This window comes from Hirundo rustica, chromosome 5, assembly GCF_015227805.2.
Source record: "Hirundo rustica isolate bHirRus1 chromosome 5, bHirRus1.pri.v3, whole genome shotgun sequence".
Taxonomy (NCBI): domain Eukaryota; kingdom Metazoa; phylum Chordata; class Aves; order Passeriformes; family Hirundinidae; genus Hirundo; species Hirundo rustica.
This window is the reverse complement of record NC_053454.1, coordinates 71372515-71516693: the sequence shown is the minus strand read 5'-3', so window position 1 is coordinate 71516693 and position 144179 is coordinate 71372515. Positions and strand designations below refer to the sequence as shown.

General features: G+C 41.4%; 1 protein-coding gene across 7 annotated transcripts; it reads left to right on the top strand.

The window, feature by feature from the left end:
- The first annotated feature begins 53587 nt into the window (after positions 1-53587).
- Positions 53588-128199, top strand: SLC7A11 (solute carrier family 7 member 11). 7 transcript variants are annotated; one of them, XM_058420759.1, is made up of 17 exons: positions 53623-53696; positions 58882-59128; positions 62239-62416; positions 63288-63357; positions 63823-64787; positions 68565-68790; positions 71516-71642; positions 75695-75810; positions 84027-84152; positions 86230-86329; positions 89503-89547; positions 114239-114362; positions 115502-115605; positions 116094-116190; positions 119104-119253; positions 120976-121153; positions 125992-127139. In XM_058420759.1, exons 5-17 carry the CDS (start codon positions 64767-64769, stop codon positions 126057-126059), a joined length of 1482 nt encoding a protein of 493 aa, XP_058276742.1. In that variant the 5' UTR covers positions 53623-53696; positions 58882-59128; positions 62239-62416; positions 63288-63357; positions 63823-64766; the 3' UTR covers positions 126060-127139. The 7 variants fall into 7 exon arrangements, with proteins under 7 accessions (XP_058276738.1, XP_058276742.1, XP_058276743.1 ...); XM_058420758.1 differs by lacking the exons at positions 53623-53696; positions 63288-63357 and adding exons at positions 54899-55008; positions 58264-58318; XM_058420760.1 differs by lacking the exon at positions 63288-63357 and having other exon boundaries at positions 68716-68790.
- Positions 128200-144179: the final 15980 nt, after the last annotated feature.

Genomic DNA, 144179 nt, shown 5'->3' with positions numbered 1-144179 from the left:
AGTTCCCCATAGTGGAACGTGACAATGTGTAACACAACTTAGATAGTAGTATTGCACGTGGGCAATTCTTGCGTCCCTCCAAATAGATCATGAAATGAACAAAGTACAGTAGCTAGTCTGAAGACAGTTTTAGAGTCCTAAATATAATGCAGTTTTTGGCCTGAATGCAGGCTGAATCTTGGGGTGAGCATGACAACCCACCTCACACTCCATATGGCTTCTGCTCTCGAAGAAAAAACAGTTTATTGTCCTGCATACTGGGTTACATGCAAAAATGCTGGCATAGGGTTATGCCAAGACAGTTGTCCTGATTTTTTACTTGAAATTATTTCCTCTTTGTAATAGATGCATTACACAGATGCAAACTCCTAATCCCGTGGTGGTTCTGGTACTTCAGTACTAGAGCACCTTGGCAGCTCTATAAGCATTAAAATGCACATCAATAAAAAGTTGTTTGAGTTTGTGGCTAAAATCTCTTTTCATCAGTGTTTGGAGCAACCTTTAAGCAAAGTCCTCCGAGCTACTCTAGTGTGAGACTTAAGCCATGGTCCTAATCACCTGTTGTCACTAAACATTTCTTAATACTTTTCACAGTAGGAAGTTTATTAACTCTGATTTTTACGTTAAGTTCAGTTTGGATAATTACATGTTGGCTACATAAAGTATTAGACCACAGTATTTTCTGTTGGCATCTCTTCTCCTTTTCATCCTAAATCATGGTGTGATAGTTACAGTTTGTTGTACAGTAGTTAAATATGCTTTATCTGTGTCAGTACAGCTAAGGCCCACAATTAGCCAGGTTGCCTCATCTTGTCAGGCTGGTGCAGCATTGCTGGATAAAGCTGGAGTGTGTGTTGGAGTGGAAATTGTAGAAAGGAATACTGGTGACCTGGCCCCTCAAAAGTCACAGCTGTGTTAATTACCCAAGACAGCCTGGTCCCTGATGAATCACAGCTGTAGCCAATAAAGATAAGTGTGATAAAAGGGAGTGGGGTAGCTGGTGAGGGGAGGGAATCATGAATGAGGAGGAACCTCGAGGGAACCAGAGGATCACGAAGAAGGGTCCTGAGGAGAGAGAAACCTGCTGTGAGGTCAGTGTGGGTCTGCAGTTAGAGCCTGTTGTTGGAACCTGCAGTAACAGTCCAGCTAGGAAAAAGCCTGCAGTCAGAGTCTGCAAACTGATCCCTGCAGTCAGAGTTCAGCAGGAAATACCCAGCAGGTCAGAGGCTGCCAGGGAAACCTGCAGCAGGCGCTGCTGCAGCCGGAGTCAGTGAATGGTTGGAATCAGGATGGCTGAGGTGTAAAGAGGAATAAACAGGACCCTTTTCATGCTGTGATAAAGGAGAAGTCTGTGTCTTGGCTCATTTCTACCCCCTAACAAGAGGGCTGCTGCAGCAGGAAATTTGGCTGTCTGGTGAGAGTGGGCACAGTGGAGTGTATCTTGTGGCTTTTGTTCAGCTGTCATGCTCCTCTTTACCTCTTCTGAAATTAGTCATAATTTGTACCTCTGAGATTCAGTCACGAATCTCTGTGGGTGTGCCTAAGTGGGAGAAGAGTATTCTTTAGTTTTTGCCACTTCCTCATTTCAAGTTTTAGTCTTATGACTTGCCTCAGTGCACGAGGCTGTGCAGTTGACTGATCCACATCCTGCACTCACCAAAACACCTCTAGCCATGGCGAGGCATCTCATTCACAACAGGGACATGTTGTAATTTCTGGAAACTGATGTTGAGCATCTTTGGGTTCGCAAAATCAAAGGTGGACTTCCGCTATGATGTGTGATGACTCAGAGAAGAACTGGGTGGTTTCATAGCGGGAAGCCAGACTACTTCTCTTTCTGAAAGAGCGCTTGCCTCTACTTAATTGCTAAATCCAGAGTAGCTCCAGACTATTGGCAGTCTTGTGAAAGAGAGAAGATTGAGGTGGTGTTAGAAGTGATTAAAACAGAACTGCAACTAACGTAAGCCGCTGTTTATAGCTCTCTTGGCTTACTTTTTTATCTTGAAACAGAATATATTTGTGTATTGCACTCAGGTGCTTCTGTTGGTGGAGAAAAAATGCTTAAATCAAGAGCGTTAACAGGGGGAAGATGAATGTGCGTGTAGATAAGTGTCCGAGCGTCTGGATTCAAGCATGCTACTCCCTGTAAGCTGATGGAAAACAGTATTAGGATCTTGTCCGCGTGCATGAAGATTCTAGATTCTCAGAACTATTTTTCACTGTAAGTCTTTTCAGATGTGGTATTAAACACTAAAAACAGTCCTTGAACATTCCCCAACTCAAGAGACATTGGTTTTTAAACCTGGTTTTGCTGGGTCTGGATTAATTCCACAGTGGCTTCAGGCAGGCACACCCAGTTACAACATCCCCTTTTCTTTCCCCAGCTCAGTGTTTGCATGCAGCCTGCAAATCTGCCCTGACTCAAAGGGAAAAACGGTCAAAACATCTGGTGAAAGGCTGGAAAAGTAAAAGGATAACATGACTTTAAGGCAATGGTAGAAGAAAGATCCATGAAAATATATCTGAGAGTTGCTTGTACAACAGATCTCCTTTAGACTGCGCAATGGCTTTGGCTTTCAGTGGTGTCTGTATGGCCAGAGAAAAAAGAGCAAAAAAACAAAGTCTGTCTTTCCCTGAGAGAGGAGGAACAAAACCCATCTGACAGACTGTTTGGATGGGTAACTGCAGCCAAGGATTAGGAAGAGAAGTGATAAGGAGGGAAGAGGGGATATTATTTTGATAAAATGTGGAAAAAAAGAAAAACCTGGAAGAAGTGCTGATGCACCTGAAGGCAAGGAAAGGGGGTTAGATGCAAGGGTGAAAAACAATTCTGAAAAGACATTGAAGCGCTTGTCATGCAATTAGTGTGCTGTAAAATGCGTGTTATTAACTTCTGCCACCCACTGTATTGCATTTGAAATTCAAATTACAAAGTTGTCTTTCTTTGCTGTTCCCTTGTAATCTCCGTTTAAGGAAAATGTCGTGATGTGAATTGGATAGCGAGGGATTCAGCAGAGTGGGTTACAGACTGTTCCACTTCCAGTGCCCTCTATCAAACCCACTGTATTTGTCACTTCCCAAACGGAAGCTATTAGGATGCAGAAAACACGGTAATATCACAGTCTACCTGTACCCAGCCGGGAAGCTTCTTTATGTGGCACAAATATAGAACTTGCTTCAGATTCTACTCTCTTGATGTACTGCATTTGGGGACCCTCTTTTAAATAGACACCCAGTGCTTCTTACTTAATCCTTTAGTGTCCGACTCCTCCTTTACTTTTCATTTCTTCAGCTGCAAACGAAAGGTATGGTTTTTTGTTCTGTTTTTGGTAATTATTTGGGAGGAGCAGGGGAGCGGGTCGTGCATCCCAGTTTTCACACAACACACTAAATGCACAGGTTTGCACCCCTGACATTTATTTGTCTTGTACAGACACCACTCCAAGTTTTTTTATCAATCAGTTGCTTGGCTTGCAAGCAGTGGTATCTGATTAGGACATAGAATCACAGAAAAAACCACCCAGTTCCCACCGTGGGAAGTGATACCTTTCACTAGACTGGTTTGAAGCCAGAGAAGCAGCTGTATTTTCTAGTGGTTTTAATCATTCTCTCAAAGAAGCTTGTCATCGTGAAAAGCAGTAGAAAAGAGAGAGCATGGCTAGGACAATGTCTATCAGTTGGCTGCCACCTCCAGTGGCACCAGTGTCTCCTGATTGCCACATCCCTGGGCATGGGAAAACTCACAGGAGGGAGCTGGAGGCTTCAAATGAAATGGGGACAGATAGAGACAGCTGGAGTATGCTAAAATCGAGGGGTCGAGTTTCTCATCCCTACAAATACAGAAGTGGGCAGCAGAAGCACGAGCCCTTGTAAATCTACACTGCTCCATCAGGGACAGTTCTGTTCCATGCAATGCTGTGCCTTTCATCCCTCTCCTAACTTGTGCTGTTGTGCTGCTGCTCTCCCTCCTGTTTGTTACTGATCTGTGTAGCCACACTGAGAAGTGACTCTCAGGGTGAAACTCTGAAACCTGGCCCAAGGTCAGCACATCCAGCTGGCAAACCACAAGGGCGACAGGAATTGAAACAAAATGTTGTCGTGTGTGGAAACAACCAGGCTACTAGATGATGCTGATGTGGAACTCACTCCAGCAGTGGCTGGGTTTTCCCTCCTGTGAAGAAGCTGGGAGATCCCTCTCATACTTGTTTTAAGGAGGGGAAAATCCTGTGTGACTTGTGCTTTGTGTCCTGTGACTTCTCAGTAGCTTTCAGGACCTGCTTTATGGGGAAGCTCCAGGGGAAATTTCAGGCTGCTGTGTGGATTTAGGATGATCTGAGCCTGCTGGAAACGGCAAAACATAAGGTTGGCAGAAAAGAGATGCTGGAAGGGAAACAAGCTTTCTGGTTTAATATGTCTATAAAAGCCACCCATATAAACAGGAGGGATTTCCCAGCTCAGGAGTTAGCATGTTTTTCTAACCTACCTCTTTCATTAGTGAAGAAATCTGGATTTTCAGTAGTTTATTTCTGCCTTGGGCTTCAAGGAATGGCAGACTTTTGCTTGGGAGTTGAATGGAGTGCAGGCTGTCCTGGTGAAGTCCTCACCTGGCTTGAACTGCTGCAGCTCCCATGAATTAACGTAATTGCCCTGCTGCATGTTTGTCTCCTGAGATTTATTCCATTGTTCAGCACCCTCCAAAATGTTCATACTTCTGTGACAGGAGGGCACCAGTAATGCAAAAGCCATTCACTGAATAAATTGAAGAAACTGAGATCTAAAATGTTTCAGGAGAAACAGATCCTTCGAATGGGGTGGGTTTTTTTGCAGAACCTAACAGACCTCAGCTTCATGTTTCTCATAAAAATTGGAGGGAATCTGTTCCCCTGTGCTGGAGTTATAGAAATAAATATATAAATATATTTTCAAGTAAGGTGCTTTTAAGAAGTGTTTTTTTTAAATATCTGATCTTAGGGTTATTTCTATTTGTGGTTTTACTCAACCCTGGAGATGTAATACGTAATATTGTCAGAGCAAGAGCTTGGATTCCACATCAAGTCTGAGCCTGCAGTCTGTTTTTCTTTCTTTGTATATTTTCTTTCTTTTTTTTTAAACCCTGTTTGTTTTGCCCTACATAGGTAATTAGTGTGACTCTTAAAAGGGGTGCATGATGACTTCTAGTGTGTAAGATGTGGGTCTGTTTTAAATCCTCAGAGAAACCTGTCATGATATTTAACAGGCTTCACTTATCTGAGCAAAAATTACTCATTTAAACCACTATTAATATGATGATTCAGGCTCTCTTAAAAAGCAGGTCATGATCAGACATATAGATGTACTCAGATTTATTAAGAGATATCTCTTTAGATCTCTGCCATCAGATGTTATAAGGAAGAGTCTAAGAGAGAGTGCCTAGCACAGAGGTATGTAGTCAGCCTTTTACTGCAATGTTCTATTTGACAAAAATGAGAAAAATAAATCTGTTATTAATTTAGATTAGTTAATTTATTAAATTAGACTATGTCTTTGGCATTTGTCTTTGTCTATTAGATTAGACTATTGTCTTTCTCAAATTTGACCACCTGAACCTACAGTTTTGGCAAATAAAGGATCCTTTCCAGTGTAACACTTTGAGCTTAGAAAAGCCTTAATGAAAATGATGAAAAATAATTTTTGCCTTTTTTTTTTTTTTTCCCTACAAGAGATAAGAATAACACAAAAGTGAGACTCTGGTCTTTCCCTCGATATTAGTATTCCAGTCCCTGTGGCAGCACTGTGAACTGGCATGAAAACAGGCAAAGGGCTTCTGCTGCAGCAGAGAAATAAAGCAACCTTCCATCTCTGAAGGTCACGTGGGTGTCTCAGTTTTAAGCTCTCTGGTATAGTCTCCACCAAACCTGTGCTTTCTTAAGAGCTTGTAAATATCTACAGGCTCCTTCAGCCACACTTGGGACTGTCCCAGTCTTTTTAGTGGCAAATTACAAACAGCGTGTCCCCTTCACAGCCCATCCTGCCTCACCTGCAGGAGTTGCAGCAAGGTAGGCTGATGTTCTCCTCCCATCCAGCTCTTACTGTTACGACCTTGTGTGAGCTTTTAGAGTATTTCAGAAGAAACGGAATTTTCACATCTGCCACAACAACAACAACAAACACAGTTGCCTCCTTTGATGGTCCTGCAGAGAGATGCTTCAAAGGAACAAGGCCATAGGAGCCAGAATTCTATTTAATTGACTGTGTGCTTTGAATTTTTCTCTTCAGTAGAAAACAAGGATGCAGCACTTACACCCGCGAGCAGAAATGTTGCTAGGGTTCACTTTTCAGCCACTATTAATGTTTTCCTGAAAAAGTGCAGGCTTCCTGTAGACTTTTGTCAAAAGGCAAAACTCTGCTGGCTCTTAACACCACACTTCAATAGTTTCTATAATGAATAGAGATAGTGCAACACTTCAGATGTGTCTTCTGCATCTTGTGACTTCCAATATTTGTGTTCTGTCTTCTGTTATACGTTCATTTGTGCTGAGTCCATTCCACTATAGGTCCTGCAGAAGCCATTCGGAATATTCAGGGGAAGTCTGCACAGTTTTGCAGATCTCTGCTGCAGAATTGTGCTGCTCCAAGTTTTGTTATCAAGTAGCAGTTATCAGATGCATGCATGGGTGACACATTGACATCAGGCTGCTAATGTTGACCACATATCACCTTGTAGCCGACCGCTGTAGTTCTTGAGGCTGATGCATTCTCTGACAGAAAAAGCAGAGACCTCCTTTCCGTGCTTTGATGGAAAATCATGGAACACTGAAGTGTGTTGTTCAGTACTGGATTAGCAGGAAAGTATCTGTAAGACTATGGAAAAACAGCCCATGTATTTGCTTTTTTCCCTTCTTGTTGTTTTTGCAGCCTAGAATTTTTGCAAAGGATAAATCTCACAGCTCCTTTTCTGTTTCATTTTTTCCTATCAGCGGGAATCCAAACCCTTGCAAAGAGATATTTGCTTTTTTCCTCCTTCTCTCACTATTTTTAGTATAGTAGGTTACTTTTCTATTCTTTGTAACATGCTTGGCATCGAAAATGGCTTTCTAAGAGCTTAGAATTAAAATAATGCCTAGTGCCTCTGGATTTACCTAATATCGCTAGTCCCGTGTCTGTGAAATGAAAATGAAAACCACCAGAAATTAGCGAGAATCGTGACCTTCAGTTAAGGATGAGCGTGAAAAGCGAAGAGAAGTGAACATCTCTGACATCAGTCTTCCCTGTCTGCTCTTTGTTGCTTGGGTGGCTGCAGACCTGCTGTGTTTCTGAGAGCTCCAGGCTCTCTCAGATGGGTTGGCGTTACCCTTGGCACTGGCCTCCCTCTCTCCCCTGCTGTGTACTTCAAAGTGCATGTGGCCCAGTTCATATGGAACACTGTGGTGTGGGGCGAAGTGCGGGTGGTTCCCCCCCCCCAAGTATGAAAGGGAAAAGAGCTGGGCTGGCTCCTGGTGTTTTGTTGTATGACCTTCTCATGTGGTAACCCAGCTTGGGAGCACTCCTCTCGAAAGCTGCTGATTGTCTCTGTCAAAGCCCAAGGCTCTCAGCCTTCCCTGAGATGCCTTCAGCAGTGTTCCCACTTCCTTCTGCTTAACAACTGGGCTCAGCTGTCCTTGCCTGCCTCTATTTCCTCTCCTTTGATGATGAGGCACCTTTGCATTTCTTTCTTTTCTCCAGGTAGGAGGATAATATGCAGTGGGGCTACTTTTAGATGGAGCATCAGTGAGCTTGGAAGTGCCAGGTTTACAGTTGGAGGCAATGTTCTTAAGGATCTTCTCCAACCTGAATGATTCTGTGATTTTTATAGCCAATTTGCTTCAGCATCACCTCATCACACTCATGTCAGCAGAGGAGCTTGTGGGCATCCTCCACTCGCAGCTGCCTGTCAGGCCTGGCCCTTCTGTAACAGTGCAACAATGAGGTCTCAAGCCAACACCCTCCCTGTTTGAGAGCTGAGATGGTGAAGAGGGTTGTTTTCTTGTGAGAAAATGGTGCAGCAGCTCAAATGACCAGAAAGCAGGAACCTGTCCACAGATGACACTGTGCATCATCCATCCGCCGTGTGCCTGATGCCACACGAACGTGGGGCTCCCACTGTGGCAAGGGTCACGAGAACTACTTGTGCTTTTTTTTTTTTTTTTTTTCTGTTCAATGTTTTCAAACTAGATATTTTACCAAGCCACTTTTTGCTAGACTTTCTTGCTAAGGCCTTGCTGTAAAGGAGCCCTGCGGCATGTCTCCCACCTCACCCCCAGGGCAGAAGACCTGGTCAGAGGAGTTTGAAGTCATGACACCGTGAAAGTGTGGGTGCTGTGGGGTTAAACCTGGGGTGCAGCTGGCCTTCAACAAAAAAAGATAGAGCCTACAGCTGATGTTTGGGGCTAGAGAGCTGTCTCCAAACACCCACACCTGGTGTGTCCTCCTCCCTGTGCTGTGGTTCCCTTGGGAATGAAATGCCAGCCAGTGGGTGGGCAAGGAGTCGTGGCACACTGGAATCATACCGAGTGGCTCCGGTTGATCTGATGACAGGCAGGGCAGGACTGCAGAATTCATCCACTGCCCTGTGCAGAGACACAGCTGTGACTGCTGTGGGGTGTTGGTGATTTGCTTCCTGTCAGCTGAGGGCCTGTGGCTTTTAATGAGATGATACAAAAAAAAAAAAGAAAAAAAGGGCAAAAATGTACTTTTCCTGGCTTGATCTGAGATTGTAAGGGTCTGCATATAAATCTCTAGTGATAGAACCTGTGTTGAGTTGACAAAGCTTCACAGACTGAAGATAGAAGTATTAGAAATGGGTGTGTTGTGAACATTTTCAATCATAAGAATGAATAATTTTTAAATATCATCTAATAAAGGGCTGATCTTAGGTGCTTGGTGGGTTTTTCTACATATGCTCATGACATGCATACAGCAATTCTCGTATTTCCAGCTATCAGTAAAATAAAAAAATGGTGCAGATTTTTTTTTTTCTAATGTGCTCTCATTTCATCTTCTTTCACTGCCCGTCTTTCACACAAATATTCCCTGGTTTGTAAAACACATGGAGATATTTTTAGGTCTCTCCCTCCAACAAGAATGTGAGGTCAGCATGGTGTTTATATTGTTCCACCAAGTCAGTGTGATGTTACACACTGAGATCTGGGGTGTTTCCTTTCCCTCTCTGTGATACTGCTTTGCAATCAAACTTCAAAACAATGCCAAATATCCAAAATACCAGGAGAAAATATCTTTGAAAGCTACAGTTGTCTCATCTTGGTAGGATTTTCTCACTGAAATAATTGTCCACTTAAATTTTAGAACAAGCATAAAGGGATAGTAGCTTTTTTTTTTTTTTTTTTTTTTTTTTGTCAGATTCTATTCCATAGCCTCTTATGCAATTTTGCAGATATATAAAATTTTGCTCCAACTTTGCCAGCAATCAAGACTCTAAATTTAAAACCTTGTTTTAAATGCTTAGAACTTGACCAGATTTGTGCTAAATATTTATTTTGGTTTTGCTGTGATTGTCTCAGCTCTGATGAGATCAGAGTTGTGCTTGAAAGCCAGTGTGTAATGCCCAGTTTTGTTATTAAGATTCTCATGGGATTTTATAGCCTGAAAGCTACATTTGCTCAAGGGTAGAAAATGTCATACCCCATTCTCTTATCAGAGCAACTATGGAATTATGAGGGTATTTGGATATCATTTTGGATCTGATATAACTTAGGTTTGCCCACATGTTGAGCTCAAGATGATGAGATTGGCTCTTCCAGGACTCTAGGATTGTTTTTTCATGGTACTGATACAGAAGACAAGTTATGGTACTAGTAAGTAGCTTGATGAGGGCATAAATGTTTTAGCAATAATATTCAGTGTACTGTTTCAGGTGAGACTGGAACTTTCTCTGTGCTCTGTCTCACTTCTTACCCCACAGATAGACTAATCTTACAAGTAGGGACTGAGAATGAAACTTGGGAAAAATTAATTCTTTACTGCCAGCTGGACCATGCTGCATCACTGGACTGTCATCTCTTTTCTTAACTCTCATAGCAGACTACCCAAATAAAATCGCTGCTCTAGGAACACAGAATATATTTCACACAGCTTGCATTTGCGAGACAGGACTGCTGAGGTGATGGTACCCTCATTTTTGCTCATTTATGCATCATTTTATGTTCTGTACAATGAGAACTTCAGCACTACCAGACTGGCAGATAAATATCTAGAAATAGTAGAGAAGTGACAACCTATATGTGTGCGGGAACATGCATGTCCTCCTTACAAAAGGAGACCTTTAAAAAGGCAACACAGAGGCAAAAATCAGGTGATGATGTCTTGAAGGAGCTTTGCCTTTTCCCTGTGTTCCAATTAAAGTCTTGTTCTGACCTTGTGCAAGTTGGGTGAGAATATATTGTACTTTATTTTGAAGGGCAAAGTTGAGGCAATACAGTCACAGCCTTGAGCACCAGTTCTGTGGTTTTGCTCAGATCTGGTTAAATGAGGTGCTCCTAGGGATGCAGAAAAGCTGATGTGGGAGCAACATCTTCTGAGTGGCCCAACTTCTGTTGGAAGAGAAGTGAAGAAAACTTTGAAAAATTATTATTTTTATTATATTCTGTAATTTGCACAAGACTGTAGCAGGTAAGAAGATTAATGAAGTCATTTCAGTCTTATACTTTGATACAATTTCAGCATGAGGTAGGGGGTAGTTGGTTGTTTCCTTTTGTCAAGTTTTACCTCTTTTCTTCCCCCGCCCCCTAGAAATTCCAACAGCAATAATATTGTTGCCCGTTTGTTTTGTGATGGAATAATTGAATGTTCAGTGACTCAGTTATGAGGCTGGAGAAGAAATTGTTCATCACAAGTGAATTGTTCTGCAAAGCACAGGGGCAATGATGTTATCACTTAATTACAAGCTTCCAAGGTAATCTTCTCAGCCTTTCTTGGTTAGCCTTCTGAGGCACAGGGCCAAATGTGACCTTGAGATCCACAGCTTGAGAGTGCCACTGACTCCCACATTGCACTTCCAGCTCTCTGAGCTTTCCAGAAACACAGCTTGTCCAGAGCAAGTAACAGTCACATATTTCCATTTTTTTTTTCCATTGCTGGGAGCATGTAAGAAAGGACTGCATGCTCCCCAAACTATTATTCAACAGCAGAAAAATAAAAGCTGAGGTGGATTTGAATAATCTGTTTGCTTTCAAAGTCCCAAAATGTTTAAGAACTGTTGTAATTGCAGTATTTTGAAGGGGAACAATGTTGGAAACTTGCCTTGCTGGCAATCAGTTAATGATGGAAAAAATAAAAAGTGTTTCTAGGCTATTAGCACTGTGACTTCTTAATGAAGAATTATGAACACAGACACGCACATGTGCACAGACACCTCCACACTGCCCCAGGCAAATGATTACTAAAATTAACAGTTTTAATGGCTGAGGTTGGTGGTACACAGACAATTTTAAGTGTTTCCCCATAAAACTTAGTTACCTTTTACTGGGACTCCCCTCACGCCTGCAAATATTTCCAATTGCTTTTGCCATTTTTGAGAAAATCACTATTTATTAACAGAAGATAATAAACAAACGTCTCTTTCTGGACCAGATGTGATGAAATATTACGCAAAAGTCGTTCTGGGAGGTGTGGGAAGAGACAGGGTAGAATTGAGTTACAGCTGTGGGACGTGCCTGCAGAAGCACGCGGCAACACAAGGAAGCACGTGGCAATGCAAGGAAGCAGATGGCATCACAGAGCAGCTGTGGGGTGGAAATGCCACAAGGCAGAGACCTGCAGAGAGGAGCCTGCCAGAACCTGACAAATGGGTGAACAGCATGTGATCACCCCATGTAAGGGCATCAGGAAAGCGCGTTGCTGATGTGGCGATGTGTGATAGGCTAAGTGAGAACTACCATATAAGGAAATACGGTGTCTTGGAGAGGTGCATAAAACGAGCTCGTTTCTTTGAATAAACAATTGAGATTCCCTGCTGGTGTGAGTCTGTGCCTCAGCCATTACAAATTTACATATTTTTATGTACCCCATAGGCACTGATGCAGTCTTACTGAGCAGTAGAGGGCGGCGAGAGGAAACATTTGCCACCTTGCCACTTCTGCCTCCTGCCAAATTGTTCTTGCTTTCTGGGGTTATGGTTCTCTTTAGTGTGGTGTAATAGCTCAGGGTTCTGCCTGAAATATGCACAAGCAGGTCAGGCAGTTCACGGGGCTGTTATGGCGGCAATGTGGAATCATGAGGAGCTTAGGGAATCATGGTGGTTCACAGTCGTGGGTGTTTTTTAGGAGAAGGAAAGCTGAAGAAGAAGGAACTTGCTATAAATATGTTCTACGGTTCTTGTGCAAGGGTAGATTAACTCTTTTGATGGCAGAAGTCCTTGAAGATTCCTGTTTTGACCTTTTGGTGCATCTTTGGAGCAGCGTGTCTTAAACTTTCCCCCCCCCGCAGAAGATGATATTTAGGTGAAGGATTTAGTAGCTATTGGAATGGTTACTTAAATTATATTTTATACAAATATCATACTACACTAGGAGAAACAGATCAGATTAAATTTGTTCATATAAACCCTAGTTAAATGTTCTTTTGAACAATGTAAGCCTGGGCATAATTTTTTCTGGGTGTTTATTTTGTGTTGGTTTTTCTCTTCTCTTTTTTCCCCCGAGTGTTAACAGATTGTGTGGTTAATAGTACCTGGAACTCTGCCAGCATCATATATAAACCACAGATCCCTTTTAAATAGCAAATTTATAAAGATTTACAAACTCGATAGATGGCAGCTACCAGAATTTTCAACAAATCATTCTGCTTTGAATTCCTTCAGCTACAGAGATTTAATTTGAAAAGAATTCAAAAAGAAATGTTTTCATCTTATTCAATTCCTGGAATGCTTTATCTGGCAATTACTCTCTTCAGTTTATACCCTACTCTATATTCTAATAGGCTATACGGTCTTTCTGTCTTTGAAGAGCAGACTTCGGGGTGGGGAGGTTGCCTAAAGAGGTACAATTGCAGAGATGCTCAAAATTATGAGCTTTCTGGAAGCTTCAATTCTTCTTTATCCTCCTCAAAATAAATGAAAAATAATATAGAATAACCTTAATGGGTTTTTGAAGGAATACCAAATTGAAGGGTATAAGCACTGTGGAAGTTAAAAAATCAAGTATTGATTTAAGTGATCGTTACTCCTATCACAGCTAATATCTTCCATTTTTTCATGCTAAACACCTCCTACCACCAACTAAGTCATAAACCAGTCTGAACAACGACTGAGCACTAAATGAAATATAATGAGAGGTGTTTAGAAGGCCATTAATGACAGTAAATTCCATTAGGGGAAGTTAAAAGGTTAAATGCTCGTGCATGCAGCATCACATAAGATAAGTGGCTTGGGAAGGGCAGAGGTTAGTTTTTTCATATGGGTCCTTTCAGTGCCTTCACTTCTCAGTCCTGCCCTTCCCATCCTGCCACCCCGCCTCTGAAAGTGTTCAGGGTTGAGTTGGGTGGGGTCCTGAGCAACCTGGTGTACTGAAAAGCGTTCCTGTTAAAACTTGGGGTTTTTTAAAAACAAAAGCAAACCTGAGCTCTTTCCTATCTTATAAATCAAGGATTTTTTTTTTCTAAACCAAACTCAAATTCATGTAAAATGGTAAGATCTGGAGCTTTTACTATCGATAGAGAAAGAAAGTGCAGGTTTGTTTTTATTATGACAGGATAAAATTATTATCCATTTTTAGTCTGCCAACTGTCTCTGCAGATTGAGGTTACTAACATGCATGCCAACTCAGTAGTAATTTTTCCAGTTTCTAATGCAAATAATGCAAATTGTTCCTCTGTTATCCAGTCTTAGTATTCCTAAATTCATGTGTTTAAGGTGATATTGACAACTTTTGCACACTGACATCCCTGCTACTGAGCTTGTGCTTGACTGATTCTTCCCCACAAGTCCTACAGGTTCCATCCTAGAAGCCAGCCCAAAGTGATGCAGGAATGTGACTCTCATGCTACCCAAGGCACTGTGTCTCTCAGAACACAGAGGAGAGTGTCCTACCTTTCTCCAAGGAAATTTCCCCTTCTGCACTGGATGTGCTTGGAGACTGGAGTTTGCTAAGTGACCAGCTGTGAAAATTAGCCTGCTGAAAGATCACACAAGAAAGTGTTTGTTGTTGTTCTTGTTAAAACTTTCCCAAGGAATCTTCAGTGCATGACAGTCTTTCTGTTCTATGCTCATTGTGACAATTTTCACATTTCCTGGTTTCTGGAAGCGAGTGTGACTTTTGTTTTGTCATATATATCAAGATGCTAATGTTGACTTACAACAACTTCTATTCTTCTTGTTGCTAATTAGGAAAAACTAATCCAAATTACTTTGGTTTTTAAGTTACGCAGCAATTAAGCAGAAAAATATTTGTTTTTCTAATGTTTGTTCTTAGAAGCTACAGAGCTTCAAAAGCTGAAGATGGCTATTAATCTTTTCTGTTATTTTTGAAAGACATCGCATCTCCCACTTTGATATTTCTCTGTAGAACTAGATGATTTTTCCTTTTTTTTAAGCTGGACTGATGATACTGTTCTTTGAGACTTAGCAAATAGATAAGTTGTGCTGACTAGTATCTCTCTTCAGACCACATCCCTTAATCTCAATAGAAAAATGTGTTTTCCATGAAAAGGTATTTATCTACTTCCAAGGCCTCTGTCTCTTTACTGTACTTGCTACCACTTTGTTGTCAGTGTATGTTTCGGATCCTTGATCAAAAGATTGAAAGGACTAAATCAACACTTGAAAGAAGGTAAAGTGCTGGGTGGATGGTTGGTGGGGCTTTTTGGTGGTTTTTTTTTTGATGGTATTCAAATAGGCAAAGCTTCAGTTCCAGAGCATCTCCTCCTCTGGCATCTAGTTCACAGAAGAATTGTCCATGCATGTGCTGGTTTGACTTAGCTTGTACAAACAAGCTCTCTCAAAGTGAAGCAAAACATTCATGGCAGCCTGCTGAGAGGACAGTTTCAATTCCTCTCGAGATCTTCTGGCACAGCACTACTGGCCCCCGAAATAAAGATTTGCCAGGACATCTCAGTTTATTACTGGGTATTAGTATTCTATCTCTGATGACTTAACATAAATGACAAATGCCCTTGGAAGTCCTATGGCACCTTTTGAGTGGTCGAGCTCAGTTGTGACAAGGCTAGCAGCATGATATGATGGCTGAAGATGCTCTGGTCATCACTGGATTTAGGGAAAATTTCAGGATAGTAATTCACATTGTCTTGAGTTACCCCAGTTAATCCTGTGGTGTGCATACCTGCTCTTGAGGGGGCTGGATAAGGAATAGCAGATGTAATTTCTCTGGAGGGATGGGAGCAAGCAAGAGCGGAAAAGAACACCTTGTCTGACACATCCTCCTGAGAGTTGCTGGGTAACCTTAGTACCAGGCTGTGCCTGTAATAATGGCAGCTGGAGAGCTAATATTTTTCCTTTCCTGATGAACTGCCTTGAGGTTTTGTCCTTGCTCACAGACAACCCTAGGACAGGGTTCTGTAGCATGCACATTTTCCAAAAATGATCATTCACCAAAACAATTCTTCAGAATGAGGTATCTCTCCCATTCCTCCCTTTGGGTGGATTCTGAATCTTTTTTTACGGAGGATGAACCTACCTATTACAAAAACATTGGTATTTATAGAGGGTCTAACATCAGCTCAGGATGATGGTGCTGGCATTTGTTTGTGGTGCCTGCTTTAGCTCTTCATGTCTTTTCAAGTGCGTTGTAAGCAAATTCTGCTTGATTACAGGATCCTTCCTTTGCAGGAAAAATTCTCCAGAGGCAAAAGAATTATTTGTTCTTACTCCTTGGCCAGTACTGTGCACAATACCCCAGCTGCATAAAGAATGCTCAGGTTGTATGGGTTGTTTTGCATGGCTGGTGCCTTTGCCTTCTCACATCTCTACCCTGAACGGAGCGAGTCCAACACGCTGGGCTTGGCAGCTGTTATCGCTCTAAAACTGACTAGCATTTAGGTTTCTTCCTTATGAAAGGCACTAGAAAAGCCAGATTGCTGCTGTTTGTAGCAAATGTGACCTACCTCTGGCACGATGCAGGGATCCCGTTCACTAACCCATGACGTGACACTCGCTTACGTTGTGCTGTTCTTCACGTGGAAGAGTAAAGCGCATGATGCACTTTACATTACATTCCTTAAATACAGGGAGCTTAACTCAAATGAGTTCTATATACGTTAAAATATGCGTTCAAGGTCTATCTATCTATGGATACATAGAAAAAAATAGTGGAAGATATCAGTAATAATAATAATAATAATAATAATAATAATAATAATAATATATATCATGAATTTCTCCCGCTAGTGGGAGATACATATTATGCCCAATCCCTGGAAGTGGTCAAGGCCAGGTTGGATGGGGCTCTGAGCAACCTGAACTAGTGGGTGGCATCCCTGACCATGGAAGGGCAGTTGGAACTAGACGACTTTTAAAGCTGCTTCTGGCCCACGGTTCTCTCTATATATCACTTTTATTTGCTCAACAGAGCCTCTAATAAAGATTAGGAGGGCATTCTTCTGGTTGTTCTAATAACACAATGTGAAATTCCCCTACTCCAAGGGACCTCGATGATCTGATATAAACCCCTGTGTTATGGAATACATACTCCTTTGTAATTTATGGTATACAAGTAATTACTTATAGTGTAAGAATTCTGATTTTTGGATGGACATTTATTTTAATATTTTCCCAATGAAAATGATAAAGAGATCATTTTCATAACAAACACTTAGTAATAGAAATCTTCAGCATTTTACAAGCTGAAAATACTCTTCCTTAGAGAAATATGAATCTGTAGTGTTGTCACATTCCACTGAGGGAAAGTGCAAGGAGTTCTTTTAGAATTAGGTGGTCAGGAACAAAATTAAGCCAAACAAGGCAAACCTTGTCTCTGAGAACCGCTTATTGGTAACAAAAAAGGAAAAAGGAGTTGCCCAAAGGAAAGAGGGCTGGAAAAGACAGAAAAGAAGGAAGGAAAATGGAAAAGGAATGGGGAGGAGGAGAGGGGGAGAGAGAGACAGAGAGAGAGGAGACAGAAGAAGCAGGCGTTACCACCAGCTGATCAGGGAGTGCCATCGAGGTCCATGCAAGAGATGTGTGCTGAACCAACCTTTCACTGCGGTCCATTGGTGGGGATCTTTTGCTATCTGACTGGGGAAGTCTCTCTGAGGAGTACCGTGTCTCCTACTGACAGCCTGTCCCATGTGAAATGTTGTTGAGGTGCTGCATTTTGTGAAAATTAACTGAAGAGTTAATTTTCAGGTGCAAAACCTTGTTTATTAGTGATAATAAGCGTGATAGGAAACTGCACATAGCTAGGGTTACCAGCAGTTTTTGGTTTTTTTCCCCTCTTGTTTCTTTCTGGCAATGCCCTCTTTTTCTGGAGCTCTTCCCCAGCAGGTTCACGGGAGGTTTGGTGCAATTGGTTTCCTGGAAACTGTAATTCTGACCAGCATCCCCAGCCTGTGCCAAGTGCCCTTCCGTGGGCTGGTAAGAGTGGGAAGGGGATGGTGTGAGGTTATCAGTCATGATGGCACGGGGTTACCCCCGGTCACAGATGGTAGTGGGACACCAGGGCACAAAGAGGGGCCAGACTCTTTCCACCAAACTCCTGAAATCCTGCTCTCTATAGAAGGAGAAAAAGTTACAGCAAGAAAGTCATGGATAATGTCTTTAAGTAGAGGAGAGAAGCAGAAGGTGAGGAGTCGCCACTGTGCTCAGAAGAGCAGAAACAGAGGAATCCCAGGGAGAAAGTACAGGAAGGACAGACTTGCCTGGATCCCAGCTGAGGGGATGAATTGTCTTGGTAATCTAAAACTTGTTTGTATTATGTCTAATTATGTATTATGTCTACATCCATGTTTTCAGATACAAGCAAGAGGTCTTTAATCCTACTTGGATTCAGTTGGTTGTAAAGCTGTCTCTTGAACTCTTTTTTTCCCTACTGATATTTTCCATCTTCTCTTTTATGAAGGCCCACCTGAGCTGGCTTGAATTTGTGTGTGCAGCGTCCTCAGCCAAAGCTAGATCCCTGTCAGCCTTCAAATCCCTTATTTCCTGAGCTGCCTCTGGTGAAGTCATTGAAATACTGACAGCTGTAAGCCTGACCTGAAGCCTCTTGCAAATGAGGCAGGTCAATCGGCTTAGGATCAGTATCCTAGAAATATCAGTTCAAAACCTCTTACGTTGGCTTATGTCCTCAATCTAACTCTAAGATTTAAAACAAAGTTGTATGTCTAGGTTTAAGGATTCTAAACAAAAGGCATTATAAATTATATAGATGTGATTTTAAATGATGCAACTTCAGGTATAACTGAAATGAAGTCTGAGGTTAAAACGTACCATAGATGCACGCCCACAACCTTAATTCTGCTCTTGGGTGGCAAATGAAGTAGCCACAATGTGCTTGTCATACAGCAAGTGCTGTGATCATTTAAAGAAATTGCAATCAAAGGAGCACAGTAGAACAATTGCCCAGTAACACCCGTGCCTGGGTCTCTGTGGAAAGGGAAGCCTCTGGATCGGTTCACTCATCCAACAGCATCACCTGACAGCATCCAGGACAATGAGCATGAACTGATCATGTTGAAAAAAACCCCCCTCTGAATAGTAAGGAGTTTTGTATTCCATATTGCCTATGCCCATCCCTTCATCCATCCCTGGAGGTGTTCAAGGCCAGGTTGGATGGGGCTCTGAGTCACATGATCTAGAGGAAGGTGTCCCTGATAATTTTTAAGGTTCTTTCCAAAGGTTCTGTCTCCAGCGTGCATTTAATTTTCTTTTAATCATCATCACAAGATATATTTTGCCAATATATGTTTAGGGAAACATTTCCCCCATTAGAAATTAATCTATTGAATACTCAAAATGTATAGTCAGGTGTCTGAAAAGCAGAGGGATTTTCTCTGAGTTATTTATTAGAGAAATTGATAGAGTGCAAGTGAAGCATTTTAGATTAAGTGGTTTCTTTATCACTGAAATGTGAATGAAGTGCAACTTGTTGCACTCAAATTCCGTATCCAGGTGGCAGCTAGAATTAGAATTAGCTTTTATTGTGCTTTTTGGATATTACTGCAGAGCAGAGGGAGGAGATTTTTTTAAAAATGGTTTTCCTGCAGATATCCACACCAAGCTTCACTACTGCAACGATATTCTCAGACATGGGCATAGTATCTGAAAATTTGCCTTGGTCTAGGGAACAAGTGAAGACAGATCTACAGTTAATTTTTATTCATCATTTTTATTTCTGTAGCATGGCAGTTCTTGCTGGGAGACATATAGAGAAGAATTCTCATGTCAAATGGAAAAAAAAATTATTAATATATGAGTTCTTTGTGCTCTATGAGTTCCACATATTATAAAGCAATTCTGTTTGATGAATTGCTTTGGAAAAAATTTAAATTTATAATATTTTCTCTTGATACTTAGAACTCTTATGTTATGCTTATTAGTTGCTGCTTCATCACCTTCACAGAGTCATGTGTACTTGCCTAACTCTTTATTCTGTTAGCTGTCATTTTAAAGGCACTTAACCACAGAGCTATAATGGGCAAGACAGTATCTAGAAAATTGTCTGTTTTTCTGAGCAACATTTGTGACACTGTTTTCACTCAACACTGTTTTCCCTCATTAGTATTTGGAGAGCAAAGATAATTTCCATTTTTTGCTACTTAGAATTTATAATTGCTTCCTGGCTGCTTTTCTATGCATCCTGCACTCATTTTGGTATTGTAGAGAATTTAAAGTACGAGCAGAAAAATACACCTGTTGAAAGCTCTTTCATCTTTTTTGTGTTCATCAGTAAGTGAGCAGAGAGGCGCTAATAATTTTATGTTGATGATTACTAGAAATAATTTCGGATGGAGCAGAATATCACAGGAAAGGGTTGACCAGAAAGGAAAGGAAGGAAAGAAGCAGTGAGAGTTCAGAAGGGTAAACAATAATCTGAACTGGCTAAAGCAAGGTCAGATGTCTCTGCTTAGCAAAGTCCTAATTAGTAAAGCTACTGATGAACTATGAGAGCAATACTGCCAGACTGATGTTAATCACATGAACCTAACTCACTTAATTGGATTGCATTTTGCCACTTTGCAAGTCCTAATTGTACAAAGAGGTTATTTAGCAGCAAGCATGCTTTAAATCCACAAAGTATTTTTTCCCCTGTCATACTCTTCTTCATTAAAATAACTCTTTCTCAAGAGACCCGTTTCTCCCCAGGTTGGATGGCTTTAATCACCATGGTTATTTTGTTTTGTTCTTTTACTTTTTTTCATCTTAATATTTACAGGTCAAACCTGGTCAATGGAGTGTTTCTAAGGAGGTGAGATGTAAATGAAAGAATGTTGCCACGAAGTAATTTTCCAGCCTGTTCAGAAAAAATAAAGCAAGACATAGTTATTCATTGCAAGGCAAGGAGAGAGGGTAAGATGTTCTTCATTTTCAGCAGTCCAAACAAATAATATAGATTTATCCATTTTGTGATGGTGGTGGTCATGCAGAAGTAATTACAAGGTTAATTACAGGACCTTTGAGTTTTGTATGTTTAGTGGATATGCTTTTAGGTTGCGCTGATTAGAAGTTTCAAGTATTGGCATAAACTGGCTCCCACCAAAACTGGTGATGAATCTTCCATAGTGGCCCTGGTACAAACAGCTAAACTGCCTGGTAAATCATCCCAGTGAAGCTTCTCCTGGAACATTTCTCTAGGAAGTGACTGCCTCCTGCAATGCACCATGTGTGCAGATGCCTGAAGCAGAGCTAATTGGCTCACCCCATCAACACCATTTCACTGTGCTTATATGACTTAAACACACACCTTGAACTTGCCCCAGAAAGCAAAGTTTTATTACTTTAATACCTCTTTGTTTCTGAATGGCAATTTTATTTCCACAAAAGGCAGATGCCTTTTTTTATCTTTTCCAGAAGCAAAAATGAAGATGACAGCTGCCATAGCCAGCACTCTGATAGGTCTCTTCTGTTTTCTGTCGAGTCCAAATGTGCTTTTCATATACAAATCCCAGAATCCCTTTCTTAGATCTACAAAGATATCTTTAATAGTTTATGAATATTTATGAAAAAAACCCAAGAAACTGTCAGCAGGTAGGAAATTGCAAAACAACCTCTGTTTCATTCCTAGCTGGCCAACACACTTTTTTTTTTTTTTTGTCCCCCGAAAGGAAAAAAGAATTCTTTGAGTTCAAAAGGTTTATCTAAAAATACTTTAAAACATCCCTGGTGCACTCTGCAATCCCTTTCCTCATGATGTGCACAGTCAAACAGGCCAGGAGGTGCCACTGCTTATTCCTCATCCAAGTCTCTTGATTTTCTGCCCCTGAAACCTGAACAAAGTGGGGATGTAGGAGAGAAGGAAAGTGGTTTTGGTACAGTAAGTCATGCACATCTCATCCTGTTGGAGGTGTTTGGATGTTGCCTTGCTGTCTACTGCCCCAGTAATAAATGCCCTCAGTCCTCAGGCAGGTACAGGGCACCTGTGTTTAATTTATTTTTTTTTCTTTCTCTTTAGGCATCCACATTTCATCTTTCATCGCCTATTACAAATCTAATCCAGTCCATGATATTTCAAAAAAATTTCTCACTGAAGTATTCAATATACGTTACACAACCTGGAGCGAGGAAGGGCCGTGAGTACTAACAGTATAATGAGGTCAACATCTTTCAATTCCTTTTTATAAAATGCTATATTTTGCTTGTTATGTGGAGTTTGGTCTCTGAGAAGTGTCATAGAGGCCAGTGAGATCTTGGCAGACTGTTCCATAGCTAAGGTTCTGTTCTTACAAATGACAGAACAAACTACCTGTCACCAGATGAAGAACATCTGATCTCCTCCAGCTGATGTGATCCAGAGATCCAGATCTCTGAAGATGTGTGATTGTGTGTCTGGATTGGCTGATTCAAAAACACCAGGGTGACCTCCCCCTCCAAATCCCCTGCTGAGAAAAGGAATTTAAAAAAAGCTTTTAAATTTAAAAATATATAGATTTGTATGTAAGAGTTTTATTGTAATATTGCTTAGAAAGTCTTCTGGCATTTTAAAATTTGGCCAGCGCCAAGGAACTTCAGATCCCCACAGACCAGCCATGAATCCAGTGGTCAGGCCAAGGAGCAGCTGCTACTGCTGACACAATTTCCACCCTGAGGTTCAGTGCTGGACTCACTGCTAGACCCACCGTACTGATCTTTTAGGCTATGCCTTAAACTTTGGAGGTTTAAGGGCAGTGGTGTGCTAAATGTAAATATGATATTGTATGGTCATTAAGGGAGAACACCGACTACTGTGAAGGTATTGGATTTTTTAAAATTAAATCTGTGTTGAAAACTACTGAGATGACATAAACTGTTCCTTCATTAGGTTAACAACACTTCTTTTATAACCCCAAAGCCAGGTGGGTTATCAGGCTCCTGAGAGTGATAAATGACTTTTGGCAGAGAAACTGTAATGATTGGATGCATTTTTGCCTTATTAGTGTAAAAAAGATAACCTATATATAAAAGAATTGGGCACCCATATGAGAGATGTGACCAATACCTTAGGAAGTCATTAAAAAAGACCAAAGCGCAAGAACAGATAGTCCAAAATTGCGGAAAAGAAGTAAATATGACCCTCACAGATGGAAATTATTACAGACTGAGGGGCCACTAAACAAGAGAGATATTTCTAAGGCTTTCCTGACCGACTAAAGGAAGGTGGATGAAGTAAAAGATGAAGTTAGTGCTGTATGAAAGATGAACTGGTGCAGAGAAGCTCAGTCAAATGCTTAGCTTTTTGCTCTTTCTCATTATAAAAGTACAAAGGGATACAGAAATTAAAGGCAACAGATTTAAAACAGATGAACACATTTTTGTGCAACGTTCATTTAATGTAGAAGTTGCCAAGGCAGGACAATGCTGTTGCCAATAGCTTGATATAGGTAATATAACAGATGAGACACGCGTGAAAAGGAGTTGTTACTCAAGCCAGGAAAAAAGTTACATTATGTGAGCAATTAGCAAGGCTTCAAGGGAGAAACAATGATCAACTGCTGGGTGTTGGAGATACCTGAGCCTTGAGTTTTAAAGAGTCTCTTAAACTCAGTAGAATTCGGTCTAAGTAAGGCCTGTATGATTGGCTTCATTGCCCCACCCTCTCCACAGGATGGCATAATTGCAGAAAAAGGTGTATTTAACTGAATGCTGCTTGGTGTGCCTAACCAAACACAGGATTTGGTGCTAACCTGCCTCTTCTGCTTCCTTTACTTAGGAAAATATTCTTGTGAAAAAGCCAGCTAACGTTTGGCTTGACACGCTGGGGTTATCCTGCCCTGTGATGTTAAAGCCAATTTACACTCATAGCTTCAGAACGGTTTTGGGCAAGGATCTGGTTATAAAGTCCAGAGTTGATTCCTGCTACTAGATGAGGCTTCCTGCAGGAATGCAAAGCCACAGGGGTTGTATGGTAGATGGAGACTATTTATTAGCATATTTTTGCTCCTGGGCTGCACAAGCTCTGTCATGTTGATATGATACAAGCATTTTAATTACAAAATTCTGGAGTGGAGACCTTTAGCAATTATATGCTCTGGTATTATCCTTTTATTAATATAGATTAAAAAAATGCATTTACAATTATCTGATGCAAAATGCAGTGAAATTACATTGGATGAATATAGACCTGCCTGCCTGCAATGTGTTATTAATTGCCAGTGTTAAAAATTATTTTGAAAGGAAAGCTGCAATATCCCCATTTCTCCCAACATAACTGGAACAAACCATTAGGTAAAAAAGACTCTCTATTATCTCAGATCTCCTTTATAATATCCTGCCTAATGTTTAAAACATAAATCCTTTGTATGGTAGAGTATTTTTGAAGTTAAGCTTAGATCTTGAAGGTTTTTAAGCATTTTTTCTCATAGAGATCATTCTGGCTGTTTTGTATGCTGTAATGGTCAGTAGCAATTCAGCTTCCTTTAAAAAGACTTTTCAGGACCTCATCTTGCATATACTCATGAAATGAACAGATATAAATGTTGTTTGGATTGCATGTGTGTGAACATACCTCAAAGATAAAATAGTCACCACTGGGTTTTCTGTGTCTGTAAAACAAGAGAGATTTCATATTTGACAGGCTGCTTAACTTGGATTCTTCTCCCAGCTCAGTCATGTCCTGAAGTCTTTATTATCCTGCTGTTGTCTTGCAGGTCAGAGGCTATGGAACAAATTATTGTGATAAATGTCAATAGTTAATTTAACTTCCATTAAAATTTTCTCTGTCATAAGCCTTAAATTAAAGACTAATGGCCTCTCTTTTATTATTTGCCACAGCAGTAAAAACAGGATTACATTTGGCTTTGGCTCAAAGGGAAGGGGTGATGTGACTTGAAAAACTGTTGCAGGAATATAAGGGCAGAGCATGGTGACCGCCTGCTCTTGGGGATTACCTGATGCTCTGCCCAAACTCGAATTCATATTGGAATGACTTAACTCTTAGTGAAATTTTAACTCATTCACTGAGGCTAGAATGGAAGCAATTTTTAAAATGATTATCATCCATTGCCTTTGTTTGGCACAAAGGCAATGGACGATACCTTGTACCTGCCTCTGTTGGGAAGAACAATTTCTTCAAGCTCTTCCCTTCTTCAAAGGAAATGTGCTCTAAAGGGGCAGTCCACAAAAACTGTAGAACATGGACTAGAATGCTTGTGTGGAGGGAAGGAATCCATTAAAAACCCCTCAAAAACCTAAATTAAGGGAGTGTGAGGAGACGGACAAGGAACACGTTTATCCACTGGCACCTCTGATTTTGTGAAACCCCCCTCCCCAGTAACTATAGCAAATTTGGAATTCTAATAGAACGGGGTATGCTTTTCTGAGTTTAATAGGTCATGTACAAAGTATTAATGTTATCTGGTTTTGTTGTTAGCCACCGGGAAAATGTGAGGCCAAGTATGTGAGCCAGTGAAAAAGTGCTCATTTCTCACCAAGAGCTTCCCTCACAGCAGGTTCTGTGGAAGAGTCGTGAGTCCACGATTCAGACTGATCATGAAGTGTGATTACAGGGCACTTCCTTTGATGGGGGAAATGTTATATGCTACTGGGAATGCAGGCATAGAAAGATGGTCTTTCAGGGATCATTGGTCACGCTGGTGGATTAAAGGACAAAGTGGCTGGTGGAAGCGATGCGAGTGTTTCTCTGTCGTTCTTTGATTAGGTCATTAGGTTAAAGATGAAGCATCTTGAAATTATGTGGAAAGTTACATTCACTTACATGAGAATGTTTTTGTTAGGAGTTAGCTGTCATGCAAAAAGACATTTAAAGCGGTATGTTAGAAGTTCTCTGTTTTTCTAACATGAAAGTTACTTTAGGATCCTTTAAATTTGTTATTAAAGGTTTCTGATTGTCTTAAGGTCCTACCAGTTATTTTGTGCTTTATTTTTCTGCCTATCTTGATAAATAGGCATAAATGAATATGCTACGCATAATGCTTTTACATGTTTAATGTCTGACTTCACTAAAAACTCTCCAGGGAGAATTTCATCAGTAGAGTCACTTTAACTTTTGGAAAGTTTATGTTCTGAAGTTTACAATCTGTGTAGCCCCTGTGTCACATAGCTGAACTCATCTCAAACTGGTAACCTGGTCAGCTCTCTGTGGTTCGGATTTCCTTTTCTCTATTGGCATACAGGAAGAATTCTTACAAGGTGGAGAAAATATCAGTGGATTCAATCATATTTTTCATCTTTTTTTTTTAAAAGCAGCATTATGGCAGCATTAAATTTTCAGGATGCTTTGAATGTTTGATCTGAAAATGAGAAAAACTCGTAGGCTTTGGAATGAAAACTGGAAGGGAAAGGAAAAATAAATACTGCAGAAATGTTGTTAAATATTTTAATATTGTGGATGAAATATATATGTGAGTTATAAGTAGGACTAGAGCTACGTTGGGATTTGAGCCTTTCATTTCTAATGTATCAATCCTTTCTTCTTTTGAAATATACAGAGAAAGTGCTAAGGCAGCCACCTCCCTCCACAATCTATTATTTGAAAACAGGTAATTAGGATAGCAAATAGCTTAATATCAGTTGACAGATCATTAGGCTGTAAGACAAAAAGTAAGAAAAGACAGGAGCCTAAGGAAGCAGTAATTATATTTGGAGTTGAGGGGAAAAAAATGGTCTTAATTTGTGAAGCATGGTAATAGCTACAGGTTAGGCACAAGAGAGCAGAAAATTGCTGGTACACAAAGAATTAGGATTTTGCCTCCTTACTGACACTGAGTCAGCTTGAATCCGGACACTAATTGGCACTTGTAGGCTGATCTCTGTACCATTCCTTCGTGACCTGGGCCTGTCTTGGGGGATGGTACGTGCTGAGTACCTGGGTGAATGACAGCTGTGATGGGCAAATTTGGGAGCTCATTTCCCAGAGGGCTGGGTCCCCATTAGGATGTGCTTTGAATGGTGGAAAATAGACTCAAGTCCCAGTAAAGATAAAATAGCTGGACTGTTTCATATGCTAAAATTGGGTTTATGTGTCCTTCCAATTTTGGGAGGGAGGAACTGGGAGGATGTGTTGCAATGAGCAGCTACAGCATGATATTGAAATGGGAGTTTCATGAGACTGAAGCAGTAAACTGGACAGCCCCATGAGCAGGCTTTTAAAATAGGGATTTTCTTTTAAAGAGTGATTTAGGCTGGGTTGTTACTTCATCCCAAACCTGCATTCAAACTTCTTGGCTTTCTACATCACAAAATTTACAATGTGGGGCAAATGTTATTATAGATCTTTCATAATGGAGGAGAGGTATAAGAAACACTTAACCTACATTGAAAACTGCTGTCAGATCTGTGCATGGTGACATAGTCTGTGTGCAAAACATTCCCGTAGGAACAGCGGTACCAGCGATGGGAGATGGATGTCCTAGGACAGGGAAGAACTCCTTAGCAGAAAGAAAGGGGTTGTATATTTTCTTTTCAGGAATTATAATGAGATCACAGCAAAGACTGGTCTGGAACTAACCTTTCACTCTGGGCACATCAGTAAAATGTGCTCTACTGTTATTGAGTAGGCGAGTTAATGGAGGGTATGATAAATCCCCAGATAAACTGGGGGATTTCACTGCCTGAAATGCAGTTCACCAAGTAATACGTTGGGGTTTTGGATGCCTGTTTAATTATAATTAGCTATATTATAATTTTTCCAAGTTTTTTTCCACTTTTTTTTTTTTTTTTTAAGGAAAAACCAAATGACTTTTTAATTAAATTGGAGTAAAAGAAAAGTTTGTTCCTCTCTTTTCAGTGTTCTTTCAGAATGCTTGCCTTTTGTTAAATTTTCTTCTCTCCCAGTACTAAAGGTTGCTTTTAATTAATTTCCATTTCTTCATGGCAAATTATTAGGAAGTAGGATCTGTAATGGAGATTAAAACAAAGTTTTCTGTATTCCCTGAGAAATCCAGGTTCTGAATAGCTTAGAATAACATGCATTTCTTGAATATTATCTAATTATGTGTTGGGAGTTTTTCTTTTTTCCTTTAACAAATTCCTAGGAGAATAAAATCGACGCTCTCTTTCTTTAAAGTCCCCATTCTGCAAAGACATTTGCATAACAGTTTAGTAGCTGCTCAAAATTTATGAACTATATACCCTTCTCAGTTTGAAGTGCATTTTTAGAGAGGCAATTTAAGATATCTTTTAGATTGCCAGTGAGATATCTAGTCATATAAAGCTATTCTATAGGACACAGTTTAGTACAAATCTTCTTAAAAATTATAGCACACATCCTTCATTTAAAAATAAGGGTATGGATAACATGCTTAGATGACTTTGAGCTGAAAAACAGAGGGAAATAATAAACAGAATTATGAAGGAGAGACATCTTTCCTGCAGGAGAACAAGTGAAACAAACTTGATGAAATTTTGGAGGGAGCCTGTCCCTTTAAAATCTGAATATATTGTAAATATAATACAGCACCTGTTTAAAAAAAAAAAAAAAAAAGGTTGACTTTGTAAGTCAAATTGACAGCTGACAACGCTAGGAGCTCTCAGCAACAGTATTCCATCTGGTTATTCTGATTTTTTTTACCCTTTTTTTTATCTTCTGTGTGTATACCTTTATGCTTGCTGGAATCTGTCTGATACAAATATGTGATTCTCCTGATCTGTTTTACAGCCCCTTCAATTCTCTGTTCTGTTTCTATCCATTGATTCTAACTTTAAAGTCCAGGAAGCGTATGGGATACCAGGTATAGGTATATCCATCTTGTCAGAGGAATGATACATTGCTGCATAGTAACTGACGTTTTTAAAGAGTGTTGCCCATGCATATTTCACAAACTGCTTTCTTTCACTAATACAGGAAAGCAGAGTAGAGGAGTGAACTTTATAACACTGGTTTTGGAGAAAATGAGATAATCTAAATACATAGGTAGAGCAAAAGTTTCCCTAAGAATTTAATTTGAAATTGAAGTTTTCAAGCACAACTGCCTTGGCTTATGCTGTTTCTTGATGTAGTGCTGCTTCTGGGCACATGTACAAACACATTAATGCATACAAAAATAGCATAAAAAGTAAAATCCTACAGGTTCAATTTTAATGTGTTTCTGTTGGCCAGATTTTATCCATTATTTTGCTTTTTCTCAGCTACAAAACTGAGAAGTTTTGAGAGAAGTTGTCTCAGTTTTGAGAAGTTCAGAAGTTCTGAGAAGTTCAGAAGTTCAGGGAACTGGGTTGGGATGGCTGAAATTTTCCCGTCCGCGCAGATGAACAGGGCTGCTCTGTACCTTTTAGTTTCAATTAAGGATAATCAAAGCTTCCTTCTCTGTTAATTTGTGAACCATAGAATTACCTTTTTTTTCCTTTTTTAAAGAAAGGGTAAATCACACAACACTGAAGAAATACTGCCCTGAAACTTCCTGAGCTAATCTAAGTGACAAATATTAACCAGTATTTTTGCATTTATACAACCAATATTTCAGGCCATGGAGATTTACTCTCTGTGCAAGCAATGAGCCCAATAGTTCGTGCTTGACTTTAGAGGTTTTGAATGGTACTAAAATTTGTTGTGGCTGGTTCTGACTGGCTCATGCCAAACTCCCTGAAGGATGCAATTCTCTTCAGTTCTTTACATTTTTCTCTGTCGTACAGAATAACCATTTTCTTGTATTTTAAATGCAGATTCGTACAGGAACTTTAAGCAACTATAAGTTAATTAATGCTTAATGTAAATGCCATTCATAATGACATCGTGTGTCAAAAGTAGCTTCCACCACTAGTTTCTCTCCATCACATCAGGGAATTTTATGAGCTGTCAACTAATGCCAAAATTTCATTGAAAACTTTTGCAGTTTTCTGGAGGCCCTGACTTCTGGAAGGGAAGACCCTAATTTTTTATTAGAAAAAGAGAAAAATGTGTTTTAGTTCTCTTGGCTCATCTGTTTTGCATGGAAAAGCCTGGAAATATAAGGTTAATTCCTCCCTGGTGCCTAGAGAATACTATAAAAAAGGGATCTATCAGAAGACAAAAATGATTTTAAAATGCATTTGAGGAAAGGGATTGTTTCAGGAGGGGTAAAGGCTGACTAGTGAATTTATAAGGCCAGGAACTGAACTGTGTTCTGGTACTAAACTTGTGCAACTGGAGGCACAGAAATAACTTCTCCCCTTTATCTTGCCTGTGGCTACTAACAATTTAATCTTCTCTGCTTGCTGTGTAGATCAGATGCTTTTCCTGGTTAGTGGATTACAGGAACAGAAAGCTCCTGTGCTTGCGAGACAATTACTCTGGCTTTCCCACTGTTTGTGTGTTATAAATTGAGATAATCTTTCAGATATTAAATAGATGCGTTTAGATTCTGAATGATTTGGTGCTCAGCAGTGTGCTCTTCTGATCACTGTTATGAGCCTGCCTTACATTTGGAGATTGCCTTAACAAGCAATAATCTGGTGTTCCTCTTTAATCATTCACTTATGCAAAGTTTCTCTCTTTGCTTTTCAAAGAAAATTCAAGATGTGAGGTTGGCAGGAGTCCCAGCTGATTCAGGGTGACTATTGGGTAAAGTAGTCTTGAGCAAAACCTCTTCTTATCTTCTGTGTAAAACTTGGGCACGTATGCATGAGATGGGAAAAATGGACTGGGAAGAGAGATGGGATCTGGATGTTCGAGGCCAGGTTGCTTGGGGCTCTGAGCAACCTGGTCTAGTCGGAGGTGTCCCTGTCCACAGCAGGGGGATTGGAAAGAGATGGCCTTCAAGGTCCTCTTCCAACTTGAACCATTCTAGGATTCTATGGTACGTTTCACCATAGCCCAGGTGTGGATTAATACTCACAGACGTGTGCTGTGGGGGTAGATGAGGCTGTTCTCAGCCTCTGTCTCCTTTGCAGCAAGAGCAGATCTGTATATAACTACCCCTGAAGGAACTACATAGGGAACAAAAGTTACTGACCACTCAAAAGGATGCTCAGTTAACAAAATTGCCTCTTTTTTTTAAGAAATAATTTCTCTGCCTCTCATCTGGTCATTTCTTGCATGACCCCTGTATCCTCCTGGTCATCTCGGTGTGTTTTTCCTACATTACTTGTCCACACACTGCTCTTCTCTTGCATTATTCATGGAAACCTTTCCCCTGTGGGCTATCCTGTTAGCCAGCCACTGTTTTTTACCTCCTGGTCTGGGTTATGCGGGAAGAAAATGTCAGTGGGCAAACTTGTATCCTGTTCGGTGCCCCTTGAAGAATGCTGCTGTTGTTTTGTCATGTGTTTTCTTTTTCTACCTGTGGTAATTTATAGCAGCTGCTGCCCTTGAAAGTGGAGAGCACAAAGGTGAGCACATAATTATGGCTGAAGGCAGATCCCTGAAATGTCGAGCTTTGGCACAGTGCTGTGGTTTGCTTCAGAATTCCAAACAGGGGTAGTCCACGATACAGGAGAAACAAAGCGGGAGCAGGAGCCCGTAACCAATCAACTACCCAGCACAAACCCCTGCTTGATCCAAGAAGGGATTAGAGAAATGTAAATACAAAAGCTTTCTCTGGAGAAGCGTTTGGGGATGACAGCTAGAAAGTTTCTTGTGCCATTGCATCTAAGCATAGCTTACTGAGGTTTGCTTTTTCTCTTCTATAGGAAGCGGATGACTACCTGATTCAACAGTGTTTCTTGAAAGGTAGCTATCAGCCTGCTGGGAATTCCAGATTAGAATAATAATTGCATTATTAATAGGATTATCCTAGTTCTGCTGGATGATGTTCCTTTCCTAATGCTTCCTCTGAGCTTGGCTTGGAGTCTTTAGTGAGTCTTTTTCTTAGAGGGGAAAAAGGGAAAGATTTGCTCTTCTAGCAATCCCTAAATAGGAGGAGGGTTATGAATATTAAGTGTTCTCTTTGGACATATTTTTCACTTATTTACTGTTGCCACTTTTCAGTCAACTCTTCATTTTAATGACTTATTGAAAGCTCTGGCATGTGATCACTAGAAGTGGCAATAAATATTTGGAGCTTAATATTGAGCTGGTCTAAAGGAAGACAGGGTTACTTGACTCTAGTTAAGTGCTTTCAGACTTTTGATGTCTGCTCATCTTTCCAATGAAATCTGATGATCTTGGTGTAACTGAAATGCTGAGAGTGTTTGAAAAGTGAGAATAAAAGGAGGAACCGAGTTATTTGACAGTAGACCAGATAGAGAAGGAAAAGGATAACGTTGTAGGAAAGCAAGAGATATTGTCTTGTACAGAGAACCTAAGATCAATACCACTAAGTTTTTAGGAGGACTTGAGTTGTCCTTTTATTATGTTACAAATAATCTGGTCCTTAGTATTGAGCCCACATATAAACAGAACAGGAGCAGAATTTGAGTTCAGTGTGCGCAGGTTTTTGTTGTGTATCAGTTCCACACATTTCCATATCCTAATGGTGTTCATTTTTTTTTTTCTTTTTTCCCACTAAATCAATTTACCCCCTTTTTTGGGGGGGATGGCTGTCTTTTCTAGGGTTACTTTTTTGGCTGTTGATCAGATAGATATGAGTAAAAAACAGCATCTTGCCTTCAGAATATTGGTTTTATAGCTCAGCAGGGATACAGTGCCTGGGAAAGCTATAAAAATATTTTTACAGTTTGATTCATACTGAGACAGAAGTGGGTCTTGAGTTTTTTTAATAGCCACCAAGACCAGTACTCTTGCCACCTCCTTGGGCCTGGGAGTAGAAATTGTGGGCAAATGGCTCCAGCCCACCCATTTAAAAGCACAGGGAGTTTTCAGGCAGGATGGAAGTGAAGAAGTTTTTATTTGTTCCACATCAACCTGTTTCAGGTGTTGAAATATTTCATGAGGCAATGGTCAGTCTAACCCAGAGTGGTTTCCCAAGAGCTACCAGCATCAAAGGACTGTAGTGGGTTGACTTTGGCTGGACACCAGGTCACCTCCACAACTCGAGAGGGGAGAGAAAATATAACAAAGGATTCATGAGCTGAGATAAGGACAAGCAGGAATCAGTCACTGATTACTGTCACAGGCAACACAGACTTGACTTGGGGAAATTAGTTGCATTTATTACCAATCAAATCCGAGCAGGATAATGAGAAAATCTTAAAAACATCCCCCCACCGCAACCCCCTTTTCTCCCCACGCTCTACCTCCTCCCCTACAAGCCGGGCAGGAGACAAGGAGTGGGGTCTGTTCATCATGCATTCTTCCTGCTGCTGCTCAGGGAGAGGAGCCCTTGCCCTGGGGAAAGTATTCTCCATGAACTTCTCCAAAGTGAGTTCTTCCCAGGGGCTACAGTTCTTCACTAACAGCTCCAGTGTGGGTCACTCTTCCATGGGGTGAAGCCCTTCAGGAACAATCTGCTCAGTGTGGGTTCTCCAAGAGCCACAAGTCCCACCAGGACATCTGCTCTAATGTGGGCTCCTGTCTCCATGGGCCTATAGGTCCCTGCCAGAAACCTCCTCCAACACAGGCTTCCCATGGGGTCACCAGCATCCTTTGGTCATCCACCTGCTTCAGCCTGAGCTCCTCCACAAGCTGCAGGTGGATCTCTGCATCCCTGTGGACCTCCATGGGCTGCAGGGGCACAGCTGCTTCACCACGGCTGCACCACACACAGCGGGGAATCTCAGCTCTGACACCTGGAGAACCTCCTGCCCCTCCTTCTGCACTGACCTTGGGGCCTGCAAAGTTGTTCCTCTCGCATCTTCTTACTCTTCTGTTCTCTGTGCAATAACTTTTTTACCCCTTCTTACGTATGTTATTGCAGAGGCACTACCACCATCTCTGATGGGCTTTGCTTTGTCCGGTGGCGGGTTCATCCTGGACCCAGGTGGCACTGCTTCTCTCAGACATGGGGAAAGCCTCTGCAGCTTCTCTCAGACACGGGGAAAGCCTCTGCAGCTCCTCACAGAAAGCCAGCCCTGTAGCCACCCCTGCTTCCAAAACCTGGCCATGCAAACCCAACACAGGGACTCAGAGAAGAAATAGCAAAACTCACTCTGGAAAACTTTTCCAGAGATGAAGCACAGCTTCTTTAGGTGTTTTCTATACATTACTGTTCATTTGGTATATTTTCACATTGATGTTGGATCTGTTTAGTATTTATACGGGATGCTGTTAGATTCACATCCCCTAACCTTCTATTTTCAGTTTGTCAATTAGATTTAAATATAAAGCACCCTGAGTGCCAGTTTAATTACATTGTATTACTGACTAGTTTTCTGGCAGTATCCTGTCTCTAACTTCTGAAGGGGGCTGCTTATGAAAATATAGTCCCGAGGGCGATGATTAGAAAGGGAAGACTAAAAGAAAGGTCTGTGCTGAAAGAGGAGTTAGTAGTCAATACAGGCAGAGGAAACTTTGCATATTATCATGCAAACTTTTCCCAAGCTCTTGCATGCACAAGGAAGACCTCATGTTCAGACTCAGAAATGCAAATTGAAAAAAAAAACCCACTACTGAAGCAGTTATATAAAATAACCTCATAATAATTTAAATAATCTGTGAATTTGTGGTTGAAATATTATGCAAAAATAACTTATCTGGAAGATGATTACTGGACCTCTAGGTGATGTGTGGATATCAATTAGTAAGCATTGCATTTATTATTTCTGATTAGCCTTAGAAGCACAGCAAAACAGGACACATGTTTAGGGCTGAGTTTGTGCTTAAAGGAAGGACTCATCATCTTTGCGGAGCTTAAATCTCCCTGCGCTTGTGAATTCTCCCCCAAATTGCAGACTTTTTTGAAGCCTGGAAGAAATTCGCAGGTAGATAGAGAGAGCCAAACCGCCTCCATCTGCTGGGGCTTGCTTCCAGGACGAACCACTGCCATCCTGCTCTTTCAGCTGTCAGGTCGGGCTTTGTAAGGAATGCAGAGGTGGATTAGCATCACACCGCTAGAGCTGTTACTGCCTACATCTGCTCCATACCGACTTTGTCAACTAACTTTGATGTCAGGTTACCTTAATATGCTAAAGCGGGAGGAGTTAGGAGTTGATTCGTGAGTGGATCAGACATCCCTGCCTTGGGGGCAGCGACATCTGTTAGGCAGGTGGGGGAGGAAGGCAGGGAGTGGCAGCAGCTTCAGCTGTCCAATTTTCCTCTGCTGCTGCTGCTGCATGCCTGCCGGAGCCCTGTGGTCACAGGTCACCCTCTCATTAAAATGTCCTTCCTGGACTGAGAGCTGCTGCTGGTTGTTCTCAGTGAGACTGAGGTTTACGGGATCAAAGGTTCCAGATTTGCTTGACACGTGGCCTCAGGATATATTTGCTTACTGCAAAATCCAACTCTTCCTACCAGATGAGCCTGAGCCGCGCAATGCTCTCTCCAGCCCTCAGCATATGGAGAGGGAGGGCTGCAGTTTGGAACTCTTCTCCTTCCTGCTTTTTCAGTTTTTCTGAAAAAACATCTTCCCCACCTTACTGGGTTGGCACTGCAGTTTTCTAACGTGTTTCAGGAAGTCTTTTCCCTGTTCATATCTTGAAGACAGTGCTCATTCAGCTGCAGGCACCAGTGAGCCATTCAAATGCTACAAGGTTGGCCTGGTCAACCAGTTTTAGGGTATCCCAGTTGTTCTCACTCTAAGGATCAGCTGTCATGGACAAAAATTTGCAGTCAGTCCTGGGCACTCTACGCAAATTAGTTAACTCGAAAAATGTGGCTGTAAATTGAGTTTATTTGGTGGCTTGCTTTTATCTGTAGGAGTCTATGTTTCTTTTATTAAAAATGATAAATTAATGGTTTCCCGATGTCATGCAGAGTACAGGCTGATCATGTGAAAAGTCATGCCAGTGTCTGAGAAATTTCAGTCACAGCTGAAGTCTTCACTGGTAAAGAAGAAGTTGCTAACATTTGTTAATTATGCTTGTGTTTTTCTTGATCGACTTCTCAAATTCAAGTAAGATGGAAATTGATTGGCCTGATGAAATGTATCAGTTTGCATACTTCAGGATTTTATTTAAGCTACATCTAGACTACATACTGGGTTTAACTATGGTGTATGCAGGTGTTTTATGTATAGAAAAGGGATTTCAGGAGTAAAGGATCACTTGGGATGCAGAAGGCAGAACTGGGAGAAGGGTGTGCTCTCCTGTGAAGCTTGGTAATACAGATGTAGCTCAAACTTCTTCTGTTTCTGCTTATGATGACAAAATATATAGTAAATGGTACTGCCTTTCTTCCTGGTATGAAATCCATTAAAAAGACAGGCACTTGCTTTCTTTTATGTTGAAGAAGCTACTTGTATTGGAAGTGGAGCTGAAAGAATCTAGCTGTAGGCTGTTATGGAAGTACATACTTAGCAACACATGAATAATGAGGAAGAGCATCAGAAAATAGAGGAGATATAGGTAAACGGGACAAGCCATATTGCGAAAGGTTTCATCAGAAATGGAAACTTTTCTTCTTGGTTCTCTTAATATTTTAAAAATTGTTTTCCAGCCATTGACTCTTATTTACGTATGTATTAGTGAGAAACACAGAAGAAATACTGCTGCTGCTCAACCCCTGCCAGAGGGTAAAATCTGGAGAGGATCTCCTCTCAACTCCCAGTCATTCTGAGCACAGTCTGAGCATAAAGATGCAGATGGCCAGAATGTGGAGACAAGAGGGGAGTGTGGGAAATAGCAATAGCCCCAGTGAAGCACGTCTTAATACTCTAAAACTTTATTCTGTCAAAAGCCCCGTGCTTTCCTTACAGCTAATTCATATCCTGATATTTCAAAGTTACAAGATTATTAATTCTTTTAAGGTGCCAAATCAGATACATACCTTAGCAGACGTATACCTGACATATAACTTCACTCATTTTTAGTCTGCTCAGGATGAGACAAGTAGAAGTTCAGGACTAGATTCAGATTAGTTGTACACCAAAGACACTTGCATGATAGGAAAAATCTGTGCTAGTTCTCTGAAATAAATGTTCCACTTCTCATCTCATTTGCTCACTTTCTCTTTCTTTTGCAGAACCCCTAAATTGACTAAGGCATTGTTTGTTCTCAGTTAATTGCAACTATTAATTATACTATTTCTTTATCCCAAATTCATTGAATCACTTGGCTTCTACCATAAGAAAGATTTGATGAGGTTAGGGTAGCACAGGGAAATGTCAGTTTAATGTAGGAGCTGGCATTGGTTTGTGTCATATTTTATATTAATGTTTTGTTTTCTTATTCAGAACAAAAGTTGTGAATAAAGTTCATCAGATATTCAATCTGTTTTTATCTCTCTGAAGTGAGCACTAGACAGCAAATTAGTCAGGTGTGGGGCTGGGTGTGTTCTTACTTCTTCCACAGCCTCCCTTACCCGCATCCTTCCAATTAAATTGTCTCTCTCTTGTTCAGTTTCAGATTATTTGATAAAGATACAAAACACCTGGTGTCTCCTGTGGGCTTGCATGGAGTCTAGGATGGAAAAGTCACACAGCCATGGACAGACCTGGGCTAGATTCCTAGCAGATTGTTACAAGACTCTTCCACACAGCCCCTCTTCCACTGCGTGTCCCAATGTGTCTAATTACACCATACTAAGGGATTAAAATCCACAACAATGACCTACCTTGGAAGGAGAGTAGGGAAAAGGGAAGGCATTGCTATTGCAAAGTCCTGTAGTGCCTGGATATTCTGACCCCTTCTCTCCTAGCCAGTCTTCCCCAGCTTCTGTTTTCATACATTCGGCTTTATAGTTTTTCAGCTTCCTCTGAAAGACCTGTTACTGAGGGGCTGCAAGTGAATTTGTCAACCAAATGCTTTCACTACCACCTTTGAAGCTTTGTTATTTCGTGTGCTCCATCCTTTTTCTGGCTCTGATCTCTTATTCTGAGCGTGCGCCTCCGGGAAGCGTTGCAATAACATTGAATTCTGCAGCTCCTGCCTCTCTTTCTCCAACAAGCACGTACTTGAGTGTGAGACCCAGGCAGTGTGCACGGAGCCATCCAGCTTTGGGCTTCAAACTGAAAGAGCACAGGTTTGGATTAGACATTTGGCAAACACTTTTATGATGAGGGTCATTAAACACTGGCAGGGAAAACAAGTTGCCCAGGGAAGTTGTGGATGCCCTATCCCTGAAAGTCTTCAGGGCCAGGTTGGATGGGGCTTTGAGCAAACTGGTCTAGTGAAAGTGTCCCAGCTTATTGCTGAGAAGTTGGACTAGGTGACCTTTAAAACTTCCTTCTAACCCAAACTATTCCATGATTCCAAGATAATTAAGCAGGAAAAATTTGGATTGTGTTTATCTTCTTCAGGAAAGAAGTTGTGAATGTAGTGCTTTCAAAAATCATGAAGAAACAAGACGATATCCTGTGCAGGCAGAGCAGCAAACCTGTTTAGTCTGTTGTGGTGTCTTGGAAATAAAATGGGTATTTCTGCTAAGCGCTTTGCACCAGTATATATACTATAAGCTCTTGGCATTATTAATTGTCCTCACATTCTTTGAAGCAGGAAAACAGCCAAAGGTGAATAATCTTAATTCCCAGTCCCTTTATCTAATTTAAACAGTATTCGGTGACCTTTAGCCAGAGAATGATTTTTCAAAAGCCTTTTCAAACTCTATTTTAACATGACATCCAGACTTTCAGCTGTGCCTGAGATTTTGCCAAGCTTGGGGGAAGGTCAGGGCATTATATAAAGCATTCCAGCTTCTTCTAGCCATGTTCCAATAAAGAAATAAAATAGATCAATAAAGCACGTTGAAGTCATTATAATATAGATTTTGGAGATTCCTGTTAGAAGAGCACTTGTGGGTATGAACTGAAAATGTGTTTTCTTTAAGGATGAGTGGCTGCAATATCTGCTGTCACTCAGTGACTGGGAGCTTTCTCTGCATGCAGATATCATGCCCAACTCAAAAATGTGTTGGCCAGGTGGCAGGCTTGATATGTGCCTTACTGAGGACACAGTGGTAAAAGGAGAAGCATGTCAAAACTTCAACTAAACTAACCCTGTTCTGGAAGTTTGGAAATTTTTTACTCAGATGTTTGCACCTATGTAGTCCTGATTCGGCAGTGACTTTGTTCCTCTCTATTAAAATAAGATGTTAAATTATTTCAACTCTGTTTGCTTGAAGGTATTGATGGGCAATAAAAGGTACATAAATAATAACAAAATCATCAAATTTTATATTATGCCAGCATGATCCAAATAGCAAAATTAATTGCTCTTCTTAATAAAACCAAAATCCTCTGTGTACTCCAGAGCAAGGGAATTACCTAAAGAAAAAGAAAATCCATAAAGTGCTTAATGCTTGACTTGCTGTGGCATACTTCCTATTATAACTATAAAAAATTTCCAATTGTCACCTGCTGTATTTTCTAGATGCTCATCTTTTATAGATGGGGTAACTTCAGGAAATTAAAGTAGAAGTAACAGAAAGGGATAAATATTTGCTTTCTTTAAAAGTTTTCTTGGGTTTGAATGGATCCTATTATAAAATATGGTCCATAAGTTGCACATATCCAAATACATCCTAGGCTGATCATCCATACTTTGAAGAAATGGAGGAGAGCATAGAAACATGGATAAGAGTAATTGATTTACTTACTTTTAAGAGAAGTATTCTATCACGTATTGATCATGTAAGAAAGAAAATCTCAGGTGTGAAACAGCTGCAATAAAATGAAATTTCTTTGTCTAAAAGAATGTTCAGGTTTTTAATGACCCTAATTTTCCATAGACAATATTCCTTAAATTCTTCCCCCTGTGATGCATGCAGAAGCAAAACAAATGAGTAGTATCTGGTTAATTCTAAAGCAGATGAGATAAAGTTGTTGTAGGACTATGCTTTTATTTGTTTACAATGTTCCTAACCCAGAGTGTTTTGCTGGGCACTGACATGTCGGGTGCCTTGTGTTGTAGGGCGGGCGTTAGTTTGCCATAGCTCTGATAATTATAAGGTCATGAGATCTATGAAGAAGTGAAATTACTGCTCCTGCCAGGTGAGGATCTTTTCCAGAACAAATGTTATACTTAGCTATGGTATTTAATAGCTTAAGGAGTGAAGCTTCCAGAAGGGACCGTGCAAGTCTGTAAGTGTGATCACCCCCAGCTCCTCTGTGAGAGCAGAATGAACTAAGCAAAATGAAGGAGTCAGGGAGCCCCACCTCAGCATGTGGGCTACGGGCAAGAAGTTTAATGCATTTTCCTGTTCTCCAGTTCATCCCATTATTCTCTCCCCCATTTCTCATTACTTCTTGAAACTTAATCCTTACACATAGGAGTAGTCAATGCTAGTGGACCTCTGAAGGACCAGACATTATCTGATGTGTGATGTCAGGCCTTGATGAGGACGACTGCGTCCTTCCTCAGGATACAACAAGCATCGTTGTAGTAGTTCTTTAGTGGACCCAGACGACTGCTGATGGCAAAAGGAAAGAGCCAAAAATCCAGCGTTCAGACGAATCTTTCCTTTCTTTCCCAGTCACTCCTTTTGCCTGAGACTGACCTTTTTGGTGCAAAAAGAGCTTCCAGTCTCGGTTCCCAGGGTCAGCTTTCCATGAACATGTGGTCACCTTCTCTGGGAGCAGCCTGCCGGTTGTGAGGCTTCTTTGCAGCACTCCAATGGGTTTTTTAAGTCCAAAGGAAAAAGCTACAACCCTGGCCTGCGGAATCCTGTGTTTCGGAGACTCCACAGCGAACGCCAAGCCTGACGGGTCTGTGTCTCTGTGTGGGTGGGCTACGTTTTGTGACTCACATACCTGCGTGAGATTCCTCGGCCACGTGCTCCCCGAGTGGTTCTTCCAGCTTTCTGGGAGCCCCTTCTGGCTTCAAGCCCCATATTGGACACCAGTTGTAGTAGTTCTTTAGCGAGACCCAGACGACCGCCGATGGCAAAAGGAAAGAGCCTGCTCTTTGTCCGGGGGACGGAAATTATAGCTGTATTTGGTCCAGAGCTATTTTAGCTCCTTTCCCATCCTCTCCAGTGCCAGAGAGAGCGAGGCCCAGCCTGTCCCAGGGCTTTTTCCCCCGGGGGGAAGGGCCTAGAGGCAGGGACAAGCCACTACTCAATCAGGGACAAAGTGGGAGTGGAACAGAGTTGGGTTACATTCCGGTGTGGGGGATGGGCGCAGCCGAGAAGGGACAAACCACGTGATGCAGTTTCCAAGGGGAACAGGGGAAAACATTACAAACCAAATGAAACACAATATTAGCCAAATTAATGCGCTACAACAAAGCATGTTCAGTCCTTGTCTCTTTAGTGGTGTTCTGGAAACAAAATACATGACCTGTGTGTTTGAGTTCTGACGCCCAAGGAAAAATTTACAGGACTGACAGTTGCTATAGATGTAGCGCTGTTTGCATAGTGATCAAGACTTGCTTTGGAAACTACTGACATGAAGTTAATTTTCAGAGGAAAAGTCTCAACATAACTGCAAAACCCATGAAATTCCAAGGGGGTTTTAACTTCCAATGAATTTATTACAGTTTGGAGACGCCCCCAAAGTACATGCAGTCTGATTTCACATGAAGTCACATCCAAAATATATTCCTGGAGAATGGATAAACTCTTAAGTGGGAGAAACAAATGCACAGAACTGCTTTTTGCTCACGAGTTATTACATTTGAATCTCAAATGTCAGGTACTTCTTAAAAAAAAAAAAAAAAAAAACAAACCAAAAACCCCCCTTCAATAACGATCCTCAAGTAAGTCTTTCTTACTAACTATTGTTCCTACACACATTAGTTCCTAAAGGAGATAGAAAATGAATCATGTCAGAGAACATCAGCAAAACATTTTCTCTAGAAGTCACAAATTGCAATACGTTTTCCTTTGAAATCATAACCAAACATAACAGCAGTTCCTTTCTCAAATGGTTGAGTAACCTTTTCTCATTTGAAAGATTTTAGTTATATACTGTTAGAGGGTGATTTGTTACTTTTCAATATTTGTTTATAGCAGGACCTTTATAGCAGGAAAGTTTGGAGTTCTACTTTTTTTGGTAGTTTTTTGGTTTTTTTTTTTTATTCTTTATGGAACCCTTTAAATGTGAGGTCTTGTAAGCTAACCTGTGTTTTCATAAGGTGATATGTTGGATTGCAGACCTCTATTTTAGAAATGAAGTACAATGATCTATAGCTGTGAAGTTAACAAGCTGTCAAGATTCTTAAAAAAATGAAAAAAACCCATCTACCCTTAGCTACCCAGGGATACTGAAACACAAAGTTTGTACGAAGTTTTTTAAAATCTAATTCTGCATTTCAATGAATTTATCTGCTTTTTATTGTTGAATATCTTTTTAGCATTGTGAATAATAAACTTTTTTTCCTAGACACGTAAAATATAATTGAAACTCGACGACATGCCTGAATGCATTCTGGCAGCAATTGTATAAATAGTGTATTAGTGGGCCTCGCTTGAAGCTAAGTGGCATTGGATTGTTTACAATCAACAAATGGGAATAAGGTGCCATTTTTTTTCATCTGGAGGAGCATTCCTTGTGAAGGTGGCTTCAGCAGAGCTGTCTGGAAAACAGAATTTCCTGTCCTGAGTGCAGCACTCTGCCATTCCTGGGTCCCAGACTAATTTTGCTCTATGGCTCTCTGTACAGCTTGGTCACTGCCAGCTCAGAGACCTTCACCTAGCCCTCCATGGAGCAGAGGAAGTTTGCCACCTTGGCTGGGGCTCATTTGCTCAAATGTAGACCCTCTGTTGTGTGTCTCCATGTGAATAAATGGCTAGACCCCATTTGCAAGCAGTGAAAAAAAAAAAAAAAAAGGATGAATGTCAGGTGTACAACTGATTTCGTTTTACAGGTAGATATGTGGAAAACGTCAAATGGCCAGGGAGCCCAAAATGCCCTTTTCTCTGCTGTTCAGCAGAGCCTATGACACAATATATAATGAATATAATGAACATAATGAATATAATGAGTTCTGCCTTATGTGACGTGCTGAAGTTTAGTCATCTAAACTTACATGTCGAGAGATAATTATATGTTTTTGGGAAATTCAGAATGGTCATAAAACCAGAAGTAGTAGCCTGAGGAGCTGAAAGCTGTGACTACAAACATTCAGGGGTTCAACATTCAAGGCTTGCTTGAAAATGTTGGCCTTTCTTTGTCTGCCATCTTGTAAAGTATAATGCTGCTTTTTAACTCCAAGCAATTTTGTGCTCTCCATAAGACAAACCAGGCCTACAAACACAGTCATATAAGAGACTGACCATGAAGTTATGGCATTAAAAATATCTTGATACAAACCCTGACTACTCACCCTGATTTTCGCCCTATTGGTGAAATTTGGCCACCACCATTTTAAGGGAAGAATACCACACGATAAGTGAATATTAATTACTACAATAGCTATTTCTGAATAGCTTTATTCAACCTTATTCTGTAAACAGAATATTTGGTCTATCTTTACCTTCACTCTCTTTGAAAGTGTGTGTGTGTATTGGTCATAAATAGTTCCACCTAAAGAAAAATGTTGTGGGAAAATCTTTCAGGATGCCGTTGTGGAATAAGATTTGCATCTGTGTCTTATTTGTGTTATAATGCAGCTCCACTGTACTGACCTTTGGCTCTCAGTAATGTAAAAGATGTCGAAGAGGCCAAGATAAAAGAGGTGTAAAAATGTCTAAGAGGTGGAATTGCCTCTTAGGTGAAAAACAGTAGCAGGGTCTCAAGCTGAAAACACATCACTAATAAACGACCAACAGTTCTCTGTTAATAGAAGCAGTGTGAAGACCGTCATCCAACTGATACTTTTAACAGAAATTCTCGGTTTGGAGTCTATTGGAATCTAGATCATGCAGGACAAAGACACGTTAAAAATGGAGAACTAATATATCTGCCTGGTACAGCGAGAAGGAAAAAAATAATAAGAGAGTATGGGATCAAGGTTGGCTAGCGGTGCTTGAAAATTAGAAGTGTCGAGCATTGTGTGATTTCTTTGGTATAGATGGAATGAAAGCAATTTTGGAAGCTTAACAATTCTATTTCACTGATGGTTTTTGTAATTCAAAGCAATTGTCTTTGCTGGTAATTTCTGCCAGAGCCTCCTGAAACTCCAATAATTAGAGAAAATAATTCTGTTTTCTAAATTCTAATCTTTCTTTCTTCTTATTTCTTCTGAACACAGGAGTCAGTGTTAATTTTGGGCAGGAAATTAACTTTGAATGTTATAAGCAGCGGCATGTAGGTAACTTGCAGAGGAACTCTCCAGCGTGCCTTGGAGTAATGGATCCCCTTTCCAGATGCCTGGGGGAACATGCCACAGCTGCTGTCTAGTCCAGGGGCCAGGATTCTCTTTCAATGGGGTTGGGATACATTTGGACCATGGCCATGGATGTTGCAGTCCGATTCTTTAAATCACACCTTGCTCTGAAGCACTTTGCAATGAGATCTGTCCCAGTCTTGTCTGTTAGATACATAAATTTGAGAAACAAATACACTCAACCTAAGGGGCAGTCTCACCTCTGTTATGGATGGCTTATATGATGGTTGACAATCGCAATTAAGGGATGAGTATTATGTGTACATTAAAGAAGCTTTACTGATGTATAGATATGTCATTGCGATTTGTTGTTTAGATGTACTCTGTTCTCACCACAGTCCCCTTTTCCCCCAAATGGTTGCCAAGGACAGCCTTGGTAGTTGGGACACACGGAGGGAGGACTGTACCTGCGCTCCTTCCATGGGGCGGTCCTGAGGAGGGAAGGCTTGTTACTAGGAGGCGTGGCATGGCAACACCTGCCCTCCAATCAAGTCACAAGAAAGCAGTCTCCACCAATGGGCAGCAAAGAATAGTTGATTGACAGACTTTGGGTGGGGCCAGGGTTGCCTGCTGCAACCCCAGGGTTATAAAAGGTGGAGCAGCCATTTTGTGGGTGTGCACATGGTGGTTTAGTTCCCTGCTCCCAGCACTGCTCTTTTTCTTTATTCATTCCTTTGTTGTATTTTGTTAAGGTTTTTAATAAACCTTTGCCATTTTTAAAAGCAAGCGTTGTTTCTCACAGCAGTAACGATCTGTCCCTGTCTTCCATTTCTCTCTCTGTCTTTCTTTTTTCCTCTTGGCTCTCTTTTCTATCCCCCTTCAGCAAGGAACACTTGCCCTTCTTTATCAATAAACAGTTCTCTGATAAAATATTGCCACGTTCGCGCTTTAGTTTCATCCAAGAAATCTATCCAAAAGAATCCTCCCCAGCTCCCCCTTTTACAGTGGGATGGGACAGCCAGCATAAAAAACCTTTGTATGGTTGGCAGATGTGATACAGAAACTCTGTGATGCAGGAACTCTGGGATAACCCTGCTGGAACATCCAGCAGAGGCAGGAAGATACACAAAAACATCGCAAATAGATGAGACATCAGCGTCAAGGCACATGAATTTCTTTTAAAGCCAGTGAGAATTTAACTCTGACTTCTTGGCCTCTCTGCTTTACTAGGATCTTTAGTACAACAGGTTCTGATCCCTTACTGCCAGAATAGTGTTACATCTACTAACGCTTTTTAATAAGTTTTAAAACAACAGCAAGGCCAAACTTGGGGACGACAATTTGGCCACCACCATTTTAAGGGAAGACTACCTCAGCTGACGCTTTTTAACTCTAGCCCACTTCAAAATCTGAACTCATAATTTCTTTAATAAATAGGAGATATTCATGTATTGGTTTACAATTCATAGAGGGACTGTATGCTCTTTAAATTGTTCTGTGGCTTTTCTTAGGATAAGTGTAAGTGAACAAGTACAAAAGCATTGCAGCAATGTTTTGAGAAGTTGTTTATATGGGTTCCTCTTTGGTTCCATGTTGTATCAAATCTGTCTTAAAAAATGACAGCTGCTACAGCTGATAAAAATGCAAAAGCTATGGTACAGAAAAAAGGTAACTTAAAGGTATAAGTTATCTTACACCTATAAAGTAGTGGCCAAGAACAACTGTCTGCCACTGAGGGGTTTAAGTGCATGGCCAACATGAACATTTGTGCCTTTGTGTAGTCAAAGCAATTTCATTTAATTTTCAGAGAAATAATGCATAACCTTATGGTTTTCAAATTAGTTGTATCATAGTTGAATAAAACCTGCAAATCTATTGCTTCCCTGGTTACAGCATAATTTCCTGTCTTTGCACATAAGCATTTAGTCTTGTAGTGCTCTGTAAACTGGCTGAAATTTTTCAGTGAAAATGGGGGAAAGAGGGGAGTCTGTGGCATAAATAATTTCTGGTTTTAGACAAATTTGTAATCTGAGGATTGCTGTTGGGCACATTGTGACCTAAAGTTATTACACAAGAAATTTAGATATGCAAGTGCCTTATGAAAATACAATTAGAAACTCTCTTCCAGACTAAGTAAGGAAAGGCAGAACTACTGGGGTGAGAGAATCCTCTTTGGCATAATACCTCAATAACTCGGCTTGCTGATGAAAATTGTATTTAATGCTGATTATTGTTGTTGTGCTGCTTCCACCCCTCCCAACCCTCCCATCCTGAACCTTCTTTGTACTCCCAATTTTTCTTTTGAAGTAGTTCTCTTCTTTGGTCCTAACATGTAGAAGAATTAAACAAGGCTCTCCAGGCTGCTAAAAAGATCACAATCTGTAAAATGAACCGGAGGATGGAAACAAAACTCAGTTTGAACAATAAACAAAGAAAATTATGAAGGTCATAAGAAGAAGAATCCTCAATTACCACAGCAGCCTGGCCATGAAACTATAATAAGGGGAAAAGAAAATCCACCCTAGCATATCTCATTTTAATTAAACTTTATTATTTTTAAGTGCTGCCATAAATTTTGCCACCAGATTTATAATTCCTGACTTCTTGCCTAAGTCTGATTGCATATCGGGAGGTGCTATGTCCACACAGATTTCTATGGATTTAATCAGAATAAATTTGAAGTATGAAAGGACTTCTGTTTCTTCTATAGACCAAAACAGATATAATACAAAGAAACCAGCAGTAAAAGAAAGCAGCTGAAGAACAAGGGTATCAGTAGGTCTGGATTTTGTGTGCTACAGTTAAACTTTTTCACTTTAGTGTGTCTTTCTTTAACATGCCTGTGGTGATGTTTAGCTGGTCCAGAGGAGGAGGTGTGTAGCTATGAATAATTTGGGAAGCCCACTGGATCTGGGATGTGTTAGGCAAGCTCTCCTGAAGCCCAAGAAAGGCTATTTGTAGTGTAAGTCAGGCAATAGCAGGCAACAGTAAGAAAATGACACAGTAAAAATTGATAGAAGTTATCTTATTGGGGATTTTGCTTCTTATATTGAAAACTTTGAGTGTAGAAAGAGAACAGCTGTCCACAGGACAGTCTGAAGATAAAGTCATTCCTTCAGGTGTTTATGGTGCCTTCTGAAAGAAACATTGGTGTCCTTTTTGTAACTTACTGAGTCTCCACAGCACATGGAAAAACTGAGCTTGTAGGAAGCCAACTTTGGCCACTCCTGAAATGCAACAGTCTCTTAAGAGTGTGTGACGGCCTTGACAAGTTTCACAGAGGAAATGGAGACAGGAGGGGGGAACGGAGGGAAGGATGGAGGCAGGGAGGTAGGGGAGCAGGGGACCTGCAGGAGCTGCTGATCATTATCTGAGTAGAAATTTAATTGTGGCACTGTTAATTTTATAAAGTTGCTACCTGATCTTTTTGATCCCAACTGGACTCTGAATTTATTGTTTCTTTGGAAGAATCCTAGAATCATTTAGGTTGGAAAGAACTTTAGGATCATGGAGTTCCACCATTAATCTAACACTTCACTATAAAACCACACAGTTTTACCAGCAAGCTTATTAACCCACCCTGAGATCTTCTTTCATGATGGCAGGAGACAAACAGTCAAGGAGACTTCTGGAGGGCATCAGGAATAACTTCTTGCTCTAAGCACTGGAACAAGCAGCTAGGGTGATGCAGAGATTGATCGGCTCATTGCTAACCTGGAAGACATGGCTTTGGGATGTGGTAAGCAATCAGGTTTGGATTCAATGGGATCCTTAAGATCACATTGTTCTAATACCCCTACCATGGGCAGGGATACTTTCCACTAGACCAGGTTGCTCAAAACCCCATACAACCTGATCTTGAACACTTCCAGCGATGAGGCATTCACAGTTTCTCTGGACAATGGCTGTGGGGACCACAAAGCAGTGGGTTTTAATATCCTGAAAAGAAGGGGGAAGGAGAGCAGTAGAGAACAGATCCTGGACTCCATACTAACTTACTCATCAATGACTTGGATGAAGGGGCAGATGCCTCCTCAGTAAGCTGATGGCACAGATCTGTGAGGAGTGACCAATACTCAAGAGGGCTGTTAGCCCTTCAGAAGGACCTTGATAGACTGGAGAGATGGACAGAGAGGAACCATCTGAAATTCAACAAAGACAAGTGCAGGTTCCTGCACATGGGGAGGAATATCCCCCCGCATCAGCACAGGCTGGGAGTGACCTGCTGGAAAGCAGCTCTGCAGAGAAGAACCTGAGGGACCTGGTGCACAACAAGTTGTCCATGAGCCAGCAGTGTGTTCTTGTGGCCCAGGAGGTCAAGGGTGTCCTGGGGGGCATTAGAATGAGCGTTGCCAGCAGGGGATCCTGCCCCTCTGCTCAGCCCCGGTGAGGCACATCTGGAGTGCTGTGTCCAGTTCTGCGATCCTCCAGTACAAGAGGGACATGGAGCTCGTGGAGCATGTCCAGCAGAAGGCTATGAAGGTGATGAAGGGACTGGAGCACCCAGTGAGGAAAGGTTTAGAGCTGGTCCTGTTCAGCCTCAAGCAGGGCCGTCATCAGTGTCTGTCGGTGTCTGCAGGGAGATGCCAGAGGATGGACCAGGCTCTGCTCTGTGGTACTGAGCAACAGGACAAGAGGCGATGGGCAGAAACTGATGTGCAGGAAGTTCCACCTCAGCATGAGAGAGAACTTTGCTATGCAGTGACCGAGCACTGTTACATATTGTTCAGAGAGGGTGTGGAATCTCCCTCACTGGAGATATTTAAGAACTGTCTGTACACAATCTTGTGCCATGTGCTCTGGGGCGACCCTGTTTGAGCAGGGAAGTGGGACCAGATGACCCACTGTGGTCCCTTCCTGACCCATTCTGTGATTCTGTGGCTTCAGGAGAGCTTCTCCAGCAAAATGACAGCTGGGATGACATGGGAAGTAGCTAGAGGGGAAAGCAGGAAGAGAAGCAAACTTATGAGATGTCTGTGTGTGGAGGGATGCAACCCACCACTACTTCTTTTACTTTTTTGTTTATGGAGACAGAGCAAACAAAGCGGGATATCTAGTCTGTTCCTCTGAAGATTGGAAAAGGGCAAGACGTCCCAGTGGCTATTCAAGGACTGGAATTTAGATGTCTCCACAGCAGACAGGGTTGTGCATATCTCTTCCAAAGAAGTGTCTTCCTGGGTGAGGGAGGTAGAACAGCGGACAGGTTGAGGGCCGGCAGATGTTGCCAGAGCCCTCAACCCAAGAGTATGCTCAGATCTGGGCATCTGGTGAGTCACGTCTTCCCAAAGCAGGTAGCTGTACAGGCTGGAACTTTTCCACCTTTCTCTCTTGGGTTTGAAAAGTCTTTTCCTTGAATCAGTGATGAAAAAATTAGTTATAACTGAGGTGTAGCTGCAGGCTTGAGTAATGACTTTATATCCACCCTCACATCCTGGTGTATTACCAGAAGAATAATGTAAATGAACTGGAACGTAATTTTGGAAACCCCCCTTATCAGTGGGGATCAAGGGAGACCAAACCTATTTTGCCTAGTGTGTGACTTCCAGAGAAACTCCACACATTGCAGAAGATTATAAGCAGGTTATAGCAGCTATGAAATGTGTTTTGAAGGAAAGCTAACTGTATAATTATTTGGCTTTGATAAAACTGCTGCTGGTGTCAACTGCCTAGCGCTAATCTTAACACTGCATTGAAGCAGAATGTAGATGGCTTTACAGTTTTCTCTTTTTCTGCAGCTTGAAATAGTGGTGCCAGTATTGCCTGATACTACTCTTAGCACAAAAAATTACTGCCTGACATAACAAAAATAAATAATTGAAAAAGGGAAAAAGGCCTAGTGTCTTAGAGACTTCACTAACAAAAGCTATCCACAGGACACAAAATTACAAGTCCTTATTGCCATGGCCACATTGCAATGGTTGTGCTTTAATGCTTTTTTGTTCCAAAAAAACCTGGCTCTGGAATCCCCTGCCAGAGCAGCAAAGTTACTGCCCAGCTTAGCCTTTGGCTCTAGTCATTCACATGGGGCTAAAAATTCCCTTGTACGATAGATTTTTCTGTACCTTTTCTTACTGTAATTATTACACTTCTGGAAGCTGCTGAATGTTTTGAGCTCAGTTGCAGCCTAAGTTGATCCTCTTTCTTTACATTTTATTCTGGTAATATTTACTCTTCTTTTGGTATAATACTGGGTTTGGGGAGAGAATTTTAAATACCAAAAGATCAAGAAATGGGAATGTGACGGTGCTTTAGATTTTTTTTTCAGCCATTCTTTAAACTAACAAAGAGATTTATGTGAAAATGAAAACACTAATCTTTAGATGATGTGGAAGTGAAAAAACAACAAAAAAATGCATGTACAATATTATTTAGTTATCCATAAATATGATGAGTAATCACGTAGCACCTTAATTTTGATTTTAAGTATGTTTAAATGTGTGATGGACAAAGAACTTCTAACAGCAAATCTGGAAGAGGTAGAAATGCTTCCTCTTGAGCTGACATGCAGTGATAGGCAATTTCCAGAAAAAGGACCCAAGTCCTTTGTCATTTGTCATGCGAAAGTGAGGGATGTATCATTCTATCAATCTTTTAAAATGTCCATCTCCCATGCTTACTAATAGAGGGAGTTTTCAGCAGAGGAGCAGCACAGAAGGTACGCACTGGACAGCAGAGTTCCTCCGCTGGCCTGTTTTATATGTGGGTTTTAAAGCAGACCTTCAACATAGGACAAACCAAGCCTTAAGAAGAAGATCTGTTCTGAAAAGTAATTTGGTAAAAACCTGAGGAGTAAGGTACAAAGTTGTCTCGGCTTCTGTTAGTGAGTGATTGCCTCATATTTTAGTATGACTTTGACTTCAGAATTTTTCTTATAATTTGCACTACTTCTGTTCAATTTCCTGTTTTGTACCACTTCTCACATAACCACAAATTGTTCAGAAATTTCTAGTGAGATTTATTATGTAGAAATTTTCATGCTGTCTGCAGGTTGTCATCCTACTAATCTTAAGTAGTGTGGAGTTGTGTTTATATATATACTTACATATCCTACATAAAATACCAGAGATTAGATAGAATTTTGTGGACATATTTGGTTCTTACTCTAAGACAAAAACAGAGGGGATTCATGGCAACAAATTTATCCCTAAGTGAAAACCCTGCAGTTTTCTGATACATTACAGTGTTTTTCACTGCCACCTCTCATTTTTCTGAATGCATCTCTATGACTGTTTTTCAAAGCTGCTCCCTTGGCTGGGGCAAAGGCATGCAGCAATCAGTTGTTTGTTCTGTGATTCCTTTTATGTTCCCATGGTCCACTAGTACCAAGTATGAGAAAATTAGGCCTTGCCAAGCTTTTATGGGTAATTTTGTTTTGGGTTTTCCTTCGCCACCAAGGGTAGCTTCTTGCATTTTTTTTTTTTCCTTAAGAAAGTCTTTCTGCCAATGTTTGTCCATCACTTTGTCATAATACATAGTGATACTTTTGTGTGGCTAGAGAAAAGCTTGGCACAGATTTGATCTAGCTTAACAACGTCTTGACATACCCTAGAGTACACACAATTACTTCCTCTGATAGTTAGCAACCATGGGCAAAGCTTTTCCTAGAGAGATGGAGCTTAAAGATAGCCAGTGACTTCTGACTCTGGTTTAAAGCTGGGCTGTGTAATGCTAGATAAGCATTAGGAACTACATCACCTTTTGTTGTGAGAGCCTTTTATGGTCCAGAAGGATTATATGGATATGCCTTAAAACCTGAGGAGCTAAGGGACAGGTCAGGAAAGACAAGTAAAGGAAAGGAAAATGATGACATGTTTTCAAGGTGCTCTTTTTCCTGAATTATTCATGCCCTCCAAAAGTCTCCACTTTCCCCTGTGTTTGCTTCTTTGGTCATTAATGTTTTCTCTGCCTAAAGATATGCCTATGCCAGTCTATTTGTCAAACTACTGGATTCAGTTGAAGGCTAGGAGTTCTTATATTTGTTGATGGTTCTTTTTCTTGTGTTCCTTGTGCCACTGTTATCTGATGCTGAAGCTTTGTAGTGAATACACTCTGTTTTTACCCTTTTTGAAGCTTCAAGGGGTAACTCATCTGGCAAGCACCTCATTCTTCTGCCTCTTCTCCTGTAGCTTGCAACTTATCCCCCTCATTGATGCACTTACACATGCATCTTAAATGGGTTATTAGCTAATCGTTATCTTGAATTGGCAGATGGTAATTGCTGTATTAAAATTCTACGTAACTTATTTGCCACGTAGGACTCAGCAGAATGATGTGTGCCTCATATGCTATGTGCTGGTGAGTTGACTAGAGATGCCTTAGGCATAATCTTTTCCAAGTTTTAAAAAATTACTCACTCACAGTTTTCATATTAACTCAGAAAAGGGCAAAGGTTGAAAACAAGACAGTTCCTGGAGCACTCTACATTTTCTGTGTCCTTTTATGAGCCCAGTCTAACCTCTGTCTGCCTCCAGTGACCCGTACTTGAAAGAATAAAAGGAGGAATATGATAATGAATCCACTTTCTTCAGGTAGGGTTTCTACTTGTAAAAAAAAAGATGCAAATGAGAAATAAAAAGCCAGAGTTGCTGAGCTGCTGATGTTGCCAACACTGGAATGGCTAAGGTACCATTGGTTGGCATATGTCATGATGTTAACATGATGGAGGTGGAGATGTTGTCTAGCAGAGGTGCAGAGTATTTCCATAGTGCAGAAAATGACAAATGACATACCCTAAGCCTGCAAAAGTACTCGGCTGTTTCCGCACTGGGCATTTTGCTATCCATACTTGGGCCGATTTGTTCTCCTCTCCACTGCCAGTTGAAAACTTGGTTGTGTGGACAGAGTTCTCTCAAGAGAACAGTAATTCCTCTCAAAAGTACAGGAATTAAAGCAGCCTAAAGAGCCCCTTTTGCAAAATATTTGAGGGAATAGACAGAAGGTGGAGCAGGCTTTTAGTGGTCACCACTCTTTACGTAGCAGATTGCACCAATTCTGGTGAAGAAGTGGTGATCTTGCTCAGCTCCCCATGTTGTGAGGAAGTCTTTGGTTGGGGTCCATCAATAGAGCTGGACAAGAAACTTTGTGGCTCTGTTTTCCATTGCCTCAGGTCCAGCTGTGTTTTGAGAACCGACCAAGTCTTGTTGGTGTGTTTATATGATAGTTGGGAAAGATGTCTGCCAAATCGGTGAACAGCTGGGATGGACACTTGCACTGGAGCAGCCACAGGAACCCGTATGACAGGATGAGAAGATGCCCATGTGTGTCTGAGAAATTTCTGTTGTGTTGATTGGTTTGTATTTGTCAATTAAAGACCCAAGCCCTGCTTTAGAGGCTTTGCAACCTCAAATTCAGTGTTCAGTTTTGGGCCCTTTGCCTCAAGAAAGACTTTGAGGCGCTGGAGCATGCCCAGGGAAGGGCAGTGGAGCTGGGGAAGGGTCTGGAGCACATGATGGATGAAGAGTAGTTGAGGGAGGTGGGGGTGTTCAGTCTGGAGAAAAGAAGGCTTGGGGGACAAGAATTGAAAGTTGTAGCCAGGTGGAAGTTAGCCTTTTTTCCTGGGCAACAAGTGATAGGACAAGAAATGGTCTCAAATTGCACCAGGGAGGTTTAGATTGGATATTAAGAGAAATTTCTTCACAGGAATTATTGTCAAGAATTAGAACAGGCTGCCCAGGGAAATGGTGAAATTACCCTCCCTGAAAGTGTTCAGAAAACATGTATGTGTGGCACTTAGTTACACGGTTTAAAGATGAAGGTGGCAGTGCTGGATTGTTGGACTGGTGACCTGTGGGAGAAGGAATACAGGTGACCTTGCCCCTGAGAAGTAACAGCTGTGTTAATTACCCAATACAGCCTCACCACTGATGAATCACAGCTGCGTCGAATAAAGATAAGTGTGATAAAAGGGAGTTGGTTAGCTGGTGAGCTGGAATCATGAAGGAATCTTGAAGAAGAGGGAATGAGAGGATCATGAAGTAGAAGGATCCTGGGGAGAGAGAATCACTGCTGTGAGGTCAGTCTGGGTCTGCAGTCAGAGCCTGTTGTTGGAACCTGCAGTCACAGTCTGGCTGGGTGAAAGCCTGCAGTCAGAGTTTAGCAGGAAATACCCAGCAGTCAGAGGCTGCAAGGGAAACCTGCAGTAGGAGCTGCTGCAGCCAGAGTCAGTGAATGGTTGGAGTCAGGATGGCTGAGGTGTAAAGAGGAATAAACAGGACCCTTTTCATGCTGTGATAAAGGAGAAGTCTGAGCCTTGGCTCATTTCTACTCCCTAACAAGAGCGCTGCTGCAGCAGGAAATTTGGCTGTCTGGTGAGAGTGGGCACAGTGGAGTGTATCTTGTGGCTTTCGTTCAGCTGTCACGCTCCTCTTTACCTCTTCTGAAATTAGTAATAATTTGTACCTCTGAGATTCAGTCACGAATCTCTGTGGGTGTGCCTAAGTGGAAGAAGAGTATTTTTCAGTTTTTGCCACTTTGCCGTTTCAAGTTTTAGTCTTATGACTTGCCTCAGTGCACGAGGCTGTGCAGTTGACTGATCCACATCCTGCGTTCACCAAAACACCTCTAGGCATGTAAACATAGTGATTGCTTCCATTTCCTTCCATGCAGCTCGTGAGGTATGACAAATAAATTTATGGTGTTCCTGGTTACTGCAGCCAGCTGGTAGAGTCTCTTTTGCAGAAGAGGTGGTTTATATTGCCAGGTTCAGCGTTTCCTTGATGGTTCGTGACAGAGATTGTCATGTAGTCAGTGCACATTCCCATGAACAACTGGATGAGAGAGACTCCTTATGGACCTTCATCCCTGCCTCCTTCCAAGAGAACATAAAGTTGAATTTTTCTTACCCACATACTAGGAGTAATAGTAGATTTAGCTATTTAAATGTGCAAACATCATTAGCTTCAAAATGAGGAACTGCTAAATTTACTTTCATCTGAAAAATCTGTCTGAATTTTTGTTGTTGTTTAATTTGCTATTGGTTATATATATTTAAAGAAGCTCACGGCTGATAATCTGATGAAATTGTACTTCTTGTGTGTAGAGAACTCTACCTGAATAAGGAGCTGAAGATGTCTGTGAGAACTGAGTTCAAGCTTTAAGCACACCCAACAAGTATCTCTTGAAGGTTATTGTGTGCTCATCTAGGTCCGAATAGATAGATTCCCTGGTGTAAGGAATTGCATGAAGAATATCTTAATTATAAGAAGTAAAACAACTGCAGTAGAGAAAAGTACTGTTTATTTTATTATGACATCCAGATTTTTGGAGCCTGATCTGAGGACAGAGTTGTTGTAGTTCACTTGCAGAGAGAAGGATGAGAGAGGAATGTATTACGCTAAAACATTAATCTGTTGACTTACAACTACAGTGAGATCAATCTGTCACTGTACTAATACACCGCTTCTTCTACAGCTCAGATTGGCTCACCCAGACTTTGAATTTTGAGAGACTTTTACTAAACAAAGTGAAATGTTACTTGTTTGAGGTTTTTCTGGAGGAATTAGTTTGAAATATTTAAGTTTCTGACCTAAATGAACAGTGTAAGAGACTCAGAAGTCTCCTTTAATTTTGGCCTTTTTTTTTTTTAAATCGCCTGGAGAAAACTTAATGTAATAGTGAAATGTGTTATAATCTGTCTCTCAGAGGTCCCATTCAGAAATTTATCTTCCTTTTCTTTAGCATTTAAGCCTGACCATTGCTTCCTGAGGAATTTAAAAAGGAGTGTTGAAATGTTCATAGTTTAAGTGCATACAGATGTCAAATGGCTTTTTGAATGATATTCAAGAGGGTTAATGAGGGGAAAAGGTCCTATGATAGATATTGGTGAAGATAAAGATTTGGGGGTTTTTTTACTCTTAATTCTTTCAGATAATTCCTGAAAGTGGTTGAAAAATACTTCTAAGAAAACTTCCCTCTAAACTGAAAGGAAACAAATTAAGGAGTAGTAAAGTGTGGAGTTTTAATATGAGTAGATGGTCTAAAATAAACTATATTTTAAAGAGAAATATGGAAAATATTTTTTGTTTTGTTTTCTCCAGAGTATGTCTCAAAAGGACTTGTGCAAATTCACGGTGGAGTAGAGTTCTGGCAATTAAAATAGGGGTAATTCAGATGCAATTTTTATGTCAAGAGCACTTGGGACTGCAGCTGGAGTCAAGCCTGTATCCTATAGGTGGGTGGTGTTTGTTGTGGAATCCAATTTGCCAAGCTTTGAAGAACTGCTTTGGTGGCATTAAGCTGGTGTACAGCAGTTAATGGGGGAACAAGAAATGACTTCTTTGTTATGAAAAGAGGTGATCCTAGAAGAGAAAGGTGAACAATACCAGCTCAGTACTAACCTCCTGTCTCACTTTTCTCCATCAAAAAATAAAGCTTGGTATTTTTTCTTCCTTTTAGCTTTTAGTTGAGAGTGCATCAAGGGAGCATCAGGTTACCAGGGAAAGGCTTCAACATGCATAAGTATTACACTATTGATTAAACTACTCAGATCTGAAAAAATGGTGACATCTGCTAGTTACAATGTTTATTTCCCTGATTTTCTTGCTGTACTCAGCCAGCCTACTGTGTGTGAGCAACAGTTGTAGAGCTGAGCCAAACATTGATGCCTTTAGTGTTTTGGAGATGTAGATGAAAGCCGGCCAGCTGATGGGATGAGGCTGCACAAGGGTGCTGCGTTCTGCCTTGATGGAGGTGTCACTTCGAAAGGCTGCCTTTTAGTGTGATTCATCCAAAGCATTTCTATTTCACTTCTGTCTGCAGAGACTTTGGATGCTAAGCCAAAGGTGTTTTTAAGGCTGAATAGGTTTTGTTGATGTACGGAGTGGGGAGAGTAGGGAATGGAGAGATAAGCATGCCACAGCTGAGATGTGGAAATGAGCAGTTGAGATCCTGAACTGTTTCACTGGTTATGTGATTTAATACTCTCTGCTTTGGGTGAGATTCACTTTGCACTCAGTCTGTTGCACAGAGGTTTGTTGAGCTAGATGCATCTACTAAATGACTTGCAGTTTCCTTATGTGCTATGCCAAAAGGGGGGATATATATAGAATAGAAGGTAAAAAAAAAAACTTAAAAAACCCCAGTTTTATTACAGGATAGAAAAGAAAGGAGGATTTAACAAATGGGAAGGAAAAAACCTGGCATTTGTTAGCTGGCTGTTCATGTTAATCCTCTTTAAGGCACATGTGACCTCGGCTGGAAAACCTCTCACATTTTTCAATCTGTTGTGAAGCAGCGAGCTTAGTGACAGTCATAAGAGCCTTTAAAAATCTCTGAGCAGTTTGTAGCCCCTCTCAGTGTCACTCTCTAGGCTGGCATACCAGCACTGCTCAGTGACTTGGACCAAATGATATCTGCTAAGCCCGCTTCTATATATATCCATTAGTCTGTTCCAGGACTACTGGTTCAAAATGACGTGTCAGAAATTGATGTGTGGATTTTTATGCCATTTTTGAAAAGAGACTTGGGCAGAGTTTTTATTTTCAAAGTGGAATTTAATAATTTGTGGTGTGTGCCAACAAAAAACCCCCATGCCCTGCATTTCAGCTGTTAAGGAAGTTCAGAGGAGCTACTATAAGTCCTGAAAGGACAAAGCAGAACATAATGCTGGAAGTTTTCTCTCTTGAATGACTGTAGAGGTAACAAATGAAAAAAAAAAAACAAAAAACCCCAAAGGTGTAATGTAATAGATCATATTGTCTCTTATGTTGTCAAAGTTAGAATAGGCTCATACATTGTTATTTTCAATACTTATCCAGATTAATTTTGGTTGTCTAGAGGAGCTCGATTTTACTACTATGTACTCCCAGAGCTTCAGACACGGGGTTATTTCAATTTTTCTTTACTGCGTGGGATCTTAAATACATTACCAGGAAATGTGGGCTGAGAACACTAATAATATGGCTCATATAGTCTAACTGTATGGATTAACTGTATGACAGTGGTTTTAGACCTTAAAATGAAGCTTTACCTTTCATGATTCAGAGGAAAGAGAAACCTAGAAAAGAAAGAGAATGGTCAGGTTTGGGAGTTTGTATTTCACCATTAATTTTTCTGCATTATTTACGCATAAGAACTGAAGAGAACAGCCGTCTGCTTGAAATGGTATTTTCTGCTGAGTTTGGGTGAAGTTTGTTTTTATCCCTTTTTGTGCTGTCTTTATTTTGCCCCTTTTTGTGCTATCATACTGTCTTTATTTTGCAAAAAATTTTAACACAGTTATACTGATGAAATTTGATGTTGTATGATTCCTTTCATATTGTGAGAAATTAAATGCTTAGCTGTGTGGAAACACCAAACAAACAACTTATCTTTTCTCAGATCTCATCAATTATGAGAGCTTGGGGTTTTTCTGTGTAGATCGGTCAGATCGGTTGCCAGTAGACTTGGTACGCCTAAAGAAACTGAATGAATGGTAAAACATGGAAAAAATATATGAAAAGATCTATTTAATCTGATGGTTGTGAGATGATATGTCAGGAATTAAGGATGGGGTTGTATTTTGTCATACCAAGATATCACTCTTAAATGAAACCTTTTAGTTCGTGCTGACAGACTCTTTCTTCTTCCTAATTGATTTCCAGGTCCTAACTAGTATTAATGAATTCAGTGACAATTTTGAGATTGTGTTTTTTAAATGTAAGTGCGTCATCTCTGTTTTCATGTACTGCTTCTCTATCAACTGAAAATGTCATCTCTAAAATTCACACGTGCATGTAGATTTAAAAGGAATTTAGTTTTTCCTTGTAAAATGCTCCACCGAGGGCGATTAAAAGCCATCCTGGAAAGTGAGTCATCATAAACAGAGGAAAAGCATTTTGGAAATATGACCTTGAGAAGTCTGGGGACCTGTTCCACAAATCCTACTGCCACTAAATTTTTGATGGCAGGTCGTACAAATCAGTGCAAAGGTTGAATTGTATCTGAAATTGTATTTTAAAATGAACAGTAAAGCACTGTCTGACTGCACTTAGATAAACCTTAAAGCAGGTGATAAATGAAAGATAAAACTTGAAAAGGGACAATATATGAATGGAAGCAGCCAGGCAGCCTGGGGGCGTGGCCATCAATTTATGCACACAACTGCATTTTCAACATAATTAGCTGTCTAATTGAGCATTATAGCTTAACTGACACATTTAAACATGTAATTTATTTGAATGCACACGGCTTGTAATTTATTTCCAATGTTTGCTCTTCAGGATGGCATCAGACTCTAGAAGAGGAAATTACCCTCCTGATGAACAGAAAAAAGAACCAGGAGTATTTTGAGAAGCCCTGAATGCAAATAATTTTCTGAAATCTGAGATCAGAAGGGAGCATGGAAGCAGGAAAACCATGCAGAGGAAGTTAAGTACTGAGCATGACTGTAAAGACACAATTTAATTTCAAATACCAGAGGTGTTACCAGGCTACTGTGCAAATCTGACTGGTTCAGCTGGCACCTAGGTAAGAAGGATATTGTAGGAACTGAGAGGTGTAAACTGCACATCTATCTTGTCCTGAGGAGAAAGCCATCCTTTTCTCAATGTGATGGGTATTGCCATATAGCTATAGCTGGCTTTTTTTCCATTCCTGAACAGGGACAAGGGCACACCATCCATTCTCTGTTAAAATATACAGAGTAGTCAGCAAGTTGCAGAGGAAGGAACAAGAAGTTACTTCATTCACGGTTGCACGCTCCCTGGTGTGCCAAAATTTCATTCTCTGGGTGATAGTTGAGCACCTGGACATTTATCTTTGGGGAAGAAACAAACCAATGCATGTTTGGTTTTGTTCCCAGATTATTTATTTATTAATTTATTTTCCTTTCAGGGCTTATTTTCTGAACAAAATAGTGGCAGATTTCCTTTTAACCCAGTAAACTTTAGTAGTTACAGCTCATTATGTATTTTGTGGTGCTGAGCTATGAATCTGCTGCTTCAATTACAGAAACTGCCAACAGACATATGAAAATCCAGAACACAGAGGCTAAACCATTCCTGCTTTTTATCTTTGGAATTACTTTTGCACACTCTGACAATTTCCTCTTATAAACAAAATGTAGTAACAGCTACAGTTAAGGAATGCAAAACAACTAATGTGAAATTTTGCTGCCAAAATAGAGAAGAAAACTACTTTTTCAGACCTGAGGTTGGCACAATTCCTCGCTTTTTCCCTCACCTTTCCCTCTGCTCTCCACACTCCCAAGTAATTAATTATCAGAAGGGAAGAAGAGGAATTAAATGCGTGATCATGCAAGTAGAAATAAAAATGTATGGGCCTTTTACCCCCAAATGAATTCACTTATTAGGCGATCCTGAAATTTATAGCAGTGGATTTTGCATATCTGGATAGGTAAGGTAGAATAAGCTCAGAAGATAAAAATAAAACAGTGTATGTAAAAGGATCTCTGAAACTTGCATAAGTTCCCAAATACATGGCTGCCATGCAGAAGCCAAGAGGAAAGGGAATGTACTTACAGAAAAACTGGTCTTTGTACCCTTCATGGGGAGATGAAGGGAGAGGTAGGAAGAGGGACTGTGGCTCAGAGCATCATTTCTCATTTCCAGTTTTTGGACAGAACAATTTGTCAGGAGGTAGAATTTCTTTGTTTCCCAGTCTGTTCAGAAGAAGCAGTATTGGAAATACAACGAGAAATACATTACAGAAAATAAAATTTTTGCTGATTTGGTCTTTCAGTCCTTTACACCGTGGTTCATGGTGATATCCTCCATTTTGTGAAGAACAGCAAGGCTTGTCCATACAAAGAGGAGAGCCCTTCAAAAAGCTCCCTACTCTGGTTATGGGATTTGTCAGAACTTCTAGATTAGCCCCTCTTCTATTCTCCCTTCATGATAAAGAAGCAATTAATAGCAAGATATCCCTTATGCAGCAGATTCATTGCTGTCACGTCTGAGGAGAGGCCTTTAAATGTGTGTTGTTTTCAGAGAGCTCAGTTGGGCGACTTTCCTTAGCTTCTCTGAAGGGTTTTATAAATTGAAGATAATTATTAACAGAAGGTGTACTCAGATGATTCATGTAATCTCTCTGCTTAACCTATACTCCTGTACAAGTCAACATTTATTTCTTGTTTGAATTAAGAATAAATAAGAGACTACTTTGTGTAACCTGAAGAGAAACTGATAGAGGAGAAGCTCAAGTTTTCCCCAGCCTAAATTTCTGTAGTATTTTGGCCTATTCTGCAGTAAGTGTTCATGAGATTATCAGTGCAGCATCTTTCTGTATTCCCTCTCTGCAACCCTTCTGTCTAGCACAGAATATCTTTTACAGGGGGGTGTTGTGCCACTCAAAAATGACAACAGTTGGTGTGCTGTTTTAAAAACTCAAGTACAATTTGTATTTTGATTCAGCAGATGGGTACTCAGTAAAGGAGATACATATATATTCAGGGTTGGATACTTGAGGGCCACTTGAGTGTGGCAAGGATTTGCTTTAGCTATAGAGACGGGTGACTAGATGTGTTTTCCACTCTGTAAATTAGTTCCACATTTCAGCTGTGTGTGTTAAAGAGGAGTGAGAGTCTTTTATCGTCTTGAATCCCTCTCTGCAGCCATCCCCTGTGAGGGGACTGCTAGGGCCCTGAGGCCCCTAGAAAAGTGTGAACAATACCGATTATATTAATTTGTTTTAAGGCAAGAGTCCTCAAATTGTGGTTTCTTAAAGAGTCCTCTCAACTCTAGTCTTTGAAGTGTGAGCAAGGTGTTAACAAAGAAGAATAAAACTCTGAGGTTAGTGTCCATTTTTTTGTAGAAGAACCTGTGATAAGAGTAGAAACATTTGATAGGAAAGACATCTCTCTTAATTTTTGTACTGGATTAAAAGTGGACGGGATGGAAAAATGCCAGAAGTGGTGCATTATACACAGAGAAGGTTGAGCTGTTGGCTATTTCTGAGTTTGTATGTGAAACATGAGTTTAAAATGTGCTTATTAATCCATGTCAGTATTTTTGTTGTCCTGGAGACTGAACTTCTCAGGATCTGGGTAAACTTGTACCTCCTCACAGATGTGGGGAGGGGGAAGAGAGCATATTTCTGGCTTGGTAGCCGTTTTACGCAAAATTTTAAAGTCTAGGAGAGGCAAGTCAAAAATACCCTCATCAAGCCCAGACACTGTGTCCATCTGCCACACATTGGCTCCTTAATCTTCTTACTAAATGTCACAATACGCGGTGAAATTACTATGCTTGAACCGACAGTGTCTCTGAAAGAATGGATTGTGAGCGTGGAGAATAGGAACTTTGTTTTCGAAGTGAAAACAGAGGCTGACCTCAGCACTGAAATGCTCCTCTCTCTTGGAGCGTGGCAATAATATATGGAGCTGCACTAGTTCAAACTGCTGAAGCACCCTGGCGCTGCTCCAAGCAGGCGCTTTTTTTCTGATGGGTGTTTCTAATACTTCAAGAAGACAAAGTATGTGTATCTAGATGCCAATAAAACGATCCTCTGTAGGATCCACGGGCTGCATTTCAACCCTAACCTGCGATGCCTGTGTGAATGATTGACTGCCGGTCACCGCTGAAACATTTCTGGCCCTGTGTGCTTTTGCTTATCTGCAGGTTAAATCCCTTCTTGTGGCATGCTCTGTCACTGCTTCACACCTTAACTGAGATGCTTCTGTCCATCTCTGTTGATGGAGATGTGCCACTGCTGCTAAAGAAGCCCTGACCACCGCTGAGCTCACTGACTGAAGCCTGACCTTGCTGCATTCATGATGTGCACAGTGCCCCAACCAAGGTTTGTTTGGTCTCCAGGAAAAAAAACCAAAACACACACACACACAAAAACAAACAAAAAAACCAAATAAAAAACCCCCAACCCCCCCTACATTAAATGGACCAAAAGGGAAAAAGTGTGAGTATTGCTGCATATATGGCGTTTGAGACAGGAATGAGAACAAAATGGGACCTACAATTCCCACTACAGTTATTCTTGGGTAAGAGTGTAGTTTTTCTGCTTAAGAAAAATCAAATAACTTTGTATGTGTTCTCTATCTAGTCTAAATTGTACGCAGCAGAAGAGGAATTAGCTTGCTTAATCTGGTGGGATAGAAAGGTGACCTGTTAAGGGTGGAAGTAAGGAACTGGACTCCAGATTATGACAAGGGATCTGAAAGATTTCCCCACTTAGTGGTCAGTAAATTAAAACTTTGCTCAAGTTCTTGAATTCTCCTCTCTAAGCTTTTGCATAGATTCTTTTCATAACAAAATTCAGCAGCTGAATCTACCTGTCACACCCTGTGAACTGGGATGAGTACCATTACCCTTTAAAAAAAAAAGAAAGACATGTTTTATATTGGAAAATGATGATTCATAGAAAGTCCAGCACCTGATCAAATAGAGTAATGCAAATGGGAAATGATATTGTATGAAAAATACAATAAAAGTGAAAATGGAGTTGCTAAAGAGCCAAGGTTAAATTTGACAATCTATGTGGTTGTTGTGTTTTCTTCCCATTACAAACTTTTACCTACTGTGAAGAATTCTCACACAAAAAATGGATAAATGGGTTAGAAAACATTCTCAATGCTAATTCTGTCTCTGAGTTTTTCAAAAAGCTTTTTTTTTTCCTGAAGTGCCAATTAATTCTCTTCTCTTCACATGCCCAGCCTAGCCTGAGTCATCTGAAAGTAAAATCCTGACTCCCTGAAGCTGCCAGCAATCTTTCCATCATGCCAGGTATCTGGCTCGTGCAGTTTCAATGGAAATTTACCCTCAGGTCTTGATTTCTCGAGTGTCATGGGGTACCTCAGTGTTTCATCCAAAAGCTGAGGAAAAATAACATGGGGACTCTGAAAACTGTTGTCTCATTCTGCTAATGAGAAATGCAAACATAGAAAACTCAAGAATAATATTTATGTACAGCATTGCCTAGGTTATGATCACATATATCCCGAATATGAGAAATGAGACAAAAACACTCATATTTTCACATCCACAGGGCTTCAGTTGGAATTGGCTTTCTCTCATGTGGAGCTTTCATGCTTGATACCAAGTGCTAATGATTCCTGTCTGCTTAAAAAAAGACCCATTAAACTGTCAAACCATCCAGCCGAATTCATCAGGTCTTTTTGAAACAGAGCTTTAACAGGGAGAAAAACAGGAGGGATTTCTAAAACCCCTTTTTCTTTCCTTCTTTTCCAGCTGAAAATTGACTGGCAGCTATCAGCAAATTGAAGACATGGAAACTTTCAGAAGCATTTGCCTTCTAAACTGCTGCTGCCTGCAGTCGTCTTTATATCAGATTTTTATTTGCTTCCTGCATTTTGTTGGAAGCTTTTGACTGAGAATACAGGAAAAAATATTTGAATTGCTTTTGGATTTCTTATAGAGGCTTTATCTTATTTTTGAAATCTGTGAGCTGGAGGTGTATTTCATTCCTTCTCGTTTTTCCTTTTGCTGCTAAATATGTTTGTACCCTGCACAAAGTGGAATGCAAAATAACTGAGTAGTTTGTGAGACTCCGACTACAAAATAACACACTCCCCCCCAACATTCTCAGTAGCTCCATTTTTAACTAAAGATTTGACCTGTAGTGAAGTTAACAAAGTATTTTGATATTCTCCCAGTTCTATGCTTGCATTAAAATTTTAAAAATCTGCCCCAATCTGCTGAGATTTTTTGTTAATTCATGATGATTTGTTTCAATGACATCTTAATTTTTAAATGCTTGTAGATTTTTTTTCCCCCCCAATACTAGTTCTTAACACTACATTAGGAGCTAAAATCCCAAGTCAAAACTTCTCAATGCTAGATTATCTACATGAAACAAATACTTTTATGTATTTTGCCATCCTTTGACATTTGAAACCAGACTACTGCCTTCCTACAAGGGCTGCTTTCTGGAGCTCACAAACAGCTTGGCATTATACACAGAAGACTCAGATCAGTTTTCTAAACAACATTTTTCGTGCCATGCCACCCACGTTATAAGAGTTTGGGGCTTTCCTCGCCTCTTCAGTCTTGCTGTACTTCCTCTTTTATTCCTCTGTCTCCAGTCAGCATGGCAATGTGCGGCTGGAGGCTTGACTTGTGACTCTGGATTGTTTTTTATTTTTTTATTTTTAATGCAATAAGCTGATAGACAAATGCCTGGAAACATTGTCAAGGTATGCTCTCTACATCTAGAAATTAATAGAGCTTTTGTGGGCTTGAGAACTGGGAGCTCAAGTTAAGGGCTGAATTCTAGGTCCTTCACTCTGCTGCGTTTGGTGAATGCATTTGTGTGTGCTTTGCTGCATTCTCCAGGGGAAATACCAAAATTGTAGCTGCTTTGGAAAGATACAGCTGTGTCCAGGTGTTGGCAGAAACTCTATTAATGTGATAAACGGGGGTAACACCATCTCAGGCGTGTTCAGCCCGAGGTATTGTTATTCCCTGTGAAGCTCAAGCCCTGAGAAGAGTGGTGCAGCTGGCAGGAAGGTTATTTACACCATGAGAGGCCACTGATGGCATTCGTGCACCCAGTCTGGGCTGATGCTTTAGCTCTTTGCAGGGTGTGGGACTTGTAGGATTTCTGGTAAGGGTTTTTGTTTGGAGCAGACAGTGCATAGATCGATCAGGGCAGGTGCTGTGATTCAAAAGGAAGCTGTTTCACAGTGATGATCTCACTTATGCTCTAAAATGTTTTTTTTCAGAAGAAAATGTCTATGAATTGGAAAAAAAAATAAAAACAGAGAGGAAAAAATAAAAAGGCTATGAACAATGCCAGATGCCATTAGAGGCTGAGGGTTTATTCTCAGAACATATTTTTAGAAACACTGCTTCAAATAATTTCATCGGTCTAAAGAAAATTGCACCTCATACCCTTTTGTTCTGCTTTTAGAGTAATTTTTTTTTTTTTTTTTTTTTTTTTTTTTGAATGGAAGAATGGGGCTGTTCTGAGTGTTGGACAGGTTGTGCCCTGTGCTTTCAGAAAAGCTCTTTGAAAAGACACTGAGCATTGTTTGTTGTGTTTACATAGTAGGCCTTGGTCTGTGATGAATAATTGAAGTAAAAGTGGCAGGTGAGGTACAAATAATCAGAGGAGATTTTGTGAGTATACTGTAAGTGGGGTCAGCAGACAGTTTTGGCCTTCTTCCATCTTCGTGACCTCCTCAGGACTGGGCTCAGCTGATGGATAATTCTCATGAAATTCCCAGAATCCAACAAATAATCCCCCAACACCAAATAAGTGTTCGTTACCCTGAGTGGAACTAATGATTGGAAGTAAGGCTGGAACTCCAAGGAGAAAAGCTCCCATTTTTCTTATTTTTAGTGGATAGCATTGAGAAGCAGTGTACACAAACATACTCCCTGGGAAGGCCACAACTAATGAGATCGCTAGCAAGCTGCCAGGAGTTAGGAAAAGGAGTTTTCTGCATCCAGCCTTCCTCTGGGTCCTGCCTTATAAATTTCCCTGGGAATTTCACGAGGTCCTAAGCATTGCAATTCGTGTTTCCCCATACCACTGAAGGAGAAAGCACCCTTTTTTTCCCCTCCCCGCCCCGTGTGGGAGAGTGTTAATTGCTATGCCCAGAGGCGAAACATGTATTCTTCTCGCTAGTAATCAAATGATATTTGAAAGCCATTAGACTGCCCAGCATTTGTTACCGGATGGTTCTTGCAGACAACTGGCTTGCCGGGAGCTGCCTGGGGGCCGTCTGGTTATTGAGCTTTTTGGTTTGATCTCGGGAACAACTTCCTGAGCAAATGAAGGGCAAGCGTTAGTTAAGAATGTCTGCCTCAAAGTGTCAGGTAGTTGAAGATGTCGTGTGTTCCTTCATTAAAAAAAGCCTTTGAAAACTGAAGGAGAGGTCACCAGCCCAACTCAGTCTGGTTAATGCTTTTATTTATTTTATATCTATCTATCTATCTATATATATATTTGTTGGCTGGTTTGATTTGATCCAATAATAATCTTATTGGGGGGCAGCCTGTGGAGCGTGCACCAGGAGAAAACGACCTGGCACGACGTGCCACCTCGTCCCGGCTTTACTGGTGGCTAGTGCCGTGGAAACCGGCTTGGTCTGGGCTGTGGGGTGACAGGGAAGGTCCTGCCTCCTGCGCTCAGCCCGGGCTGCTCCACAGGGAAGTGAGGGATCAGCTGCTGAGCACATCCGCAGGTGGAGGCAGAAGCAGGATGCGTTCGGGAAACCGGGCTGCTCTGCAGTCAATAGCTGCAGTCGCTTTGCCTTTTACCTGCGCGCTTTTAAACCAGATAAGCTCTTTTTTTTAATGCCTTCTTTTATCTCAGTGCCAACTATTTCAGGTGAGTTATAGCTGAAAATAGGAGGCTTTAAAAACACTGAAGTTTTACAGCTCTGCGGCATGCTGGTAGTCCGAGGTTTCTTCTTTCTCACGTAACTTCGGAGGCGCAGTTCTGCTCGGAGCTCAGCGCGTGCTTTTTGAAAGATAAAATGCTTGAACTGATTTTATTTTTACTCCCAGACCTAGGTACTAATTAAGCAATACCTGTAAGAGCGGTAACTGTGGCAATAACGTCTCACTTCGCTGATCTAATCTGAAGCTATTAGCAGCTGCAGTAGTTACACCACGAAGAATTTCTCCCCTTTGGCGTGTATTATAAAGGCTGTCCCTCGATTAGGTCAAAAGTGCTTGAAGGCTATTGATTTTTGATCTGTTTTAGGAGAACGCGCCTCTTTTTAACACTTTAACTGCTCAGGCGAAGCAAATGCATTTATGCATCTGATTACCTGTTTATCCGGTCAGGGGAGCTCTGCGAGAACACAAAAATCCCGTTTCTGATCCCGGAGCCGCTGGAGAACCCTGCGCTCGGGGGTGCTGCCCGGCCACACACGCAGGCGGCTGTAAACCTGCGCGGTGGCGTTTGAACAAAGTGGGGTCGCCGCGCTGTTTTCCTGACATCCCGGCGACCAGCTGCACCGACGGGAACGCCTGCTCCCTGGGAATTACTCCTGCCTGCTCCTTGGGCTGGTTGCTAAGTAACCCCGGGTAACCCCGGGGCTGTATGGATCCCTTACGGTGGGTCCCGTACCCTGCAGAGATTTCCAAATTAGCAACGCGGACGTGGGACGGGCTGATGGACTGCGACGCCGCAAGTTCAGCCCCCGCAAACTCAACTTTTTTGTTGAGAGTTTTTCGAGAATGAAATTGGATTAGACCCAGGAATGACGTGTGCTGTTTGATTTCTTTTCCCCCTTGTGCTCTGAGGAGCTTTGTGTTTAGGCAGGCTTTTGTTTCTGGCTCTGAGCTGCTCTTAAAAAAATAAAATAAAAAATTGGGGAGCGTGTCTCGGGGTGTCGAGGGTGATATGCTTGCATTGATTGGCGAGGGTTAGCTGGAGCTGCTTGCGAGTGCTTTGTTCTTCTCACCACCCCCAGGTCAGTTGCACAACATGCCCCTACTGTTCAAAAAGGAAAAAAAAAAAAAAAAAAAAAGGGAAGAAGTAAAGAGAGAGCGAGGGAAAAAAAAAAAAAGAAATGCTGACTAATGCCAGCGGTTTTTCAAATGGCTGATGCAAACCTGGAGAATTTGCATCATCATTCAGCCTAGAGTAACTTGGTATGACAAGAGCTTTAAATACAAGTCCATGCGGAAGCTGAGCTGGTTTCCAATGATAGGGCGGCAGCACGGTGTGAAAACGCAGGTGTTCCCGAGCTGCTGGGCTTGGAGCACGGGAAGGGCTCGCACACTCTTGGAGAGCTTGGTACCTGCGTGTAGGAGCAGTTGCGAAGATAAGGGAAGACGGAGGAAGTGACAAAAGTAGTTGGCTACACAGAGAGGGGGTGAAAAAAAAAAAAAAATACAACTTCAGTTTCTGCTGAAAACTTTTCTGCCTGTGCTTGCCAGCAGTGTGCTGGTGGCACCGTAGCATGTTTAGGAAAGCTGCCGTGCCCACGGTCTCTAATGGAAGCTACTTGCAGGGACGAGCTAATGGCAAGCTGTCCTCTGTGGACAGCGGACAGCCAGCCCGGCGGGGAAAAGTTGTGCTGAAGAAGAAAGTGACGCTTTTGAGGGGGATATCCATCATAATTGGCACTATCATTGGAGCTGGCATCTTCATCTCTCCCAAAGGCATCCTGAAGAACACAGGCAGCGTGGGCATGTCCTTGACTGTCTGGACAGTGTGTGGTATCCTCTCGCTTTTTGGTAAGTCCCTGAAAAGTTTCTAATTGGTCTAGAGGGGCAGCCGGTGAATTATTGTGATTATTTCTCTGATTTTGCTATTGGATAGCAAGTCAGAGTGCGGAGCTTGAGCGCCAATGGGACTGCAGAAGGTCCGCGCCGCACGATGGGTTTGTGGAGTGCGAGGATTTGCAATCCGTGTCCCTCCACTCCCGGCACCAGCCGGTGAAAGCTGGAAGCGTACTTTTTTTTTTTTTTTTTTTTTTTTTTTTTTTTTTTTTTTTAATGGGTCCCTAAAGGAACAGGAAAACCAAATGCGCTTCCCCCCGCCCCCCCGAATGTGTTGTCTGTATATTTTTCTCCTGTCTGTGAAGCGTATTTATGGCTTGCTTGTAAAGCCCCCGGCAGCTGGATGAGCACGCTGCTTGAACACCTCTGAAATGTTTAGACAGCTCAACCTAGTTCCCTAGAGGCTAGAGCAAGGTCTGAGAGGACTAATTCCCACTGTATGTGAGCTGCCTCGGCATGAGGGGCAGCAAAACAGTGCTAATTACTAAAATAATACTAAAATAATACTAGTAACCCCTCTTCCCAGCTTTTTTCTTCCTTCCTCACTCATGATGCTGCTTGGAAAGACTGGGCTACAAAAAAAAAAAAAAAAAAACTGTGATGGAAAAACGTTTGCTCTGAGAGTTTTACCGCTGGCCGGTTTATTGTGGGAGTTTTTGCTAATTCTTTGTATTCTTGAAGAGTGTTGAATTCTGAAGAAGTCCAGTTAAGTACACAAAACCCTCATTCAGAGTGGAAAACCTCACCCTGGCCTCCGCGGGACGGAGGGTTCATTGACCTATTTAATGAGTTAATCTCAAGGAAACTGGAGAACTAACATGAATATTGGCTTTATTTAAAAGGAAAACTACTAGTTTACTGGCAGGAGGTGAAGAGGACAAAGAGGTACTAAGTGTCTACTTAATAGGCGGAACATGCTAATGCCATCTTGTAAATTGTCTCTGAGCTTCAAAGAAATACTCTTTACAGTCTAAACCCACCCAGAACAAACAAGCAGTCCGAGTAAATTAGGAGCCAGTTGGGTCTAATGGTAGATACATGGGTACGACGTGCGGCATAATTTCTTGTACAAATGTGGAAGTTCTGCCTGCAGCAAATTCCCCTATCAAGAAAAACCTCAGATGCTATTTGTAACCCTGTCAAAAGATCTTGGTCATTTGATTTACTTAACCTAGAATTTGCTTAAGCACTGCATGTAGGGCTGTATCTTTAGTAGTAGTAATCTTCTGACTGTGATATAGTCTGTACAAAAAAAAAAACAAAACGAAAAAAGCCCCACAAAACCCCCCAAACAAACAAACAAAAAACACCAACACCCCCCCCCCCCCCTTTCTCTCTTTTATCAGACAGATTTTTTAGGTCATTTTCCAGACCTCTAGTTATGAAAAACTGTGTAATTTGGCGCAGCAAATGGTAGTATCTTGTTCTCAGAATGGATCTGTTGCAGTTTGTTTATTTTTTGATTGTTCTTGTTTTTTTTTTCTTAATAAATTATTTTTGTTCCCATCATGACTCAGTTATAGCTAAATCACATATAGAGGTCACATAAGGGCTTGCTGAGGCTGTCTTCATAACTAATATTAAAACACAATTTCATTTCATCCTGAGCCTCAACAGAACAGGCTGGCAAAAGAAAAATACAGAAACAACTTTTTTTAATGTGGCTGTGAGGATTCTTTCAAACACATCTTCAGGTAAGCTAAAGAGTAGCGGATGAAAGTTGCCACATTTTTTCAAAGCCCCAAACAAAACCAAATGGACAATGCTGGGGAATTTACCATCGCGTGGTGCAGCTTTAATGGGCTTGTACACGTGGTTTTGACAACTGTGGTTCTTATCTAAAAGTGTTGTGATGTAAAGGCAGGCAAAAAAAGAGAGCTGAAATGACTCAAGGTATGTTGCTGATCTTAACTCTGTGTGATGCAGTGCTAACAAACTTTATTACAGTTTATTGCTGGCTTCTCAGCGTCTTCCAGGAGGGCTGCCTCTGTTTCTTGGTTGTAGAACACTGTTGATGTGCTCCACCTGCGGAGCTGTGAATCCCCGGCTTTGTGGCTGGCTGACGGTTCCTGACCTTCCACTGCATTTGTAGCGCACAAAAACGCTCCACCAGAGTTGAGAAGCTGTGACCAAGCCTCCCTCCCCATGAGTTTTGTATGTAAGATGTTAGGAGTACTGCTGAGGAAAATTCTTATTCTTGCAGATCCTGCTTCCAAATTTTGGCCGTTTGGTTGCTTTTGTGAGCGGCTGAGGAGAGGTAAAATAGAGTTTTCAGACCTTCAGAGTTTAAGCCAGGCATCTCAAAGGCTGGAAGGAGAAGATCAGCCTTTGATAACAAGCAAGTGTGTCGGGAATCTTTCATTTAGTGGTGCAGTCTGGCCGCCTGGGAAGTTGGGCAGCTGGTGTGACATCCAATTTTGTGGTCCCTCTTCACAAGATGCAGAGTAGAAAAAACACTTCCTGCAGATAGCTTGTCCAGTGGCTTTAAGTGTAACTGGATAAATGGTTTGGTTTACTGCTTGTCTAGCTGAATGAATTAAAGCTTACAAAATTCATTGGAAAAAAACTAAAATATATAAAAAGTAGTTGTGATGCCATGGCAGCTCTGTTGTTCAGGCTATAAATGTTTTGGTAGGTATTTCTGGATATCTCTCATGTTGGCACTGTTGAATTCTCCCAGGTGCCCTCTGCTATGCTGAACTAGGAACGTGCATTAAAAAATCTGGTGGTCACTACACCTATATCCTGGAGGCCTTTGGCCCGTTACCTGCATTTGTGAGGGTCTGGGTTGAACTACTCATCATTCGGTAAGTGTATCATGATTCTGTTTCTTTTCTGATGGCTATGCACCTGTCAGTCATTAAGGAAAAAAAATCTCTGCTATATGTTGGGGGGAAAAAAAAACCCCCACATATTTTGGTTAATTAACTGTGTTCTTTTACTATGATTGCTTCAGAGGGTTTAAAAACACTGTTCTGCTCATCAGCTTTGAGGTGTTCAAGGAGACACGTGTGCATATGTGGGGGAAATATGAAAGCTTCCTGCCCCAAAAATTCAATTACTTGCCTTGATTTTGCTGAGGTTACTGTCTCCATTGATGTCACTAATAATGTTAACCGTACCTAGATTTAGCACAGCGAAAGAGGGAAGTCACCTTTACCTTTTCTCAGTCTCGGCACTACCTTCTGCAGCAATTGCTGTTGTCTGTGGGTACAGGAATAACTCCTGGTGAAACTGTTGTCCAGTAATTTCCAGAGTTAGGGGCACCACATATGCTTTACATGTCAGATTTGGCCCTGAATTTTTGCTTTTCTGGAGTGTTGGAGAAGTTGACTCTTCCTTGGAAAAACATTAATTGACCAAATAAAGAAACACTGTCTTCATTTACTTAAGATACCCGATATATTGCCTCGGTGTCTAAGCCCGTGACTCGTGCAGCCTTTGACACTGTGCAGAAGAATTACAATATGAAGATGTTGAATCACGTGAGATAAACTTTCACAATGTAAACGGATCAACATATCAAACTCATGTGTAGCCTCTCTTTTTATTTTTACAGTTTTGCTGAGTTTGGTGATCTTGGTAGGTGTAGAGCAGGGCAGCTCACTTGTACAAAATGACTTTGGGCACGCTCTATCCCTGCCCCAGGCTGGCTAGCACTTCTTTCCCCTCTCTTCCGCAATCGGCGGATTAGTCACAAAGGAGGCACAAGCCTCATTTCCAATCACAACTATGTTTACATAACACCGACAAGTTCTAGCGTCGACTGTTGAGTTTAAAAGTGCTGACGGTGCTGAGTCATTATGAATCTATAAATCCTTGTGTTGTTTCCAGAGGAAATAACTTTGTACGTCAGATGGTCCAACACAACCTCCCCACCGACACATGACCTTTGAATTAACTGCATAATTTCCATCAAATGTGGTGAAAGGGCGGATGTCTCGACTGTATGAACCTTTTGCCAAAAAAGGAAAATCAGGCAGTGGAGTGAGACCTAGGTTTTCGCAGTGCTGTGAACAGCTATATCATTTCACATCAGCGAATCAACAAAAGGGAGCAGCATTAGAAATCCCCCTCTTAATCTGCGCCTTGTTTCCACAGAGGCAACTTATTAACCTAGGCACAAACACCCACAAGAAACCAGGCGTCGTAAATTCCTTTCCTCACGAAACAACTATTTTCTTACGTACGACAGTGTCCCAGGAGTCTTGTGAAAATGCTTCTAGTCATCATGATCTGCCCCACACCCAGAAAATAATCATGTTGCATGGGAGAGAACATCAGTGGATTCTTTAATCACCCAATCTGAGAGGCAGCGAGGAAGGCGTACGTGTTGTAACCTGCAGAGTTACAGAGATCAGAGCAGCGCTGCTGAAACTCTGTGTGGAGTTCTGTATCTGACTCCTGCATCAGGAAACTAATTGACTGCTACTATCAAAGAACTTGAGACCTCGTATACGTTCATTTTTTGTTTTCAGCAGATGAAGTTGCACACAGACAGCTCAGCTAGGCTGGTTGTTCTTCTGAAAAATCACAGGATTATCGCACTCATAGGCTGGTGGAGGAGTCACAACCACAATAGACATTTCTTGCTCTCATATATCTCTGTAAAGCCACTACTTGACAGTGGAGGACACACTTATTGACTCTGCCCACACACCTGATTAGTTCTGCCTTACACTGCACTGCTTCTCACCCAGTGGACCCGCGAACCTTTTTCTCTCCCAATGCCAGGTTGTGTGGATTTTATATATATTTATATACCCTTGAAAAACCCCCAACAACGACTTTTCGAACAAGTGAAGGCGGCAGGGTGAATGCGTTGTCTGTAGAGCTTCCCTGTGCTGGTTGCTAAACAAAGGCTGGATGAGAGGGTGCTGCCAGGTGCCTGACTCACCTGTGGTATGTGCTGGGCCCTGCCCTGGTCCTCATCTGGTGTCTTCCCGTATCCTTGCCCTTCAGGGAAAGCTGATCTTTCTTCCTGCTCCTGAGCACGCTGCTGTTGAGGCCGGCCAGCCTGCCTGTAGTACTGTCGTCTAAAGGAAAAAGCAGAGAATCAGTAAGGTTGGAAAAGACCTCCAAGATCATTGAGTCCAACCCTTAACTCAGCCCTGCTGAGTCTGCCACTAAGCCGTGTCCCTAAACACCCCATCTGTGTGATTTTTAACACTGCTCCATTATTTTGACTTTTGTCTCCCACTGTTTCACCGTGCTGCCAGCAACATCCCCCCCCCAGACATGGGAATGTCAGAGGCAGAGCTGTTTATTAGAGGTGTAATTTAGGAGCTATGTTTTTGGAAACGTAGTGGTGTGGCTAGCAGTGACTCCTGCTTTAAAAAGGCAAAATGTGAGTTCTGGGGAAAGGAGCTAAGATTGAGGAAAAAAGTCTGGGACAACTCCAAAGATCTGATCTTTCATCTGATCTAGGGCACTCCAAAACTACTTCTGGCAGGCTGCATGCAGTATTTGAAAACTGGAAACCTGGTGATCTTTTGATATGAATTAGAAATACTGCACTGAGGTAAAGGCAGTAAATGAATGTCTGTGAAAATCCAGACAAAATTTGCCGAGCCATTTGCTGGCCAGTGAGAGGAACATTCCCATGCATGGGAAATGTGTGTGCAGCAGCCCTTGCTCATCCATGCAGAGACTTGCTGGGGAGGATTGTTCTGTTCTCTGCTGCTCTGCAGCTTGGTCCAGCACAGTGTGTGACTTCTGGGCCGAGTCATAGCATAAGGAAAGTGGGTTTTGTTTCCAAGGTGCAACTCCCTTGTGGAAAATTCTTTCATTGTTTGATGGAGAAGGACAATGTCTCTGCAGAATTTTTACTCTGTTCCGTAGAATTTTTATGAAAATACTGTGAAGTGAGGTGTTGCGGATTTTTTCACGAGAAATTTGCACGGACCCTTGCTCAACTCAGAAATCCTTTGAGAATCGTGTGCCCTTCTGTCCTACAGGGTGTATGTGGTAAACCACAGATGCCATCAGCTGTCCTAAAAAGGGTGCAAATGTCCTCCCAGATGGAACATGAGCAGTAACGTGCAGGCACAGGCTAATTTGCTGCTATAATGTGTGTCAGTGCCAGGGCTTCTGTCAAACAATTAGCTTCTCTCAAAGAGAAAGGCTGCATGAATATTACGATCATTTCAAATTTGGAAATGCAACAACTTTGTGGGGTGTTGGAGAGCTTATCTCTCACTGTGAAAAGCTCTAACTGACCAGAGAAAGAAGCATTGTGTCTTTCTTCATATTCCTTTGTTTTATGGTATTCTGTGGGATACTGCAGGGATTTTTGCTTTCACTTGCAGTGATAGGAAGTTGTTAGTCAATAAAAGGAACAAATTCTGTTTGTATTTTAGAAAATCCCATTTGGACTGTCTCAGAATTTAATGAAAGACCTGGCTAGATTTTGGATACTTATTTTAGTAAAACAGAATTCTCAGCCTGACTGAAATCCATTTGCTTGTGTCTCTGAGGGGTGAGATATATCTGACCACTAAAATTAGCTGGTTTTTGTGCAGCGTGTTGCCCATGTAATCTGATTCTGGATATGTTCTCTTCAAGTGAGCGAATGAAGATTTCTGTTGATAACTTTTCCTTTTTGATTATGACTGCTTTGCAACGTGGAAGTTGTAAGTGCCACCCTGGTAAGAAGTGTTGCTGTCAAGATCAGAAGCACTGAGGAGTGCTACGTTCAGAAACTTCGGTACATGTCAGCAAAGCTGCAAGAAAGCACCAAAATTGAGGCTCACAGTTCTCTGATAGTGAAGTTACAGCACGATCCAGTAAGAACAATAACTGTGTACTATTGCAGATTAGTTTTGTGACTTTGTTTTTGGTTTTTTTTTTTTCACTGTAGCCCTGCTGCCACCGCAGTGATATCATTGGCATTTGGACGCTACATCTTGGAACCTTTCTTTATGCAGTGTGAAATCCCAGAACTTGCGATTAAACTTATTACAGCTGTCGGCATCAGTAAGTATCCCGCTGTAGGTTTCAGGGAAGGGTAGAGATGATATGAATTGAAAAACAAACAAACAAACAAAAAATAGCACACTCAGCAGGTCGTTGTTTAATGTAAATCATGAATTACTGCCAGGGGCACCTGTGGGACATTTTGCCTGGGTGTGTGTGTTTGTGAGCAAACGCGGGAGCAAAAAGAGCAGCAGACTTTATCAATGGCAGGGAAAGTCTGTTGGAATTGATGGCCAAATTTTCATTATTTTTGTAGAAGCAATTTTAGTCCCTTAGAGATGGCGAGGCAGTGCCAGAGGTATGGAAGAATGGTTACCTGCTCTAAGTGCTTTGCTCTACCTTGGTTTTAGGAGGCAGCGGAATGCCAAGTATGTTGTGGTGAAGAAACGTTGTTCTCTTGAGTTGCAGACAGGCAACGTGAGGTCATCTCCCCCAGTCCCACTCTTTCCATCCTGGCAATAATCCTCGTTGAGGCGCTTGTGGTTCAGAAAGCAGGAACCTGATTTTGGGAGCAGAACAAGCAGCCTGGGGCACGGTTGTTGCTGGCTTGTTGTCCTGCACTTGCTAACTCTCTGGTTAGTGCAAAAAGGATAATTTAGGGTTGCAGAAGGCCAATATTTGCAATGGAAAGAGGGACACCACCCTGAGAGCAGAGGCTTTGCAGTGTTCCTGGGCTGGTGTGGAGGATGTATGAAATTGGAAGGCACAAAAGGTGATGGGAATGGGGCTCTGGAGCTTTTAGCATTAGAGGCTTGTTTCCAGGTCTGTCTGGTCACGGGTGAGGATGTTCCTTGCGGGCACACGTTGGAATTCAGCTGTGCTGGGAGGGAGTGCAGAGTAGACCTCAGTAATTAGTAACAGATTGTTCCTTTCAATTTGCTCAGTGCACATATCAGAAACAAAAAGACTGGAAAAAGGAATTAAGACATGCAAAATGATCAAAGGCCTACAGAGAGCCCTTCAGTTTTGCACAATAATAGGTTCAGATGACTTTTTCTTTCTTTGGGGCAAGGAGTTCAATTGACATTGAAATTTCCAGTCTCCAGGTTACTGTGGTTTTTTGTGGGAGCTCTCTCGATAAGATTTCCTTTCTGCTGGGAGTGTTAAAAAATCAGTATGTGACTGCACTCCTTTCTAACTTAATTATGCACAAACTATAGGTTTCATAGGAGTAATTGAATTAGGGCTTTGAATTTTGAGGTCAATGACTTTTTACAGCTACATCTGTCTAAAACATTTCAGTGCAAGATAAGAGCGAAACAGATGTTCAGTAAGTTAAGGTCACTGAGACAGAAGGAATGTTAAGTGAGGACTCCACCAAAGCGTTTCGTTAATTGCATGTGATTCAAGCACAATAGGTGAACAATCTGAAATATGTTTTTATTACTTTTAATTTGAGCGAAAATCTGTGTGATAAGCCACTGGCAAAATAATAGAACAAATAAGTAGCGTTGCAGGGGAGGTGGGGTTGGGCTGAAATAATCACAGCCTGAAGGGAGAGGGGAGGTCACAGCAGATGCTCCTGTACAGAGTGGGTCTGTACAGCACAGGTAGGATGAACTGGCATTTCACTGGAAGAAGGGAATCTTGTAGGAAACTTGTAGAGGTGAATGGGACGGAGCTGAGAAAAATGGTGATGTGTCAGACTGAGGCTTTATTCTTTGCAGTTTGCTCCACAGTGGAGTTTCCTTTGTAGTAGTTCTTAGAGCTTCTGCTGCACTTAAGCTCAGTGATCCCAGAGTGTCTGACTGTTCTCCTTGTATGGTAAGAGTCAGCTGCTGGGTTGGTAATTGTTATGAATGTTTGGTATTGGTCTTGTAGGCAGAGTGATAGATAAGATTAAGTTAGTGAGCTGAACAGACGCTTTGGAGCCCTGAAGATCTTATAATCCAATATAATGGTGCAAAAAGTAGTATTTGTTTCCCCTTCAAATTTTAAATTAATCAGAAAGGGAAATGACACGCCTTCTTTCTTACCCATGGCTGGTCCCTTTTCCTTCCTTGCCTGATGAGAGAGCACTTGTTGTGTACATGTCTTTATTGCACAGGGAAAAGGCAGTGGGATGCACCACTGAACTCTGTCCTTGGCTGAGACTTTGTTCCATTGTTTTACCTTGTCACTTCTCATTGTACTTGAAAGGAGAGGGAGAAATTTTGAAAAATCTTCAGGAGATCCCCTGATCCCAAACACAACCAGTCTTATCTGAACAGTTTGTCACAGGTGTTTTTCTAAACTAGTCTTAAAATCTGCAGCATGAGTTTCTCAAACCCTCCCTAGTATTGCAGCCCAGTTTTTTCTATCCTTGTCACAATACAGATTTCCCCCTTTTTTTTTTTTTTTTTTCCCCTCTGCCTGAATCTCTATTGATGCATCTTAAGCCTGTTGTTAAGAGGTTGACTGTGATGGATGCAACTAGGATTATTTTGGGGAGTGGCAAAAACTATCGCTTCTCTACCAGCCACCAAAAAGTATTTCTTGTAGAGGCGCTACAGACATTCTGTTCCTGACTATTTCCCCTCTGTGCCTCTTCAGTGAAAAAAGAATGATGGTGCAGAGGAGATAGAGATCAGATGAGTGTTAAAATGCAACTACTGGATATGGTGACATTTTAAAAAATCCCTTTTTATTGCTTAATTATTTATAGAAAAAAGACACATGCTGGGCACAAAGTTCCCCTCAAAATCAGCTGTTCAGGGCAATCCTGAACAATCTGCAAAAACAAATTTTCTGTTCTACAATATGCTGCTTTCATTTATGGTTGCTTTTATTATGAGTTTTCTCCTTTTAACATGACCAACCAACCAAAATGTCCAAACATTTCAATGTCTCAGTAGAGACAAGGATGCTTGTGTGGAGTCTCTTTTCAGATGCCACAGCTTTCTGAACCTCTGAAGCAAAACCTTCCTGTTCTTTTCAAACTTAGAAATCACTTGCGTTCGCTTGGTGTTTCTTAGGCAAATCTTCACGAGGAGAAAAACCTAGATCAAATAAATACTGGATATGCAGAACTCAGTTTGTCAGTCTGCCATAAACTTTTTCTCAACTCAGTTAATTTAACTGTATGTGAAAGAAGAGCAGATATCTCAAGGATTTTTATTGCACTATACATTTCACCGACTCCTAGAATGGTTTAGGTTGGAAAGGATGTTAAAGATCGCCCTGTCATGGGCAGGGACATTTTCCACTAGATCAGGTTGCTCAAAGCCCTGTCCAACCTGGCCTTGAACATTTCCAGAGACAGGATATCCAATTATTTCAAGAAAATAAATGGCCAGGTAGAGGAGAGAGAAGCACAGGGATGGACAGCTGGAGGAAATGCCAGCAGGGGACGAGCCCTTCTAACTCCCCACTTTGTTCCAGCATAGCTCCAGGACACAAAGCAAAGGGATGTTGCCCACCTTTGTTCTGATGCTGAAGGTAGTCTTAGGAGAAAGGGTTGAAAACTCATTCTTCTCTTGAAGTGAAAGTTGATCGACTCCCCCATATTTAATTGTTTCTTGACATGAAGAAACATCGTTTATTTGTATCTACCCTTTTCCTAATGGTAAACTTAAATGTATAGGTAACAGGAAGGGATAAATTGCACTGTGAGAGGTATCAAACTCTTCTATCAGTACGTAGCCTGAGTAGGAACTGAGCCTGCTCCAAACTTTTCACGCAGCCTCCGTATCAGAAAGAAGATAAACAGGTTTCAGTCGTTAAAAACTGTGAGACTGAAAATCACTTATTGACTCGAGTTTTTGCACTAATTCATATATGTATTTTGGGCGTTTTACACTGCAATAATATACAATTCCCCACCCCACCCTACCCTTTTTTTTTTTTTTTTTTTAATTTTAATTTTATTTTATTTTATTTTTTTTTTGGGAAGCCTGCTAAAAACCTCAAATACCCCAAACTTTGGCTATTAGAGGTAAAGTTATGCTTGAAAACCGAGCTTAGCTGTACAGGTCTAGCAGTGCTTGCTGGCAAATGCTCCAGCCCCAAGTTTTACTGGTGTCTATGTGAGTCTATAATTATGTACCTTTTCTTCCCCTCACCGTGGCAGATGTTGCAGATGCCACTCTCTACTGCTGACAGTCTTCAGACAAGCAGTTTACATGAAAATATCTCTTGGATTGCAGGGATATGCTCTGATATGCTCTTGCAGATATGCTCTGATAGGTGCTTTTGTGCTTCCTGTGACTTTTAATTGGCTCATTAGGGTCTTCAAATTGAGGGTATTTTTTGGCGTATTTTTTAAATTCCCTCACCCTAAAAGTCTGACAAGTTATGGGAGAGCAGTTTTCTAGGTCTCCTGCTGAGGCAATGAAACAAATACTCTGAAAAGTAGGCCAGGATGTAATGCTCGCTGCGGCTTCTCCTGTTAGGTTTTGTTATCCATCTGTAGCTGTGTCTGTGGGAGGAGATTGTGAAAAACATGCTTGGTGTTTCCATTGTGTTTGATTGTTCACGAGCCCCATTTTGTTCTCCCTCCACACTCCTCCTGGTTAGAATTCATCTTGTTTTTACCAATGTATTTAGTTCAGGTAGTCTGTGCTCCCCGTATAGTCAGTGGAGAAAGAGGAGCTTCTGAGGGTGAGTTATCTCATCTGGGATAGGCATGTCACAGAGGTATTGTCGTTCATCCTCTGGAGCTAGCTGCCTTCACTGAGGATGCAGCCACATTTAATGCCTGACTTTTAGTTAGAAGAGTTAGACCTGAGCCCTCCTTTCACTACCCATTTTCTGAGAAACTGCCGCTCCTTCTGATGTTTTCCATCCCTTGTCAAAGTGTCTGCAATCACTTTCTCTAAGCATCTCCAACAGGCCCTGTTCTGAAGACTAATGGCCATAGTCCCAGAATGCAATGTCCTTGCTGAACCCTGGCACAGCTGTCATCATCTTTCCTTGCTTTTCAGCAGCTTTCTCCACGACTCCACTTCCCCACTGCCTTTCACTACCCTGTTGCTAACACAACCAGTACTATGGTGCTGGTACTCGTGTAAGCCCCACGTTTCTAGACGAGTGCCATGCACATAGAGCCATCAAGACTAAGTATCTTATTATAAAATACTACTGCTATTATCAATAGTATATAATAAGCAATAATGTATTTGTATTATGTAATATTATACTATGTTATAAAGAAGGCTGTAAACTCTTATAGCCTAATAAGTAAAATAAAATATAAAAAATATAAAACTGGTCTCAAATTTTCTAAGCACTTGGAAACACTTTAATCTCAGCCCTGCAACCTGAATTACCGCTAGTGCAGTCCTCCAACTCTGTACTTACTCTAATGAAGGACCATCAAGGGACATTTGTATCAAGGGCCTTTTTACAAGGGCAAGCAGTGGTAGGTGTCCTGGTTTCAGCAAGGCTAGAGTTAGTTTCCTCTCAGTAGCCTTTACAGAGCTGTGTTTTGCATTTGGAATGAGGATGGTGTGGATGACACCTCGATGTTTTGGTTTCTTGCTAAGTCCAGTTTTTCCTTGCCTCCATGCTCCGCCAGTGAGGAGGCTCACAAAAGAGACTGGGGTGGGGCATAGCCAGGACAGGTGACCTGGACTGACCACAGGGGTATTCCACACCACAGATCATCATACCTGGTACATAAACTGTGAGGATTTAAATGGAGAGGCATCTGGTCTGGGTTTGGGAATGGGGGTCTGGCTCTATTCATTGGGTGGTGAGCAGTTGTATTGTGCAGCATTTGCCTTTTTTTTTTTTTTTTTTCCCCCTTTTTTTTATTATTTACCATTATTACTGTATTTTACTTTGTTTTCAGTTATTAAACTGTTACAAGTTTTACTCTGATTCTCCTCCTCGTTCCAGTGGTGGGTAGGGGGTGAAAGGGAGGAGTTGAGCAAGCAGCTGCCAGGTTTAATTTCCATTTGGGCTGAAACCTTGACAAGAGGATGAGGGGCAATGGCTTCATACTGGAAAAGGGCTGGTTTAGATTGGAAGAAGTTTTTTCTGGTGTGGGTGGTGAGACACTGGCACAGGTTGTCCCGAGGAGTTGTGGCTGACCCATTCCTGAAGCGTTTGAGGCCATACCCTCCAGTAACATTCTCATACGTGCGTCAGGAAGGTGAGACCAATGCATTAGAAAACCTGGAGGAGCTCTCTCCACTCGTGTTACCTACTCTGACCTGTGTAAGGTGACAGATTGATTGCTGCAGTCAGCTTGAACTCTGGGTAAGCTGGATATCAAATTGCAGATCCTCTTACACAAACAAGCTCCTCCTTGACGTTTTCTTGTGCTCTGGTCCATGCCTGGGCTTCACTTTCTACAGAAGGAAAGTATGATATCCCGAGTTTTCTTGGAAAATTAAAATAAGCTAGTGCTTGACTATGACACTAGATTTTTTTTTTTAATTAATTTAAACACTTCTGGTCAAACAAATATTTTAAATATATTTTGCTTAAATGACAGTTGTTGGTCTTGCTGGTAATCAAGCCCCAGGAAAAGAAGGGGAGACTTAGACGTCATTAATATCCATCAGCTACCTAAAGGGCTCTTTCAAAATTTAAATGAGTCAAGATATGTCAGTGTAATATTGGAACAATAGAGTAATGAATCAGGGCCCTGGAGTTTCTGTTGCCTGCCAAATATAGGTATACAAGGAAGTAGAAAGGCAAAAAGAAGAAGGTATTTGGGTTTCAAGTGAAACTTTGCAGAAGTCTAAGTGATTTCTTTGTTACTTCAGAACACTTCAGCTCTGAAATATGGTGAGATGCAGAACCGAGTAAAGATTTTGATCTTCGAGATCCTTTTCTGGTGAAAAAATTGTGTTAGGTGATATTGTGAGTATACATTGACTTGTAGATTGCCCATTTGAGAGTGGGACTGTCTCTCTCCCAAATAAAAACTCTAGAAAAATACTTCCTTTTTTTTCCCCCTGGAATTTTTGTTTTAAAAAATAAAATATAGGAAAAACCGTAAAAATATATAGAAATATATTTATATAAAATAGATAAACATATATTAAAAATACAGTGGGAATTTTCTCCCTTTTCCATTGAACTCAAACTACTTTCAGTTGAAATGAGAAGATTTAAAAATATTTTTTAACCTTGCTGGTGAAGAGAAACTGTATAAACAACTGGAGATAAATCATCAGGGGTTTTTTTTCCCAGAAAGCCTGTGCCATGCCAGATTTACAGTGCTAGCTCCTACAAACTAGCAAATTGTGCTTCTGTGTGTCCCAAGATGTGCGATGCCGCTGATGATTGCACAAACGGATGCTCTTGAGAGAGCTTGAATTACAGGAGGATTGAGATGAGGAGCTACTTCATTAGCTCCATATGATGGCAAGGAGGAGAAGAACATGCTTGACCACGTTTCCCTGAAGCAGCTGGGGAAAGAGATTTTTTCTATCTAGTAAAATGGCTCCCATTTTCCATTCTTTGGGGAAATTTTAATTTTTTTTTAACGTCTACTCCTTCTGTTTAAGTTAACTAGAATAAGTGGCACTAAAATGATGAAACCCGCCCCCCTCCTGTCAGTCAGTGCTGTAGGAAGTGCTAGAAGATGCTGTGCCTGACCCAGAAGGAGATGTGAGTGGGCCAGGCAGGATGTAAAAACCCTTCTCACTGATCTCTCCACATGCTGATGAGCTGCAGACCTGGACTTTGTTTTCAGGAAGTAAAAGGTCTCAGTTTCTTCACTGGTTCCTAGCAAGGGTGGGAATTGCACTCTGGCCCTCCTGCATCTCAGGTGGTACAGCAGAAAAATGGGCAAGAATGTGGAAAAGAGGACCAGAGGTACAAATTTCTGCATGGCCTAAACGAGGGTGAGAAAGTTTAATATGGGTTATTATTAATTGTTATTGTTTTATGAAAAATAAAAATCTCTACTCAAAGCAGCACAAAGAAATCTGGAGTGACAAGAGTTGGGCAGTAAATTTCTTTCATCCGAAGCTGGGTCCTGCCAGCCAGGTGCCCACCAGCAGCCGACAGTTCTGGGTCAATGAAGCTGTAATTTGGTGTGAGGGGTGTCGGGCAGAGAAGGGACAGATGGATGGCCAGAGCAGTGGGTGAGGCACAGGGGCTCAGCTCAAGCCTTTGGTGTGGTAAAGGGGGATGGGAGAAGTGGGAGGACAAGAGCTGGAGAAGGTTATTGGGGTGTATTTCCTTTAATGCATCAGGATCTGCTCTTTGTGTGACCTCTCTGCTGGCAAAGAATTTTTGTGACAATTATTTCTTTCTGACTTTTCTTTTTCCCCTCGCAGCGCTGGTGATGGTCCTGAACAGCACAAGTGTCAGCTGGAGTGCCCGCATTCAGATGTTCCTTACCTTTTGTAAGCTTGTAGCAATTCTGATAATTATAGTCCCTGGAGTGATCCAGCTAATTAAAGGTATGAAATGAAAAGTAAATGCTTTTAAAGAGCTTTTGTCGTCACCCTCCGCAGTCTTTCCCCACTTGCCTCTACCACATAATGCTTATAGCAGCAAAATCTCTTAATTAGTCTCTGCTTGCTTAACTGAGACTCTGTTCTGTCACGTCATTGATTAGGAGTGGAACTACCCTGGGATGAACTGGTATTTCCTTCAGCATGCCAATGAGACTGTTCCAATGAGACTTGCTTTTCGAAGGAGCAGATGGACTGCTCTTCTCTGTAACCTGCCTTGAGCCTGAACTTTGTGAAAGGGGCAGGGTGGGATCTAAAGGGAGTTGTTCATGCACCTCCCCAGAGCACGTGCCTCATCCAGGCGGGATGTCTGCTCTAGTCGTGGTGCACCTGTGTGGTGGTAGAGGGGGCTCACAATTCACACAAAATGGTTTGGCTTGGAAGGGACCTTAAAGATCTCCTGGTTCAAACCCTCTGCCATGGGCAGAGATACCTTCCACCAGGCCCTGTTTCTCAAAGGCCCATCCAAAGCCCTGAATGAGCATCCACAGCTCCTGTGGACAACCTGTTCCAGTGCCTCATCACTGTCACAGGGAAGAGTTTTTCCTAGCATGTCATCTGAACAATGCCCTCTGTCAGTTTATAGCCATTTCCCCTTGTCCTGTCTCTACATGCCCTCTTTCCACTGGCAGATGCTCAGCTACTTGTAGAGATGTTTTCATTCCAGCCCTCGGAGCAGCAGGTGTGAGATGGAGACAAGCCCCAGGTTCACCCTCCCAACAACAACTGCACAGAGCACAAGCAGCCATTCAGCAGAGGGGCAGAGTAGGGAGCACTCTTGAGTGTGTTGGTGGCAGATTTTATCTCACAAAAACTGTCACAGTTTTTGGCTGTGTCCCACGGGATGCTCTTTTCTGATGCTCACAAACCCTCCTGCCCAAGTGACGAGTGTTAGTCCGTGCAGTGAGCGCAGTTTCTCAGGCACAGGTGGCTCTCTGTGGTTAATACAGACTCTGAAATAGTAGTTTTCCTGTGTAGCACTCTGCTGATTCACTGTTTTTGTTTTCTTGTTTTTCACTTTCTTCCTGGCACTTGCAATGCCGTTTCCCGTTCCACACAACACATGGAATGTGCAAAATTTCTCTCGCTTCCCACCCTCCCCACTTTTCCTAGACCTCTGGAGCAGGTCAAATTCAGGTTTGGTTGGGGGTTGTTGCCCTGAAGTAGCTCAGTTAGTGTCCCTGACTGTCCACTGGGACCTTCCTCTGGCCACAGTTTCTCCCTTAAAAAAAAAAGGTCTCTGCTTCAATGGGAATTTTGACTGAGGGCTCAGTAAAAACAGAGTAAAGGGTAGAGGATTTGACTCATTGCTGATTTAACTCTGAATTAATTAAGTTTCTTCCTTCTCCATATCATTGGAGGATTAATGCTTCTCAGTAAATTTGGGATATGGTGGGGACATCTACAAGCCATAAAGCACTTTGTAAGTGAATAAGAGCATAACAAAAGTCTTGCAAATTTGCATTTATATATAGGTAGATAATTCTTACTTGATATAATATTAATGCGGGACTGATTATCATGGTAGGGAGTTACTGAACTCAATTTTATATGGTAGAAATGCTTAAGATTTTGGGTTTATTTATCTTCTAAATGCTGTTTCTGAATGAAATGCCAGCAAAGTTCGTTCTGATTAAAATGTTGAACAAGTGAAATTTTTCCACATCAGAAGGTACTGAGCTTATTCTGCTCTTTCATGTTGATGTAAGTCACTGCTGGAAATGACAGAGCAGTGCGTTTCATCAAGCTCAGAATGCTTTGAAACAAACTAATAGGTCAAATTCTCCTGTTGCATGAATACAGACGCCACAGAGCTTTTTACAATTGCTGGCAGATTATAGCTGCAAGGGTTGGGTCAGAATTTAAGGTCAAGGGCAGGACTCGATGTCAGTGAACTGTTGGGTGATAAAATGTTCCATGATGTGTTATATTTATTTTTTTAAAAGTAGTTATGACCAAAGAGCTTATTTTTCAGCTTTTTTTTTTTTTTTTTTTTTTTTTTTTTTTTCTGTTGATTTTGCAGGAGAAACACAGCACTTTAAAAATGCCTTTGCAGGGAATGATGCCAGTATTATGGGATTACCACTTGCTTTCTATTCAGGAATGTATGCCTATTCAGGCTGGTAAGTGGATAAAACTTACACGTATTTGTCCTGAAAGCAAACACTAACACGGTCTATCAAAGACAACTATTTCTATGAAGCCATGAGTAGCATGTTCTACATCTTTTGCCAGGCTACATCATACAGCTAGGGTGGTTCCCACCACTGTTCCACCTGCTCAGTGGTCATTGTGCCAGCAGCTGTGCAAAGGATTTTTCTTTTTCAGTGTACAATATATAAACATCCACTGACCACCAAAATAATCACACCACAAGAAAGGAATATTTTTCATTTTTCATTAAATGTTTTAACAAAGGGACTAATGAAGCTTTAATTTTTTTTGAAGAAGTCACTAATTATTATAAAAAACAAGTCTCTGATTCCGTTACAAAGTTGTGTGGCCCTTAGCCTTGCTTTGTAAAGGCAGTATTTGGCAAGTAAGAATCAATGAGATCGGTATGAACCACGAAACAGAATAAAAATCTCTAGATTTTTACACTTCTTGCTCTGAGAGATTTGGACCGCACTTACAAGAAGTGCAGCTGGCTTCCACTAAAAGTCAAGCGTGATTGACTGTGAGCAAAGGTATGAGAATCTACCTTCAGGTATTCTGCTCAGGACCTTCAGGTTCTTTCTCTCCTTCGCCTCCAAAGCGCACAGCAGCTGGTTTGAAAGGCGCTGCCTCTTCTCGAATCTGCCTTTACAATTTATTCATGCTCGCGAGGGCTCCACATTGTGCGGTGCCAAAGGGCTTTTGCAGCAGCAGCAGCAGCGTGGGGGGAAGAAAGCAGACTACGGTGCACAGAGTGGGCTTATTTTGAGATAGCTTTGTCTGCAGGTCTTCCCTTTGCTTTCCACAGCCTCGCAGGCAGCCGAGTTCTTTACCTCGCACAAAAGGCGAGGGCTGCGAGATAAGGGGGTTATTTATTTAATTCTGAGGGACAATGGGCCCAGCACTGGAGTTCTCTGCCCATCTGTAACTCCCCGGCTTCAGGAGCATTGTAAATCTGCGCACTGAAGTGTGAGCAGAACTTTATGTATTAAACGGCAGCGGGGGAAGAAACCCAAGAGAGCCCAAAGCCTTTATCTGCGATAGATATGTAAGAAAAGAGCCTGGCATTTTGAAGCCTCAAAGAAATGGAATTGATTATGTGGACAATCTCTACTTTCTTCCCCCTCCCTCTTATAACTGCCTCTGTCTCTCGTATCCATACACGTGATGGTTACTCACTTTTTAAAATTAACCTAAGTTTTTGTACGAAAGCAATTTTAAAAGCCCTTTAATATTATTCAGAATTTCTTTCCTGCAAAATGCCTCATCAAAGATACTGTTATTCTGTTGCTTCTTTCCCATTTTTCACATAATGGTTCCAAGCTTTACAATAAAAATTATCTTTTTTTCCCTACACACCTTCTGATTTTTATTTCAGGGTCTCTATTTGCCACGTATAGAAGAAATGAGCAGGAAAAAAAAAGACCTAATTTGGCTAGTGGTTCTTCCGAGCTGTCTATTTTATTTTGTCATCAGCTAAAATTCATCACCTCAGAGCACGGAGGAGCAGAGCATTAAATGGAGTGGCAATATCCTTGCACTGTCAGTTTCATGGGGCTAAATCAATACGATTAGGTGAATATGAAGGGGTGTTGCAAGTGTCGCTGATGTGTCCTGGGATGCAGGCAGAATTTTATGCATAGCTCACAAGACTGTTAACTTTTAATGATAGGGCTTCGAAGAAGAAAAGAAAAGCTGTATCTCTGCTGTGGAGTGGGTTCATCCTGCCCAGAGCAAGCGTAGACTATTTGGTATGTAAGATGCTGGCTGAAAAAGGACAAGTGGAGAAAAGAATGCGAGGAAGCGTGTCTTTGCATCAACAAAAGGACTGATGCTGGGCTATCTTAGGATGGTTTGTGTTGAAAGGGACCTTAAAGATCATTTTGTTCCAACCCTCCAGCCAAGGGCAGGGATACTTCCCACCAGACCAGGTTGCTAAAAGCCCCATGCAACCTGGCCTTGAACGCTTCCAGGGATGGGACATCCGCAGCTTCCTTGGGCATCCAGCTCCAGTGCTCCACCACCCTCACCGTGGGGTGACTTTACTCCATATATCTAACCTAAATCTTCTTCTGTGCTCTATGCACTAGAAAGTTTAAAACCAAGCACCGATGTTTTTGCATAAGGTGACAAAGAATTTCAGGCTCAGTCACAGAACCCCTGTTTTTAAAGGGCTGCGAGCCAACGTTAACTTGTTCTGCTGACCCAGTTCTGCTCTGCTCCAAGACTTCTGTGATGGGGCAAAGCCCCAGAATTTCTGCTAGATCAGCTTCCAGTAGCTTATTCGCTGCAGCACTGCTGGCTCAGGTGCTGTTTGTCTTTCTGCACAAGAGCAGAAGACCAGCACAGGCACGGGATTGACTGCCCTGTTTAATTAGACAAGATCTGACTTTGGGCCTGTCTCCAAGCCAGGCACAACTGTGGTCCAGTCAGGCACAGACCTAGTGCTAATAAATGTGGAACAGAGGCTTCAGTGGCCTTTGAGGCTTATGGTTGCTTTATATGCTGGGCTGTGCCTGGTGAGCAGCTCCTATCAATTCCCATACAGAGCTCTCTCTTGAACGCTGCTGGAATAAGATCCGGGTGCAGCTTGTACTGGAGGTCGTGCAGGAGCATGCAGGGCTAGCAGCCTGTGTTTGAGATTCTGTACAACAAACTAGTGTGAAAGTTCTTGGTTTTGGCGGGGTTTTCCCAAGGCTTCAGTCATTTGTGTTGTTAAGAAGCCATCGCTGAGTACTCTGATGGGACTTTTTGCCAATATAACCTGACGCTGTGAAAGGCAACGAGCACAAATGGAATATAAAGCTTGAAGGGTGCAGGTGTGTGTGTATGTATGGAATTAGGGTGAACCATTTCATCCGTAGTATGTCGAGGGGAAAAAAAAATTACGTAATTACGCATTGACTTTACATAGTTTTTGTCTCTTTCTTTTCCTGCTTTGCTGTCTTTTCTGAGAATTCCCTTCCTGGATGTGGGGATAAGGGAAGGCTAAATATCACTGTCTCCTTGATCCAAACATGGGCCTTCAAAGCCTAGTGCTTAACTAAAAAGCATCTTATTGATTCTTAGTGAAAGAAATAGAGAATAAAAAGATAAGAATACAAAAATAAATCTTATAATAAATCTTATAACTGTTTTCTAGGTTTTACCTCAATTTTGTTACGGAAGAAGTGGAAAACCCTGAAAAGTATGTACTTAATGTTTTGCTTGACTTTTGAAAAATGGTTGTGAAATTTAAAATGTTATAAAAGTAGTGATCTTCAGAAGTTCTGTATGCTGGTCAAGCTGCTTGCCTTGCAGCAGATCTGGTATCTATTTGAATTTCAACTGCTTGAAGATTTGCTATTTTTGGCCTGTTGTGACCTTATTATGTATTCTGCTTTTATGTGCACAGAAAGCAGAACACTAAGTAGATCTCTAGGGCTCCAGCTCTCCCCCTCAGGATACGAGTAACTATCAGTGGCTCCTTTCAGTGGAAGTTACTGATATCCTGTCAGGGAAACCTTGCCCAAGAAACTTATCTGCTGCTGCGATATTTGTCAGTTTTGCTGTGTTTAAATATTAATCAAATACTTAGTTCTACTTGTTTTAGATGTCTCAGAAATGCAGGATCTTGAATAGACATCGTGATCTAATTAAACTGAGCAGAGGATGTGGGTTGGAGCCTGTTGCCAACCAGAGATGAATACTCTCGCATCGCCTGTCTGTAAAACATGGAAAGAAAAGTTATCCTGTTAGGGAGAGTTTGATTTGTCTCATCTATTTTGGTAGATATGTTTTGATACATGGGGCTAGTAATAAAAAAGCTGCTAAAGTTTTCTAAAAGTTAGAGAAAATATGCCTTTTCAGATCAGTTTGTTTTCTTTGAGGAGAAGAAACTGTTTACTTGATAAAAAAATTAATGGCTAAATACAATTTTCTTAGGTTTTTAAAATAAGGTAGCTGGCTGGGTGCCACATTACTTATTGTTTTTAAAGGACCCCCAGCACTGTACGCTCAGATAACACAAATCTGAGACATATGGGGAAAGAAAACCCCAAGCCATTGATTGGAGCGTGCAGAAGGTTTTTGCTGGTTTCTTCAAAGTCTGAACCAAACCTGGTGCCGCTTCTGAGGCCTGAAAATCATTGTAAGGAAATGGATAATAAAACACGAGGCTGGTGGAAAGACCGGCAGATTTCCATTGTTTCAGTGACTTTCAGTGAGATGTGCTGTGTGTCAGCAGGCTCTTTGATGTGATCGGGATATGCAGAGCGAGAATTGTGAGACTGGAACCCGAGACCAGACAAATGCGGGTAGAAAACACTGCGCTAATATTTGCGAGTAATCATTATGACAGATACCTGTGTACAAATGGGTTTTTTCACTGGTAATCTTCAGTTCTGGTAAAACGCCATTTTAGGAGTTGTGGTTTAGTAAAACATGACCCTGGATGTATTTAAAATGTGTAGATGTGGCACTTGGGGACATGGTTTAGTGGTGGACACGGCAGTGCTGGTTTGATGGTTGGACTCAGTGGTCTTAGAGGGCTTTCCAAACCTGAAGTCTTCCATGCTTCGAAGTCATTTGTGTCAGTGGAGAGCAGCCGGCTAAGGATTCCCAGGCCTGGGACACACATGAACCCAAGCTGGATGATCTAGGGTTTAACCACCCAGGATCTGTGCTCTTTATGAAATAATGAGAGACAGACATTAGAACCAAAAGGCAACCTACATTTTTTATTTTTTTTTATTTTTTTTTTAACTTTTGGAGAATTGTTGTATGACAGACTGATTTAAAATGTGAAACTAAGTGTAGGAGTGAAGGGATTCTGGTCCAGGACATCTGCTTCAGGAAGTTCTGGGGAGATAGATTAGGAGCCAGAGCCTTGGTGGTGTGATCAAATTCAGCTAGAAGCAATATAATTTGTAAATTATCATGTGGTTACCATCAATGTGATCTTTTTTAAATGTGCAGATGTCTACACCCTTTGGGAATTTTCATACACTTCTGTGTCTCCGCAGTTCTTTTAACTGGAATTCTTGGTAATTTTCATTACAGCTATTTTGGTATATGCCGAGTCTTTTTGTGAATTGAGTCAGAGGAGGGCCTATTTTTGAACATTTTGCTCTCTGCTGCATAGGACAGGAAAGCATAGCTCCTCTCTTTTTATAAAGCTAAGCATCCCTTGAAGCATGATGTATCTCAGCTAAGAGAGGTGGTGCTGGTTCAATTCTGATTTTTTTTTTTTTTTTTTTTAATTGTAGCTAGGATGTGAGGGAAGAACTGTCTTTTCCCATCTAGGAAGAGCTTCTCTGTTCTCCAGATTATCCTTGGCTAACTGCTGAAGTTATTTGTGCTGCTAGTAAGGATGTAGTACTGGAGAGCAAACCACATAACCTGTCTAGTTAAGTGTATTCTGGGATGGCACTGGAAAAAAAAAACCAACCCCAAACAGCTCAATATTACATGTGCAATGTTATCACAAGGCTCTTGAAGATTCCCTTAATCACTTTTCCTTTTGAGACTGCACTTTGAGAGGATGAGTAGATGCCCAGTTTTTGTAATCTCCTTGGAAAGGTATAATACAGAATAGAAGAAAGTGCGATTTTAAAAATTGCTAAATAAGTGACAGGTGATAGTGGGGCAAATGGATTATTACTGTCTGTGCTGACAGAGACCTTTGCACCACCTGTAACTGGGGATCCTGGACTCCCTTGAGCTGAAATAAGCAATTCAATGAAACATTTGGAACATATTTTTTATCTGGTTGCCACCTGTGAATGGCTCTGTTGCAAAGATGTCCTGAACCAAGGCCTGCTCCACCACTGTTCCCAGAGCTACTGGGCGAGGGAATAATGTGGATTAACTTCAGTGGCAGCTGTCTCAGCTCCCACTGAATCCAGTGCAAATGCTAGATGAGCCGCTAATTGTCCTCCTCTTGTAAGCATTTATTAAGAATTAACCGTGGTGGTTTTTGGTGTCCTTTTTTTTCTTTTTTTTTTTTTAAATTTTTTTAAATTTTTTAAACTTAAAATGCTTTCATTCTTGCTGTGAGCCTTATGTTAAAGGTTGCACTGAGCAACCTGGCCTAGTGGAAGGGGGCTTGGAGCTACGACTTTAATGTCCCTCCCAAACCATTCTGTGGTTCTGCTGTAATGCACTTCTATGTAGGTATGACACAGCTAATTTTAAAAAGGAAGAGCTTGTAACAGCCCCAGGTGTGCGATTTGTAATGTTTGTCAATGGTTAGGATGGATGCAAATTACCACAGTGATGTCTTCCGCCCCGCACCTGCCAAAGTAAATATTTGCCTGAGAATCAGTCACAGTTGTGCATTTCCAGGTGTGCAACAGCTTTGGGAGTGACTGAGGTGGATGGTCAGCTCCATCCCCATGTGAGCCAGCCGGCTGCAGACCCTCAGTGAATGTACCAAAGGGATGTGCCAGGTTTACAGCAGAGGGATGGCAGAGATGCTCCCACAGAGAGTGGGGGTGCGGCTTTGAGCAGCCTGGGCTAGTGGAAGGTGTCCCTGCCTGTGGCAACAAGATCACCTTTATGGTCCCTTCCAGCCCAAAACATTCTGGAATATATCCCTGCGATGTGTCGTTGGGAAGGCAGAAGCATCTGCTATTAGACATTAAGTTTCCCAGATAGGGATTGCACTTCTTCCTGTGGTTTATGGCCCCAGGAAAACCTTTTGGAATATGGCATGTGTCACTGGAGAGAGAGTCACGGGCAGGAGAGAGGCAGGGAAAGCAGGATGCTCGTGCCCTTTCCCAGTCCCTGTTGTGCTCCTAGCAGCTGTTTGGACAGGCAGGGAGGGGTTGGGAGGCTGTGGGAACCTGTGGAGGTGCAGCTGCCTGCCCAAGTGCAATAAATCCCACACTTAGGTCTAGAAGTAGGATAAATACTCTGGGTCTTAGGCACTGGGGTGCCAAGGCAATATGAAACCCTAGAGGGGGAGAGCTGAGACAGAGGGAATGAGCAAAGCAGGAAGCAAGCACCCCTTACATTATGGAAGGGAGAACAGCAAGATTTAAAAAAAACCTAAAAACAAAGATCTCAAAGTGAACGAATGGAGTTTTAAAAGTAGTGTTGAGTTCTCACTTTGGAAATGCCACTGTTCCTTCTTTTGTGTTAAGGACATTGTTATAACCCCAATTATCATAAGATGTAAAAGTAGCTGTTTCTGTCTCTTGCTAAACCCCCTTTTGATGTCTCATTTTTAAGCCTCAACTCCTTTCTTTATTCCTCTTTGTTCAGGTGCTTCTCTCATGCAGCTATTAGTAGAACCTGAAGAAACACGAAGTTAATGTTTATTTTAGAAGGAGCTGTGATTGTAGCGTTAATGTGCAATTTTAAAAAATAGCCTGAAATAATTTTTTAGCAAGAATATGTGGAACAACATTAAAGTGCGACAACACATTTCTTTTCCTTTTTTTGAAAATTATGCCTTGCATGTACAGGCTGGGTCAACAGCAATTCTTGTTTCAAATAAAATGCCTGAATAATCCTTGAAACAGAACTTCACCCAAACAAACTTTTGCAACTTTGATTTTTTTGATTTTCTTACACTGATAAGGATCAGTCTCAAACTGAGGTCTTATTGTACTGCATTGTTAAATAATAGGTGAATGAAAGAACAGTCAGGTGTCTTAGAGAGTTTGTCACCTGAAAGTTGACAGGAGACATGTTGTCTGGAGCAGGAAATTCAGAGGACTAGAAATCATGCATGTTGAACTTTCAGACTGATTTCTTGTACACAGTCTTTGATTTCATCTGTGCTCTTGAGCACCCACTATGTACTCTCAAGAAAGAGTCTGAGTTTTTTCAGTCAAGACCCTAAAAGCAGCTCCTGCCTGAAGGGCACTTCCCTTTTCCCTTCCCAGGCTGAGCAGAGTCTGGGATCAGTGCTGTAGTTCACCAAGAATTTTGGCAACCTCCAGATGAGAAGATAACACCAGGAGTGTTTCCACCTCACAGCAACATCTTCAGAGCCTTGTCAAAGTCAGAGCCAGGTTGTGTCAGATGCTGGCCGAAGAGAAACCCACTTTAACAAAATTGTGCTCCATCCTCGCTCTGAGTAGATGATTGGCCTGATTGCTTCAAGTTGTGAAGATTAGGCTTGAGTTGGAAGAGAGAGAAAATACTATTTCGCTTTAAGGGGAGGGCAGCTTGGACTCAGATTCCTTAATAACTTCAAGACAGTCTGTCATCAAGTGGGCAGCTTGTGAGAGATGTTAATTTTTAGCCCTGGTTTTACTAAATAATTATGTATCTTCGGCAGTGTAGGTTTTTGTGGGCGTTGTTGGACTTAGGAAGTATTTTTTATTTAGTGGATAAAAATGATAGAGCTTCAAAGGGTATGGATTCTGAAAGCATTTTACAGCATAGATTACTTTGCAGTTGCAGTTAAGTACAGCTGCTATTTGGCATAATCCTTTCTTATTTTCACTCTTTATTTCTTTTTTTTCTTTTCTTTTACCCATTTCTTCCCCCCTCCCTTATTGAAATACTTTATTTGCAAATATTTCATTTCTGTTTGTAAAATAACTTTGGTGCAGCCCAAGCAATCTATCATTGTTTAAAAAGTTACACAGTGCGAAGAACATATTATTGAGATGTATAGTGTTTATAAGTGTGGTCTCAGATTGATAAATCATGTCTTATGCTGTTGAAAAACCAAGAAATGAATTGCTTTGCTATGACCTTGGGGTCTGAGATTAGAGAGTTTGTCTATTAGATTTTTCCAGTGTTTTTCTCACTTCATTTGTTCCTTCTTTTCCAAAGCACCAAGAAACAGTAGCTGTATAGCAGTTCACCAGAGCTTGATGTCATCAGGCATTTTGTAAACCCAGGATATCAAAATGTTTGATGCAATCTATTTGTATACTGTTTGTAAATAATGTGAATGTCACGTCTAGCTGACATGTGCCACCCATTCATTCTAATGATAGAGTCAACTTTGCACCTATGAGGACTGAGTGAGAGAAATAAAGTATCAGGGGTGTTTTCTTCACTCTATTTGAGCATTATAGAGATGCAGATGGATGGGAGGGGAATGGTGGCTGAGATGCCACAACTCCTCCAGCTCCCTTGCTGTTTGTAGCCCTCTGATTTTTGGTGTTTCATGTTAAAATGCAGCCCCCTACCAAAGTCACTCAGGAACTTGAATTGCACTGTTGCTCATGGTCAATCTAGCCACTGATTAGGGATCAGATTCCCAGTAGTCAAAAGAATGAAAAATATTTTCATTGTTAATTGAGAGGACGCAAGCCTTTGATATTTCTGCCTCTCTGCTTCTCACTTTTTTGTTGTTGTTATTTTATAAATTGATGACATGATTTACTCTGAAGAGGAATATTAATATTAGTACAACTAGAAAGGTTTATCTGCCTGGAGTTTGAAATCTTTCTTGTGTCATTATATTCTAATTATTCCTAAAAGGTACATTTGACTCCAATTCATTTTCTTCACGTCAGGCTACAGCGCCAAATATTCAGTGCAGAAGTTGTAGGTTTACATTGTGATATTTTACCTGAAGATAATCAGAAGAGACAAATGCTAATCTTTCCAGTATTTTGTAAAGCCCATCTGTTCATGTGAATTCATCAGATTACCTTAAAGGGAAAACCAGGTCAGTTAAGTGGGTATTTGCATTTTTCCTCTCTATATTATTTTTGTCTTGGTATTTTATTGCTCTTGAATATACTTACCCTTCATCATAGAGTGAGGGTGTTCTAATTAGCCTCCCCACAGCTGTTTTTATGCCTCTTTGATGGAAGTTTTATACTTTCTAAATTTGACTATATCTAACAGCATTAGTCTGCTTAAATTCTTTCAGTTATCTGGGAGGCATCTCAGATGAGGTATCCAAACCTGGTGAATTCAACAACAATTTCTGCAGTTCATTTGTGCCCTCTGTAAGTGATAAAATTGTGTTTTCAGATCTATAAAATCATTTAATGGGAATCTGCCAAAAAAAGAAAACACATTAATTTACTATGTACCTTCATGAAACCAAGCATGTGTTTTGGTATTTATAAAATGTATGAAAAACATTAAATTAAGAATGTAATTCAGTAGTATTTGTGTGTGATTGAGAGGGACAAACAGACAATTACTAGCTCTCAGGGGAGTTGACTCACCAGCATGAGATTGTTCTTAATAAAATGCTCTTTCCTTTACTTTTGCTTTCTCACTAACCTTATTAGCTCCTTACTATTTGCATTACTCATATCTTCAGCTCATTAATTATTGTTTCTTTTAGAAATTACTAGTAATTCATTTTTAAAACTAAGTTTTTCAGTCTTGGATGCATGTTTTTAATGGATTCAGATTTGTGAAATCTCAGTATGGGAACTAATTTTTTTCCCTTCTGGTTGAAGGATGCCACTCTTGCTGGAAGTTGGAAATTCTCTTATGAATAGGACCCGAATATTCTGAGTTGCTTTGCCTTTATTTATATTCTTTTTTCACTCCTAGTTTGGGAGATTTTAGACCAGGCTTCTCAGGGCCCTATCCAAGCTGACCTTGAGCATTCCTGAGTTCTGGCTCCAGCCTCTCCTCTCTTCACTCTTGTACTTGTTTGAAAGCAAATAAGTGAGAGACTCCATGTCAGGACTATAATTTAATAGGAAAATGAAAATAAATTCAAAAAACCACTGACTCAAACTGACAGAGTCAGGATATAACCCGGTCAGGGTGGTGGTAGCAGTCTGATTAAATGGTGGCTGCAGTCCTCTTGGAGTGAGAGATGTGGTTCTGTTGAAGCTGTGATCCTGTAGAAGTGCCTGGTCTTCCTCTGAAGGTCCTGTGGTGGTTATGTAGCTCTCATCCTCTGGGAATTCAGCGGATAGAGCTGACTGTGGTGTTCCAAACCTCAGACTGTATCCAGGTAGGAACACTTGGTTCCTCCCCCTGGGCAGAGCATCTCACAGTGGGATGGTGCAATTTTATCAGTCATGCAGTCAGACTTTGATGGCCAGTTAACAGAAGATATCCCTCTGGAGGGAGGGTGTTTCATGGAAGAGAAAAAGAACACCGCCCCACCTGGTCTTACCAGATGGTGATAGAATTCATACTTTTGGTTACATCTTACACTGTAACCTAAGACAGCTCTCCATCCCACTCCACAGGAGATGTGCCATAAATGCCTGACCTCGACAATCTGCTGGTTCTGCTAAAACCCCATGTGATTGAGTCACATGTGATAGATACATGCAAATGAATCAAGGGTTGCAACTTGCTTATGAGCCCTAACTGGAGTCTGTCTGTGATAGGATTTGTTGGGGGTCACTGAATCCACAAAATATTTCCAACCAGAGGAAGAAGTGAAACTGTGGTTTTAACTGTCTTAGCAGCTTGAGTTAAAATGGGGAAAAGATCAGAATGGAATTGGAAATGATAACCCAAACTAATATCCAAATAATTGGTTTCTTTTTTTTCCCCATTAACTTCCATTACATTGAAGTGGATTTTTGGATTTGATAATGTGGATTACCCTATAGTCTTGTAGTGAAGATATTTCTTTGGCCTTGTAATTTTTGAGAGTTTTAAGCATAGAGGCTACCATATATGATACAATTAACTGAGGATGCAGATTCCCTCCTGCTGTTCTTATTTTCTTTATTCTTGGCCGTGGAACACAGATTCCTCCCGCCACACCCGAGTGTCCTCTGGCCCCGCAGGTGCACTGGGTCCTACTTAACAGCAGTGCTGTGTCGCAAGGGAGAGGGAATAGAGAGCACAGCTGGAAAGCACAGTGTGCTGTGCAGCCTGAGTCTGGAGGGATCCAGATGCATGGAGAAAACCACTGCAAATCCCCTGCCTTGTCTCTGACAGATGCACTTTGTGCCTGAGCGGGGCTCTGAATTCACCCGGGCAATAGATGCAGGCAGCAGAGGGTCTGGGAAGATGGATCACTGCATGAATTCACCTGTCATCTGGGTGATCACAGGGAGCAAAGGCTTCAGCAGCAGGGATGACAAAGGAGCTGCAGATTTCATTGGGCACCGTTCCTCTTCCTTTCCTCTGACACGGGCAGAGGCAGCCGCTGTGTGTGTGCCTGCTGCTTTCCAGAGGCTGCATGTTTGCCTTATGCATTCATTTAGCTAGGGACTGACCTAATGGATGCTGTTACAGTCTGTGGTGTTCAGGGATGTGTACATGACACGCATTCAACACATTTTGTCAGATATTTTTATTTATTTTGCCTTTCCCCGTGTGCAGTTGCCAATTGCTAGCTTTCTTTTTTTTTTTTCCTTTTTTTTTTTTTCTTTTTTTTTTTTTTTTTTCCCTTTTTTTTGTGCTTGTATCACTGCTGACTCCTGTTGTGAAATTCTACACCGTGTGAGAGATGACCCTCGGGTGCTGTATCTTTGTCTTCGGCAGCTGCTCTCTAACCCCCATCTTAGCATTTGAATTGGTTCAGCTGTCTTCAGATCTTTCTGTCTCCTACTTCCACTTCATTATCTTTCTATTTCATGTTTAAAAAAAAAAAAAAAAAAAAAAGGTGATGTTCTGTTTAGAAATTGACTGCAGTGAAGAGTGGCAGGGTTTAAACTGATATGCCAGTCAATATGTGTAAATTAGAAAAGAGACTGATGTAATCTGTAGTGTCGTAAAGATTTCAAAGATGTACCTTGATCGTTAATTAAGACAATAAGGATGTCTTATAAAACTGCAGTTGAGAAGACTAATAATTCACTATCGAATGAGGCAAGGCAAGGTCACTTGTATAATTGCCTGTTCTAACGTTTATATTCTCTGTATAAAACACTCCTACTCACATGAAAGTCGAGCTGAAGGCCATGGAAATATCCAGGACTAGGCAGTGCTGTTTTCATACCTCAACTTTTGAGGGCACACTAAAGAAACACAGTAGTTATCTTTTTCTGTGTATTTGTTTGATTTTTTTTTAATAGTCAGAATTATTTTTTCATACAGGGTTAATTTATAGCACAGACCTGGCATGGGTGCTGGAGAAGAGTGAGTGAGAGAATGGCAGAATAGAAATGAATGCTGTACATGCACAGTTAGGTACAGTGTTGCTGTGCTGGGTTATATCTGTGGGTATGTGTGCTGAAACTAATGGTGCTACCTCTGCTCTTCTCCCCCTAATTGTCTGATACAGAATCTGATTCTGACTCCTTTTATGTCTCAAAGATGTAGTAAAGACAGCAGTCAGAAATCAGGAAGGTAGTCAGCTACCCGAAAAATCAAATCTGTTCGGCAAACGTAGGCGGGGGGTGGAAGGAAAGAGATAAATTGCAAGGGCAGAGGGTGTAACACCACAGTGCCATGTACCAGGACACGGGGGTGGTTAGTGGTGATTCTGTTCTGTGTGTGTGCTGCCGGGAGGGAGGATGGTAAAGCAGGGTGGGAGAGCGTGCTGCCTGCAGGATTGTCCCCTCTCAGGCAGCACCCACATTAAAGAAATACTTCAGAAGCCATTGCTTTGATATGTTTGTGTCTGTTTATGTAGGCTCTGTGGCTTTAGATTAAAGAGCCAACTTGAAATGAAATTGACTTGGTGAATTCCTTCACAATTCTGGAGACAACTGAAACTTTTTGAAGATTATTTGTTAGAACTGTTTGGTAGTTATAAAAATGCATCATTGGGGCCAGGATCCTATTGCAAGAGAGATGGGTGGGAGAGGTTCCTGCAAACTCATGGGATGAGTGGACATGCAGATGCCTCGGCTGCTGTGATGAATGTCCTTATTTCACATTTTATCCAGGGCCAGTGGAGGAAGGGGGTCTGGATTAATCTCTGAGGGGATTGAGCAACCTGGTCAAGGGGAACGTGTCCCTGTTCATGGCAGAGGGTTGGACCTAAGTGGTCTTTAAGGTCCCTTCCAAGCAAAACTATTGTATGATTTCCATCTTTTGATTTTTACAAGTGACTGCTTTCATTAATTTACGGAAGCTGACGTGGTCAGGCAGGGGTGAGGTTTTTCTCGCAGTCTACACGGAAAGGGCAAACATCTGCGTGGAAGTGGACACTCAGGATACAAAGCCCTCAAACAGGTTTTCTTCTGCCAAGCCTGTGGCACCTCTTTTGAGGAAGCAAAGTCCAGGGAGCTCTGCTGGAGCTTCCTGCCCTCCCTCCCGCTCCGGAGTGCGGAAGGTGTGTCCCAGGTGCCGAGGCTGTGGCTGGCTGCTGCAGAGCATCCTGCAGCCCCCCTGTCACGGAGCTTTGGTGTCTCCAAGGTGTGAGGACGTGCCAAGCCCACGTGCTGGCCCTGTCTGTCCCCGCAGTGGCTCTTCAGTGTGTGGTGCATGGCGCTGTGCCACTGCACAGCAGACTGCTCCTTCCTGGCCCTCGTGGCTCATTTTGTTTGCCAGTGTGATAACCTGCTGAATGTAAGGTTTGTTTTCTTTCCTGTTGCTGGTTTTACTTTTTTGTTTTTTAAATAATTTCTGTTTGTTTATGTGAATCATGGTTACTGTGAATCAGCTCTCCTAAGGAAGTAAAACAAATGTTTATCCGCAGTCTCTCTGGGTAGCTGGAAAAATTGTAATCTTTATTGTAATTTACCAACAGGGTAATGTAACATAACACAAAGCTTCAAGGTTTCCATTGCCCTGGATTTTCCTTCATTTTCACCTGCTGAAACGCATGCAAAACTGTTCTAATATCTATTTCTGTGTCACTGAGGGACATAGCAGTACCTGTGCAGAAGGGTGACAGTATCCTCTTTATGGGGAGCCTGAGCTGCTCAGCAAAGTATTCATGGAGGGAATAAAAATCCCTTGCAAGACTGATGTTCTGTTGAAGGTCCAGAGCTGCAGAACAGGGTGTATTTTACTGGAGAGATGGGGCTGAGCAGCTCTTCTCTTGGCCACAGTGTAGGTTCCATTAGACATTTTCATTCTCTTTTGGTGGTTCATGAGCAGAAGGCCTGACTGAAATTACTGGAAAACGGATGGGCCACAGTGTATCGGGGTAGATAGGAAAATGAATAAATTCATGAGGGTGACAAGTCCAACTGAGGTGGTTCAGACCAGTCACTGCACCTCACATCTCTTGTCTTGGGTCCTAGGGGTGTTTGTGAAAGCAGGCATTTGTGAAAGTGAGCGTGTTTTATAGAGCTTGTAGTGTGGGTGCTGCTCTGCATTGTAGGAAAACCTCCCCCAGGTTTTCTTCTTCCCGCTTTAAAACTGGAACCTGGTTTTGTCTGATGTTTGAGCTCTCATTTCTGTATTTACCAATGGCATTAGCTGACTAATGGTGACTGGGAGGAAAGGAGGTGACTCAGAGCACTCGCCCTAATGTTTTGGTTTTGGAGATTTAAATCTGTGTTTCAAACAGCACTGAAATCTCGCTGTAAACCCCAGTCAAAGCCATGACATTCCTCATGAGACTGTAGATGAGCCTTTTCTCATGGGTACTGTCAGTCTTGGTTTAAACCCTGGGTATAGAAAAAGAAAAGAACCCAGCCCTTTATCCTGGTATTTGCGAAAGCAAGCCACCCCCACTACCTATGGTAAGTTATGTAATTATATAGTTACTTTACTGCTGTAATTCATTGTGCACTGTTGTGATCTCTATGTGGTGCATCCTCTCCTGGAGCCAGAAGGGGATTACCGTCTTCTGCCACTTTTTATTTCTTTTTCTCTTTAACACTGAGCCTCAAAAATGAGGAAGAGCAGAGTGCTAAGGCAGTGTTAGGTATGCAGGGAGTTACACCAGTGCATAGCAGCTTCTTGCCTGCCATTAACAGCAAATCTTTTATTGGGGCACTGTTGGGCTGATGCTGGCTGGCACCATCTGGCAGAGGTGGTGAGATGACTGTCACAGAAAGCAAGACAGCATTTTTTTACTGGGATGAGGTACAAAATGGGAGAATAAAATAGAAACAAAGCAATGGGCAACAAAAATTGCAAGGGTCGCCCGTGCCCTTTGTTGCAGCCATGCACACCAGATTGGAGTTTTATAGTGCACAGAGAGTCATTAACACGTGCCCTGCCACCACGAGTAGTCAAAATTCCAGCAGCAATGGCATTGCTGCGCACAAGAAAAGGAATTTGTTCCACTTGGTTCAGCCAGCACAATAACTTCCTCTGACGCAGTCTTTTTGTATGAGACATTAAATGGGGTTCTCTTATCTGATCGTTCATCTTTAATGGGTGGTGAGAGTGCTGGCTCGCATTTAAGGTATGGAATAGTCATATAAAAACGAGACAATTTGGCTTTGCACACCTTTCTGTAGAGGAGTACATCCTTTCTTGTGTTTTAACAGCAGAATTTCCATCAGAGGAGCAGTGATCTTATCTGGTGAATGCTAAGACCCTTATTCCCTTGCACACCCCTTCACTGCATGGTGGCTGTTTTATGGGAGTGCTCAGCTTTTGGGTGTGCAGATGTTCTGGGAGCAGGTTCTGGTCACTTGCAGTGTAGCTTGCATGTTGATATTTAGCTGCGAATATCTTGGAATTTTAAACACACAGCAAAAGTGATACTTTTTTATGAAATGACTGTTGTTAACTAAGTGACCATTAGGGGTTTTAGTAATTTAAGTTACAGTACAGCCTATATCCATGAAACATAAACTAAGAGGATTTATATAAAATTATTCACTTCACAGCACCCCTGGATTTATGATCTGCATTTCACCAGTTGTGGTGGTGCTGTGGTTTATGATGTCAATCCTCATTCACTTGGAGCACTTGCTGTTGAACAAGCGCTGTTATTTGCATCTTCGCCTTGTCATTATATTTTGTTTATTGTGACTATATAATAACAGTATTTAGTTTTTTTGAAGTATGATGGAATGGATGATCCTTTACAAGAATAGTTTGGATATCGTCATTTGAAAAGATCTAACAGCAATTTAGAGACCTCCTGCATAGAGAATGGATAATGAATAGGAGCACTCTGCTATGACAAGAGGTTTAACTTCTATGTGAAGATACTTTAAAGGAAAGAAAATTTAAATTAATCCAACACTGTAAAGGAATGACAGGCACTTCTAGTTTATCATATCTGTTTATTACAGGAAAAAACAGTTGCTGAGCAAAACCAGATATAAGTAAAGATTTATCCACAAGGAGCATAGAAGACCGTGAAATTCCTTTTCCTAGGGCAAAACTCCTATTAGAGAATAAGCTACTTTTGAGTCTGAGGAAAAAATATTTCAATGGATGTGAAAATAAGGAGAAATGCTTTAGGATTCTTGCTTGGTGATTGTGAAAGCCATGAAGAGAGGCTTTTTCTTAGTTGCAGGCTGTCCCAGACATGAATAAATCCAAGCTGTAGGCCACCTCAGCTCGGTGTTAAGTGTTGACAGAGTCACGACACTGTACTAGAATGACCCTGGAGCGAAGTGGATTGCATATTTTCTCTGCTTTTAAGAGCATAATTGTGCCCACAGAGGCCCAAATCCTGCCATTTGTTTTGTGCTTATTTTGGTTACTGAAAGAATGTCTTGGAAGCACTGTTGGTAAACTAACACATAAATTTATCCTGTTCCCCAGAGCTGGTGTTTTTAAATGGGGGCCTGCAAGAAAAATGAAGATGGAATTTTTAGCAGGATCTGTTGCAATCTATAGGAAAAGGGGTGTAATGATTTTAAACCGAAGGAGAACAGGTTTAGATTAGATACACGGAGGAAGGGGTTTACAATGAGGATTGTAAAGCAGTGGAGAATGCAGTGGTAGAAGTCCCATCCCTGGAAACATTCAAGGCCAGGTTGGGTGGGGTTCTGAGCAATCTGATCTAGTGGAAGGTGTCCCTGCTTTTCCCAGGGAAGTAGGACTAGATGTCATTTAATGGTCCCTTTCAACGCAAACCTTTCTAAGATTCTGTGGTTATCTAGGTTTACTTTCAAGTGCAGATGTCAGGGAGGCTGGTGCTGGACAGGGTGCCGTGGAGTGCCAGGACATAGGGCTTTTTGATGGCACCAGTACATAGTCCTTTTAAGTTGATGGGTCAGGATAAGAGATGGTGTGGTAAATTTTGTATAAACCCTTATCACCAGTTTCATTTTAAGATTTTAGCATGGAAGAGTAGGGCATTTTTGACAGAGGGTAGGCTGAACAGTGTGCAATTGCAAAGATGAGTCAGCCTTAAAATCCTGAGTCTCATTGATTGTACTGACAAGATAATTGAAATAGGCTAATAAGTCTGGCTATTTCATGTCACTCCCAACTGCAGGGAACTTGATTTTGCAGCAGAGTTTCAGGATTACTCTAAGGTTATGTTTAAGGTTTCTCAGTTTGAACACAGGAAAAGGAAACCTCAGCCTTACTGGTAATTTTGAAAACTGTGCATACTTTGTTTCATGATATCACTTCATCAGAAAAGAGAAGGATAAGCTTTTGTCCTATGCCTGTGATTGTAGTTTCAGCATTATGAAGGCTTAGTGAGAGAGGATTTCAGCCATTTCCTTACTCAAAGCACAGAAGGTAATAAAATAGAAAAGGTTGATATTCCCATTTGAACTCCATTCAAGTGCTGCCAGTTACTGTGTGCTGCAAAAGCATATTTAAACTCACATTTGGAGTTTTCCGGATATCTATTCTATGTCAGAACTCCTGCAGAGTTATTTCTCTTAATTTTTGTTTTATTAGTTTTTATTAATACAGTTTGCTATATGGGCTGCCCTGCATCTGTAGGCAGTCTGCGGGGCCGCCCTTAGCAAGATCATAATTTCCCTGCTTTCTGCAGAGAAAACAATTTATCTGCCAGACAGCCGCCTTCATGGCAGTGCAGCATTGTTAAAGACATCTCCTTTTGAATTCATTTACACCTTTTTGTGTCTTTAAAAATGCTAATGCTTTAAGGCACCTGCAGTTACCATTTTTCTCGTTTTGAATTCCTTCAGAAGAAGAGCCTGTCTCGGTAAGTGATATTTCAGTTTCCATGGTGCTCCTTATTACAAATAGCTGCTCTTTTCATCACCAAACGATGCAATTTTCATTCATGCTGAAATATCAATGGTAACATACAGCAGCAAATTGCTCCTTTATGATCCTTGGCATTGTGGAAACTCTCCTGCTCAAAATTAAATGTCAAGGAATTTAGCAAGTATGAAAAATCTGGCTCCTTTTGTGCACATATACACAGAGATATATGCCCTTCCCTCCGTGCTCTGTGCGCCTAAGCATTTACCTTCCTTTATTATTTACTGCAAGGAGTCATTAATACGCTGCCAGTGATGCTTCCCAAAAAGTTCAGCTTCTGAAGGGGTCGAGGGGGTAGCATTCCTTCCTGTACCTTCCACTGGAACTGAGCGAGGGGTTTTGTATTCAGGCTACTTGTTGCCAGGCTGTGAGCAGCTCATTTTGGGAATGACAGCAGCCTTGCCAGCCAGCTCCCTTGCGTTACTCCAAGTGTTGCTCTGCCATTTGCCCTGGCCCAAATGAGAAGCTTATATGGTCGGTGTGGGCAAGAGAAATACGCACAGATCAAGGCAAGACTCTGCTTCCACCCCAGCCCCGCTCCCGGTGAGCGCTTGCAGGAGTGTGGGGAGGGTGCTGTGACAGGCAGCGTGTTTTTTAGTGGGGTTCCTTTCACAAACACCGTGCTCTCTTTCCCTGGCTGTTATATTGTTCTGCAGTAAGATGATGGCTTAGGTTTCTCAGCTACGTGGCCTGATGGGCACATTTCCCAGATCAGGTTCCCTTGTTTATAATTCCAAATGTCCCTCACTCCCCCACTGCCACTACTGCCAGTGGCCCATCTATCCCAAGAAAAGTGATCCTGTCTGGAGAAAGTAGATGCTGTTCATAAATCGGGTGCTCGGGGAATTAATAATTTCAAACTCCCGGGAGAGCCGGCTGTAATAAATTAAACTACTTTTAGTGCGCAATTGCTTCACTTCCTCCCTTTTACATCTGTATCAGTCAGCAACCTCTGGCAATGAGCCATGTGTTTGTATGGAGCAGTTGAGAGGAAGGTAGACCTACTGTCATGTGCTAAATAAAGCAGCTTGGAGGAAGTGCTTTGGATTGTGCCTCAGCCCCTTTCCCCTTCATTTCCATACAGGAGCTGGGTGCAGGCTGATGTTTTGTTTTTCGGTCGGGTTTCTTGTTGTGGCTTCCTTGCCTCCAAGAAAGCACTTTTGATGTGCTTTACTGGTGCCTCTCACAGTAATCTACACTACTGGCAGCACTGTGAGCACTTCCAGCAAACAGACCCCAGAAGAAAATAAAATGCTGGAGGTTTTTGAGAGAGGCAGAGGTGCTCCTTTCAACTCCTGGCTGGGAGAGAGCTGGACAATAAAGGTAAAACCTGAGCTTTTGCCTCTCTGGTGGAAAAGGTGACAAACTTCCTTGAGGAAGATTTCCCACAAATGAAATAAAAGGAGGGTGGTGTTAAAAGCTGATTTAAGATAGGAACAGAGATATCATTCATCAAACTCAGGAGCGACGATATATTTGTATTTGAATCCTCTGGATTTAGACTATGCTGCTTTTTACAAAGGCAAGCTCTTGTGAGAGTGGCAGACAACCTTTTAATTTCAGGTGAAACCTAAACCTCCCTTTGGTTGCAGTACACTAGATAAATAACCATTTTCTTCTGGGCATCTTCACTACTGTTTCAGGTTCTGAAGTGCAAAATGCAGATCCTTTGCTAGAGATCCTGCATCTCCCTGGTACTTGGCTGTTCTCTGGTCAAGCCTCCCAGACTCTTAACAAAAAGCACACTTGTGTTCCTGGGGTATACCTAGTTCCCTGCAGGTGTGACTACAGCAATAGGAAGGAAATGAAAGCTCTTTGGGACTTTCAGGTTCTCAGGAGAGATGTAATTTGGGGTCATGTTACGGTGCAAAATAAAAGTCGCATTTGGTTATTCACATGCCTTTTGGATACAGTTGTAAACTTTGTACAATAGGTTTGCAGCTGAGGTAACATGAAGGTGTTGAACGCTGGTACTTGATGTACTTATGGAAATGGAGTTGACTGAGAAATCGCAGGGGGTGATCAATATTTTAAGTTTCAAGTTCGTGTTCCATTTCTTCTTTTAAAGAGATTTAAAAAACTAGCCCCCGTAGCAGCTCTGTGTGCTACCTCTTGTGCTCAATTTCTGGCTCCTAACTGTGCTCACGTGCCTACTATACAAAAAGTGGCTAAGCAGAGACAGAGAGACTAATATTTAGTGCTGTTATCTCAAAAGTCCTTTGTGTATTTAGCGATCATCTTTGATAGCTGCTGTGTTGGCACAGTTTTCTTTGGGAATGCTGGTAGTGCTGTCCACTCCATCGAAAATGATTCAGGATCCTGCTTGACCATGAGGAGTGTCTCTGGCTGGTAGTCCAAGTTTCAGATCAATTCATTCTGCTCTTCCAAGAAAGATGTTTCATAAAAGGTATTGACTTGACAGGGTGAGGCTTGGGCCATGACGTAAATGAGAACTCTGGTCAGATCTGGCTTGGCAACCTGAATTTGTACACAAAGACATCAGAGCCAGCTTTAAATCTCCATTAAAATAAAGCAAATCCCCTTGTCAGCATAACAACTATTCTCAGTTTCTCAAGGGCTGTGGACAGATTTGCTTCCTGAGACTTGAGCTGGGAAGGTTTGCCTGAAAGGAGATGTTTTATGGAAAAGGGCAATTGATACCTAAGCCTTAAGGCAAGGCAGCATTTATGCTCATTGGGCTTTGAGGAAAACCTGTTGCAAAAAGTGCTGAAAACATCTGAGAAGTTAAGGAAGTTTCCTGCCTTTTGCAGTACACCGGTAACACAGTGTGACCCTTTAAGGTCAGTCAGTCAGGGAAGACCCTACTTACGAACTGTAAGCAATTATAATCTGAACCAGTGAAGTCAAACAATGAGAAGTAAATAAGTAATTAGCACAGCAGAGGCTCTTTCCTTCTCTTGCTAGGTGGTAGAAGGCAAGAAGGCTTTTAAATGCAGACTGTAGCCTGATTCTTCACTCTTTGTTCCCAGTGTCATGTTGCTGTGTTTTTGAAGTAAGAGATGTGGAACCAAAGCATGGAAATGAAGAAGGGGAGCCCTTTAAAACTCACTTCAGCAGTAGCATCCATGGAGCATGTGGTGGTGTAAATGAGAGTGCAGCTTAATGACTGGGCTTTTCTTTCGTTCATTCCTCCTTTCAAAATCAAAAAAAAAGATCACAGGATGATGAAGGGTGGTTATGTAATTGAATATTGTCTAAGCTGCAAGCCCACAGACTGCAAGTTCCTCTGATCTGGAACCTAAGGATGGAACATATTGGGAGGCAGTGAAGGGAAGAGATGATTTGCTGATGGGAATCTTCACTTCAATAAACAAAATAATAATAGCTTGTCACTGAAGCCAGCAGTTGCTGAGACACTGGTTAGTGTGTAGAAATATGTGGATTTGAGGGGTGCTGTGACGATTCCCATTGCTTTTGTCTCTCTATTCCTGGCTTTGATTCAGTCCTGGGAGGTGACCTCCTTTGAAGTTTTACGTGTGCCTTTTCTCCTAGCAGATGGATGAGGCTGTAGTTTTTTCACCTGTTGACACGATGAGGACTATTTGATCCCTTCATTGTAATGTGTTGTCTTAGAGGCTGCTTCTTACATGAAAAACATAAAAAAACCCATAAACGAAAAACTCAGGGATAAGTGAGTTTACTTCAAAATGTACTGCTTGCTGTGCAGGATTTGGGATTTGGGATTGCCGCAGCTCACTGCCCAGGAATGACTGCCTGGGAATGGTGCGAGATGTAGTTTGGGCTCTGGGACACAGCCCTTACTAAGGCAAGCCTCTATGCCTTCTGGTCTTGCGCTGAAGTCCTGGGAATATTAAATTTCTCTTGCCACTTTCTGAATTTGGTTGCTTTTTTTTTTTTTTCAGTGTCAGGTTATTTGGATAAATTTGCTCTTGTGATAAATTTGCTCTTTTTCTGCCAAGCTTTGGTGCTACGGGCGGTGCAGTGGATGATTAGATTTTTCTTAAGAGTTCCAAAATCTGGGGAGAGTTCATTTGGAAAATTGCTTAGCAGATTGCAAATAGTGAATAAATTATTGTACAAGGGAACTTTTGAAACTCCTCTGGTGGTAAATTTTCAACTAAGGAGATATAGAATATTCAGCATCATGCTCATGAAAACGAAGCAAATACTTGCCGGTAGATTATGTGAGGGAATTAGGGTTTCTCTCCTTCTTTACTATTTTCATTCTGAATTTACAGGTAAAATTATCTTCCACAATTTTCTTACTACAGTAAAGATGTAATTTCATGTAACTTTATCAGTAATTAAAGATATGTTTTGACCTTTTTTTATTTATGTTTCCTGGCTGGGTCCTGCCAGTACAGCTTTGTCCGGGGCAGTTGACCTATGATGAGCATTTGTAAATCTTGGCTTTGACATGGATGCGAGGAGAAGGTTTTGGTATGACCTCTAAGTGACAGAAGGTGACACCAAGGTGCTTCACTGTTGTGCACTCAGCTGGCTTGGAGGGGCATCTTTGACTGTGAGGTTTTCATTTCGTAGAAAGAACAGCCCCCGGTGGACACATCTCTTAGTGCTCACTGTTTGCTGTTGCAAAAGTTGCAATTAAGCTGGGATATGTGCTGTACATTTCTAGGAATGTTCCTCAGCTGATTTATTGGCATGGTTTTCCTCATCCTTGGGTTCTTTCTCAGGCTCGCTTTCTCTTTTTCCTTTTATCTTTTTTTTTTTCCTTTTCCCCCTTCTCTCGCTTGCTCTGCTTTCAGCTTTTTCTTGCCAAAACATTTGTAGGAGTGGAGATGTGCTAGAGCTAATTGTCAGAAGATCTACGATTCCGCAAGACTGAAGGTTAAATGCAAAATCCAGTGGATATCCTGATCGACTCAACCATATGCCCTAGCTCCGGTGCCTTTTACAGGCTCTACTCTAGAGGAAAGAGATGTGCTTCCAAGCAATATACAGCATTGCTTGGCAACCCTTTCAGCCCTGTATAGCACAGGATGGGCTGGCTGTATTCCCAGCACTGAACTTCTCTGTGATGGTAGGCTCCTTGGTGACTCTTTTCCTGGGAATCACAAGGTAAATGCGCTCTTTGTTCAAGTGTGATTCTTCATTACAGTTGCTCTGTGTATAGGGCAGAAGGGGAAGATTTAGCTTTGAATAGCAGCTAGGGATGGGGAAGCCTTAAAAGGTATGGAGCTTCAATTCAATTTTAGTCAACATTCAGCTACATAGAAGCTGTCCTAATTGTCTCTCACCCAATTTTTAAAAGGCTTTTTAATTATAGGGTCAATATTTTCCTGATTCAGATGCCCTCAGATTCCTTTTGATACTGATTTTCTTCAAAGTTTTGGGAGAAGACATGAGTATTGCAAAAAGATTTTCCTGGCAGCAGCTCCCCCTTCTAACCAGGGAGCAGCCGGCTTGAATATCATCTTGACACTAACACTCAAGACATTCCCAAATAATTGTATAAGTTTGGAGCTAATAATCAAGGCTAGGTTGGATGGGGCCCTGAGCAACGTGGTTTAATGAAATGTGTCCTTGCCCACAGCAGGGGGACCGTAATTAAGGTGATCTTTAAGATCTGTTACGTCCCAAACCATCCTGTGATTCTGTGATCAGCACCTCGAGGTCCACTCAGGCTTGAAAAGAGTTGTTCTTCCTTTTGAAATCTTCTGAAATCTCACTCTGAAATGAAGTGCAAAAATAAGAGCACTGCCCTATAGTAACCAATAGCCACTTCAGTGCAAGTTGAAGTCTTGGGCTTGCTTTAAGTAAATGAGATATTGCAGTCCTCCTGTATCTGAGCACTCACAGTGGTTTTTAAGCCATTGACTGTTCTGAGGTCTTTATCAGTAGGATGAGATTTGTATTTTGCTTCTAAGATTTTTTTTTTTTCCCAAAGAAATCTCCTACTGATCTGGTCAGGTTTCCCATCAGAAGTTTTAGCTTTGATGAATCAAAATCTTCAAAAAAAGCATAGAAGTGGAAAATACGTTTTCTTGAATTTTGTCTCTCTAGTCCAAAAGTCTCAGCTAGCTGTGAGGCAGCTGTGAATTTGTTTTACATCAGAAACATGGCTTACCAGTATTGTGGACACTCTGTGTGTGATGCTTAGAATGCAGAAGTGAAAAGATGGAAACTGCATCATTAGAGGCAGTTTAATGGAGAATAGGACCTAGGTACGATTTTTCTTATTTAGAGACAAGATTTGGAAGTCTGGAGAATATCTAAAATATTCCAAGAAAATTGGTACAGTGATCCTCTAGGGAAAGGGGGAAGTCTTTATTGCTAATGGCATTACAGCTTTTATTCCAGCATGGAGGCTGTAGTTCACAGCAGAGAGTCTGATAATGGGATCCTCTTGCAAATTGGGAACTGTCTCTTAAATTGAATGGATAGAAAAGACACAATTAAAGCTCTCCCTCAGTGGTTTTGCATGTGGTTCCTACCTGTCTGCCCGTGTTTTCAGGTGATTTGAGGACCAAGTGCAAATCTGAGCGGGGGGGTCAGCGAGAAACGAACCAGGCTGCGTTGCTTATCCCTGAAATCTTGAAGCTGGCCTTTTATTTCTGTCTAAATCTGTCACTGGAAGCCGTGGGTAATAAGCAGCACTTGGAAGGGTTGTGCGGGCACACAACAGCCCTCGGGAAGCTCACTCCTGCCAGGAGACAAAAGGCGCTGCAGCCTGAGCTCTCTTGTTTCCTTCAAGAACAGGGACTTGGGAGCTTAGAAGTCACAGCATCCCTTGTGCTGCTCCAGGCGCTGAGTTATGATTTCCAGGCTTTTTAATGAATAGTGCTTCCTGACTAGTTCTGGCTTGTTTAGGGGTTTTATTCTTCTGAGCGTGTTTTTTGTCGGTGTTACTATCCCAGGGCGTCAGCGCTCTTCACCATAACAAAGCAGGACTTGCAGCGCTCAGATAATGGTCACCTTTGGAAGCACGATTCTTCACCCTCCAACCCTCCCCGCCCCAGTTTCGAATTGCCATTTTGTTTTATCAGAAATTAAAACTGGGATTTAAATTAGATGTGAATGTAAGGTGTTTAGTAAGACAATCTGTAAAGTTTAGCGATATGCTTTCAGTCCTTTAAATGGTATTGGTGGAAAAAGCCCAAATTTGCTATATTTGGCTGAAACCCCTCTTTTTAAGGTTGGAGCCAGGGCTGATTTTTCCAAGAGCTTGGTGGTTGAAGCATTCATCTGCAATGCAGGGAATATAGGTAAAATACCTGCTCTGGGAGGCTTTAAATCCATGTATCTCTACTTTGAATCAGATGCTAAGAGGATTGAATTCAGTTTACACCCAGGTCAGGTAAGAAGCTTAACCCAGCTGATTGCAATGTATCTGGCAACTGACCTACAAACCCCATTTTGGCATACATCATCAACACACAGGGCTGCAGTATTTCTTGTATCTATAACTATGGGTTTTCCAGCAGTACAGCACCTGTATTCTGGGCTCTTTGCTTTACTCCTTGCCGTCATCTTCTCTGTCAAGAAACACATCCTACAAGTTGACTGGCTTCCCTTTTTCCATTTTCTTCACCTGAGATGTGTGCATGGTGTAGCCATGGCTACTTAATACAGTATCATGATGCCTGCCCAGATTTGGTGTTACATTGCTGGCCTGATCCTCTTACCCACCTGTGTGTCTGGGTTAATGGGCGCATTTGACACCGTGGTTTCTGAGGTGGGCAAGATGTGCAACAATGATACTGTCCTGCTTTACTTATTTATAAATACATTTATTTATTCAGTCTCAGGTTAGAGCTTGTTTTCAGCTGCATACAGCCATACTGATGTGAAGGATCTATTTGAGAAATAGGGACTGGTAGTGAAGAAGATCCTTAAATTCTGACCTGGCTGTGTTTCTTTGAGAAAAAGATCAGAAAAATAATGGATCTTTCTGCTGGTTTCCAAAATGCCTTTTCCCTTGAGGTGATTACAATAGCCCTTTAGAAATGTGCTTGTGATCTCTTCTGGAATACCAGAATTCCTAGTCCTGTCTTTCCTTTCTTCCATCTGCTGGGGTGACTTTCTTTAAATATGTCAACCTCTCCATCCCTCCAAAAGCAGCCTTAATATAATAGACAGCTGCAGGGAACCAGCTGTGAAAGAGGAGCGCTCAGGTGTCCTCAGAGGGCGTGTACATACAGCCACTCTCAGGCTTGTAAGTAAAGGATTAGTTTCAGATCCAAGTTTTTTTCTTGGTGTGATGTAGATATCAATAATATAAGGTGGAAAGAGACTAGAGTAGCACTTGAGGCATCTGGGTTTTTCTCCTGACTCAAACATTTTCTTGCAGTGTGGCTTTGGACAAATACACTGTGCCTCTGTTCCTCCTTTTAGAAACAAAAATCTGTTTTTCTGACTAGAAGGAAATGCTATATAAAAGTTTGGCATTATTGTGTATTTGTTTGTTGTTGTTCTGTCTTTTAGCAAGGATGGCCGGGGGATTGTGCTTTTCAACACCCTTTGTGCTGTGCTAAATTTACAAATTTGTGCCATTTCCATTTCTGTGTCATATTTTGCTCTCACGTTCCCCTGAATAGTGGGAGAGGTCACTGGGATGTGATAAGGTGTGTAAAGGAAGAAGGATACCCAGGAGGAAAGGGTGGAATTTTGCATGCTGGATATTTTGGTATCCAGGGGAAGATGTCAAACACCTCTGGGTGTTTGGGTTCAGCTTGCAAGTCAGTCTGAGCAGGCAACTTAAACGTGAAGTGGGGCACCAGTGGGAAGCATGGGGGCCACAAGCCCCTTGGCATCCCCAAAGGACTCCTCCCTCAAATGGTTTCTCACCTCTTCATTATAAACCTATTTCCTTTGTCCAGAGGGTTTTGTTTATTCCTTTTTCAACTGGTAGTTTCTAATGATGATATTTTGGGATCACCAAATGTGCATTCGCCATCATTAGTGGCTTCTTCTCATGTTATTTGTTTCATGTTCAGGGGTTAGCAAGCAGATTGCAAAATAATGAGCTACCTTGTGTATTTCAGAAACATACCCCTCGCAATATGCATTTCAATGATTATCGTCACAGTTGGCTATGTGTTAACAAACGTGGCTTATTTCACTACAATCAGTGCTGGGGAATTGCTGCTTTCAAAAGCTGTAGCAGTGGTAAGTTACAGAAGAAAAATACAAAGATGTATTCCTGCTGCAGTTATGTTTGTTGGTATTATTCTTATTTATAGGGGTGGAAAAGATTGGGTGGCCACATCCAGTCAGGCTTTAGTATTGGCAGCACTTGTTAGCATCACGGTGAAATTTGATTTTTGACTGATGAGTGTGATTGCGCCTCAGGCCATCAGTAGCATTTATAATGTAACATTGGTCTGTGTTTACTTATCTCTTATAACAAAGTCAATAGGACTTAAATTTCATAGCCGAGTACACGTTTGAAAAATTCGGTGCTAAATTGTAAGCTCAGCTCCTGGGAAGCAGGATATTTATGGAAGAGAGGGCTCTGAACTATCTTGTGTAGCAGAACACAGTAACTTTTTCTCTGCACAATGTGTGTCCTGAGTACTTGGGGAGGGGGTTGCTGTGAATACTGGAGCTCATTTGGGAAGGAGCTGCAAGGCAGCCTGGCTAGGAAATACTGCTTTGATTGTTCTCGCTGAATTGTGGTGATGACACTGATTTTTATATTTATGGTATCTGAGTCACAATGAGGAAATGAATAATTCCATTTCATTTCCAGTGGTGATAGCCTGTGGCTATTCCGATTGGTGTGAGCTTAGAAAAATGACCAAATTCTGTAGCTAATGGGAGGTCTAGAAAGAAAACACTTTATAAACATGACAAAAACTATGCATGTTGCCTGTGGTGCCCCAAAATCCAGTTAAGGCTCTTCTGCTAAATGCTAAAGCGTGAATGGATGGACTATACCACTGGGTAATACCAGCTGAGTGCAGTGAAGGCTGCAGAAAAAAGATATTAGGTGTGCAGATCAGACCTTGATCAGACTTGGGCTTCTTCTTTGGAGCCATAATGGTCTAAATTGACGTGAGTCCTGCTTCCACCTCCTCATCGTTGCTCCAGCTTGGCATCCTCCACATGTCCTCAGGGGTAAGGGTGGGGCAGCTCAGCTGTAGTAGCTGTGCTCTCGCAAAAGAGGCAACAAATGCATGGTGCAGTTTTCAGTGAGGGATGCAGAGAAGGGGTGTAACTCACACCGTGATGATTTGTCAGTAGAGGACAATTATCTTCCCATTTTATGAAAAAGTCATTGTGTGTTTCTCTCTCTTTTCTAACAGACCTTTGCCGAACGACTAATGGGAAACTTTTCTTTAGCCGTACCAGTGTTTGTTGCTCTCTCCTGCTTTGGATCCATGAACGGCGGCGTTTTTGCGGTCTCCAGGTGAGCACTGCTGATATTCCTGGGGGTGAGGGCTTGGGAGGCATACTGAAAGTATGGAAGCAAAGGGAAGGGAGAGAAGGGTCCATTCCTTTAGGAGGATATGATAAATGACTACACTGTTTACCAGGTGTAGGGCTTTTTCTCACTTTGTTTAGGGTTCTTTTTTTAAAATCCTTTGAATGGTTTGGAAATGAATCTCTTTGAGGCTAGCCCTTAATCAATGGCTGCCTTTTTTTTTTTTTTTTTTTTTTTTCACGTAAAGGAGGAAAATTGGAGGGAAAATATTTACTCTTTTCAAACACCAATCAAGGGACACCTTCAGAGACGGTTTTGATTCCTGCATGTGGGTTTCTCCTGCCAGTGCTTTCATTTAGAATACCTCAAACAAGACTAAGAAGTGCTGCTCTGCTCTGTGACTTTCATGAGCCACTTTGCGTACTCACAGTAATGAGCACATTTAAAGTCTGTCCACATTTATTTCCCACCAGGATGTTCTTCGTTGCATCCCGTGAGGGTCACCTTCCAGAAATTCTCTCCATGATTCATGTCCGCAAGCACACTCCTCTGCCAGCTGTCATTGTTTTGGTAAATCATACAAACAAATGTTCCTGAACTAGAATTCACATTACAGGCTTGCTCTGGAGGATTCCAGCAGAATTTGGGCACCGTTTGAGGCTCATTTATTAACATGAACATGGGCTTTGGACAGGGTGGAGGACAGGAGAAAGAGGGATGACATTTGGGAGTTGCTCTTATTCTATCATTTCCTCCTTGCTTTCTTGCCTGTCTCTGCAATCTAATTCAAATCTTACTGCTCTGAGTTTCTAAGGACCTGCTAGTGATGAGCAAGTTCCCTTTCAGAGAAACAAATTCCAGTTAAACAAACAGGAAAGGGATTAAGTTAACTGAAAGTTGAACTAAACACCAGCATTTGGGAGTACCCTGAAGGCTCATTATACTACCTGATCGTGACAAATGCAAAGTTTTGCACTAAGATAATGGAGGGGGAACCCTCAGCTGTCAAGCATAGTGGTGATTAAAAAATGAGAGAACATGTGCCTGGGAAATAGTCTGTGCATTTTCTAAGGAAAAGCACTGGTTTTCCTATTCTAAATCCTATTACTGACTTCTAAAATAAGCAGCAAAGGTAAATGTTGGCCATGTGTTAGCTTTGCGGACTAATTTGTATAGCAAAATGTTAGGACGAAATGTCAAAATACCAACTTCAAAGTTCAGCTTTCATAGTGCCAGGAAGATTTTCACTTAACTTGCAGTCTTCATAATCATGGGAGTTCAGCTCCTCTTTTGGGAACAATGGCTGCAGTGTATCTGGAGAGGCCTCTGCCATATTTAGGGACTTACAGCCAAAAAAGGGGGATGCATCTAGGAGTCCACGCTAGTAAGAGCACATGCTTGTGGAATTTGAATTGTTTTTTGCTATTGATGCCTAGAGGCTCACTCCTGAATTTTTGAATTTTATATGTGCACATATAACCATAGGCTTTGAAATTTTGAAAATTAGGCAGTGTGGTTACGGTGAAAAGTTTTAATGAAATCAACTTTCCATAAACATGTAGTTTGCATTTTATTTCTTTGGGTGTAGTCATCCCTTGTGGGTAAATTGCATCGACTATTTTTTGTGGAATGAAATGCACAAAATGTGTTAACTTATTATTTTTTTTTCCCCCGGCAGACATTTTCTGCTATTGCATATGGTCCTGTTACACCAGTGCATTGATTTCCTTTGAAAAAGTCAGATTCTCGTATGAAGATGGCTTTCCTTCAAAGACTGCAATTTTTTAGCTCACCTTATTGCACATAGAGCAGTGGCAGGATATATTCTACATCAATGTAATTTTAGCATTTCCCTATTTTATTTCTCCTTCCAAGCTGTGCACACTGTAAGAAAGGAAAGAGCTCTTGAGGATAAACTGAGAAAACGAGCGTGTATCTGAGGCTTGTTAAATTAAAAAAACAACCCAAACCAACACCTTTTTTTTGAAATTAAGAAATCTACACAGAGTTCAGGCTGCATCTCAATCTGCATCTCAATTTGCAAGTTGAGCTACCTGGACTGGAGGTATTCCTCACCAATGTGAGGAAATTTGATAGATGTGTGTAGTGACTCATAGAAATCATGCAATCTGATTGTAATCCTGCTTTCTTGTATTTTTCCTTAATAGCTCTCCTTCACTTGCATCCTTGTAGATAGCTTGCATTATAGTTATAACTGAGGTTTTAACCTTTTAGAGGCTGAGCCTGCAGAGAAGAAATCTTGCCCAATATAATCCAGTGGTATGATTTCCCTTGACATTTACATTGGTGTTTGCTTAATATATCCATATGTAAGGAACCAAGTACTTTATAAGTCGTTGGAGGTTGGAGGCCAGAGACCCACATTTGAGATATTGATCCTTCTTACTCAGTTCCATGTTATCTGCACTGCTTTGAAAAAGGAGAGAGAGGCTGTAACTCTAGGTAAATGATACAAGTTAGTTTTGTCTGTTTAAAGATTTAGCCCTGTGTTTTTCTGCATCTGCAGACGATTTCACCTATTGCCTTGTTGTAAACCTAAAGACTCTCGCTTCTGGGATCTTCCCCCTTTCTGAAGAATGAGGCATAGGGTGAATTTGACTTACTCCTTCATGCCCAAATGCAAAGACATTTTTTGTCCAGATAGTACTTTGAAATAAATCCATGTAGCCTTCACTAACCATCTAACTCTCTATTTTATGCATAAACACTCTATTTTATCCATAACCTTCTGCCTGCCTACAGAAGCCTTGTCTCTCAGACTAGCTTTTTTTAGCAGGAACTGTATTTATTCTGGTGTCCCCTCTCCTTCTTTCTCTTCAGTAGCTGCCTGAGTGACAGCTAAATTCTTCCTTCTGCTTATAAATATTCACATTTACAATGTGCAGTAGGTCTACCCGCTGCAAGTCTGAAAGGCAAACCCTAGCTGGTGGCAACCCAGTGTGCCCAGCTGGCATCTCACGGTGTGGAACTGCCCCTTGCCATGTCCTCTTTGCTTGAAACCTGGGGGAATAAGACTTATTTCTTTCCACGAAACACCAAGAAACCTCTGCTTTCTTATGATCAGATGTGACCAAAATTTAACTGTTCTTATCATTTGCATCAGCAGTGAGCAGGTAAACCTGCCGTGGGCTCATATCCCATGAGAATGCTGCCCAGGATGCTCCAGCACTTTGGTGGTGCCGTGTGCCTATGTGTTTTTGTCTGGGTCACAGGGGACAGATTTGTATTGGCTATGTGTGGCCACCCAGGACAGATATTTATTGATCCAGAGTGGTCTCAGGGGACAGCTAGACATTGATCACGCACCTGATTGCATGACAAAGGCGAGCCTGAAGCCTGTGGCGCTCAGGTGCGTGCATGAGGCTGTGCTGCTTGTCCCTGTGGAAAAATTTGACATCACTGCTGTAAAGTAATAGAGATCGATCTACTAAACCCCTCTTATGCTGTGAATTTCTTTTGCAGCATCCTCTCACAATGATAATGTTATTCAACGGGGATCTCTACAGCCTCTTGAATTTCCTCAGCTTTGCCAGGTGGCTTTTTATTGGACTAGTAGTTGCTGGGTTGATTTATCTCAGATATAAACGTCCTGATATGCCTCGTCCTTTCAAGGTAACATCTGCTCTCTACTCTTTTACATGAGTCCTCCCTCCTCTCTGTCCCGCAGTCAGTCAGACAGCAAGGGAGCATTTTCTGGTGTTACAAGCTAACCTCTTTTTCAGGAAAAGCAGAGTTAAGAGAAAGCTGTGTTTTGCAGTGAAGACTGAGAGTTTTCCTGCAAGGTCCCCAGTGCTACCCCGCCCGTGTTCCATTCTGCGAAAAAGAATTTTTGCTTCTTCCCTCTGCTTGGGGGGCAGAGACTGGAAGCTGCTGTGCTGAGATGAAGGCCTTTGCCAGCCTGTTGTGTTCAGGCTGTGTGATGTGAGCTGTGTGAAAATAACCTCGAGCCCTTCGCAGTCGCAGAGGGTTCAGACTGCAAATATTGGGGCTACATGTGCCAACCTCATTTTCAGCCAGTCCTCTGTTTAATGTCTCCTTTGCTAAAGGCCTGGATAGTTTCACCACCAAAAAGTCCTGTCAAGCATAAGAATTTATGAGAGAGAGCGTTTACGTCATTGCATATCCAATATCAAATACGCCAGTTTTCTGTGCAAATAAGTGGTTAGTGTGATTATTGTAATATTTGGCATTTGCAGTGGGTTTGCAGACAGAGTTATTATGAACCCAGAGAGAAAATGCTCCAGAATCCGGCCTCTTGAATAGCAGCTGTTTTGGCCTTGGTTCTGCTATTTTTCTTGCTTGTTTTAAGTAACATCATGCTAAGTAAGTTGTCCCATTGTGTATCCAGAAAGATAATACCCATCATCAAAAAAATTGAGAAATACGTCCCTATTCAGATGCTGCCAAGAAGACTATTTTGCGAAGAACTAAGAATCTGTATTGTGGCATTTTTGTAGGATATTAGTAAATAAGGAGGTGAACAGGACAACATATTTTGCTTTGATTAAAAAAAAAAAAAAGGGCTTTGACAGTGCACAAAAGAGGAACAGAGATGCTTTGAGGCGTGAAAGGAAGAGAAAAATCTCCAAGGAATTCTCAATTCCTCAATTCTCCATTACACTTAATGTCTCATAAGCCATGTCTGCAGGCATTTCCTTCAGAGAGTTGCTAAGAGAGTGATTGTATTGGTGTTTTTGAAAATTGAGCAAATAAATTTGGAATGGTTACTTTGTGTGCTTTCAACAGTGACACTGGCAGTGCTATCAGTCATACAGTCAGAAAGTGCTTTTTCAATGGCTATCAGGTGCATAACGCTACCAAATATCTTTATCACTAGTCAAATTACTGTTTAATTTGCTCTCTTCCTGCTGGATTTTGATTTTCACCTTAGGAAGAAAATCGATGTGTTCCTAATAGTTTTAAAAGGTGACTTGAGCTCCTGGTTGTGTTTTAAAATGTTTTCTAATGGGTAATTATCAGAACGGAAATCTTTACTGTGGTTAGAGCTGCTTGCTTATTTGCTGGGGGACTTGAGGAAGGGCTTTTACAATTTAACTTATTTACAATCCTTACATTTTAAAGGATGTAAAACGCTGGAGTGTTTTAGGGCGTAGTTAAGAGGCTTCTGTGGTACTCACTGCATAGCCGTCGGCAGGGCCTGGCTTCTGCAGTCTCTGACATTTTGTGTGCCTGTTCTAGATACCCCGATTTCTCCAGAGCTCTCCTGTCCTGCTGGGTCTTGTCCAATTTACATTTCATGGCAAGTTAAATGCCTTGGTCCTTACTTTACGTTGACCTCATTATTTAATGTTTCCTCGTGTGGTTATTTTTCAGGTTCCTCTATTTATCCCAGCGTTGTTTTCCTTCACTTGCCTCTTCATGGTTGCGCTGTCACTTTACTCTGACCCAGTGAACACAGGGATTGGATTTGCAATCACCCTGACTGGCATTCCTGCCTACTACCTCTTCATTGTGTGGGACAATAAGCCCAAGTGGTTCAGAAAGCTTCTAGGTAAGTCCTGGTGTGGGACTCCTCTCCTTCATGCCGACTCCAGGAGTTTCTCAGAGCTCTCCCCGTGTTGTCAAATCCTTCAGATCGATGCTCTCAGCTGCTCTGAGCTGGGGGTGACAGCACAAGTGGCTTTTGGGCACGTGCTCCAGCCTTGCCCTGCCGGTGGCAATCGATGTCCCCTAACTAATGAGGTACATTCACAGCAAGGCTGTTCTTCAGCCACTTTAGGTGACTGATGCTTCTTCCCCTCCCTCCCCTACAAACATCTAATTCCTTTTAAATCACCGTCATCTGCTCCTGACCCGGTCTCTGTGCTAATAAAGACAGTACTGCACTCCCTGGAGAATCTGTTTGGAATCTTGAGCAAAACAGCTGTGGTGACAGGATGAGCTTGGTGTGCCCCCACTGAGCCCAGGTGTCTGTGGATCACTGAGGGGTGTTTGGAATGGGACTGGAAGTGTCTGGAAGGTTCAGGCAGGCTAAGCATAATGTCCTTAGCAGTGGCTGCTGACAAGGTGATAGCAACATATACCATGGCTGGTGTGCCTCTGTGGAAATTATTTGTGTGCTTCATGAAGAATGACTTCTGTGTGACTTGGCTAGTAGTATTTCATGCCTGAAATACACTGAGAATCCTCTCTGTACAATTTCTGAAAGGTTTTGAAAGGATTTGTGGAAAGTTCTGATGTGTCAGAGAAGGATTATTTGGAACATTTCAATTAGAAGTCAGTATCATTTATTACAGCTCTTCTTTCTCTCTCTTTTTTTTTTTTTTTTTTTTTGTTACTCAGGATGACAGGCTTCCAGAATAAAGGGAGTTTTCAAAATATGAAATAAAACTATTGACAAAATATTTCAGGAATGATGGCTAATTTATTAAATAAAACAAAAAAGAAAATTTCTTATGCTGCAAAACTAAAACTGAGCCTGTGAGACCTTTAACTAAAAATAGTCTATTTCTATAGAAGGTGAATCAAAAGTGCATATTCTGTGCTTCAGTCTTAATTGATGATTTTAAATGAGCTCCTCATGAGAAAAGAATAGTGCTTTTATATGTAATTATGATATAAACAGTTGTATGTGTTTTCTCACTATAAATATGTTGTGGAGTTATATAACCTATCTTCTGTAGAATTTCCCTCTCGATACATGCTGGGAAGTTCATAGGCAGAAAGTATTTACAAAAAAAGATGTTAGTTTAGGCTAGCAAAATCTTAATTTTACAGCCCAAAAGTTAGAAATTACTTGTAGTGCCGTAGGAATGGGGAGAAGTCTTTAGTACAAATTAAAGCAGTTGTATGCAGAAGGAAATTCGATTAAGTAGCTGAGGTTTAGTCTGTTTATAACTTTTCAGTCTTGACATTTAGGGTCTAGGAATTCTTCCCTTATCAAATCCAGGAGCTTTTTGGCATTTCCTGTCATGTCTCAGAGGTTTTGGAGCACAGCTACTTGCATCTTTGGCCACGGGATGCCAGTGTTGAACTACATTACTTGGGCAAGAGAAGGAATATTCTCTTTAAGGTAGACTGGATAGATGTGAAGATTTTACTGCCAGCTGTGACAATGAAGGTGAATAATTTCCAGCTTTTGAGATAACAAAAAATCCTCCTCCTAGGAAGAAGCCGTCGTGCCTGTGCCATATCTATATGGATGGGCATGGTGTACTGGCTCAGAGGGGAAGGCAGCAGAAACCAGTCAGTGAGGGAGACAGCTTGCTTGCTTTGCAATTGTTATCCCCAAAATAGCAACGGTAATGACAGAAAACTGATGCTGACAGTTTTGAGGTGGAGCAGAGTGGAGATTTACTTGTGAAATAAACAGATTTTTTCTTTTCCCTAAGAAGAAGCAATAAACCTTCTGGGTGGAGTCATTAAGCTGGCATTATTTTGGGAGACCCATTGTGTAGCCTGAGAACACTCACAAAAGGTATCGAATGAGGGTAAATTAACTTAAAGTACCTCTGTGAGATATAGAAAAGAAATTGGGCAGCTGCAAGCTTTATATTCCAACCTTGAAACAATATGTCTTACGTAGGCATGAAAGTGTAATTCCAGACACGAGGTAAAGGACAGTATTAAAAAAATGGGATTGTCATTTAAGAGGTAGATTTTTGCCTGAGTAACTGGGCAACTTGCTATGAGAAGGTAAATGACTTTTTGGTTTTTTTTTTACAAAGGAGAATGTGATGAATTCGATCTACTTAGGCTTAGCCAAAGCATCTCGTGTGGTACCGGAGGGGGAGCAGGAGCCTGCTGGTCTGAACACGCTGCTGTGCTGCCAACACTGCTCCCAAGCTGCTTCACGTGCCCAGATCAGCTGGTGGGGGGCTTCAAAAAGTCACCTTCTTGAAGGCATTGACTGGTTCAGCTGCCCAGGTGTTGCTCACAGAACGCATAAGGTGCAAATACCCGTGGGTGCAGACCAGCCCCACATAAGGTCAGGGGGAATATCCTGAACAGGCTTTGTAAGGATCAGAGGAAAGGGATATTGAGCAGACAGAAGGGATGAAAGAGCCAGCCTGAAGACACATATCTTTCTGAAAGGAGTTTCAGGCTGATTGCACTAGCAGAGCCCTCGAATGGATTACCCAAGGAGTCCTCTCCCAAGGCTGGAATTCTTTGTTCTGTACTTACGGCATTTACATTGCCTGTTCCCCTTACAAACCTTGTGTGTTGAACAAAAGGTAACTTTACAGCTTGCAGGATTTGTGGATTCTGGGATGGTATTTTGCAGTGAGAAGAATGTTTTGTTCTCTCCTCTTCCAAAGGAATTCTGCCATAGCACTAGATGCGCTGGGACAAATGATTTCCAGCTAGTACAGGCTTCATTTGACCTCTGCATTCTTGCTTTTTGTGAAACTAGTGTGAAAATGAAAAAAGTTGAGCCTAGCAAATCCTAAGCAGCAGATCAGTGTGTAAAAGGATGCATCACCAGCATGAGAAAGTTTCTATCTGGACTTCCTCAGCTGAAACCCCAATCTTATACTTGCATTTAAAACATCTTTATTTCTTTACAGTGGATTGAGTTGCGAGGGGGGAAAAAGTTGAATCCTACTTTTTTTCATAGCTGAGCCCTTGCTAATAATGAGATCTCTTTATATAACAAATTATCCCTGCCAGCGTTATTTAGCGACACCAGAGGATGACACTTGCTCACTTAGGACGAAGTGTTATATGCTCAGTTTGCTTCTCTTTGTCAAGTTTGTGGTGGGATCCACGGGAGATTGTCTCAGCATTTTCCTATTACAGATTTCATGTCCAGTCATATATATGCGATAAAATACCTGCTTTCTTTCCTCACCTAAAGTTCATGTGGTGCTTGTGTGAATAGGAGGTCTGGGGTTTTTTTATAAAGGTTATCCCCTGGGACCCATTTGCAGTGAGTTCTCCTCTCAAAAAGGGAAAATTAGGATTTAAAGGAGGCTGGGGAAGTTACCTGCACTGTCCTGGGATGTTGTCTTGTGACAAATGTGACACTGGTCCTGTAACTCTAGGTGCTGCTCCAAGCAGACAACGTAGAGGTACTGACTGGAAACAGATTGGAACGTTTTTATAGGGGGAAATACTCCTTACACTGATTTATTCTGAGTACATTGAAACCAAGAAATGCAAAGAATGCCAGCTTCCCCCAGCTCGTCTGCTCTGCTGTGGCTTCAACCCCGGAGAGAGAAAAACTGCTGCATGGAGATGGAGGGCTGGGCAAGGTTGGGGTCTGCTGGTGTGTCCATCCACGTAGGTGAACGAAAGCACATCCAGCTCCAGAAATGCCCAGGATTTCCTCTGCTTCTTTCCCAAGAGCTGTCATGCCACTGCTCACCTTCACAAAATTCTTCTTCCCTTTGCTTGTCCTCAAAGCTGGGAGGGCTGGGGTGGCAGGGGAGAAGCACTGCTGCTCTCCTGCTGCCATCTTTCCTCCTGTCCTTTGTCCCTGCTATGCTCAGCCCAGCTCTGATGTCCCCACTATGGGTGGGGGAGGCAGATGGGAGGAAAATGCAGTGCCTGGAGGCTCTCAGCCTCTCTGCCCCTATCAGTTTATAGTCTTAGGGCAACCTGGCTTTGCACTGAGCTGGTGACATCCAGAGAAAAGAGGAAAGGATGGTGGAATCTGCCTTAGACAGGAGGTCAGGGAAGTGGTTTCAGTTCATATCTTCTGTGAGTTGCACTGTTCTACCCTCCTGGCTTTGTACTGTGCCAATGTCAGTGTTCATGCCAGACATTCGAGAAAAATGAGAACTTTCTTTTACAACAATTTCTGCTCATTTGAAATAGGATACTAAAAAAGAGTGACAAATAAGAAGAGTTGTAAGAAAATGGTCTTTTATTATTCTGTATGTGCTATATGTGAATTAACTGTGCCATTTACGCATAAGTGCCCTAAAAAGAAAACCACCAAAAGCACCAGAAGGAAATAAATTTTCAGAGTGAAAAAAAAGAAAACATGAATTTTTTTGCTTAGGCAGGTCTTGGCACAGGTAAATTAATTTATATGAATTCTTCCAGACTTTTATTTCAGCATAACATCTTGATTAAAGCTGAACAGCTATGCAGAGTCATAATTTTATAAGACAGCCTTTAAAAGCGTGCAGGCTTTTATTGAATAAGATTATACACCCATTCCCTTCCATTATTATTGTATACGCATAGCCATGGATCAGAGGCACAGAAAACCATTAAAAAGAAGAAAAATTAGAGTTTAAATCATATATGCATATGTGACATACATGACCTTTGTGAAGTCTTTGTGCAAGAAGCCTGTGTAAAAGCTAAGAAAATTTTGCTGACTGCTTCTCCTTCTTCATCTCTCCTGCAAAAAGTTACCATGTGTTTTTATCTGTGCAGGCAGAATAACCACAACATTGCAAATCCTCTTGGAAGTCATCCCAGCAGAGGAAGACCAGAAATCGTGATCATCATCAGCTTTTGGCTTGGTGTTTCATTTCTACCTGAAAGAAAAGGAGTAGGGAGGCTTTTCCCCCTTCCTAACATGCTGCAAACTGGAGGAGCAAGTCACGGTCGTGATGGAAACCGAACAAGTCACTTACCAGAATTGTCTTTTATGATGCTGTTGCGAAATTATTATATATTTTTTTTTTTAACGTGGTTGTTCTATATGTAGAAAGCAAGCACTTGTGCTACGAGAAAGAAACTTTACTGTTTCTTTTGGCGCAGTGCCTTATTTTGACAAACTGTAAGTTCATCAAGCAGCGATTTTGTTTGCCTTGACACTGAAGATAGGTTTGAGTGATGTGTAATGGCTGGGTGTACTGTGAAGAATGTATCTTGCTTTCTGTCCCTGGAGATCTCAACTCTCACCAGAGCAAGGGTGAGATAAAGCTGCTGAGTTTCACATAGTACATTCATCCCATCACTCTGTTTGGCAGCCTGATTTGACTTCTTTTGACTCTCTGGAAGCCCCGGCACGCTGGTGCGGAAGCACCACTCCCCAGACCTTTGTGATGGCAAACTCAAGGTTTTTTCATTCCAGAGTTCTTATACCATAGCCAACAGAAGCATATTTTGAGACTTAATATTTCTTCTGCCAGTGGGGCAGAAAGATCTTAGCACGGGAATTTTAGCAGTAATTTTATGCATGTTATATTTTTTACCGGGCTGGAATTGATCACTGGTTTTACCAGTGTTCGTGCACCTATGCACGCAAAATCCAGCAAGCTGAGCAGTGACCTTCAAATGAGTCAAAATATTTGAATGTCACCTCCACTGCTATATGAATATTTCCTATCTGGAAGCATATGGTCCTGCAGTTATCAGTCAGGCAAGCCTGGTTTTAAATTTTTATATCAGTGTTGGTGGGCAGAAATAGATGTCAGTTGGTGGGAACATGGTAAAGACGTGATAATAAATGCAATATTTTTTAATGAATGAGGTATAAGGCAGGCTACAGCAGATTTGCTGTTTTGAGTAGGATGTGTGCCTGGCTTTTCACTCGAGCACACTCCAATTAACAGGGCTTTGGAACACTAAGGAACATGTGCTTTTCCTGTCTTCTCATGGGTTTTATCTCGGCAGAAACAGAGAAAGGCCTTCAAAACTGATAAAATAAAATGAAATTGATCTATTTTTGAGCTGAGCTCTGGCTCAAATATGAGCTGAAATTTTGCTGTTTTTTAAAAGATAATTGTATAACTAAAGAAGTTTTTTAAAACTTAGAAATTGAGTTTTATATTCTTAATGACTACCCAATCTTAAGATTAAGGTTTATTATCACTCTGTTAGGAATATAACACCTAACTATTGAATGCACTACTATTTGAGCTGTCTGCTTTCAGCGAGTCATGTTTCATGAAAATTCTTGTGGAACTAAGCAACGTTTAACTTCCTAAATTGGGAGAAAAGCACAACTAGTAGCCAGACCACTACAGTAAAGGGAGACTGTGTATTGTATATGTGTTGTATATATCCAGAATATTTACTGCTTTAAAGGTTTTAAAGGTACAGTAATGTGCCTTAAATATATACCTTTTTTTTTTTTTTTTTTAAATTTCCTATCTCTGTGGTGGAATTTCACAAAAGTAGAGAAATGCAAGTAACTGCTTATGGAGAAGAGCAGTAAATTAAGGCACAGAAAGCATTTTGCAAACAGTGTTTTTCTTTAAATGTTTTCTGTTTACTGTAATTTAGTGTTTGCATTTTTTTCTTTTTTTAGGCAAACATTTTGAGAGAGGGTTTTTTTTTGTTTTTTTTTTTTTTTTTTTTTGTTGACAATGGATGTGTTTATTTAGTACTTACATTTGGGTCACAATTCTGCCTTTGAGGCTATCCCCGGCCATCCCCGATCATCGGGGTTTGGCCTCTGTCGTCATGGAGCATCTTCAAAGCACACAAACTCTGCTTCTCTCTGACAGAAATAAACTGACTGGCACCCTGCAGGAGTGCACCCAACCCGTTCCTCCCCTAATGAACGCAAACTGCATGGGATCCAGAGCAAAACCACCTCCAGAGCGACAGCGGATGCGACTTTTTCACTCTGACTCTTCCCTTGCCATGTATTCACTCCTGTTGTGCCATGTTACTTGAAAGTTCAATTGTAGGCAGTGTTAACTTGTAGAAATAAATGGGCTCCGTAAATAAAACCGAGTGCTGCTTTATTTTCTCATCGTGGTCCTTAAGGTTTAGAAATGCTTCTGAAACCTGATTCGGTGAACGTGTTCTTGCTAGGTGTAGTTCATGTAAAGGGTTAATTTATCCCAAGGGAGCTCCTAGGAATTGTTGATTGTGAGGTTGTACATTTTAGGAAGGAAAAAAGTTACATGCAGAATAAAAATTTGGAGTTTTTTTAAGGTGCACAGGGATTTTAATTTCAGGTTCAGTTTCTTTAGCACGTGCAAGTACATTACAAAATAATGTAATTGGGTTTTCACTGTATTATGAAAGTCAGTATTAAGGATTTTTATTACATTTGAAAATGAGGCATATTTTCAGAAACTGAGGAAAGCCATTTTCTCTTAAAGCATCAAGTTCTCTCATAAGATTGTTAAGTATTTCTTTTCAGAGTCAGGAAATTCTTCTAGAATAAAGGATAGACTTTATTTTTTCTTATTAGGGCTTGAGGTGGTCAGGCCAATGAGACTAATTCTGTGGAGATTTTTCAGTGGTTCTTCTTTTTGCCTTTTGTGCTTTTTGGTGCTTTTATATTTACCGGATGTGCCAAAAGATATCTTTCTTTTTGTTCAGGTGGTTGTTGCTGTTTATTTTCTTCTTTGAATTTGTTGCTTTTCCGGGGTATAGGTAAAAGTGTCACTGAAGGCAGGAGAAATTAACATCTTGTGTGAGTAGCAAATATTGCTCTGGTTTAGTATAACATAGAGAAACTTTTCAGCACCTGAAGGGGCTGATGTGTCTTTGCATCTCCTGATCTGGAGCACCACAATTTCCCCATAAGAATTATTTATTTCCAATTCAGATTGCAATAGAGGCTTCTTTTGACCACACTGTACCTTCCATATTTTTCAATCTGAATGAAAAATGAACCAAACAACTTTGCTCACCAAAGGTTCGTGTGCCTTTTACTATATGTATGTAGATAATAACTCTTTGTCTGAATATGTATGCTCCTGATTTTTTGATTTTTTTTCACAGGAAAATCCAGGTTTCAATTTAAGATTAGTTTTCAAATTTTTCTACAGAAGAAAGTAGTGGTCACTTATATCCACACGGTACATAATTATGTTGATGCAACATGATAAAGAGGATTTCCCATTATGCTCAGTGCCTCCAGAATTTCTGACTTAAGAATTAGCCATATATCAGGATCCAAACAGATTTTAATTAACATAAGTCTTTGAGAAATGGAGATTTATTTTTTTTTCCTTCACCATACTTATCAAATATTGTGTTTAATGCCCATCAGACCACAGATAGCTTGGACAGGGAAGTTATGAACGTACTGAAATCCAACAGAAAAATTGTATTTATGTCTGCAAAGGATGCACAGTACAAAGTCTGACATTTGAACCAAGGCAGGAGTGGCCAGGGGGAACTGCAGGACAATGTGTGATGACCCCTGTTTGGTGATAGGGCAGCTGCCTAAGGCTGGAGACTCTTCTGCAGAAGACATCACCTGTGGTTTTTCTTTTGCCTCTTGAACATCCCCCTGCATCCTTGGAACCATTCCGTAACTTAGGAAAGCCTCTGTCCCTTAAACACCTCTGGGGGTTTGTTGAGACTTGGCCAGCTGATGGAGATTTTTGGTTGCTTTCAGAAGCCTGTAGATTTTTCTTGCTTGTTGCTATTGTTTTTTTGCCAAGGAGCTCTTGGGGAACACGTCAACAATTGGCACCATTTCTGTTTACATCCGCTTTCGTGTTTCTTTTAGATTCAAAGAAACTTTTGAAATAATTTTTCCTTGAAGTGCAAAGATCCAAATGGACGAAACACCTGTTCCAACAAAGGATTAACTTTTTCAGGAGAGAGCTTGGGTCCTCTTCATATTCCCTGTAACAGGAATGTCTACAGTGTTGTGATGTGTATCAAAGCTTTGACATTTTCTAAATATGATACTGGTGATGATCCAACGCGGTTATAAAAATGCTGTGGCTTAAGTCAGTTTTATGCTCCTGTAGCTCATTCTTTGCTCCTGACTCAGGCTAGAAAATGTTCCCACTGCTAAGCTTTTCTACCGGCCTTTTTCAGATCCAGGAATTCACCTACATCTCCTTTCAAAGGGAAGTGCCATCCCTTCCTTTGTGGTGCACCTCAGCCCCTACAGCTGGATGTTAGCAGGTGACCTTAGCTCTAGACCGGCTCTTTGCTGAGCTCAGAGCTTGCTCTGTTCAAGGGAAGTTGGAACCCCGGGTTTTAAAAAGTAGCTGGCTTTTGCAATCACCTCTCTCATTTCCACTTAAAATGTTTTGCAAAACTGTCAGATAGGAAGTCTGGTGCTGTATTTTTTTTTAGTGTGGTTTTGTGTGTGTGTGTGATTTTTATTTTTTCGGCCGCCCTGTTAGTTTTGAGAAGTTAAACGTTATGGGATCTTCTAATTTTACCCTGTGCCTTTGGCCCTGCCTGAAGAAAGCCACTTGATGCGGTTTCAGCTGCCAATATCTCTTTGCCACTCGGTCATTACAGTGTAATTGGGTCTAAAGGACGTGTATGATTTGCTGCTAGCAAGGCTGGCTTGCCTTAATTGTGACTTGCAGCTGATTCCTAACGATACTCATCAATGAGTGTGCACAGCACAGCAGTCAGACTGGTGCAGATGAATGGCTCTTCTTGAGAACCTGAGCTTTCATGCTATGTATCAAGCTGTTTAAATGCATCGAGGCAGGACCTCTGGCTTAAACTGGATGGAGGCTTTCAGAAGGACTTGTGACACAGCCCAGGACACAAGGAGTGCAAAGCCTGAGATGTTTTAGGCTCTCTATATGTATGAATTCTTCCACATTTGGCAAAACTTCTGGGAGAAAATGAGGAAAATCTGAGAGGTATAAAAGTGACCTCCTAGGCAGATGATTTCCCCATTGCGTTCACCCTGACTGAAGGCTACAAATACATTTTCACTGAGAGCATTTCTATTCAGTGTCTCTTCTCCAAGCCAGTTCTTTGAAACATCTGTATTTTGTTTTCAGTTGGGTGCTGTTCTTGCCCATCTGCTTGTCATTTGTTTAAACCTCCTACTTTTCCTCACCTGAAAACTGTCATGTCATAGAAAACTGGTTTTCTAGGCTGTAACAGTACTTTTAAAAAGTAACACAGTCGTAAATTAGGGTTACATAAAGCTCTAGAGCGGTTCCAAGCAGCTCCCTCCTCGCAGCCTCATGTAGTTTTGTTTTTTGATCTTAAAGTTTATCACAGGAAATACTCAGCTTCTCTCAGGTACCAAGGATGTGGTGTTTTAATAGAATCCTTGCACTCCAGCACCTGATTAGGGGTCCTGACTTGGCCAACTTGGCGTTGGAAAGTTTGGGCACGTGGTAAACCCCACTCAAGTTATGAAAACTCCATGGGGATAGTGAGAGATTTGGACAAGCTGAAAGACTGCATGCACAGCAGTGAATTTTATGATTAGCCATGTATGTATACTTAATTACTTGCATATTTTCAATTACCAATATCTTCATTTAAAAAAAATCTGTTGTACTGTTCTAGAGGGACATTTCTGCAGGTGTCCTGCATTTTTCTTATTTTGCTCTTTGTTGTTGTTCTTTTTTGTTCTTTTTCATTTTTCTTTCCTTTGTTTTTGAGCATTATATTCAGGACAGCTCCCTCAGGTGTTCTGCTTGAAAGCTGGGGCAGACAAAGAAGCTTTTAAGGGAATTCTCACTGTATTTTCTCTACATTTACTGCACAGTGCAATTCAGTATTCATAAATTCGTTTTGGCTGCTGTTAGTATTTCCCATCTCTCTTTGCTAATTCATGTACCAGATATATTTAAAATGAATCATTAAACATCAGGGGATTTGATGCTTGTCCCACGTGCAACAGCTCACTATTGAACAAAACTCCAGTGCTTTGTACTAGTGCTAAGCCCTACCTTTGATTTTGTAATAAATATAGGAGTCAGAAGCAGAATAAATCAGATCCTGCACTGTCAGGTTGGTAGAGGTGATTGATCATACCTTTCTGACAGCATTGCATTTGACTGCAAGTCTCATGCAGCCCTGCTTTAGATCATACAGAGGCATCTGGATGATGAAAAGCAGGCTGGCTTAGAAGACAGCATAGAGTGCTGCACCGCTGTCATATTTATTTAGTGGCATGTGTCTGCTAAAATGCTTCAGGTTGTAGCTCATGGTAATAATTTTCTCTCGTGTTGAATCCATCTTGGCCCATTTTTATTCCTTTACCCTTATTTTAAACAAATACTGTTTTCAAAAACCTTTCCAAAATGGAAACATAAAGCCTTTATCTGAAGCAGACACATGTGGGTAATAAAATAGCTCATCTCTGCACTCAGTAAGAGTGCTGTTTTTAGAAATGAAATCATTACATGTTAGTCAAAAGGTTAGGTGGTCACCCAAACACTCACATTCTTCCTGCTTTAGAAAAAACTGTTTGCTCAAGTATGAGAAACTCTTTAGTCCTGCAAATTTGAGTTTGGTTGCTCTTTGGCTCTTGGTGAGGGATGTCTGCACCAAAGCTCCGGTCTTGAATATTGAATTTGGATCTGAAACCAAGGAACTTCTCTGGGCAGAGGGAGCAAGGACCAGCAGCCTGAGACTACCTCCCTGTCCTGCCTTGTTGGTGAGGGGTTTGTGTATCTGTTGTAAGAAGAGAACTCCCCTGGAGGCTGCTCTCGTGAAGAAATTGTAGTTTATTCTTGTTATATGTGCCTGCACACAAGCTACAGGCTGGTGCAGCACATTGTGTTGGGTTTTCTCACAAATTTTCAAGATGTTATTTGTGATGCATTTATGTTCGGCTTGTATGACTTTAATTTGGCCTTCTCTTTTATAATACAAACGATCTTCTGTATATACAGGTGCATGCATGTATGTGTTCTCCAGGGCTAGTGATGCAGAGCTGCGCTCCTGCGTTGCAAGTTTAAGACAATCAATGAAGTATTATTTAATGCATGCCAGCTTCTTTTTTAATACTATTTCGAAAGTGAATTGCAGCAAGCTCACAGCTACCCACCGTGGAGTAATAAATAGATATAGAATGTGTGGGGAAAAGGCAATAAGCCAGGATCATTAAAAATCTCAGTGCACCACTCCAGCAGCATGAGGCAGTTGTAAAGCTGAGGCTGGAATTGCACACGTGGTGTAGGCCAGTAAATCTGGCCCTGGTAATTTTATTGCAAATGACATACAAGGCAGAAAAACATTTAGATAATTGAAATTAACACTTTTAACAATGACCTATAAAGCAGTGAATGATAATCGAGAGGTTCTTCGAAGCTCTTTGTTGCAAACCTATAGTACTTCACACTCTGTTTTTCTCCAATATAAAAGAGACAAAAGAACACGGATCCTCTTTTCCTTAAGAATGGAACATCTTTTTGGTAAGGTATCATACCTGCTCCCTAGTTTGCCAAACACTACAACTGTGCATGGAATTAAAGCTTGTTCTTTTGGTCTTGGAACAAAGTTAGATAATAAAAGGGAAAAGAAAATAAAAAGGAGCTGTTGGAAAAACATTAAACAGGTTTTTTTTTTTTTGGTTTTTTTTTTTTTTGATTGATGCAAATCTGCACCTGTGTTTATTCATACCAAAGTGACTGTGCATATCAGATCATGTGAACGTAGCCCTTGGGTAGGTAGAAAAGCGGCTGGAAACTTTGAAGTCCTTTGGAGGGTGTAACCACCACTTGAAGACTTTGGACATCCTTCACTTCCAAAATTAAACAGCAACAACAACAAAATTGTATTTCATCGATTCCCTATTTTTCAACATTGCTCTTAAAATACAACCATTTTCTTTCTTTCTAACTAAGCTGATGAAAGAGAAGATTCAATCTCTCGGGCAATAGATAAATCAGCTTTTTAATGTTGGATCAGCTATTTAAATGACTGTTTGACCATGTTATTGGCCTCTGTCTCTCATTAAGCTGCCTCCCAAAGCCACCAGGTAGGGAACCTGCTATCTTACAGCACCCCATCCAGACAACAAGCCTTTAAAATAAACCTGGGAAGAAGTGGGAACACCGCCTTGCATCATGTTGTGCACGGGCGTGAAATGTTTCCCTGTGGATTAGAACTAAAATCCCACCAGAACCCTTTTTAAAACAGAGAGTTTTGCTTACCTGAGTTCTGTGCAGAAATCTGGCCATCTTCTTCTCATCTGTCAACCTGAGCTCTTTCATGAATACCAAATTAGTTTTAAAAAAAACATCAGTCAGTAAAACAATTTCTGTAGAGGAAGCAGCAGCATTGGAAAAGCGATGGAATTATGGGTTTGCATTAAATTCCCCTTTTTTGCCAGATGATAGGGATGCTTCAGAAGTATTACTGCAAATATTTGAAAAAAACCCCAACAATTTCTCCAGACTTATATAAAACATTTTGTTCTCAAATAAAAGCAGACAAATATGTGTGCGTGAGAGAAGAAATAAAGCATTGCAGGTGGGAGAACACGTAAGAGCAGTGTTCTGTGTACTAATCCTGAAACTCTGGGGAAGCGGTGAGTGCTTCAGGAGGGGAGTTGTGCTGCCAAAATTTTGGGACTCGTGTTCCTGTCTCTTCCCCAAGCACCTCCAGCATCAGTCTTTCAGGTGCTGCCACTGTGTAGAAATTTGGCTGGAGTGGTTTTCCCTCTCTGGGGGGTGGAAAAGGTGCAGTGTACCTGGGAAAGTCATCAGCCCCCACGGAGAGGCGGGCCCATACCCAGTGGGACTGTGGGATACAGTGAGAACAAAGTCTGGGAAGAAATGGGTGGCTTTTGAGAACCCACCCAGAAGCCCGTGTTTGTGACAAATGTAATTTACTGGAAGCTCTAAAACTGTGAAGTCTTTTTTACCGAGCTCCAATAGACTGTATAAAAGAAATGGAGCTCCAAAGTGAACATAGAGGTGCTGTCAGTGTTGTATTTCTGTGCTCCTGTCTCCGTGGGGGATAATTAATTCAGCTCCCTGGAGAGGTAAACACATCTCAGGGAAAAAAGAAATAAAAAAGGCTCAGTTCATGAGGGCATTTGTGAAAGCTGGGTTATTTTAGGAGGCTGGAGAAAAGGAGAAAGATAACAGTAGGGAGACAGGAATTGAGAGGATCAGGACAGTCTGCCAACAGAGACTGTAGAAAAGAATGGAAAGAATGAGCAGGGTTTTCTCCCTGTGAACTTCAAGTCCTGGTGTCTTGGAGAGGAAACTACAGGGTTAAAGTCCCCTTAAAGAGGGATGCCAGAGATACAGACCTGTCTCTTCTTCCAGAGAAAACCGGTGGCTGCTGTATGAAACCTGAGGGCAGGTAAGAACTGGTATAATGACCAGGACTGAGCTGAAAAGAGTTCCAAGCTGTTGCAGCAGTTGTTTGTATGAACAGAGAATGAATGTTCATATCAACCTTTAAAAATATCTGATTTGCCTTCCATGTTTTTCCCCATATTTACATTCCGGGAACGAATGCATTTGAGTGTGGGCGACATTGTACCGATTAACAAAGTTTTGCTTCTTGACGGTTGTCTCCTCTTCAACAATATTTGAGGAATATTTTTTTGAAACCTTTAGTCTAAAATTGAGGAATTATATCCATAAAGAAATTGTTATTGGTTAATTGAGACAGGCACATAGCATTGTTTCTGTTTTGCTAAGGCACCTATTGATGTAGCGGATGTCCCATTCCTGGACACGTTCAAGGTCAGGTTCAGCCTGATCGAATGAAAGGTGACCCTGCTCATGGAAAAGGGGGTCGGAAGAAGGTGGTCCTTAAGGTCTTTGCCGACCCAAACTATTTTGTGATTCTCTTCCAAACATTTATGTCCAAAGGATATCAGGAAGAGCATGCACAAAGAGCTTCAGTCACAGTAACACATTTGAAATACTAAAATAATGAATTAAAAGCCAGCAGTAGATTTTGGATTTCTTTTGGAACACCTGATTGGAGGTATTTTAAACTGAGTAACTGAGTATTCAAATTTAAGAGGAACTTACAGAGCCATAATTTAGAAGTTGTAGACTCTTTCTGGAATGGTAATGTTTTTTTCTTTCCTCTTAACTGTGTTTGTACTGCTCATGGGATTCCAAAAGTACTTTGAAATTTTTGCTTCAAATCCATTCCTAAAAGATTTTGTTAATTGAAAAAAGAAAAAGAAAAAAAGAAAAAAAAAAGTTCTTTGCTTTTATTTTCTACACAGCTCATATTCTTGCATCCTTGGCCATGCTAGGAGCAGGCCAGGAGCTATCATTCCAGAAGCAGCTATCTGAAATCTAAGCAGACTTAGGGATTTTACATTAACAGTCTATTTTGCAGAAATCTTTTACTCTTCATTAACAAAATACAGGTTTGATGAGCATCATGACACTGCAGCTTTTTGATTTATGTTTATGTTATTACAAAAATTGATTGTGACTCCACTTCAGTTGGTTTTCCTATCTGTTATAATATGCCATATTCAATATGCTTTTTTTCTAAGACAACAATTTATGTTTAGAAGTTCTAGTCCCTTCTTATCTTTCATAATTTCTTTCTGGTTTTCAGTTAGTTTATTTCTAATAATTGGTAATGTTCAGAGTCCTGCATTTCAGTCTGCATTTTTTTTTGTCTTCCTGCCGAAACCTTCAGCATCATTCTGCTATCCTTGGTACTCAGTGTTTGTTCTTGTAGACAGCTACAGGATTTTCTTACAAAGAGATTATTGATAGGACAAGGGGGAATGACTTCCAGCTGAAAGAGGGTGGGTTTAGAACATATATTTGTTAGAAATTCTTCCCTGGGAGGGTGGTGAAGGCCTGGCACAGGTTTCCCAGAGAAGCTGGATGCCCCATTGTGAATGGACCCACACCAGCAAGGAATCTGAATCCTTTATGCAAAGAAATAAGCTGGTTTTATACACTCTTTCAAGGCACAGTATTTCCTCACATGGTAATTCTCACTGTGTGACCCTATCCCATGTTGCCACGTCAGCAACACAATTTCTAAATGTCCTTCTATGGGGTGATCACGTGTAGAAGGGAATTGCCCTCGCCCCTGATTAGTAACAGCTGTGTTAATTAACAATCCAGCCTTGCCCCGATGAGTCACAGCTGCAGCCAACAAATATAAGTGTGATAAAAGGGAGTGGGTTAGGTGGTGAAGGGAATTATCCTTGAGGATCATGAAGACCTTGAAGAAGAAGGGTCCTGGGGAGAGAGAATCACTGCTGTGAGGTCAGTGTGGGTGGGCAGTCAGAGCCTGTTGTTGGAACCTGCAGTCACAATCTAGCTGGGTGAAAGCCTGCAGTCAGAGTTTAGCAGGAAATACCCAGCAGTCAGAGGCTGCCAGGGAAACCTGCAGCAGCAGCTGCTGCAGCCACTGTCAGTGGATGGTTGGAGTCAGGATGGCTGAGGTGTAAAGAGGAACAAACCAGGACCCTTTTCACGCTGTGATAAACAAGGAGTCTGTGTCTGGGCTCATTTCTACTCTCTAACAAGAGGACTGCTGCAGCAGTTTAGGTTTTATTTTCCACCTCCTTTGAATGTTCACCCATCTGTCAGCTTCTGGCAGGCTCCTCTCCCATAGGGGCCAGCTGTGTGGCACCTCCTCCCCCCAAGGTCAGGCAGAGACAGACTTCCTTGTGCTGCCATGTGCTTCTGCAGGCAGGTCCCACAGCCTGCAGCTCAACTCCATCCCATCTCTTCCCACACCCCATGCCTGGAAGTGTTTGAGGCCTTTCTCCAATGTATCTGCCAGTGGTCTTTGGCCTGCCTTCCACCAGTGAAAACAGAAATAGCTCTTGGAGGTGTGGAATAGAGACAGGATCTCATCCCACATGGGGGTTTACATCTTCCTCTCATATGAGGCAAATACTCCCCATTTCCCATTGGCTGTGCATGGATCGCAGGAAGACTGTGCCTCCTGTGGCTGCTGGTACTGAGAGAAAAAAAAATTGTACAGGCAAGACACTACACTAACAGTGAATTTGAAACAACTTTTTTTTAGTATTGACGTGGAAAGCAGGCATTGCTGCACTTCTCTGAAGCGCATGAAGTCATTGCACAACCACAAAAAGAAGAGGGAGTAAGGCCACAAGAAGTACTTCTGCTGTGGTGTTTTTCCTCTGTAAAGATGTCATAGGCTAGTTCCTTTAATTTATTTATTCCTTTATAGTACGATATACTGAACTCAATTTTTAGAAGGTGTTTTGCTATAAGCCTCTTCTCTGTCTTTACCATTGTAATTTGCACTCCATAGTCAGATGAAGTTATTAACAGGAGGCCTATAAATTCAAGTCATTAAACAGAATATCTGTCCTTCAGCTGAAAATAATTCAGAATAATAAATTGAAAACATTAAAATCCCTTCCAAACTGAGAGATAGGCCTCTTGTCCAGAGATCCTAAGACTCTGAGTCACCTTGTAAAGGCAACTGGTCCCCTCAATTCACTGTTCCACTATTAATTAAAAACTGATCAGATTTGTCGTGGTTTCCACTGCAGCAAAAGAAGACTGGTGGAAATGGAATACCTGACCTAACATGCAGAACCTCAAAAGTTTCTTAGTGACTCAGGAGCTGACTCCCTATGGTGAATATCAGCATTTCTGTGGGAAGAGATACAATAGAATTGAGTTACAGGCTGTGGGAGACCCCCATTTTCAGGGGAGCCTGGCACAGATGCTAAATTCTTTGGAAGTTATTTATTTGCCATGATAACTGTCGATGGATGAGAAGTCTAAAGTAGAGTGTAAAATATCTTGCTTTTCCAGTACTTTAATTCCACTTGGAAAGGCTCCTAGCGGCAGACTGAGCATGTTCTGCTCAGTACTGCTGCAAGGAGTGCTCATGGATTCGACAGGGAACAGGAGACCTCCTGGCATAGCATCTAGCAGTGCCGCCTTCGCACACGGCAAATTTGTGCTTGCGTGAGCCTGAAGAGTTTAGATTTCCTGATGTTCAGAGCTCTGTAAAACATGCATTAAGCCCGCCTTCCTTCTTGAAATATTACCTTATATATATTAAAATATAATGCAAACTTTTGTGAAACACTTAATCTCAGAAGAAAAAAAAAAAAACCCTTTAAAATCAAAACACTGGGATACATTATTACTACTTACTCATAATTTCCATTGATGAAAATAATAATAGCAATTATCGTCACCCTGCTGTATCTTTCCTTCCTGGTGCTGTGTCAATTTCTGCACCACATGTGAGCTATACAGACAGTTCTTCTTAAAATACTTACTCAGGTTTACTGATAAATGTGCAATTTGCAAATGCAGTCCCAGGCGGAGTATTGCATTCCTAGTTAGCAAACTGCTATAAATAGGTATGTGCTTAAGTGCTTTTTTTCAGGTGGGACTTAGACACATAATATTGGACAGAACAAAGGGTCTAGCGGAAGGCAAAATTTTTAAAATGCTGTACAGAGCCACAATTTATTTCCTGCATGCAGCCTCTGTTCTGAGGGCCGGGTTTTTGTTTAGCATAAGGGACAAACCAGGCTAAGCAGAAGAACGTTTCTGTTGTGCACGGTTGTTACAGTTAAACTTTGCAAAACTGGCATTTTAGTTATTTAAAAAAAAAAAAAAAAGATCTGGAAAGAGGAGAGGGAAGAAAGAAATGTTGTAAAACTCTGCAAAGATAAGTTATGTGGCTGCTACGAAAGAAGAATTCCCTTGCTGAAATGTCAATAAATAAGACTCGAAAAAAATAGAGAAAATCAATTGAATAAATTCTAGAAGCCACCTGGTCTTTATATAGGAGGAATTAGCGCATAAATGCAACTAACTCCCTCAGCCTTTCATTTCCAGGGAAGGCGAAATTTTAAGCCACGATATCCTCCATTACTCATCTCATTGGTCAACTTGCAATTGTAATTGGTATTGCTAGGCTAGATGCCTGCATTCCAGTTTTTCTTCTACCCCTGCTTGTGACCGGGATACGCAAAGCAATCACATGGAAACGAGAGATTTTGCAGGACAGAGAGTTCCTCCGAGAGAGCTCAAGGCTGAGCCAAGGCCGAGAGCCCCTCTGCCTGTTTATTTCTTACTTTTTATACATTTGTGGGTCTGGCTGAGGATTGGCTTTTAGAGTTTTCACCTCTCAAGCCAACTGGCCAGACCTGCCGTCAGTTACAATTGTTTTCAGGTTAGAAATATGCAAACAAAGGACAGAGAATGAAAAACAAAGGATTTGTTTATGTTACATGTGTGAGAAAAAGTGAAAACTGCTCCTAATGTTGTACAGTAGCTAAGAAGTCTGACTCCATCTTATGAACAATCAAAAGGCTTTAAAAAACTTAGAAAAACCAGGGTGACGCCCACTGAACAGGGAGAGCACTTAATCAGCTCTTCCAGTGCTGGCTGTCCCTCTGTGAAATGTCATCAAATATCTGAGGAGAGGGAGAACGTCCTTCTGGAACGGTTCTTTCAATGTTAGTGCATTTTATAAATGGACCTTAGGAACTGGACATTTTCCTAGTGATGTTTGCGAAGTACTAAACCGTCTCGAATGGCAAACCAATTAATCTCAGCATTAAAACCGCCCTGGTTTCTTCCCTTTCTTTATACCTCTACCTGTTGTTTCGTATGTTGCTTCGCTTCTTTGTAGGACTTTAATATTTGCATCCATGAATCACGTGAGAAAAAACTGGGTTGGAATTGACCTCAATGGATCATTTGGTCCATCCTGGAGTCTGGTTAACAGGCTGATTCCAAGTGTGTGAGCAGGACAGAGGGAACTGGGGATGTTGGACATCATTACCACTGAAGGTCTGCGAACCTTCAGGCAGCGTTTGTGGTTTCTCAAAGAGGAAGCAAACCTCTCTCACAGCGCGGCGTGACAGCACATAAAAGCATTAAAATGGCAGAAAGAGCCACCAAAGCTCCTATTAGACTGAGGATAATCGTAAAGTAAAATTTTACTTTTAGAATTTGACGTGTGTAAGTGGCCTTCTCCCAAGTAACAACAGAAGAGGACAAGATGGAATGTCTTCAAGTTGCACCAGGGCAGGTTTAGATTGGATATTAGGAAAGAATTCTTCATGGAAAGGGTTGCCAAGCATCGGAATAGGCTGCCCAGGAAAGTGGTTAAGCCACCATCCCTAGAGATATTTAAAAGATGCGTAGATGTGGCACTCAAGGACAAGGTTTTGCAAAGGCAGTACTAGGTTAGCCGTTGGACTCAGAGTTTTAGAGGTCTTTTTCAACTAAAGTGATTCTGTGATTGTATTAAACAGGTGCTGCTGCTGAGGGAATAGTTAAGGCAAGCCTGGACTTTAAAACATAAAGAGATCATAGTTTTCTTTGTAAATAGGCCTGTCAGTACAGCCCACTCACCCCAACTCAAGGCAGATTTTCACATCTCTTGAATTTTTGGCTTGTCTAAAACTTTTTGAATACTTTTTTTTTTTTTTTTTTTTTTTAAACACAGGCACATGTAAATTTATTTATATAAAAAGTGAATTATTTTTCTGAAAAAGTTTTGTTCAGGAACAATTATTTACTTTTACCTCCAGGAATCACTGTAACACCAAACGCAGCTCCAGGTTTAGAGAAATGTAAAACTTTAACTTCTAGCACTCCTCAGCAAGAGCAAGTATGTATTTTATCACCAGCTGATGAAATTTATGGCATTGAAATCAAGAGCCAGCTAAAAAAGCCGACTCAGCAGATTGTGCTTGTGACATGGGCAGAAGAACGCCTAAGTTATGTTTGCGGGGCAGAGTATGTCATCTAAATTAATACAGAGGAATTGCCTCATAAGTAATCTCTGCAGTTGCTCTGCACTGCACTATTTGAGGACCAGAATTCAACACTACACTAATTTTGCAGATGTAGCACTGATTCATCTGGTTTGGATCTTCGTATCTTTTCACACAGAGCGAGTTTTGATGACACTCAGATTATTCAGAGAACCACACTAGCTTAGACCATTAAACCCCAAAATTAAACCCAAACCAACTCTCCAAGGAGCCTAATTCATTTAATATGAGGTGGTGACCCCAATGAAATATTTAAAATATAGTGTATTCCACCAAAAGAGAAACAAATGTGAGAAATGCATAAGAGCAGGCAACATTGCTCAGTTACTGCTGGGGTTTTCTTCTGCTTGTAGGGACACCAGAAAAATTTCATTTTAAAGCACATGGTCACCCTGGGTGTTGCATTGTGTGGGACCTGCATTTCATGCTTACTGTGAGCTCTGTGGAGAAGTTAATATTGGAGAGCGGAGTGAGTGGAAAGCAGAGATTTCTTTTCGCAGTCTTGAGGAATTCGGAAGCCCTGGGGCTTTGGAGATTTTTTTTTTTAAAATTATTTTTTTAATTTATTTTGGGGGGTGGGGGAAGAATGCGTGTTAAACCTGTGACAAAAATAACCTAGGGAAAACTATGAGGAAAAAAAACTTTTTGAGAAATTTGTGTAGCTTCTTACATATGGCAGCCAGCAAGTGGGATCTTCTCCTGGGCTGTGAATCACAGAATAATTGCAGGGCTTTCAATAGCAATGACACTTTCAGGACAGACCCTAGGTGTCTTGCTTTATCTGGCTAGAATCCAATCATACTTCTCCAGGCCCTTCTCACCAAAATCATCATTTTTTTTTTTTAAAAAATAATTAATTAAAACCAATATTTGATGTTTGGAATAGCCCATACGTTTCAATGAAAATGTATTTTTTTCTGGAATTTTCCTGGCTTGCTTTGTTCGGGGTATTCTCTCAGAAAAGTGTTGGCATTTATTAAGACACTTCTCTGGTCTGGCTTTGCTCCAGCAAAGCGTGGCCTCATTCCAGCCTGCTGTTAATGACAATACTGGAGTGACACACACCAGCCTATTCATGGTTGTGCAGAGGGAAGAAACTGCACAAATTGGTCTATTTAACAACAGAAAAAATAGGTAAACTTGACAGGCTTTGGAAGCAGACTAACTATAGTTAGGCACTGGCAAGTGTAAGAAGCATGATGTAATCACATGCTCATGCTTTTATTGAACACAAAATTCATTTGAGAAAGAAAAGTGGAGGATTCTTCCCTCCTAAGTGGTACCTCTTGTAAGGAAATAGCTGATTTCTCCAGAGGGTTGTTTGAGGAGGAATTTGTACTTTGTTGATATTTTGGTCCCTCAGGTTTGTTTTTTTGTTTTGTTTTGGTTTTTTGCTTGTTTTAGAAACTCTTGGTGTTGTTAATTACAACATTTCTATCCTAAGCAGATGTTCCATTGTTTCTGGTAGGTGTTCAAGGCTTGAGCATTTTGACAATGCTTCAAAAACTAAGAATATCCTCCGTAGCTCCCAGCATTTCTGTTTTGAAATTCAGTGCCTGCACTGTTGGTATGCTGAGTGCAACGCCACCAGAACAGAGCTGATACGCTGTTGACACACTTGAGCAAAAGGAACTCATGTGACCCAGGATGCTCAGTAAGGCCCTGAAAGCAACTGAAATGCACCAGAGAAAGCAACAAGCTGCAGCTCTTTTAGGAATGGCTTGTTTTTGAGCCTCCTTTTCTCGAAGGACTGAGCTGCCAGAAGACCATGAAAGACATTGTTACGGGTCAAAGAAAAGTCGCCTCTACAGCATCTCCAAAAACTGGTCTAATTCCTGTGCGCTGTTTTGTGGGCTAGTCTGATAACAATAGTTTGAAGATGGTATTTTAAATGCTTTAGGAAGTGCAAAGAAGGGCAAGAAGTGAGTGTACTGCAGGGAATTAAATGAATGAGTTATGTATGAGGTGATGTTTGGATAGTACATTATCTCCAGGCCTAGAAGGAAGGTGACAGAAGGGACTCTAATTGCATGATGTAGTCCCTAAGGATGCTCATACAATAATGGATGACAGAATGTGTTCACACTTGAAGGGAACGGATAAATAATCCACAGACCTTGTTTGAAAGGAAGAAATGAAAAGTTCAGAATACATGTAAAGTAGATGGCTTTTGGCACAAAAACAGGCTAAAAACATAACTAATTTTACCGGGTTATATACGTGGACGTGCATGTAG

Excerpts from the sequence above, each read along its gene's own strand:
- SLC7A11 (XM_040065354.2), top strand. The coding sequence starts at position 68,514 with ATGTTTAGGAAAGCTGCCGTGCCCACGGTCTCTAATGGAAGCTACTTG. Across the intron at positions 86,330-89,502 it reads ATGTATGCCTATTCAGGCTG|GTTTTACCTCAATTTTGTTA; the intron begins GTAAGTGGATAA and ends ACTGTTTTCTAG. Across the intron at positions 116,191-119,103 it reads TGCCAGCTGTCATTGTTTTG|CATCCTCTCACAATGATAAT; the intron begins GTAAATCATACA and ends TTTCTTTTGCAG.